Source organism: Athene noctua, chromosome 12 (genome assembly GCF_965140245.1).
Source record: "Athene noctua chromosome 12, bAthNoc1.hap1.1, whole genome shotgun sequence".
NCBI lineage: Eukaryota > Metazoa > Chordata > Aves > Strigiformes > Strigidae > Athene > Athene noctua.
The window spans coordinates 13,506,359-13,650,537 of NC_134048.1; the positions used below are offsets into that span (position 1 = coordinate 13,506,359).

Consider the following 144,179-nt stretch of genomic DNA (forward strand, 5'->3'; position numbering starts at 1 on the left):
TTTCTTTAGTAGATGTCTCCTGTACAGTTACAGACCCATCTTTTGCCAGTGTGAGAAGAACCCTAGGGGAGCTGAGAAAAAGACTTTGTCCTTATGACTGTCCTTATCTCTGGTTTAGAAAAATGTTCATATTCAGGACTGTGCTTAAGCTTTATGGACGCTGTTGAATTGTGCTGGCTTCAGTGAACTGATGACTAGAAAAGGTTGTTCATGCAGGGTTTTGTTTTCCTTCAAAAGAACTGATAATGTTACTTAGTACTGCCACTACTAAGGAAGACCTTAAACCACCACCCCCCACTCATTAACTCCATTCTGATGTAAATACCAGAATATTTAAATCCAAGTTAAGTAACAAGAAGCTAAACAGAGCAATATTCTCAGTCACTGTAAGCAGTAATTGTTCTTTTGGGACTACATGGCCAGAAAGACTGAATCAACGAACACTTACAGTTCACATTCTTATCTGGTACACTGCCACCTCAATCAAATAACGCCAGAGTTGCATTGCGGCAATTGCTGTTGAGATCAGAATCTGCATATAGATTCTGTCTCTCAAGTTCTAAAAGTACTGTTATATTTCAAGTCAAAGAGAAAAGAGAGAACAAATAACCCAATTTATTGCTGCAGATTATTTTTATGCCTATGTGCTCCATTTAAAAGAATAATCTGTAAATGACTTATTATCAAGAAAAGTTATTTGTTTGCACTAATCAAGCCTTAAACTTGGAGGCATAATATGGAACTAATTATTTTTAACTAACTAATCAACATGTTTCATTCATAAGTTGGGATTTATCAATATAGCACATGAAAGGAGAGAACATATTATTATTTCAATTTAGATAATATGCAAAAAGCACTGTGTTTGTAATGACCTGCTTTCACTGAATATAATCAAGCTCCAAAGCTCTATTACAGGCTGGAAATAGCAGCAGCTTACTTTAATGAGATTTCTGGCTCTGGGCCCCAGCTGTTCTACGCAAGGCTCTCCCTTTGCTCTATGACCTACCAATATGTGCTGTCACCAGTAATGAGACAGGACCTATTTCCTAACATGGGGAAAAATTGGAAAGCATAAGTTTGTTCTACTCTGTCAGTGGAAACACACTCTCTTTCCCCTGCAAGGCAGAAGGAGGGGAACACTGAATATGCAACATCCCCCCCCAGTTCCTTGCCAGTGGAAATATGACATGAAACCCATAAGGTAGAGAACTCAAAGGTAAGACTGACACTCTCTTCTTAGCTCGTCCCCTTAGCACATAGAAAACCAATATTCATTAGGCACATACAGAATATGTTTCTCCCCAGTGAGGTATCCCAGCAGAGGACTTTATCTGCAAGACATGGGGAAGGGGGAGCAATAGCAGTCTTAGGCTCTGAATTTTATGGATTTTGTAGAATTATGCTCATCTCAGAGCCGGCTTGGGAATGTGCCAGGAGCCAAAGAGCTGCACTTAATTTGCCTAAAATGGAGCAGATTACCACTGCTCTCCTTTTTCATAATGGAGATGCAGCCTGGAGACTACAGATTCCAGCAAGCAATGCTCCAAAACGAGCCCAGCAGCCCAGGCACTGCGCCGAGACAGAGCATTGCACTGGGACCCAGCCTTGAGGGGTCCTGCAATGCTGCAGTGAGGGGTTCGGTGACTCCTGGGTGGAAAAAAAAGACCACTCTCATTTTGGTAATTCTTAAATGGTCTCTTAATGTTGTTATCTTTGCTTTTTCATTATTATATTCCACACTTCTCAGAAATTCTGTTCTTGAAAATATTTGATTAGCTAACATTTGGGGGGGTTAATGCTATTTTTATCCTTAAGCTGTCACTTGGATCCATTAACACTTCACACATGAATCTGTTGGGGTTTTTTTTAGGACAAGAAGCCAGTGTTTTTTCCCCTGAATAGCATTGTTAAGTATTTCAGGAATCTAAAATCCACAAACTATTTCTGTGCCCTGAATACAAACCTCTTTGGAAAAAGCCAATGAACATTTTAGTCAGAAAATTGGAAGGTGTGTGCTTAATGCACTTTGAAATTAAATGATTTGCTGCTTTTCAATTTGTCTTTTTGCCCTTCCCAAATACCCAAAGGCACTAGCCCACTTTGTAAATGAATAGGCTATGAAATCTTATTTTGAGAAATGAAGGTGTCACTGAGTTGCAGTAAAAATTATACTTAGCACCCGTGCACTTTGTAAGCCTTGACTAATTGGCCCTTGCAACAGCCCTGATGCATTCCTCCTTTATTAGTAGGAATTAAATAACCAGTTATTTTATTTTAGAAGTAGAAGAAAACCACCCCAAAACCCAGGAGACTGAGAATGAAAGTCTCCATAGCATAAACAGCTTCTTTCCTATTAAATGCACTGAACGACTACTGCCTTCCAGGATGCCTCTTGGACAACTTGTGGGTGCCCGTGGGCAGGCTGTCCTGGCACGCCTGGGGCTGGCTCACCCACCGTGCTCAGGCTCAGCCCCCCAGATATTTGCAAAAGGGCACCCCGGCTGTGCCCGAGGCCATGCTGCAGGCTAACTGTGTTCCTGGCAGATGAGCTTGTCTTGAAAGGGTTCTGGGGCAGCCCTTAGCATACAGACCAGGCGCCAGAGAGGTATCTCCCTCTTGCGTCCCCCATGGATGCAATGCTGTGATGCAGTTGTGGTCAAAATTTAGGAACTTTCAGCTTTAAAAATTCCATATTAGCACAGAGATACAGGAGGCTCTCTGTGAAAGCTTGCCGTGGGCAGATAGATATCCCTCGTGTAGTTTTTTTCCTTCTACAGTTTCAGAAATGAAATTATAAAGTTAACTTTCAAATTTGCATTTTAAAGCTCCGTATCTGTGTGGAATTATTGTCCAGTTTGAGGAAGCGGTATCCTTAAATAAAAAAGGAAAAACACATTTCTAAAGGCCCCATCACCAGATTTTGAAGTACAGTGCTAAGAACACCACCGCCTTTGCAACACTACCTATTTCCTCTTCTAAATTATTTACGTATTTATTGTATTTTACATGAGCCATGGAAGCTAGAGGCATTTCTGCAGTGTCAGGTCATTCTAAAGTACATTCCATACAAAGAATAGGTCTGGAAAATACAGTTGTACGTAATATTGTTCATTAATATTACATAATTACTGCACACAAAATAGTTCTCTGGGCAGTGATAAGGATTTTTTTCATAAAGACTAAAGACTCTAAGGCAATGTATTCCATTAAGGGGTTGCTTAACGTATGAGGGTATATCAGTATATAGTACCTTCATCCAGTTGCAGAAAAATGACGAAGCCATCTTAGCCAAATGAAGCCATTAGCATGTATAATGTGTTTTACACAAGAGTTAAATGGTTTACCGGATTTATAACATCATACTTTGATATTGCAATGACCAAGCTGAGATATGATCTAGCAACAGCAGTTGCAGCTGCATCAGCACAAAAATGAACTGCTGGGTTTTCTCTGCGGCCTAGAGAACATTTTCTGCAGTCTTTGAAAATTGCTCTGAAATAAAAAAAAATGTATCTACGTGTAGGCTAATATTAGCTACTGACAGCTTGCCTAAAGTTTTTAGCTCAGCCTTCCTGGAGCAATTGTTTAGGATAAAATGTTGATGCAGCTTTTCAGGTCTGTTGGTTGCCTTAATTACCATTGAACGTGAGCAAGTCCCGAGTCTTATGTGATACATTAGACCTAAAGTAATGTGGAGGAACACCTGAGTGACTAATAATCCCATAGTTGATTTCTTTGAATTTTAGTATAGCACAGTGCACCCTTCCTAAAGTCCCTGTTCTGTAATATAGTGTTAATTTTTACTTTAAATTTGATTTGATAAATTGTGTAATACGATATAGACTGTTGGATGGACAAGATACAACAACCATTATTATACAAAACTGGAGATCCAGACATCCTGATAGGGCTTTTGACATTCAGGAAAACATCAGGCCTTGTCACAGTTTTTGATACAGAAGTTACAATTGATAATTCTGCTCCTAGAAAAGAGATTCTTATCATCTTTCTGCTCCTTTTTTTTAAAGTCAGAAGATGACTTTAACTATATGGTGGTGTGACTTGAATTCTCAGTTTCCCCACCAACAGTGGTAAATAGGTGCATTGGTCTGATGTTTCTGTAATCGGCAATGTGTGCAGTGTTAATGTTTGAAGTTTGCATGTTGAGTCACCGAGGGTTCACCTTTCTTTCCAGATGACACCATGACAGCTGCAATCAGCAGATGCATGAGAGCTGACAGTCCTTTGATTTAAAAAAGAGAGAGTTGCTGGCAAGGCATTTTCCATAAGGAGTTCCTTCTAAGCTCTGTAAGTCATTTCACTTCTTAGCTCAATAGGACCTTGATTTGATAACACTCAGGGTATATCACAAGCCACACATCTGCTCTCCTGGAGTCTCCCAGGATGAGGGGTGTGACTGAGCTGGAGAGGCTCCTTCTTGGGGATTCCATTTTTTTCAGGTTTACTTTATCTGTGAGCTAATTCTATTAAATGGTCATTAATGATTCCACATTTTATGGGTCATACGACCTTATGAAGGCTATGTGGTCCATCTGACAGAATTGTTCTGTTTTGCCCTGAAGATTTTCCCCTTTGCTTGTTTCATTGGGTGTGTAACACTGAAAGGCTGAATGAGTGCTACACCAGACCCAAGCAAATCACAAATCTCAAGACTGACTAAAAGTGAGAAGATTTTTCTTCACCAGTTCAGTCCTCAATTATTCCTGTGACCTGAGTCACAGTCAAGCACTTATTGGGTGACGTGTTATGGTGAGACTGTCAGAATAAAAGGAGGCTAAGAAATCTAATCCTCAGAGGAGAGCAATATGTTCCCACTTGTGATTTAGTCTCACAGTGAAGAGGTTGTTAAGGGGTTTGCGATCCTGGAGATTGATTCTGGGGGGAGGCTGCTTAGTGCAGAGTGCCATTGGCAGTCATCTGCTAAAGCTGCCTAATGATGTCAGCCGGAGTGGCCAGGGGAATCCTCTCCTGTAAGGTAGCCAGAAGAGTTAAATTCCTTTCAGAAATGAATCCGTTACATGCTGATAGTGATTAGTGGAAGGTACCATGATGACTAAAAGTACTTCAAGTATAATTCATTCTGAAATCCCTTTCAGATGAAGAGTGTTAGATACATCACGACTGAGCTGCAGGTACCTATTTGGTGGATGTGGAAGCAAATCTGGGCACTGAGTCTCACCACTGTGTGTGAGCGAATGCTACTGAGAAAACTCTCCCCCATCCCTCCCATTGAAAATATTATTGGCTATTTATTTTTGAGTTAAAGGGAAATTTAGGATTAAATTTCTAAATTAGTTAGATTCATAACATTTTAATGCCCAAGGGTATGGGGTTTTTAATTATTTGGACCTTATGTTTCAAGTTTAATCCAAAAGTTAGGTCTTGGCATAAGCTACAGGAAAATCTGTGTGTGACTTACTACATCATAAAGGGTTCATTTGACTGTACAAAGATCTTATGGCTTGAGTGATTTAAAAAAACTGCCTTATACCATTAGCTATCTGTTGAATTAGAACAATAAGAAGGTTTTTAGGAAGTCTGTCTGTAATGAAAAGTAACAATATCTTCATCACTCCATGGAAACTAGCTTGGTTTTGTAGTGTTAGACAGCTGGGAAAGGAAGATCCTCTCCCATAAAAGAAGGTGGCAAATGAAATTCTATTGCTATTAAAAGTAATTAATTTTAAAATGTTGGGACAAATTTAAAAACTAATCATGTAGCTGATTTGGTGATCATTTTCTGCAAAACTTATGTGGCAAATCAAAAAAATCCTGTTGATTTTCATGCATTCCAAATAAAGCTCAGCTACATTATTTGAGACTCTCTTTACGTCATCCAGCTATCAAAGTGGCAACTTCCTCACGGGTTGTTAAATGCACTTACTTACAAACGCTACTGACATTCTTCAGTGATTTATTCTTCTTTCTAACTAATACAGTGACTGCAATCTCTGCATATTGTTCAGGTATTTTTCCTCAAAGAGGTTGAATAAAATGACACAAATCCTGCTGGGCAGCTGATACCATCAAAATGTCAGCCATTAAGAAACCTCCTGTGGTTTCAGCAAACTATGTTTGTCAAGCAAAGTGATTAAAGTCAGATTTTGGAAGTTCTGCTCATATCACTCTAGTTGATCTGCATCTACCCTAATGCATTGCAAGGGTGTGCCTGAAATTAAATGAAGGCCATCTACTCAGTCTTTCCCAAACTATTCACATAATAGCAGTCTACTGCTGGAGCCAGGTTCATAGCTTCTTGACAGATGTGCTTGTTAACCTTGAATCTGATGATAATGATAATAATAACAGCACAACTAGAAAAATACAGAGAAAAATAATACTTAGTATCAGATGGGCTCACACAGGTTGCAAACAGTAAACAAAAGGGGAAATTACAACCCAGTAATTACATGTTCACAAGCAATGATGTTTTTGCCATATGTAAACAAGTCCATTTTCACACATGGAAACAAGGTATATATAATTGCAAAGAAAAAAGTATATTTAATAGAACTGTTGAGAAATACCGGGTTTGGTAAAAGTATCCGTATCATCCAAACTTACAATCAGGTGACTGACTAGGCTGGAAAGAGTCTTGAAAGAAGTAGTAGTGGACACCCCATTACTAAGTGAAAATTATTCAGGAAATGTTTCTGCCTGTTTCCTTTTCTGCTTGATTTTTCTACTGGTGTATCTACATATAGCTATTTTAATTTCACTAATTTTTGTTACTTAATTTTGAACTATATGTTTTTTCATATTTTAATTTGTAGATGCACAAAAAGGGCACACATCCCAGAAATTAACTATTTTACAAAATTAATCTGTAGTGGACAAATATTTTGATGCTTGCCCTTAAACAGTACACATTCCTGTGCAAGAATAAATTTTAAAGAGGACATCAGTTTGGACCCATGATTAAGCCCACAGACACATAACTGTATATACATAAAGCCAGTCAGATGTGCAATGTGTGGTGTTATCCATCTGGTAACTGCATTTGAAGTGAAACTGGAATTTCACTTTGTATGCCTGGTGGCTGGGGACAACCAAGCCCATTGCTTTTATACAGATTTTCTATGCATGATGAAGTAATAATCACTAAATGTTTAATAAATAACAGAGCTACATAAAATACATGCTGAAATAATATTTCATGTTGTACAACCAATATGCATTCACTTTCAATCCGGAACTTTCTAAAGTATATTAGAAACTAGGGCCTTTGTATTAGTTACTGGAACAGTTTCTTGCTCGGGCAATCCTGCCCTAAGGTACCACACACTTGCACCAGTTTTACACCAGGCTGAGGTGAAGGTATTGTGGTCCAGGAGGCACTACCTGAGCCATGAGAAAGTTCAAGATATCAGAGTAATGCAACAAAGGTCCTCTCTTCCCACCACCACTCCAGCTCTAAGAGCTGCACTTCAGCCCAATCATGTCTCTGTAATCCCCCTCCCCATAAACACCTCTATTTATAGTGCTTAAAATGTTGTAATGGCCTCATCCATCATCCCAAAAGATGAGACTTGCTGGCTGTCACAGCTCAAACCTCCTGTGCCTTCACTGACAAATACGGCCAAAAATCAGAAAAATCCCCCTTCAGCCCATGTGATAGGTAAACAATTCCCTCGTGCTGGATGGGAAGGACCCAGCCAGCACGGTGTGGGCCCAGCAGCCGAAACCATCCCTGATGAACTCCCACTTACTGTCCATTTATTTGCATCTATCCTATCTTTTGCTATTTTTTTTTCCTTTTTTAAACCAACATAACAAGTTATTTGGGAAAGCCTTTCAAATTTCTAAGTGAGTTGGAGTTTTGAAAGACTTTCAGAATTTCAGTCTCAGAGGACTCCTGAAGGTTTTCACATTATTTTTAATATAACTCTCTGCACCAATTTCCATGTTTCAAGAGCTAGAAAACAAGCAGAAGTCAGGTATTGTGGTATTTTCTCCACATAACTTGCCCTCTCAACATTCTGTTACGCTATTTTGCTGACTTTCCATTCCAGGAGATCACCTGAATGTGGTGGCCCAGGCCTGGGTGGTCTAGGGAGGGGAGGATTCGCTCGAGAGGGGCCTCAGCCCTTGGGTGCTGAAGGCGGTTACAAACTGGCAGCGTTTTGAGTCGGATTTAATTTTCAGTTATTAGCCACGGTATTACAGCAGGGAATGGCTGTCAATGGATACTGGCTTGGGGTGCTCCCAGGCAGCCCAGCCTGCCAGGGGCCGGCGCCGAGGAGGAGGTCCTGCCCTCCACAAAGATGGCCGCCCGCGGCGGGAGCCGCGCTCCGCCGTCCAAGATGGTGGCCCCGCCGGCCTCCGTCTGACGTTTTGCCCATACTTAGGGTGGCTACCAAAGCTGCGGGCGGCGTGCCCAAAACAAAAGTGGCCGCCCCAGCCAGGGTATTTCCTGCCCCTACCAAAAATGGCGGCGCGAAGCGGCAGCCGGCGGGCGGGGCGGGGCGGAGCCTCCTCCCGGGGAGCCGGGCCCGGGGGCGGGGCGGGGGCGCGCCCGCCGCCGAACCGGAAGTGCCGCGCTGCCTCCTCCAGCTGGTTGTCATTTCGTGCGGCAGCTCGGTCCTGAGGAGACGGGGCTCGGCAGCGGCCGGGTGGGGAGGAGGGAGGCACCGGCTGCGGCACCGAGGCAGGAAGCGGCGGCCGCTGGGGGGGTGGGGGGAGGGGAAAGAGACAGAAAAAAAAAAAAAAAGAAAAAGGCAAAGAGGCAAAACAAGGCGGCGGCAGCAGCAGCAGCAGCAGCAGCAGCAGCGGAGGCTCCGCGCGGAGGACCCGTCGCGGCAGGGCTCGCCGGCTACCGAAGCGCCTCCCGACTCCCCGGAGCCGGTGTCGCGGCAGCCCTCCCCCCTCTCCTGTCGCTCTCGCCCGCGGAGCCTCCCCCCTCCTTCCACCTCCCGGCAGCAGCGTCCCCCGCGGCGACCCTCCCGGTGCCCGGCCGGTTTACATGAGGGGGAAGGAAGCCCGCCTGGAGCCGAGAAGACGCGCAGCAGGGGAAGGACTGCTCCGAGGAGCCGCCGCCGCCGCCGGACCCCGCGCCCCGGTTAGTCCGCCGGGCCCCCCCTCCGCTGCGCCCAGCGGCCGAGACCCTGTCCCGTAATCTCCGGGCGATTTGGGAGAACCGGTTAAACACCTTCCATGGGGGAGAGAGGAGCCCGGCCCCCCGCCGCCTGCACCTTCCCCTCCCTGCTGGAGGCTGCTCCTCTCCTGAGGTAAAAAAAAAATCCCTCCTGCCTTCCCCGACACCAGGACTCTTGCGAGGGAGGGGGGACACCGCGGGGGGCACCCCACAGAGAGCCGGGGCCTGGCGAGCCGAGCCTGCCTGCGCCGCCCGCCCCTGCCCCGCTGGATGCCGAGTCCCTGAGGAGGAAAAACACATAAACGCATATCCACCCGGCCGTTCGGGCGGGGGCTCGCTCGTCTGCAGGGAACCCCCGTATCTCGGTGGAAGGAGGCGAGCCCCGCACCAGAAACCACCCTCCCAGCAGCAGTGAGAGCAAGAAAATCTCCTTCCCCTTCCTCCTGCACAACTCTGTCCCCTCCCTTCCCTTTTCCCGAACGCTGAATGCTGATTTCTGAGATGAAAATCTTCCTCTCCGGACAGCCGAGACTCATATGAGGGACACGCAAATACTGGATCATAAATAAGAAGCGAGTCTGGCGAGCTCAGGAACCCAGCCCAAAAGGAGCAGCATCAAGAATCCACCCTTCTCCTGCACAACTCACTCCCCACCCAACACACATAGAATACTAATTTCCTGAGATAAGATCTTACCCCTTTAAACAACCACACACACACACACACGTAGAGTGTATATTATTACTAAATATAATAGGTTAAACCCAGCAGCACGGGAAAAAGCCTCTTCTGCAACTCACTCCCCCTTTTCACCCTTCTGAATGCTGAGATCCTGAGGTAAATTTTTTTCCCTTATCCACAGCAAAGACTCTTTTTGAACAGGACACAAATATATATTAGATTATAGAGATGTATTAAATTATTCCAGATTTAAATCTATTTTTTGCTGCCAAGGGGTCGGGGGACCAGACGTCATTGTGTATTTTTTTTTTTTCCTTAACTCATTTATGGGCGAGTCAAGGCTGCTGAGGAAGAGAAAAACAGGATAGTTTGAATCTCTTTATCCTTATTCCCCATAAGCTTTTTCTCTCATTGCTGTGCATTTCCTTTAGAAAAAGGAAACCTCTTATTTTGTGAACCAAAGATTTATTTTTCCCTTCCTCCGGGCCAAAGGAAGGAAACAAACACAAATTGTCACATTTAAATAGTTGAAGAGATCTATCTTTTGCAAAAAACAAACATCTTTATCCAAATCTGAAATAAATAGAGTGGAGGGAGAAACTGGAATATTTAGCTAAAACCAGAATACTTACTAATCTCGCCTCAGAAGAGGACGAGGTAAACGCTAAATATCAACTTGTTCTTACAGGGAGGATTCAAACCCTAAATATAATAAATGGGGGATTACGGGTTTGGAGTGTTAGTGCAAAACAACACTGGAAATAAGTCAGCTTTTCCAGTCAGATTTCATCCACATCTGCAGCCTCCACACCATCATCAAAATGCAACCCCCAGCCCTGCTGCTTTTATAAATAATAACACAGCTGCCAATGGCGGTAGTGCTGGGTCAGCTTGGCTCTTTCCTGCTCCAGCTGCCCATAATATTCAGGATGAGATTCTGGGGTCAGAAAAATCTAAAACTCAGCAACAGGAAAAGCAAGAGTCCCTAGAAAAACAGCAGCTTTCGCCTGGTCAAAGTCAGGAAGCAGGCATGCTCCCTGAACCTGAGAAAGCTAAAACTGAAGATAATCAGGGCGATAATTCTTCAGAGAACGGCAATGGAAAGGAGAAAATAAGAATAGAATCGCCGGTGTTAACAGGATTTGATTATCAAGAAGCTTCGGGGCTAGGTACTTCAACGCAGCCCTTGACATCCACTGCATCTTCCCTGACTGGTTTTAGTAACTGGTCTGCAGCTATAGCTCCTTCTTCTTCTACAATAATCAATGAAGATGCAAGTTTTTTTCACCAGGGAGGGGTCCCTACTGCCTCGGCTAATAATGGTGCTCTGCTGTTTCAGAATTTTCCACATCACGTCAGCCCTGGCTTTGGTGGTAGCTTTTCCCCCCAAATTGGACCCCTCTCTCAACACCACCCTCATCACCCCCATTTTCAGCATCACCACAATCAGCATCAGCAACAGAGGAGGTCTCCTGCAAGTCCTCATCCACCTCCATTCACACATAGAAATGCTGCTTTTAATCAATTGCCTCATTTGGCTAATAATCTTAACAAGCCACCTTCTCCATGGAGCAGCTACCAAAGTCCATCGCCTACACCATCTTCATGGAGCCCTGGTGGTGGTGGATATGGTGGGTGGGGTGGGTCCCAAGGTCGAGACCACCGCAGGGGACTGAACGGAGGGATAACACCCTTGAACTCCATCTCGCCGTTAAAGAAGAATTTTGCAAGTAATCATATCCAGTTGCAGAAATATGCTCGACCCAGCTCAGCTTTTGCTCCAAAATCATGGATGGAAGACAGTTTGAATAGAGCTGACAACATTTTTCCTTTTCAGGTGAGCATAGTCTGTTAAATCCATTAAAAAAAAAAAAAAACACAAGTGCTTTAAAATGCCCTAGAAAGGGTCGGCAGTTTGAACAGTACAGCCTGATTGTATGACTTCTGTGCTAAAAAAACCATGTCTAACTCAAAATGTCATAGTGTGAATTATGCTCTGAGCTGTGAATCATGGTGTTTTTTTCTAATAGTGGTCATCATATAATTCTCTGTTGTCTATCAGACAGCTGTATTAGCCAGTTTCCTTCAGCTTAATACTTACATTCAGAAATAGCCGGTGAACAAATTTAGTTACAAGTAGTAAGTGTATCTGAAAAAAGTGCTGCCTGATGAAGTGTGAAAGATCTGAGGCCTTCGAAAGTATCTGAGAATGTACAACATCTGAGAAAAAGTATGAAGTGATTGTATTTTGTTTTATAGTATCATATGGACTTGCAGTGCAACATAATTTTTGTAGCATTCTTTGGAAACTTTGATTTATTTTTTTACATGCTGATCAACACAGTTTGTTTTCCTCAGTGATGGCAGCAAATTTTGGTTACAGGCCATTAAATCATCACCAAAACCAGATCTGGATGAGTTTCAGTTGGTGGTCTCCTCTATTTTAATATGGCCTTGACCTGGCAGGAGGAAGGTTGTCTGCCAGTTCAACCTCTCCTTCTAGGCTGACTTTTTATGAATTTGAAGAGAACTGTATAATGTTGAACCTAATTTGCAGTAAAAATTAAACCAGAAGTATTCTTCATCTGACCAGTAGTTAAATCTAGCTTTTAGGTGTGTGTGCGCCTTTTGTAAACTCCTCTAGGATGAATCCAAAAATCCAAGAGATCTTTTACATTTAGAGGGTTGTTTTTCAAGATCTTCAAATGAGGGCAGAAGTAAAAATTTCAGAATGATTGCAGTATTTCTAGCCATGCTGTAAGAACCAGGGTGACCTACTTTAAAATAATTTGACAGATCTGTAGATAAAAACTGTGCAGTATGTCTCATGTTATAAACCAACCTAAAGAAATAGAAATATATTTAATAATGACTTTATGGATTCAGACATAGGAACAGTTCAGTTCTCCTTTGCAAACTGTTCAGTTTCCGTTTGGTTTGCAGGGCCTGCCTATGCAGCCTTCTGACAACGAAGCAGCTGCTGGCAACAACTTTCCATTGGAGACCTTTTTTCTACTGCAGAGCTACTAGCTGGTTTGGTATCAGGCAGAGAACCCTTGTAAATTTAGAATGCATAGTAAGAATCGATTTTAATGTCAGGATTTGTAATTAATATAATGAACCTGTGTCCAGCATACCAAATTTGTACACTGAAACCATTAGAAAAAGGGACACAGCTGGAGTCGGTCTTTTTTTCAGCCTCACTGCAGCGAGACTTGGCTCACCGTTTAATTCATTCTGTACCCTGACACATAGCTGATGTTCAGAGTGACAGAATGAGATCAAGTGTGTCCTTGCTGCTGAGTATAAGGTCCAAATATATACACAGTGATAGAAATGTGCTTGGTTTGACATCAAGGAAATTTCAGGAAATTGGCAAAGTCAACCTTGACTTCTGGATTGTGTTCCAAACATAAAATATCAGACACACTTATTTTGATCACGGTAAAGAATAAGTTTTGTGTAGCATGTTGGTATCTGTTTACATAAACACGAAGATGAAGCTGTACATGTCAAGACCAAGTCTGACACTCCTTCATGCCAAGAAAAGGAAAGTGTTGGAGTGGAGTGCTTTCCAGTCTGTTACTATCACTTCTGTGAAGAAAAGGGCAGGGCAGCAAAACAGGACTTCAGCACTGCAGACCTAGAAAGATGCTGATTAATTTTGAAGCCATCTTGGACAACTGCTTTTTATAACTTTTCTTATGTAAAATCTTTAGCTCCTTTGGTCACTTAGTTATTTGTGTGTTGAAAGCATACTGAATTTTTGAATTGCAGAAAACAAATAATGTAAAATTTGACCTTTGTATTTTTATTTTTTCTTGATTATGCTGATTGTATGCCTGACTCCAAGCAGAAATAAGGAATTTGACTTATTTTATATTTGTGTTTATGCATATATAGATATATGAAGTATCCTTGATGATGCAATCATGTACTGGACAAGGCTATTTTGTTACTAGAATCTTCTTAGATTCCTGCTTAGGAAATAATTGAAAGCTGTTTTTGCTGCAGCAACATAATGGAGTAATTTGATACAACTATCACTTTCATTTAATATTTATGTTTTGCTGCTTAAATCATTAACAAGTGTTGCTGCAATCTAGTGAAAATTAGTTTCTTTAGAAGGCAAGATGTAAACCAGCAATTGCGAATATTTGGGGATCACTTTCTTTTTTCTCAAAGGTTGTCTCTGCTCCAAAGCTTGGTGAAACACAGAAGTCTATGTTTTGATGGAAAGCTTAGGGTAACCAAGTGCTTGTTTCCTCTTTGGAGAGGACAACATTGCATAATGTTCCTATAAGCCAGTAATGTGAACTACTGCTCACTTCAAATATTTCTGCCCATGGCCCTTACATGCTTGTGATGAAGTGGGCATTCCAAATGGTGCAGATGAAAGGAAAATACTGTGGTGATCTGTTTGATAATCTTGCAATTTGATGATTGCTTGCTTGGCATATTAAGAGCTGCATGCAAAACATTGTGCTTTTTGTTCTAAGTGTTTTTCATTTGGAATTCTGTCTCAACATTTCTGAAGTACCATGTCTGTAGGAACCTCTTGTTGCAGAGATGGAACTGGAAGCAAGGTCAGAGAAGACTGTTACCAGATCTGTTAATGAAATTAAGTTTTGATATTGTGCTTTAGCCAGTGGGCAGGCTTCTCCCTTCAAAGATCTTTTCAAAAGAGAAAAGCCATTGTTCTTTGTGTGTTCATTTGAAAAGGAAATGGTCTCCAAATGAAAAAATGGTTCCTGAATTAAAAAAAAAAAAAAATATTTTGGATATAACAGCCTTCCTTGAGAATAAACGAAAATGTTTTGACCGTGACTATTGCATCTTACAAAGTTACTGATTTAAAAATAATTCCTTCTACTTCTCTCCCAGCAGCACTGACAAACTAAGTGCTCAGTAATTACATTTTACTGCAGCATTGCCTTCAAGATTGTTTTGGCTTTCCTTTTGCTATGTACTTGCACTTCCTCATGAGAGTGGAACATCCTGCCTGTTATGCAATGCATAAATCTTGCTTTGATAGGCATTTCCAGGTTTCCAGATCTCATCTTCAAATGTGTGACGATGTTTTTTAAATTGGTCTTTGAAGGCACAAGCAAGTTAAGCAATAGTGTTCAGTTTTTGGTAAAAATGCTTAAAAATAATTTGTGCTTCTTCCTAGAATCAGACTCGAAAATAACTGCCCATTTAAAATAATTTTGTACATGAGAACAGTTCATTATATCCACTTGTTCAAAATGTTTTTTCCTTTCTTCCACAGTGGCTAGTTTCCAGGTATATAACCCCTTCCAAATCCATTGAGGGTCTGTGCCAGAGAGACTTTCTCTTCCCCCAGGCAGATATGGAATGTTTGAGAAAACACATACGTGATTACAGAATGTGTTTTAATTCTGAACTATACGTCATAATTTGTTTGCCCATAGAAATGGCTTGATTTAATAAGTGCATTAAACAAATTCACAGGGAACTGGAATTAAAAAAAACCTCTTGAATGTGTTTGCCAGTCTTCCCTCTTGAAGGAATTTTGCAAATAACTTTCTTTACCATGCCTCTTTATTTTAATACTTGTTCTTTGTTTTTGAGGAACCTTTTTATAAATCATGACGGCTGGTTGCATAAAATGAGGCTTGTTTTGCAGAAAGCTTTGCAGAATTTTATTCTAGCAACAGCAATTATTACAAGAAATTTCAAGCTGTCCTTTTAAAATAGGATAAATACTTGAAGTTGGATTTTTAAATGTCTGTTCACCCATTTTTCTATAACTACATCAGCTGTGCAGTAATTAGCATTTTGTATGCTGTTCCCCACAGCTACTACTCTGTGGAATTAGAAACACTCTAATGTGGTATGACATGCACAAGTTAAGTACTGTGGAAGTTAACACTGTTCTTGTTTTATAAACTTACTACTGATGTTAATACTTCGGCTTTGGCCCTCCTGTGTGTTTTTGACCTCAGGGTTTCTTTTTAAAGAGAGCTTTTGTTAGAAGCTATTTGAATTATGTTTGTATTTTCCTAAGATTAAAAGGAGTACTCTTATTAAGCATTTTGCTTTGAAAATTGCATACTTAGCAGCCCAGCATAAAGATTGAGAACACAAGATATCATGGAAAATAATTTCTAAAAGATACATAAAAAACTTAGTATGTGGCTAAAATAGAATCAGACATGTTACTGGAAATTTTTATAAAGGTCTCTAATTTCTAACACTTAAAAGAAAGTTCAAGTTTGACTAAACCAGAAGTTCTCCCTCCCAAAAAAACTCTTGTTATGCGTCACTTAATTTTTCCAGCTTTTTCTTATTGTTCCCTGGTGAAGCTATAAAAGATGATCAGGGCAGCATACAGCAACATCCTTTCAGGAAAAACCTGTTTATTCAAAGCCTGGATACTGGACTGGGAGCTGGAATACAGCATTTGCACAGTGGTGGGAAGGAGGAGAAGCTTACCCAGAAGCACAATCAAGTCCAAATTTGCTTTGCAATTAAAAGAAAAATATGGAACTTATATTTAGTATCTACAATATTACCTCTCCCTACACACTTTGCCTGAGACACAAGGCTTTTGAATTGGGGGAAATATGTGGAGTAGGTTTCAGAAGGTTTCGGGCTTCCCATGCTATAATGAGGGTAGCCAATGTAGTTCTGATTTTCACAAGTATTCTGGTTTGACAAAGATTTAACTATGTAAAATAAGCCTGAGTTTTACAAGTACACCTACTCCATAAATACTGCTTAATCACCTTCAATAAATGCATAATGCAGTGGCATACTTTGCATTATTATTGATGCCTTGGTCTTCAGAGAAATTATGTTTTATAAGATTAGGCACAGTCTTACCTACCACCAAGTGCTCTTACCTTGCCCATCATGGGAAGCACTGAGTAGAAACTCTCAGGTTCTGGAATCTTAATTGTTCAGGTGATGATAATGCTCTGGGTGCAGATTAAATATAACGAATCTGCACTTTAATAGTTAAGTTAGATGTACAATTTTCTGATGTATATGAGAATTTAGGTATGGGATTTTTAAGTGCAAAGTATGATCTTCCTGTGCATGAAAAATTTGTGTTTAATGTCTTTTGCATAGGAGGGTGTTCTAGTATACATTGTACATACTTAGCACCAAGTGACTTTCTTTTTGAAATGAAATGGCTTTGGACTTTGAAAAATAAAATTGCAATTGGAGTTAGAATTTAATGATTTCCTATTTAGAAATGTCTCTATTTTCTACAAAACCTCTAAACATAAAATAATCTGTCTGGGCGCTAGTGGGGAAACCACTGTAGTCACAGAGGTGAAGTGGTTTGCCCGTGCTGTATGAGTCCAATGACAAAGTTGTGACATGAAGTCCTGAGTTCTACTCTCTATGCTTTAAAAATGAGATTGCATTCTACATATGAGAAGAGCACTTTACATACTTCCAAATGATTTCTAGATAGTAGAACAATCAGAGTAATTTTACTTTTTTGTAGACAGAGCTGGCCAGTGTATAGTTCAAAACTGTTGTGTTTGTTGTAGCATATTTACAGTCTTGATAGTTCTCTTAACTAGATCTGCTAGTTGTCACCTCTTGGATATTATTGTGAAAACAATACTGCTTATTCAAAATTATGTTTAATGAATGTCTTTTGAAATGTTGGCTGACATTTTAAATACAGTCATATATTAAGACTGCAGGTCTTCTTTCTTTTTGGTTTTGGGGGGGGAGGTTGTTGCCTTGTGTTCAGCCTGATGTCTTTCTGACTCAGTTCTGTTTCCCAAGGACAAATGTGTATGCCCTTTGAGCCTTCTGATAAAGGAAAAATTTTAGATGCCCTAAACAAACTTGTGTAAAGGTTTTGTGATCAACCTGGGTAAATAATATCAGGCTGTAGTTAATTTACTGTGTTACTCTAGTGTACATACTCTGCTTTATTCCAGGGTATTCATTACCCTTATATCTTTTCTTTATAAGTAAATTAAAAAGTATACCGTAAGCAGTCCAGTTCCATGGAAAGCACTGTAACTTTGTGACCTGATCCATTAAAAACACCACCATATTTTTATTAATTCTCTCTACATGAAGTCTTTTGGAAAAAACATCACTTTTTTCCTAAGTACAGCATGGATTATGTGCTTTGTAACTCATAATTATCTGAGATCAGCTCCCATTTAGTTATCAGTTAATGATCATTCTCTTGACTGTTACAGCTTTTTTGGTGTTATGGATTTAAATGTATAGTTACACATTTCTTTAGCAATACAGCCACTATCACTAACCTGTCATCAGTCTTTATGTTAGGTATATAATACATATATATATATATCTCAGATATAATATTGTGTTTCTGATAAAACGTGCTGGCCATCTTGGAAGTTAAGAGTGGCAAAATCCGTGCTACTATTTTCAAAGCAGTCTCACTACAAATGGCCTTTAAATTGTGTAAGAATTCTAAAAAAACTACCAGTGGTGACTTTTTCTAGTAGTGGGACCTTTTCAGTATCTTATCTAGGCAAGCAGTCAACTAAATTAATGGAGTTTTTTTATAACAAGCACTGTGCAAGTGTCTGAACCAGTTGAGTATGGCTTGTCTTTATATTTAGGACATACATGACTGACATCTTTTCATTGGATAGATGTATACAGGTTTACTTATATACTTATCTACTATATATACTCTTGAATTACCCTGCATTTCCAAAGAGGTGGACTGCTGCTTTAATTTCAGGAATATATCCAAATTCAGTGTAACAGTAGTAGTGGCTCATAGTGTTGTGCTTAACATGGTTTTCTATCTTCTAACTGATAAGCAGACATATGGAGGAGCAAACTGTCTCAAACAACCCAAGCATACAACTGATCTTCCCCAGGGTGTTGAGGCTGGGGCAGTTCAGCACCATGAATTGACAGTGATGATTAGATATGCTGTAAGCACAGAGACCTTTTGGGGGAAAGATAGGCAAGGAATAGATAGTAACATATCAGCATTTTGAGGGTGCTCTAGCCTATGACAGTATTTTCCATTCCTGTGACAAGTTATTGGAACCAGGGGAGACTGTGAGTATGAATGTGGGCTGCATTTTAGTCAGTCCTCCTTTTCGTGTGATTGCTAATAGCTGCAGGTGGGAATATGACAAGTTGATCCTTAGTATCAGAGCGCAGGGTCGTGTTTTAAAATATTTGCAGTATGATTAGAAGAGTATGGACCTTATATTACAAAAGTGACAACTAGCTGGTTCACTCAGAAGGAGAAAACAATAAACTCCTCACCACAGAGAGCTTCCACTGGAGAAGATGGTGTCCATATCAGCTAACCGCTTTTTATTCTCAAATGTTTCAACTCTCTGGTCTCAATATTAAAAACTTTCCATTGCAGCAAAACCCTCTAATTGTTACTGCAGCTCAACTCAACATAACAGACATTTTAGAGACAAGAGATTGTCTTTGGGCTCACGTACTCCAGTGCATACACAGCACAATAAATTAGAAATTACGCAGCCTAGGTTTCTTGCTTCACATGTCTCAGACAACCGAAATGTTAAGTGCCACAAATTCAACACAGACTTGGAACAACTGAGGTTCTGCACTTTGTGAAATAAGACTTTTGTAGCTCTTCATGGATTGGACTTCAGGTTATTTCCACACAGAGAAACACAATACACTATGAAAGGCAGAATGGAAGGAGCAGCTACTGATGGATGGCAGGTTTTCAGAAAATGCTCCCACCTGTGTTTTAGGTTATTTTTGTCATGTTGTGAGGATGGCTGAAAATGCAGAGATTGCCTTCCAGTATCCATTCCTGAGTTATGTAGCTACTGGATCCAAATGGGTCCAGGATACAGACCCAAGGACTCAATCCTACTAGGGAATTTTAGTGTAACTGTAGTTTGAAATAGTTGTGAACTAGTAATGTATAAATCAAAACAATAAACTAAATGCTACTAGGAAAGGAAGCAATCAGTAGGAAATATGTGAAACAGAATTTAAATGCTTGTGATAGTTTCTCTAATATTTTCTTGTAATATAAATGACCAAGGAAATAACTACTGTGGAGAGACAGGGCAGCACTATGCTTTTTATAGCAAATTTGATATTGGGCTAGACTAATAAAGCAAATGGTTCCAAACTCTGGTCTTTCTAATGCTATTTGAAATGCAGCACATCCGGGTAGAAATACTTCACCCATTTTGTGTCAGTAATAAACTGTTCTGAAGAGAGGAAAAACATCAGAAAATTTCATTGGAAAATGGTATTTTTTTAATGGTCAGAATGTAACTTATGAACTTGGAAATGGATCAGGACTCTAGGAGCTAGCGGGTTCCTGCTCTTAAAATAGTATTAGGCATTTAAAGTCCAAGATGACTGATCATTGTCTGATAAAAAGAATGCCTCTTGCAACACCGCAATCAATACGGCCTTAGCACTTCATCACTGGAAGTAAAGGACTTTATAACTTGATACACAACAGCCTTTGTGTAATACCGTTTTTTACTTCACCACTGGTTTTAAAAATGATCAAAGCTGGATCTGTGTGCTTTGGAGAAATTTCAGCTTCACAGCTAGAGTTAGGGACAAAAAATATATATTCACTGCTGTAATAACAATAGTTGTAGAGAAGCAGTTTAGAGCAAATGTCTGTCTTGAATTGCTTACATTTTGCTTTCATATTTGAACAGATGCTTTCTATGCTTGATCTCAGTTCAGAGGTGAATCTCTTAGAACGTGAATGAAATAAAATCTTTAGAACCGATGTTAGAGTTCTTGGACACAGAAAAATTAAATTCAGGGTGGATTAATATATAAAAAAGTCTATCCAGGTGTTTCTACAAATGTCCAAATGTATAAATACATAGATAACATGGATAGATGAACAGTTTTGGGAATGAGAGTGATTTTTTTGCCTCCGTTAGTGACCTTTTATGATACTGTAAAGATTTCAAAGTTTATATATAGTTTCAATTATTCAGAAATTGCTAATTAAAATAATGCAGTGCCAGGATTTTTTATGCTGTTTTACGCTAATATAGCATCAGATTTGTACCATGTGGAATGTATTGTTTTAGTTGGGAAAGTCTGAACCATGCACGTGTTAAATTATGGCATTGGTTAATATGAAAGAGAAATATTTGGTAAGTATACTTCAAATGGCTTCAGATAATGAAACAGTAAGGTACATGAGACATCTTACTTCCCATTTGTTGAGTCCTCCTTCAATTCTAAGAATGCTTGGAATACCAAACTTCTGAAGTCAGGGAATTAAAAATCAGAGCGAAGTTCTCCTCTAGTAAATCAGGCTACCTGGAACTCTAATGCTTGTATGGAATACTTTATAATTATGCAGAATTTGAACTGACTGTGCAGAATTAAATTATTTAAGTTGTTGGGGCAGTAGTTTAGGTGAAGGAAATTGTATGTGTTTCTGGAATTCAGGTTGTCTTAAATGCGGGCTGAAATACCTATTTTATGATTTCTCCTTGCAATTTATTTTCCCAGGATATGATTTTACTACCTAAATGTGAAATTATTTTTAACAAAGTTTAACTGCATAGCAAGGAATACAGACTAAATATTGAATTGAGGTTCTTAAATTATTGGCTGTGCTAAATATAGATCAGATTCATATTTAAGACTATTCTGATTTTTTTTATATTCCTATATCAGACTGTGTATAGTGGTGTTTTTGCTTAATTCTGCTGTAGTAATGTAGAACAAAACTGAAGTTTTAATGTTTCAGATGGTCTTGTTTAACACTGTGTGTTGCCTAAACTGGCTTTGTTTGTATTTGCTTGCAGGATCGCACAAGGACTTTTGACATGCATTCACTGGAGAACTCGCTAATTGACATAATGAGAGCCGAAAATGATTCACTGAAAGGTAAATTTAGAAAGAGTCTATTTCCTGCAGTAAATAATTGGGAAGACATGCTTACTTAGAATAAGAAACTTCAGTTTTGGTTAGGAAAAGTCAAGTTACATTGTGCACCTAATGCATATTGGTAGCTTGGGTAGGCCTCCTTTTTTTTCAGTTGTCTCTAGATGAAGCTATTGCAACACATCAACACTTGAGTGTGTTTTGTCTTTATACAAAACAATGAGAAACACAAACATAAGCTGATCTTTTGTGTAAGTTGCCAGTGTTGTTTTTAATAGATACAATGTGTGCAGCCTGTAAAAATGATCAACTTCAGGAATCTTGTGCTGCTCAGTGAGATGTAACTTTTTGCTTAATAGTGTTTTCCTGCTGAAGTCATAGTCCTTTATGTTTTGGGGAAGAATGAGGTTTAACGATACCATTTTGAGAAGAGCGCCGAGTATTTCCTCACAAAATTTTTTAGTTCTTTACCTCTCTTTTTGTTACTGCCTGGAATTGCAGAATTCTTTGTACTATTGAGAAAGGAAAAGGGGGTTGAACTGACTTGCAGTTAGGATTTATCTTTTATTTTTTTCTTTTTGGTAAAGGTAATCTTTCTTTGAAAATATCTCAACTTACAAAATATTCAAGGCATTATCTATATTAGAAACTGCTTATGGTATAGAATTCAGAAGTCTAGTTTCTTATTCTTGTTCTGTATATGAGTAATCTATTTCATTTCAACAGTTACTTGTATAAGTAGTCAAACTCTTACTTATGTTCATTATCTAAGCATTCACTTTTATTACCAGTCATGAGACCACTAAGAAAACAAACCCACAGTTGTGGTTTCTGAAAGTAAATTTCTTTCGATATCAAGGCTTGTGGTGTTAATTAAATCTGACTTGTTTTAATAGTGATTATCTCTCAGAAGACCAACCTTTGATAACTGGCAATAACTTGCATTTTTTGCATCCACCGTGGTCTGAAATAGAGTTTGCATTTCACACCAGTACTGTGCAGCAATTCAGGGTGATAAACACTAAGAAATACACTTTCTTATTGAAATGACAAAGAGAGCTTGATGTAGATAAAAGTAATGCCAAATGAGTTAAAAAAACAAAATACATTCCCTCCTTGTATAGTGGAGGCCAGGCTTTTATTAATGATGAGTAGTAGTAGCTTTAATTTGTTTTATATGCTGCCTGGCAACATCCTATGCCCCCAGCATTGTACGCGGAACCACGAATCAGGTAGCCTTCCTTGACTGAAGCACCTGGGATTTGTCCTGAGACCTTCTACTCACTGTCAGGCAGGCCCAACCCAGGTTTTAACTGCTGAAATCTGGCAAGAGAACAACCCAAGGTGACATGGCTGTAGAACAAATAAAATTTCCCTTTAAATTTTAGTTTAAACAAAGCCAGGGTCATATGTATTTATATTCAGCAACTAAACAAGGGTAGTTCTGTACAGTGGTATGACTGTTAGTTTAAATGCTTTGAAAAGATTGTTTGCAATTGAAATATTTTTTTTTGAGTGCTTACCATGTTTTAAGAATGATGGAGTGTGTCAGCAAAGAATACATATAGTTCTGATACACGTTAATTCCTGCTTGAGTTTGATTGTTAATCCCCTCTGCAGAGTCATCTATGGTTTGTCTAAAGTTTTGTGTGCCTTGTATCATACTGATCAAAACACAGTAATATCAATCAGGTATTGTTCTGGGAATTATTTCTGAAGTTCTTTATAAGTTGTTCTGTTTCATGGTTAATAGTTAACTATGTTAGTTATAGTTAACTTTATAAAACTATAAAGAAAAAGCCTCAAAACTGAGATGAAAAATTTAAGTGATCCTGTGTGAAATACTTCGTTGCAAAGTCTCATTTTTCGAGGATTTCCTCAACAAAAACGTTAAGTTTGCTTATAGTGAAATACACAGAACACTGAATTTGACTGCTGCTTATCTGGTATAGCATACAGTACCTTAGTTGCTGTAATATACTTAGGAATGGACCTTTATTCAAACTAGCACTTACCATGTTGTGATAATGCTGCAGTGATCATCCATCAGTAGGGTGGGATTTGTAGTGAGATGAAATACCTTTAGTTAAACCAGCTGATACAGCTAGAAAAAAATTGTAACTTGCTGGTACAAAACATATTTCAATTCAAGTGTGAAGAAGGGCTCATATGATCACAACCCTTTTGGTTTTTTTCTATCTGTATCAGTTGGTGTATGGTTATGTCTTAACACAAATTCTGTCTCCTATTTTCAGCTTTCTTGGCTCATCTTTATTTAAACTGATTGAAAGGAATCTTTGAAAACCTTGGATCTAGAAATCTTTAAAAAAGACAAATTATGGTTGTCAGTTCCAATCTTCCTTGCCATTTCAAACACCTGCAGTTAAATAAGCAGATCCATAAGAAGTTTTTCGTTTTGCATTTTAAATGGGTTAATCAGTGCATACATTGCTTTTAAGCTAAAGTTGGATACTCTCAGAAAGGAAAAGCTTCTGGGTTTGAGACTTTAAAAATAGCTTGGGCAAGACACTAATAAAACATACTGTAGAGAGCAATCTCAGAATGGCATGGAAATAATTTAGATGATCTAATAGGTCTCACTGCTATCTTGTGAGTCTTTGAGAGGCTTTAATATTGACTCAACATGAGTTTCTAACAGCACCCTGTTTCATACTGTAATGGGCTTCAAGAGAAAGGTACTATGTTAAAATATACCTTCAAAACAATTTAAAGAGCACGGACATGATAATAGATACCAGTTACAGTTTGGAAACCACCATCTCTTGCAAATAATTTCTATCTTTAAATAGTTTGTTCAGAGCAGCAGGTTTTGGATCCTGTAATAAAATTATAAGTAGGAATTCTTCAAAATTGAACAAAATCTGCTCACAGTGTGTACTTCCTGACTAAGGTGATTAAGCTGTGCTAGCCTTGGATTTGTTTCAGACAGTAATAATTATGTTCTTAGGTTGTCTTGCTACATGAAATAGTGTTTCCTGCTTGAAGTTCAAAGGTGAATCTTAAGTATCATTGATCCAGTACATGCGACATTAACTTTTAGCTGTTTTGATAGCCATTTTACCTTTTTTTTTTTTCTTCCCTCTTTTTAAGGTATATTTTTATCCCTGCTCAAATCCTCTTCCTTTGCTGAGCAGCTGCCATTTCAATATGTTATTTTTATCCACACGAGTGAGTGTGCTGCATGCTGCATAGCCAATGACAGCCTGCAGAAGCCTTTCCCTGGAGACTAATTGCATCTTCTTTACAATGTATTCGGCCTTCATGAGCTGAGCCTGGGATCCAGAGACTGATTTTTGAATCTGGGTCTTCCAGATGGCAATTTGAGCATTACTGTAATAGTAGTAGACTGACTAAATATTTCCTTGTTAAGTGACACTGAAATGTCTTTAAATACTTTATAACCGCAGACTGGTTTATTACTGAAATATCCTATGGTTTGGTTCATAATATAAGGTTATTGCCTGGAAATTATGCAAGGTGAAATGGATTAAAGAAACAGGCCACTAAATCTGCTTCTAGTGCTGCAAAGCACTCCTGCAAAATCTGGGTGTGAATAGCTCAGTATCTGCATGAATGCTATGAGTGTGAAATAGTCTCTAAAGACTAAACATACTTACGCACAAAAAGGAAGGTTTTAGGAGTAAGGTGAGAGTATACATACAGACACAGGGAGAGTCCAACAGCAGCTCTAAATTTCAGAGATGGGAAGCCAGAATGATAAGAACAGGCATTATTCAGCATTTCTCTGAGCAAATGGATATACCGAACTATTTTTAAAGCAGTCATCAGCCCCTTATTACTGATCTGAAAAACTATTTCAGATGTGAAGAAAGTAGGTAAACTTTATAAAGTGTACTTTGGTGAAGGGGATCAAAATAGTTTTGATAGCATTTTCTGAGTATTGGATAAGAAACTGAACCAGTTGTTTCTTCACTAGTTGTATGGACAATGTAACATATTCATATTGAGTAGAATGGGCCATTTGGTTTCCTATATGATCGAGAAAATTAATGTGAATCTGGTAAGAATCCGTCTCAATTTTTGCCACGGGCTAAATAACAAAGGCTACGATTCTTTTTAGGGAAGTGGTCCTTTACATATGCATAGGACAAAATACAAGCTATTTTAAGATGTAAAATAATAGATTTTGAGGTTTTTCTTTAAATTTTAAAACCATCTTTCTTTTCATAGCAATGAGGAATGCTTGAGGTTGGAGGCTGAGGTCAACCTTTCTTCCCTACTCTTAGTCTGTGCAAAGAGTTGTATGATCTAGTTATTGAGTTCTGAAAGTCAAAGGCCACTGGCAAACGTGTATGTCTGTACCGATGCTGCGGCCATCTTCACACCTCTGCTGCCTCTTGTACGCCAGCCAGCTTTCACAGGGGAACCGTGGTGGTCGTACCTCAGTGGCTGATGTCATCTGTCTGCCTTGTCTCACAGTCAAGGCACACAGTCTTATCTAAGGATTACTCGTTTGCAAGTTTTTAATGTATCCAATTTAGGATAAAATGCACAAAATCTTTTGCTTCTACCGTACCAGGCTGTAGACAAGTTTTTTTAGACAATTAAGGTTTGCCATGATTGTCTTTGGAAACTGTCAATGAATTATTGTGTTGAATGTTTCCTACTCAAGATCATCTTGAATTTTGCCTCCTATGCAGTAACAAGGAAACGCTAATGGGATTTGCAGACTTGAGTGCATGTTAATTAAAAGGAAAATCAATTGTTTTACTATCTCAAAATATTGCCGAACTGGGTCCAATTGCAATAAACTACAGCCCATGCTGATGGAGCTGTGATGGAGGAAACAGTCTATGTGAATTTTATTTGAAATTGGCAGTGCCCTGTTGCAATCCACTATTTTCAGTTGGGTTAGAGTAATAGTATTATAACTGCTATTATCAGGTGAGGGCATGCTTTCTTTCCAAATGCAGCTAATAGTAAAAATTTGGGGGTAATACTGAGAATTTTAATTTTTCAGTCTTTTTGGTATGCTTTTTTCCCCAGTTCCTCTCATGGTGATTAAAGTGTTCCTTGATTTATCCTTACCTTTCCAATATATGGGGTGTACCAGAGCCTTTGTTTAGAAACAGCCAACAATATAGCAAGAAAACTAAATCACCTGGGCAACAGGAACGAACAGAAACCTTCTGTTAATACCAAGGTCAGACCATAGATTGGATTCTAACCTTACATATAAGTAATCACAACCATACGTAATGTATGATTTTACATTCATTGGCTGGTATGTAATAAACTTCCACCTTTCTCATTTAAATTGACATTTGGCTTTGTGGCTTGAACTAAAATGCTTCTTTGCACAGAGATACTTAATTTGATGCGGCTTAGAAAGGCAAAAAAATCATTTGGAAGAAAGAAGCTATGCCTCAAACTTGCAAAAAAAAAAAAAAAAAAGAGGACTTGAATACAGCTGATATGCAGCAAGAAGTCAAAATAACACCCCACCACACCAACTTTCGTTTGAGCAGACGCGTTTTACTGACGCTACCTTCCGCCGTGCCGGAGCCGCGGGCTCACCTGGCACTACCAAGTGCTCCGAAGTGGAGGTGGGCGCCTTTCTAATTTCAGACAGGGGTGAAGGGAATTTTTTTTTTTTTTTTTTGAAGTGTCAGCCCACTGAAACAGAGAGTAAAGCGCTCCTGTGACACAGGCAGTCCCCTGTGCAGGGCGGATCTCTGGTGTAGGGGAGCCCTCGGGCAGGAGGGGCTGTCGCCCCCCCCGCAGTTGTTGCCTGCGTGGACTCTCCCGGCCCCGCCGCGGTGCCCCTCCGGCGGGCGGGCTGCTGCTGCTGCTGCCGCCGGCGCCCGGAGCGGCCGGCCCGCAGGGTCTCGCACCGGCCCGCAGGGTCTCGCACCGGCCCGCAGGGTCTCGCACCGGCCCGCAGGGTCTCGCACCGCGAGGTACCTTCGCTCTCCCGGCGGGGCTGCTCGTGTTCGGGCTGTGCTCAGCGATAGGCGACCGCTTGCCTGGCTTCGTAATTGCAGCCGAACCGCTGCTGCCTTTTCAAGCTGGTGCAAGTTGACAAGACTTGTGTCGTAGTTAGGCGGGGGGAGAGGAACGTGTTAGAGTGTTGCCTTCGGTGGCCGGGTCCAGTGACTCTGTTCGGAAGGAGCGCTTCTTCGAGCGCGGATTTAAAGGCCGCCGCTGGTGCTGCGCTGCCTGGCGGCGTGCTGAAGCCTGCGCGCCGCGCTCCGTTTGTGGACTCCGGTACTACCCAGCAGCGGGGGCTCTCAATATGGCTGTGTTCTTAAAGTCGCAGGCGGGCCCTCTCTTCCCCAGCCCCTTCATTCAGGCTCCCGATTCCTCACCTACGAATCCCACGGGCCCATCATCAGTGCGAGTGCGGTGGGCTTGGATTATTTTGTGTAGCAAGAGAAAGAACATGGGTGTATACAAGATATTTTTGACAGTTAAAACCTTGAAGCTAGACTGATTGCTAAGTTATCAAATGATTGCCTGGGTTTGTGGCACTGTATGCCATAAGAAAATGGGGTCAATTTAACAAAAGGTTTTTCATTTATAGCAGTCTGGAATGGGCAGCATTTAGGCAGATGTAAATGAAACGAGAATTTGCTTGTTCTTTGGAAAACGTGGGCTGGAACAAGGTTGCCCTGAGGCAAAAGTAGAGTGTAGTTTAGTTTAACACTTTTGAGATTTTTTTCCCTATTATTCCTTGACTTTGGCACCTTAATTTTCTGTTACCAACTGCGAAAAGCTAAGACCCATTCATACTGTCTCAGAAAACACTGTGCGTTACCTAACAAATAATTTAAACCATTTGTATCCGTGTACGCTGATGCATGTGATTTAAAAAATAAAGCAGTTGTTAAATTACTTCTACTTATTTTACTATTTGCTGCAAATTCTCTTATTATGATGAAAACTGCAAAAAATCCCAGTACAGGGATGCAACATTTAAGACAGTATAATAAACATTTTTGCATTGCAAATTGGAATAATTTGGGAAATTATAGCACAATCCAAATTATGTACTGAAATGCAGCAGTTTAGTGTTTTCAGTGATGGAAAACATCAGTTGGAAGAGGTGAATTACTGTTGATGTTAAATTAATTCCTTTGGATTTATTGATATTTGTAATTTTAAGTGTGTGGGAAGTAGTTTCTAGGTTATGGTGGTGCTCAGAATTTGGGGAATTTTTCAAAATGTTGTCACTTATGTGCCTTTGGAACTGCATTCAGAACTTGAGTTTTATTTATGTTAAATATAGATAATAATAAGGATAGTACTAGAAGAAAATAAGGTAAGAATCAGATATTGTTGGTTAACTATGCTGGTACTACTTTTACACAAGAATTACCAAGTAGTTTAAACTTTCTGATAATTCCTGCATTTTTGTAGAAATACAGGTCGTATAATACTGCAGGATTTTGAGGTAGGGTATTCATTCAACTGAGGAAGAGCAACACCTTGATTTATGCTATCTGTCTAAAATGGAGCCATTGAGCAATAAACTAGAGAGTATTAATGTAACCACCCTTTGAGGCCAGGAAATTCCTTCCCCTGCCACCACGGAGCACTACAAATATCCCAGGGTTTTCTGATCCGGGTCCAGCTTTGAAATCAGTGTTAGGATTCCTGTTAACTTGATTGGTGTATAAGACCTACGGGTTTTTTGTCTGATCTTGAAACATTTCTCTTAGGCCCCTTGCCATGCTGTCCCATCTCCATAGCCTGTATGGAAAATTAAATGCCTTTCATAATCCTTAGACAAGATGTTCCCTAGGTATGTATGTGCTGCAAATTATGTGGCAGTTAGAGATTTTTAAAACACAACAAAACACTGCAATACTGCTAAAAATTTTCATACCTAAATCAGTGATTTGATCTTCAAAATTGTTACAACCAACAAAATTGTTCTGAATTCCGTGACAGCAGCCTTGCTAATCTGATTAAAACCTTTCTAAGGTTTTCTTGCTTTTTTATATTTTATCTTTTTAAAATTAATTCCATCCCTTGTTTTTAAAGTGTGTTTAATCTTCCTTGTTTACTATCACTTGTCCACCAAGTATTTTGTTTTGTTTTGTTTTGTTTTCCTTTTTTCTTTTCTGAATTCTTGCTTTGATAATCTCTGACCATTCTGGATCATCTTCAAAGCGGCCTTTAATTTGGAGCTGTATTCCATGAGTAGTGTCTGTTCCTCGTTTTAGAAGACTGAGACCTTGCCCACTTCCCGTTCCAAACTGCTAAAAGTACCTGTCTTTCTCCTTTTTGCTCACTTTGTTCACTTTTTCTCTTGATGTTGAATTGTGAGCTCTTTGAATCTTTTGTTAGCTATGTATTGCAGACTCTCTACTATCATGTTTATCAGGTTAGAAATGGTGTGAAAGGAGCAGAAAGAAAAAAGCCTGAAGTGCTTTTCTTAAACCTGGAGACAAAGAATAAATGGGAGATATAATGAGAATGGAGATGAGTTTTGAGAAAAGATAAGGAGGTGACAGATGAGTTTTAAGTGTAAAGGGAAACAAGCTCCTAGGAGAGTCATACAGAAACACTTTTTAGTAGAGGGCAGTCCTTGCAATATACCCAAGAGTGACTGTGTAGCAGCATAAAATCTGATTTTTTCATCAATTCCTTGAGATATTTTGAGAAATAATTGTGATACATATAGAATTTGTGTATTCAGTATCTACTTATTTTAATTCAGCATTAGGTAGAATGATAAGAGCTATTATTAGGCAAATTTGAAAATACATTTTAGAGTAGATTTATCCATACTTGGCTTAAAGTATTGTTTGTTGGAATGCAGATTAGTTAGCTGTGATGCTAGTTCTTTAGCTGGTGGTTTGTTGTTTTTTTTTTTTCACTATAGTATTGGTAGTTGGACTTTCAAGTGAGTGGAGCAGTCAAAGTGCTGTCTCTAGATATGCAAATGTCAGGTGTCTTTAGAGGCGCAGAGTGTGGTTTTCTTTCAGCTTTACTTAGAAATCCTATTAACAAGAATCCCACCTCAGCAGTCAGATTGCATAGATATGAGAAAAGGATAAATTTTGTGAATGGAATGTGGGGATACTTTTGATAGATAAAATCAAATATATAAACCATTAATAATATATTAATAAATTCCCAGTAATTTGTAGTAACGTTACATACAAATCTTCATATTGTCATTAGTGTTAGTGCACAAATGATGAGGAAGATGGGGATAGCTTTCTGAGGACGTTCTAAAGAATGTCTTGGTTGCTCATGTATGATTTAAAATTGTTATAATAAATAGTGTTGCCGTCTGGTCCTGTATACTATTTTGAATTTAGGCAGCAGAAATGAAGTGCTGATTCTTTTAAAATACAGTTTTCTGTTTCTCTTCTCATTTGGTTTGGGTGTGGGGAAGTGTATAGTACAGTTTTTTCAGATTTATTACTGGAAGAATTAGTGTCTTATGCTGTTTACTGTAAACATGAAATGCTGCAGACTTGAGTGTGTTGATGTTGCATTGACTTGCTTGTGTTACTGCTTCCTTATTGTTCGGGAGTGAAGTCAGAGGATGCTTAAAAAAGTAACAAAGCCCTCATGTGGCATTCCAGGCTGTCTTGTGATCGTTCCTTCCACAGACAAAAATAAGTTGCTTTGAACCTATTATTGTACTTAAGGAACTATGGTTTTAAATCTCGCAGCATTTAAATATATGCCAGTGTAAATCCAGCTCTTGCAAGTCACATACAGGAACTGCATTTCAGGTTATTTATTAAAGCGTGGGCAGAATTCATGGTATAGGTATGAGGGTATAGGCAGATAGCAGTATCTCTTGAGCCGTAATGCTATGTATAAAGAATCCAGGATATGAAGTGCATATGAACTGGGACCGCGAATGGGAGGTGTGTGAAGTTTTTGCACCTTTTCCCTATGTTTTCATAAGTTATTCAATAAAATCTATAATAGGTTCAATAAATGGTTCAGTTGTCACAATAGAAATTCTGTCTAGCAATTTTTAGCATATGACATTCTTTCCTTTCCTCCTCACATAAAGTCCATCATTAGTATGTATTTTGGAAATTACTAAAGTTACTACATTTGAAGTAATTCTGTGCCTGAGAATCTGATTTGCTCTTTGCTGGCAAAGCAGTATGATGCTTTTCCTTCTTCCAGTTCGAAACTCTGGCTTTCATTTTTTAAGTGAATCTAGTAATAGTTTAAGTGCTCGAAAGATAAATGCTGCCAATTATTCCATATCATAAACTTGAAGATGTATTGAAGGAAAAGATTGGATGTTTTTATAACTTCTTGTTTAATCTCCAGAAGTCATATGTTAATACAAAATAGAGCTCAGGCCACTGGCTGTAGGGTGCCAGCTTTTCTGAAATACACATATAATTCCAACTAAGATCCAGTCTCCAACAGAGTTGTGCTCCATGATTTGCTTTTTGCTTTTGATTTCTTCTCTCTGACCCTGTGGGGGTTTCTAGAAGAAAGAGAAGAGTTATATTCAAATATGTATGATATTTAAGGGTTCCACTTAGATTGATTTGCAGTAACCCAGTGTACTGTAATTGGAATTATGGAAAGAATATTGGTAGCTGTAGCTATGTTTAGGATTTATAGCGGGCTTGTTTAGGAGAAGATTTCTCTGTATTCTTCTGTTTGATAGCGGAGAAAACTTCAAAGTTAGCTTTGAAGCTTCTGTATTTTTGAGACAAGCGAAACTGGATTTGGTTTGTCACCTTTCATGAGTAGTTAAGTGGTTGTTGAAATGTGTGAAAAATCATCTCTTGAAGTTCAGTCCCCGTGGCACAGTGTTAGTCTGGCAGGCTACCTGAGAGCATCAGCAGTAAAAGAATAATAAAAGTGGTGGTTTTTAAAGCTTTCACACAAACCAAACTGTGGTGTTTTCATAGTTAAACCTTTTTAACCTTTTTTTTTTTTTTTTCCCCATTTCCCCTTCAGTCTTGTGCTTGAATAGCACGCTGGAAACATGTCTAGGGCTTTTTGTCTCAGTTGTCCAATCTGGGAGTTAGCTTGAGTTTCTCACAAGGGTGAGCTGGAACCAATGCTGGGCAGGACTGGCTCAGTTGGAAGCGGTGTACTGTTCTGCCCTGGGTACAGCTAGGTTTGTGTAGTGCCTGGGAATGAGGGCCATTAGTGGTTTTTTTTCCCTAAAGATTATTATTTTCTGCATATAACTGCACAATCTCTTCCGTGAGACAGTTTTGCTTTAGGCAGATTAAAGCCCTGGAAACATGGAGCTCATTGCATAAACCTTGGAAACAGTAGCTTTCACTGTTTCTCAGCTTCTCTCCCCTTCCTCCCCCCTGGTTATTTGATGTATAAAGTTGTCAACAATCAAACTATTAGAAGTTACTATGCTGATAATCTGTTTTGTGCCATACAGTCAGGTTCTACCTTTTTACCATGTCAACCCAATTAATTCAACATAATCACAGATAGAACAGTGTTACCATCAGAAGAGCCAGTGCTGAAAGGCTTTTATACGTAGAATCTCTTAAGGGTTTTAGAAGAAGAGAAACCTGTTTGCTTTTTGTGTTGGTTACATTTTGTGACAGTGACCTGAAACTTAAAATGGAAGATTCTAGTCAGACCTGTACTTGAATGCTACAGAATACCAGAGAGTTCATTTTGTTAGTGTTCTCGACAGAAGGAATGGGTAAATACTTGTCTTCAGGCATCTGGCTTTACTTGAAATAAAGCATAATACTTGCATCTACAATAGTACTCTTGTTTTTCAGCATTTGTTTGGACATTTTGGATATAAACTAGAGCTATATTTCTCATCACATGCTTTTTTTTTTTTACATCGTGTTTCTTTAAAAATAAATTAGGAGGAAGAAATGCAGTTTTTGGCATCTCTGCCACTTAATTTTGCGGAATCAGTACTTCCAAAGGTGTTAATCCTTTATTTTACTGTACAGCCAAATGTAGTCTACTCTTCTGGTTTCATGGTGACTTTGACATAGCTAAAAGTGTGACAAATATACATTCTCCAGATGTACATATAGAAGTGCTTAATTTTTGTAAGATCGTCTTAGATTAAGAAAATACTATTTGAATGTTTTTCATTCTTTGAAATTTGGTAGTGTTTGAAATCCACAAAGTAGGGAATCTTTTATATCCCTTTTTAATAGCTTATTTTTGAAAACAGTTTTTAAAACAGGGATCTCATTTGACAATATCATAAAGATGGCTGTGACCATAAGATGCAAAGTTCTGACATGGAATAAGTTCACTGAGAGTGTAGATTTGTTAAATTTTGATACATTTATTCTATACTGACAGAGTTTATCCTGGATCAGGTATTGCATGTCTGTGCTGCTCTACCATGCATTGGCTGTTGTTCCACAGTCAACATATCATGTGCTTGGGGTAATTTGACAGAAATGAGATTATATGTTTGAAGTGGGCAGAATTTTGGCATACATGCACGTCTTATGTTAACAGTGGTGGATCTGTAGCCTAATGCTTTTGTCCTTAACATTTTAGAACTAAAATCAAGGAGTACATAAAACCCAGTACTTTTTTGCCTGTCATGCAACACTTTATGACACTGTCTTCTTTCCTATTGAAAATGTAATCTAAGACTGAGATTGTGTGAAATACTTTTGTATATAATACATATAGGTAGATAAGATTTTTATGTTCTAATCAGAGAAAGTATATATACACCTCCCTGAAAGTACCTGCCATGGTCTCTGAACTGCTCCTTCATATATGGAGATAATTTAACCGAAGATAGGTTAAATATAGATGTTCTTTCTAATTTTGATTTTCTGCTTTTGGTTTGGCTAAGGATACAGTGAGATTCTTCACTAGTGAAGTAGGACTTAACAGAAATTCCTGTGAAATGTACTGTTACCTGTGGTAGAAACATGTGATCATGTGTTAAGTATGAAATGCATTCTGAAACATGAAGTGATGATAAAATCTAACTCTTGGGTTACCATCAACCCTACCTGCCCTCAGGGAGTAGTAGCGGAAAAAAAGGTAATAAGATACTATAGTTCATATTTTAATGGCCTTGTGCGCAGCATTGTTAGTCTTGCTACAATTACAAAATATAATTTAGTGTAGAATAATTTAGAAATAAGACTTTGCAGTTAGAATGGCTAAACCAGATTGTACTTCAGTTATTTTTCTATAATTTAAAAAACTCATGAAAGCATAAATATTTTCTATAATAGATTCAAGGATGTCTAGCTCACACTTAGAAGTAATCCATGAAACTTTGGTACTTCTGTTTGTCTAAAAGTTAAGTCATAAGTGAAACAGAAGACAGACCAGCATGAAATTACCTCTCTATCTACTGTTTAGGGGAAGAAAATGACTAGCAGAGTAAATGGTTTTGGTAAAACTTGAAACTCTTGTGTTTCTGTATTGGTGATACTTGCCTTCCCACATTTTAAAATAATATGGATAGGTTTCAATATAGTCTTAGAGAAAACCTCATTATCCCCCTTTTAAAAATTCCGGACTCTACACTTTTCTCCATTTATGTGATATTTAACAAATAGCTGATGATAGTACAAAGGCTTTGTTTTCCCTTCTATTCTTCACTGCTTTCATTTGCAAGAATTGTAGCCTGTTTGCCCTGTAGTGGTTCCAATCATTTGCACTGCAGGTTCTTGTTTGTCCCTAAAAATCAGCAGTTAAAATCATTACTTCATTCACGAAAGCTTATGAAATTGGGATCCCTTCAGCAAAACCTTGTTCAGCTTGAATATATTTCCTAGAGCCTGTATGATTGGTGTAGAATACGAAACAGTATATGCAAATAGGCTGTTTCCTAGCTTTCCTGCTGCTGGATGGTGGGAAGCTGTCTCAGTAGCAGAGGCTAATGCCTGGTGGAAGGGTGTGATTGGGTCTTACTTGTTCTCACAGTCATATGTAAAAAGTCAACATGAATATTTGTCCCTTTTAAATTTAACAAATACTTCTCTGGTAACTTCTGTGATTAATATGCATAGAAACCTGAAATTCTGTGGAACTCGCTAATGAAGCTAGTCTGGTTTGATCTTCGAGAGGAAATAAATGAGAGCAGATTAATGACTATGTTGGCATCTGTGCCACAGTGAAGAACAGAATCCCTGCCTTGAGGAGCTCTTGGACTAAAGATATGAAATAGGTACAGAACTGGACAGACATTACATCACTCTAGACTGTGTGTGCCTTGAAACAACTATAGCAATGTAGTGAGAACGAAGATACAACCGTAATTTGACTTTGAGCGTTCAGTTGTTCTGCCCATTCCAGGGTTTTATGGTGTTTATGTTAATATTAGCTGTGGATGCCTCTATAGTTCTTATAGTTGTAATGTGTCCTTAGAAAGTTAGGAAGATGTTCATGGGAGATACAGATCTTGCTTGCTGGTCCCTTTGCTTTAAACAGTCTACTCTTGAGCTGACCTTTTTATGTAAATCTCCCACAGTTAGCGGCACAAAATACACCTGAAATTACTACCATCCTGCAGACTGGAAGGCAGCAAGAACCATTAAAGAGTGCCAGGTGCTCAGCCTGGGCATACTTTTTGTAGGACAAGCTTGTAGTAAGTTTGGGGTTTGAGTGATTTAGGACTCAGGCATACATTTTTCATGCTTCTTCAGCAGAATATCATTGTCATTGGGGACTGTGTACTTTATACAGAATTGCACATGTGATTATACACAACATGCTGAGAGTCTTTTTGGTGCTTCCTATAGAGAAGAAAGCTCAACATGTTTAATTGGAGGTACATTAGACAGAAAAGATGTGATTTTTTTTTTTCTTAAAAAAAAAAGAGGGAGATGGCCAGGAGCCCATTAAGTGTCTCTAATGAAGAGAAGATGCAAAAATTTGAGTTGCTTATTCATTAAGTTCTTTAAAATGAACAACAGTAAAAGCAGCAGATTTTTACAAAAGATCATTTGCTTTCTGTAAGGCCTTATTTCTTACATAGAAAGGAGTGTTGCAGGGAGGGCTGAGGTGACAAAATAATTGAAGCAGCTGCTAATAGCATTTTAAATTTCAAACTTATTTTATTAGAAAAATATCTCTGCATAGGTTGTTAATAAGCAGTTGAACTGGTGGCATAAACAATGTAGTTTTTAAGTTTTGTAACATGATTCTTGCTCAGATGTCTTGTGAGATCAGTAAATCTGTCCTAGACCCTTTATGCAGTTATCTGAAATGTTGAAGAAATGGGGAAAGGAAAAATAGATTTGAGGAATACAGACCAATGTTGTAGCTGTCTCATTTCTCAGCAGGGGATAGGCAAGCATCCTGATCTTCAGAATTAAATGTTTTTCTCTGGTTGGTAACAGTTACCTTAAGGCTTCATTTATGTTGCAGTTTAGCTAGGCTACTCCTGTAGCAAAGATTTCTCTTAATATGAAATTATGAAAGCCAGAGACAGAACTGGTAAATCAGAGTTAGCTGTCTTCCTGGCCTGCCAAAAGAGCATTCTTTAGTTTCAGTGTTGTGTATTACATTGTGTGAAATTAATGGTGTGTGATGAGCCCTGAATTCAATGAGCAGGAAAAGTTTGTATCTGTGCTGTACTGGGGTGGTTTATAAACTGTAGCTCCTGAGAAATGTTTTCAAATGTCAAATGTTGGTATTTTGTGGGTTAGATAAATAAAATGAAGAAGATAAGAGGCAAAATTAGAAGAAAAGAAGTCTTACTATTTGGTTCTCAAAACCTCTTCAGTAGTATTTGGCACTGGAAATATTTCCTAGCTGGTGGCTGAGCTTTTTTTGTTGTTTTCTGTACTGGTAAAGGAGAAAAACCCTATTGCCTTGAGTGACACAGGTGGCGAAGCAGTGAGGAGTCTGCTGACCTAAATTGCGGTCACAGATCTGCAGTGGGAATCGTATCTGTGCTGCATGCTTTGTTGCCAAGAATGGGTGTACCAAGTGAAGGAGTTTGTGTGGTTTTGTTAGTAATTTAGAAACCACAGGCAAGATTTTTATGGCTTTATAGGCAGAGCTGTTTTTGAAAGTGCTTAATGTTTTCTAAAACGTGCAAAGGCTTCTGAGCTTTGTCAGAAATGCAGTAAGATTGTTGATTGCTTTCCATAAAACTTTCTACTTTGAGGACTATATGAGTATTGTGGATTTCTAAATTCAAAATTACCATGAGAAAAATTATACTCGTAAGGGCCCTCAGCCTTTAAGATTCTCCAGTAAAGCCAGTGCCTGTGTGAACACTCGAGAATATGCTTCAGTCAGAAGACTGGGGCTTCATTATTTTGTATTCTTGGTGTTAATTGTGACTATCAGCAAAAGATCAGAGAAGTAAAATGATCTTACAGATGTTAAATAATCATGAAGTATATTGGATTGATATGATTTTTATTTTGAAAGAGGAAACAACTCCTGTTTTGTTGTGGCTTACAAATATTTAAATGCTTAAACTAATTGTCAGCCTCAATTTTGAATGAGGAAGCAAACTAAAATGCATGATGTACTCAGAGTTTCTTGTAGTACTTGCCAGGAGAATCCAAGTTTTGAAAACAGTTGGCCTGCTTTCAGATACAGATTTTGATGAGATTAAAAGAGAAAGAATGTGCAAGTTTCATTAGAAAATTTGGCCATGTTCTGACAATGTGTCCTGGAAGTCAGCACAGAAGAATGTTGTATTTTTTAGTGGTAGATTTGATTTGTTTTGGAAAATGAAAAGTAGGAAGCAGTGTCAAATAGTTACAGCAAAGTGTACTAAGTCAGTATGAGAGAATCTATACTGTTGTACACAGACTGCAGGAGGTCTGAAAGGCAATTTTAGTGCCCCAGACGTTTTCTCCTTAAGTTTTTCAGCTGGTTATTTGCCAGTAATAATTTAACCACTGATTTTGTGGGGTATGCAAAGCTTTTGTAGCAACCCAGTTTCAAAACAGAAATTAACACAGTAGTCCTCCGCTTTCCTTGTGTTAGGGCTTTTCCTACAGTTCGAATGAAGATCAGTGTTAGAGTATGCTTGAACTTGGCAAGGCTGAGAGCACATTGTGTTGCAGAATGTGTCAGGAGGCCTGGTGCATGAGAGAAGATCCGTTTACTTATAGGCAGAGGATTAAGGAATAGATCTGAAAATAAATGTGCAAATTAAGAACTAAAATTGTTTTCAAACAGTCTCTTTGAGTATACATATATACTTTGTCAGCCTCGTATCAACATGTTTTATCAATAAGTACCAGAGATGGTGCAAGGAAGGCTTGGTATTGTGGGTGGTGGGGGAGGTCAGCTTGTGAACACCATTTTAAATGACCTGGAGTATGAAAAGGCTTGAGAATCACTGAGTTAGCATAAAGGCGATAAAACAAGGTCTTTTGGTCCTTATAACAATGTTTGAAAGGCTGTTTTCTTTCTCATTTAACATGCAGCAAGGACATATGGGAGAAGGCGAGGTAACAATATTCCTATTTAATTTTCTAATGTTGACAATGTCTCATGGGAGAAATAACATTAAGTTGTTACTAGAGGGCAAATTTCAAAATTTAAGATTATAAAGGATCAGTTTCACATAAGTTTACATAGTCTGCATGCCATAAATAAACATTTCAACTGAATTAGGTAGTACTCCACAGTAGTACTATTGAGGCTGAAATAAATCACAATCCTTACAGTGGACATCATCTATATGATTTGTTACATTGGAGGGCTACGTTGATGTGTTTGTGTGTATGTTATGAATGCCAATGCTGGAGAAGTTTATTTTGGTTCTTTTGGGTGCTGATGGTTTTCTTGGTGCAGCATAGACTATAGTGAAAAATGTCCTGGCCTGCTAGGTTAATGAACCAGATCCTGCAAGCATGCATGCCGAATTATCTAACAGCAGTGGTAATGCTGATGAACCTGAAAAGGTTGTTTAGGTGTGGAGTGTTGCTCCCTTCCAATAATACCTGCAGGATTGGGGTCTTAAGAGATGAAACGAATGACATGGGCATCAGTTCATTAGGGGAAAACAAAATAACATTTAAGTCTATATGACAATATTTTTATCATAGTAGTAACCAGGTTTACCTAGCTACAGAAATAGGCCTGATTATAGTTGACTTTAATTAAAGGTGTAAAAATAAAGCAAGCTGACCAAGCCTTCAATTTTGTATTTGTATAAATTCTATGGACTGTGGATTTTATAGTATTTTTTTCTTTCAACTTGCTAGCTGCTTGATTTTTTCATACTGCCATTTGGATATTAGAACTAGTCAAATTTTCTGTTTTCAAGATGTTTTCTTTTTTGGAATCAATTTATTTCAAAGGAAGGTAGCAAGAACAGGATAAATTAACCTTACCGATACATTACTCTAGTTGATTGTAATGAATTTTGCAAAAGCAGGCATAGTATATCACATCATAGGCAAAAGGAAATGTATCCTAAAACTTGTAGCACACCTCATTTATTTGCTTACTTTCTCTATACATATTTATTGCTAAAATTTTCCTTAAATGAGTAGAAGTCTATTCAGTTTGTTGTCTAGATATTGAATACCATAACTAAAGGGTGAATTCATGGAAGAGATCAGCTTGTGTGCTCTATTTATAATATTTAGAGTTGCATTTATAAATCAAAGAATCTTATTTAAAAGTAATTAATATTATTAAGGAAATCTATGATAAGGATTATCATAGAAGAATATTGGGCTTTGAGGGGAAGCACGCTTAGAACATTTTCTCCTAGAATGAGTTCATTAACGAAACTCTGTTGTAATATCTAAGTAAAGTTGCTTCTAGGAATGACACAGTATTGCTTAGTTTTTAGTCTTCATTTGCAGTAAATTACAGTGGGTCTTCCTGTTTTTGTCAGGATATTTTTGTTATTTACAAGTGGGTGGTTTATGATATGTTTTGATATCAGGTAATTTAGACTTGTAATATATTTAGCTGGTAGAATTCTTGTTTTCCCATCTGCACCGTGAAATTGTATCTAATTGTAAGAAGTTGTTCATTGGAAAATTATATATATGGCTTAGATTTTAGTGATGTCTGCTATTGGAAAAGTCTCAGGAAAAAAAATTGGCTTCTATTCTCTTTTGGTTTTACACTTTTTTAAAAGAAATCTAATTGGAAACATGAAATATTATAGAAAATGGTCAACTTGAGCATCTGTTTAGTGCAGTTATGAAGAAGGTAGTAACCTTTTCTCTGAAATAATGCATTTGAGTTACTGAATGATATTGAAAACTATAAGGGTCATGAAATTGAGAACAAAACTGCTCATTAAAAGGGAAGACTGCAAACAGCTCTACTGCTAATGCAGCAACTAGTGCTTTTAAAGAAATTATTTAAACAGTGTGTGCTTTGTTCTGTTAGTATGTTTTTTTTCCCTTTTTTTTTTTTTAACCCCCTCTTCAGGTCAGTCTTCACTGTTTCCAATGGAAGACGGGTTCTTGGATGATGGACGTGGGGATCAGACTCTTCATAGTGGTTTAGGATCACCTCACTGCTTCTCCCATCAGAATGGAGAAAGAGTGGAGCGATATTCCCGTAAAGTCTTTGTCGGCGGACTGCCACCAGATATTGATGAAGGTACACCCCAAAAATCTTATCCAGAAAAGCTCCTTCTGGCTTAAAGACAAAACTATGGTGTAAACCTTTTGTCTGTTAGCTAATGAATGATTGTTTTCCAAACTCTACAGAAAGGCTTTGATATGTGACTGGATCTTTGCATATTACCACTTTCAGTCCATGGCAAATGTGAGATAATTCAAACTAGTTCAGGCTGTAGAATTGTTCTGCCATTGAAGAAGAAAATCACGTTACCACACAGTTAACTGACTTCTACAGTATACAAATTATAAAAAAGGGATAGTGGTGCAAAAATAAACAAGTAGCTATCACCTGTTGAAACTCATAAATACATTGCAATAATTTTATAGGCACCAGGAGCCAGTAGTAGAAAGAGTATTGCTAGTAGTTTTATGAAGTTTGTATAGCATAGTAAGTCATAGCTCTTTACTTGGATGCTCAGAGGTTGTTTTGAGCAAAATATCCTGTGGTAGCTTCTAACGAGTCATGATGAGGACTCGGGAATGAGTCTGTGCAGAGGCTGTTGCATACAGTGAGGAACCAGGAATCTGTGATGGGTCCATCATACAAAGATGACAGAGTACTGCAGTTGTTAAGAAAAACAAAACAAAAATCATATGCCAATGTTGTGGAGTGTCATTTCACCAGAATTCTGTATATGTAAGCGTATGATTTACAGCAACTGTAAATGTGAAAAGTTGCTTTTTCTTAATCACAGAATCATTTTAATACCCACTTTTTGTGTCAAGAAGAGTGTCATGCACTGCAGTGTGTACTACTGTGATGTGACAACCCAAGTTTCATATCAAACATAAGAGCTACTTTATTATTAAAAGGTCAAATAGAACATGGTGTTTAAAAGAGGAAAAATTATCTTATAGTTTCCCTTTCTTTGTTGGTGTTTTGTTTGTTTGTTTACCTTTATCACCTTTGTGGTTTTAAAAGCAGATGAGCACAAGAATAGTTTGGTCTCTGTGGACCCTTGTTATTGAAGAGTAGGATCTTTTCTAAACCTGTGCTAGGAGGGTAGCTTGATTTTTTTCAGTTGCTTCTGTCAGCACTCTTCCAGTTGAGGAGTGTACAATTTAAAATCTACATCACAGCTGAGTTTTTGAGGTTTTTCTGATCCTGTTTCTAGAAAGCATTTTATGTAAGTGCTTCAGCATTAAATTTGTGTTAAGTGCTGTTCTGAACTGAGATCTGTTTTGAGAATAGGTATGTAGTAAGTATTGTTCTCCTTGGTTTATATCTTCATCAGCATGTAGATATCCTTGACACAACCATTGCTGTATATGTTCCTGATGATCTGTAGTGCACAGAGAAGCTGTCAGAACAGTGGATTGTCAGTTACTATTTTATTAATAATGTCATCAAAGACAAATTGAAAAAGACACTTTCTCAGCTTTATAACTGAATTTGAGGATGGGGAAAATCCTCTAAATTGTGTATTAGGACCCCCCCCAACAGTGTGCTAGTATAGAAAGCCCTGTAATGGCCATAAACAGAATACAGCTGAGCAGTGTGCAGATTTAGATGACAGCAGTGTGAAGTTTGTTCTTTTTGTTTCAATATTTTAATGAAAAATCTTTTTCCAGAGAACTTTAGCAATGGTTCAACTGTGTTTGTAGAGAAGGAAAAGGGAATAATCACTCAATTTCAAGAACAGAATTGCAGCTAGAAGACTTCTATGGGACTAACAAATTTATACCAGTAATTTGAGGTCAAAGGCAGAATTGAAATGGTTGCAAGAATTGCTTCTTGATATAGTAATATGTTCTTGCCATCTGTCCTATAAAATTACATAGCTATGTCCTGCAAGTTTACTCTGTTAGTTTGAGGTCAAGCTCAGATAGTGTTTGCATATGTGGCACTGGCATGTGATATGAGCAGGCATGGCTGGGTCTTGTGATAGTCCCTTCATTTTTTTCCAGTCTTTCTGCAGTTACAAGGCATATTGGCCTTACTAGCAAGTCAGGAAATTGTCTCTAAACGCTCTGTGGGAGAACAGTTGAAGCTGGGTTATGATAGCTGTATAGATGCGGTGGCTCCATTTCTGCAAATTAGTGGTTTATGAGCTTTTATTGATAATCATCAGTAGAAAGAAAAGCTTGATCTTTGAACTGTCTTGTTTTCTAATGTGTGTTCTGACTTGCCATAAAGATTCCCCATCAGCTAGCAGCATTGCTATGAGCTGCTGAGCCTTTAGGGTCGCAGAATGTATGTTTATAGGAGGAAGCTACCTGAAATCAGTGTTCTTCAAATGTCTTCCATTCAATATATTTTAACTTCAATTCATGCCTTTTCCTTTCTCTCTTTACAGATGAGATCACTGCTAGTTTTCGTCGCTTTGGACCTTTGATTGTAGACTGGCCACACAAGGCAGAGAGCAAATCTTATTTTCCTCCTAAAGGTAAATATCTGATAACCAATAACATACAAGCATTTTAGAATCATTTTTCTTGATAAGACTCCATTTTCTACAAGATTTCTGTGACAGTGACCCAATGTTTAGGGGGAAAAAAGTTGAATCCTTGGGATTGTTATAAACTGGTGGAATTTAGAATGTAGCTTTGCAATTATTCTGCACTAAAAGAATTCTTCTTAACTTCCTGTTTTTACTTTATTCCATTTTTCTTTTTCCCCCCATGTTGTTCTTTCGTTTTTTTAGTAATAGTCAAGACTAGTCCTCTTTAAAGGCACTAAATGCCCTCCACAGTAGCTGGGGAGGATTTGTACCTTACAGTAACAACTGTCCTGGCAGGTTTGCCTCTACAGCTGTGGCTTTTGTTCAGTTCATACTGCTGGCTTATCCTTTTCAGAGGAAATGGGGAGAGAGTGTGCTGATCAGCAAGCTCCCTGCTTTCCTTCACGTCTCTGCAGAGGATGTGGAGAAGGCTGGGTTGGAAGCGTGTCAGAGCCCCTTAAAATTTGTCCCTTACTGTATGGTAGCATGATGACATGGTGCCAAGCATAATTCTGGGTTAAATTATTATCCTATGGGCAAATAGACAGAAGAAGTTATGTGTTTGTTTTCCCTTCTGTAGGATATGCATTTTTGCTGTTCCAAGATGAAAGCTCTGTACAGGCCCTGATTGATGCATGTATTGAAGAAGATGGAAAGCTCTATCTTTGTGTTTCCAGTCCCACTATCAAAGACAAACCGGTAGGTAGAATTGTCAGGGCCTGCACAATTCCTGTATGAGAACCAGAAATGGTTCTCTTCAGATGCCTTTTTTTCTGTTTTCAGATTGTTAATGTTTAAATTTCTTTAAGGTATCAAGTTAAGTTCTCAAAGAGAAGTCTGACTTACTTGTTTTTAAACTACACATTATGAAGTTTTTTAGTCTAATTACAGTTCATATTTTTGTTAGAAAAAGGTTTGCTAAATTTCACCATTGCTGATGTAATAAATATATTTCCAGACAGGTATTTTATGCTTATTATTGATTAAAATGTAGAATTCATATTGTTTGAGTGCTGCATGTAACATGTACATTAAATACAAAAAAACATAACGTGGCATTGAACACTAAACGATTACTACAGATGATTTTGGGGCTGATGTGAGTCTGTTAACAGTTGGAGAGACTTTTGCTATATTCCTGTACTTCAAATTTGGCCAGCTGTAGGCAAATGTGAAGCAGCTAGTTTTGCATGGTAAATAAACACACAACTTTGTGCACTGGAGCCTGTTGCATTGAGATAACGCTAGTCTAGTGCTTACACTTGGCTAGAACAACACAAATAGCATAGATACGTATGCAACAGTGTGGTTCGTACAGCACAGTTCAGTCACGATTAAGTAAATGTTTAAGTAGAGGGTGAGGTTTTTTTCCCAGAAATTTGGGTAACAAGGAAGTGGTGAAATTTAGCATGATCAAGTGGTCTGTCTTAACAGAGCTTACTACCATTTCATTTTGTGAAATGATTGCTGAATAAGTGGAAAAAGAGTTTAGAAAGTACAGCGTTTAAGAGGTTTTCTTCTTTGTAGGATACTGTTTTAATTTATATTACTGAGATACTTTGAATTGTGAATGGTTAAAAAAAAAAGGCTTTTTGTCCATAGGTTCAGATCCGGCCTTGGAACCTTAGTGATAGTGATTTTGTTATGGATGGTTCACAGCCTCTTGACCCACGAAAAACCATTTTTGTTGGTGGTGTTCCTCGGCCTTTACGAGCAGGTACACTGCGTGTTCCGCAGCACTGGGCATGTTGAATATGCAGTCTGATTTGGGGAGCAATGGGGGAAACAAGTTATTTCAGCAAGGGAAGTATTAAGTGTTCTTGACACTTATAGCGGGGGACATGAATACAAATGGACTGTTTCATTTGATGCTTTTAGAAAAAATTACCAAGTCTACACCACTGTTTCATTTTCCTTTCTGCTTTAGTGGAACTTGCAATGATAATGGATCGGCTGTATGGAGGGGTGTGCTATGCTGGAATTGACACAGACCCTGAGCTGAAGTACCCAAAAGGAGCTGGGCGGGTTGCATTTTCTAATCAACAGAGTTACATAGCTGCTATCAGTGCTCGCTTTGTTCAGCTGCAGCATGGAGAGATAGATAAACGGGTAAGGTCTTCAAGCGTATTCTATTTTTGTTCAGTGCTTTCTCTAGAAATGCTTTTCCATGTAAATGTGTGTCATTGTGAAGACTGTAAATGTTATATCAGATTAATTGCATATTTAGGGATAGATTGTGCCACTTAGATACAACACAGAATAAAAATGAGAGAGTGGTACAGAGCTGTTGCTTCTGGAACGTGGGAGGCAACTGTGAAGCAGACTTTCTCAAATTGCTTCGCATAATGGGAAGCATGTCAGCTGCCTTGCCCTTTTATAAGAATATTGCACTCGTCATATACTCCCACTGCAAGTATTTGCACTTGTAGTGTTTGTATAATGTCAGGGAGTAAGGTATTTGCCAAGGACAGAGCAGTTCTTACTCCTGTTCTGCATCTTTTTAGAGTGGGCAGAATCTGGCCCTAGCATTACACATTGTGTGCTGAGTGTTCCTAAGGAGCATCATAGTAACGCATTGTCAACTTTTTAGTGTGTGTTACAGCCTCATAGTCATCCTCCACAGCTTATGTAAAGGCTGTGTCCAGTTATTTAATTTATTTATTATTATAAATTAAAGGAATATGCTAAATGAATCTGCAGTTTGCTTGCCACTGTCCTCTTCATCTGTATAAAACGTGACTTTGCCAATTACAGTGATCTTCAGGCCACAATTTTGAGGAACCTGGATCCTTATATCTACCATTTTAATCCCTGCTTTGTCTCTTTATTTTTCTTATGTGACTGTCATCGATTTTAATTTTATAATTACTACAGAGGAAAACCCCCAAACTTGGCTGATTAGCTGATTATCATTTCACTTCTGCTTTGGCTATAAAGCTTGGGTAGAAGAACTTTGACTGTGGGCCTGCAAATTGGAATGTCTTTGTTCTAATCTTGGCTCTGAAATAAATTCTGTACGGCTTTGAACAAATAATTTGGGCCGCCCTTGTGCAACTTCTGCTTGCATAAGCAGACACTTGGGTGAATAGGTCCATTGAAGCTGGTGGGACTACAAATTTGAGTAAGTACTTGTGAACTCTAGCAAAGATTTTGCAATCTATTTCCCCTTCTTTCTCTCCTCCCACTCCTCCTTATTTCCCCATTTTGTGTGTAGCTCAGACGAAATGTGGAGAGATAAGTGCTCAGAGGATTCATTATAGGAGAGGTTTGGTGCATGAGAGATAAAAGTACAACAGTGGCTGTAATACTTTTTGTTAACAATGCACTATGTATTAATACTTTTTAAAATAAAATTTATCCGTAAAAATAAAATTAGTAACAAGAAGGGATTTCCAGTAAAATTAGGCAGTGAGGTGCTGCTAAAGGGTGTGCCCTTCAAACAGATAATGCAAATTAATGCTCAGTGGCCTGCAGCACCCACCACTGCAGAGCTTCTGACGAGTGCTGCCACCCTAAGTGTGCCTGATGAAGTTGCTGTAGTTCAGGCTTTTTATCTGTAGCTGGGAAACTTCACTCTACCTAGCACAAGTAACAGTTGCAGGTCCTATCTGGCACGTGTACTTCAGCACACACTGAATAAATGCACTGAGAACTCTAATATCTGTGGGTTGCAGACTTGCACAAAAATGGGTGCTGCAGTAACAGGCTAAAGCAAGCAGAGGTATAATTAACCTGTGCTGTAGTTTGGCCTCTGAATATGTCTGAGTAGACATAATAGAGCAGAACTGCCACGTTGAGAAGGCCTGCATAGCATATTTGTAGGTTCTCCTCTTAGCACTTGTAGAAGACAACACTCATCAGTAAATACCCAGCCTCAACCTGCATACCAATCTAGGTGATGAAGGAATAACATAGTGTTAGGAATATTTGTCTGCTTCAGCTCTTTTACAAATTCATTCTTCTGAGTTGACATGAAGTGGTATTTGAGAAAGGCAACTCTAGCAGTGGAAGAGGAGAAAAACTGAGGTCAAAAAAAATGGCAGCTGTACTGTCTCCAAGTAGTTTATATGTGCTGTAAGCACAAATGACATCAAACTACTGGAGTGTTCTGTCTGGACTGTGATAAAATTGGGTAAGTTTGAAAACACAGGAACTTGTAAATGTAGTCCTCTGAATGAGCTGACCTAACCTCTGAGGTTGTGAGGTACAGAAAGGACCATCTCTAAGCCAGATGCAGAGATAACAGGTTAACAGTAGAGACACCAGTCACAGTGTGGGTATTGGGAAATGTTTGTGAAAACATCTGACTAATACTTCTAGAATGGGAACCGGTACCTGTACTTTTTTAACGTGAAGTTTTGTGTTGCACTTCTTGGTATGTCACATGGACCTTTCACAATTCAGTGGAGTTAAGGAATGGAGGCGATTACTGTTTTTGAGGTGAATCTGAGCCTTTAGGGGTTGGCAGTTCTGCAGTTGTGATTTGAACACGTAGGCATGTCTAAACGAGCTGTGCTGTAGCCAACTCGGATGCTGCGAGCCGCAAGCTTTGCCTTGCTGTCACAGACAAAGTGCTCTGGAGTGCTCTGAGCAAGGTTTTGGAGCCCACAGTACAGCAGGCTTGGTTCTGGTATGCAAATGCCTAGATTAAAAGCTAGTAGCCTGCAGATGTGACAGTGTAGATGTATCCTTGGAGCACCAGCTGGTAATTTCCTGTGAGTCATTATCAGTTAAGAACTTGAAGAAATTTTTCTTTTCCTTTCTTGTCTGCTGTACTGAATTACTGCTCATCATCTGGCCCTTAATGCTAACAGCGTAGGTGGGCATCAGTCCCATGTTAAGCTTCTCATTTGATCCCAAGATTAGGTAGCTTTTCTTTTGCTGAGAGGACCTGCAGAAAAAGAAAAGAGAAATGTGTTGTTTATTAAGATAATAATTTAAATTTGTTGGAAATTCAGACATTGAAATTTGCAGACCACATGAATATTTAATCTGCAGTTACATGTTGTGTGAACAATTTGCATTCCTACCTGAAAGGGTAGGAGCTTAATTGTGCATCACCATACTTAAAAATAAATCCCCAGAATTCTCCACGGTTTTGATGTGAATCTATGTATCAGTTCTGCAGCGATGGGTTGATTGGTCCTTTCTGTAAATCAATGACTGGTCCTTTCTGTAATCAATGACAGCCTGTGTGATACTGGTGGTCAGCACTGGTTTCTGAGGGGTTTTTTTAAGCATCAAGTTGGACAGTGGGAGCAGGATTGTTTCTCAAGTGGAGTGCCTGTAGTTTTGGGTGTTCAGTGGCAACAATCATGTGCAATGGGGGAGAAAATTCTTGAACGTGCTGTTCGCTACTACAGAACTGTGATTGCAATCCTGCCAGAACACAGTAAATAGTGTGGAATTGTCATTATCTACATTGTTATTAAGAATTGTAAACTTTCTTCTCATTTTCTGAATACAGGTGGAAGTTAAGCCATATGTCTTGGATGATCAGCTTTGTGATGAATGTCAGGGGGCCCGTTGCGGTGGAAAATTCGCTCCATTTTTCTGTGCTAATGTTACCTGTCTGCAGTATTACTGTGAATATTGCTGGGCTGCTATCCATTCACGCGCTGGCAGGGAATTCCACAAGCCCCTGGTGAAGGAGGGAGGAGATCGCCCAAGACATATTTCATTCCGCTGGAACTAAATGATCACTGCAGTGCTCATATGCAGGCCTCAAATTAAGTGCACTCTTCTGTTATCCTGATTTTCCCTCCCCCACCCTACCCTTTCTCTTATTCAAGATAGCATGCCCTTTTGTAGTAGTCTGTAATTTAACAATAGTATAATGAAAGAATGACCTATAATATGGGTATTTTGTAGAATCTTGTCATTGAAAACTGTATTGGGAACTCCTTTTCGTATTGGTAACATGTTGCAAGTGAGTTGCATTCTCTTGTCTTTACTACCGAGAGAACACTTAATTTCATGCAACATTTTCTTAGAGGAGAGAAAAATATTAAGAAAAAAGAATTAAAACAATAGAGTATTTTGGTTTTTTAATTAAATTATTGTTAATAAAGAACATAAGAATACTTTTATTAAAATAACCGTGTAACAATAACACTATCGGTCTGTTCTGACACTTTTCCCCAGGGAAGCCTGTTTTTGCCTCTCTTTTTGTTTCGACTTCGGATTTTTCCAGCAACAGATGAAGTTAGCATTTACCTACCAACAGGAAAGAGCATGTTTAAAGCAACAAAAATGCATGAGCAAAGTTGAAGCAGCGTTACAATAATGATCTCTTTAAAAAAATCTGTTAAGGGTTTTGAGGCTGAAATTTTAGCTCTGTATGTATCTGACTGTGCCTCTGACTACCACCCACATCCAAATTACTAATGAGATAGGCAGAGCTTACTATATTTTCATCAAAATGATTACATTTTAAGAATTCCTGAATGTAAAAGTTGAGTAAAGTTACTACTGAGGGGGGAGTGCACTTTTTTTTTTCCTTTAAGAGAACTCAATTGTCTGGTTACAGCCCTAGAAATCCTACCAAAGCTAGAGTAATGACAACTAGTTAACTGGCATTTCCTCTCCTGAAGGATAAATATATAGATTTTATTTTTGATGGCTATATATAACTCTATATCCTAATATACTAACATTCATCAGGGGCCAGCCTTTGCTCTCCATTTTGACGTGAAAAAGTAGAAAACCTAAAGATACCTCAAGGATATCACTGATTTTTACTGAAGTTTTGATATTCCATCGTGTCACACAAACTAAAATTGACTGCTTATTCGTTTCCCATCTTGGATGTAAAGTTAGTTTTAAATACACTCTAACTTAGTTGTAACAGAAGGCATGAACCTAAGTAGTTTCCAAGTCTTGATTTGCACTATTTTCTGAATTTGTGCATGAAATGGTGCAAGTGTGCATATGCCTTTCTTACTCTTCCTGTAGAAAAAATCGCAACTAAGATTCCATCCACCTCTTCAGAACTTAATATGGGGAAATAAAGAAACACAGGTATTTGAAGTGCCAACATTGCTAAGTTAATGCCTGCTTTATTATAAATGAGTTCTACCTTGAGAAGCATTAACACAGTACATGTTAATTGAATGATAAAGAGTGGGTGCAGGGGTTTAGTTTGAAATAGTTGAATGAAGGATTAGTTCTGAAAATTATTTTTATCTCTTTTGAACTAATGCCCTGGCCAACTTCTCAAATGATTATTTAGCAGTGTGCAAACAAACCGATTTAGTGGCAATCTTCTGAGCTGAGTGGCATGGTACCATCCTAGATTCTCTCAAACCAAAGACTTGCCTCAGCACTGCTTGGAAAACATCTGCTCCGTTAAAAGCCTTTGTCGGCCCCCCTCATCCCGTTCCCCTAGCCCAGATCATCTTTTTGAGAAGCAGTTTTTATTTTCAATACAGGCTTTAATGAACTATACCTTACCAAGTTCCAAAGGTCAAAATGGAGACATTTGCTGTCTACTAGTCAAGTATAGAAAGGGAGCTGCTTTTAATGAAATCCCTGAAAATATTGACAACAGTAATGCAAATGCAGAGTGCTCTTGTGTAGATTGTCAGGGACTTTTTTTTCTCTGAAGTACATAATTATAGTTGGAATGTTCCTTTAATTTTTTTAATGCTTGTAGGTGGCTTGGGGTGTGCTATTGTGCCGATCCTACCCAGTAAACAGGTGAGATGGGTTACCATTACAAGAAATAACACTGTTTGAGAACTAGCTTTGAATAATAATTTTCCCTTTGTACATGACCTGCTGAATTTCGGTACAGTGTTTTTGTAGCTAACTTATTTTGTCATGCACATAATGTATATTTGTTATGCACTACTTTTGTATATCTTGTTTTTCCAACAGTGAGCATTTTTAGGCACACTTTTCACTGACGGGATATCTCTTTATGCAATACCTCAATTTTTCATATTGCAAAGAGTAGCTTTTTGTACTTTTATTACTGAGAGATCTTCATATACTTCATTTTTTAATATAAATAATTTTAATAAATTTTATTTTCTTATATTCTGCTTTTTATACATTTCAGTGCTCTGCATACATTTTGAATTATGGATGTTGTGCACTGGCAATGCTATTTTAGAATCTGCAGAGAAAAGAAAGCATGTTGCTTAAACATCTTAGCCCAGCACCAGGTATTTGGTGTACATATAATTTAAGAAATAGTATATGTAAAGTTGAGAATTAAAGAAGAAAAGCATGAAAGTGACAAATGACACTGTCTTTAGACCCATGAAATTTAAATGCATAAATATAGTGTAGAAATTTAAAAGTAAAGAAACATCAAAATTGTCTACCGCTTCTTACTAAGTTTTTAAAAATTATACACAAATGCAGACGTTTTTGGTGAATGTTTAGCCATTTTTAATATTAATAAAAATTGATGTTAGGTGTTTGATGCAGAAATGTGTCTGCTCTTTTAAATTATATTTAAAGAATAAAAGAGAGCCTGCTAGGTGGCAGGCATGTAATGTTAGTATGCATGACTAATGTAAGAAATTGTTATTCTACTAATATTCACTTGTGATTGTGTGACAAGCGTGTTTACAGATTATTTGGTTACACTTCGATTTACAGGGCATAAACAATTATATACATTACTCTGTACTTAAATAGTGATTACATGTCCTTCTGATTACATGGGATTTGTAGTTGGGGTTACCATGTAGCTCCAAACATAATTAACATGTAATTGGGTTACCAGTCTTAGGGTATCACTTCAATTTGCAAAGGGGTTAATAAGCATGTAGTTTTCTCACACTAGCATGGCACTGGCCATGTATTTACAATGTAGTTACAGAGTAATTACATGGTTATTTTTGCAATGTAAAATAAAGTGTTTCTGATTATTTTATATGTAAAGAAACCCCACTGCCCCGTGCTTTTTGGTATAGTATATACTTCTCCATACACAGACCTCTGCAGAATGCAAATTTAAAACTTGCAGTGAATGAATTTAGCGTTTTCTAAGGATGCTGTTGGAAAGACTTGATAATTCACCCCTTTTGTTTTTGAAGAGTTAAAACCTTCTGTTAAAAGGTGATTTAAAACTTGAATGTGATGAATTGTGGCAAGTTAACTTCAAGTTATGTGCAATACCTATTTCAGACTTCTGGAAGATCTTTGCAGTGTAATTCTTTGTTTTTAATTGCAGACATTTAAAAATGTCATTTTCTACTGTTCTAGTAAATCCTCTTTCTTGCTGGTGTTTCTAAAGAAAAGAATCAGAAATCAATCTTTCTACTAATGTAAATTTGAGATTATTTTTAAAAAAAATGGAATAAAAGGTTTTGGTCATTTGCTTTATTTTATTATCTTATTTTAAAGCTACTGTGATAGCATTGTAAGAATTGGGACAATATTGTATTCAACTGTTTTATTTTTTATATTTTTAAATTTTAAAGTATAATTAGTTTTTATAATTTTCATCAGATTTTTTTGTTATATTTTTTGGAAGTGAAACTTTTAGCAAGTGGGTGTCTAGTTTTTACTAATCCCTAATATGTTTTTCCCCCAATGTATTGCTCATATTATCAGAAGGAAAAGTTATTTAAGTATGTCAGTTAATTGTACTACTTGGCTGAATTTCCATATAGTTTTTACTGTGTATGGGGAGGTTGTAGTATTTATTATAGCATTTTAAATAAGGGTAATTCATTTTTTATTAAAGTCATTTTCACGTTTAAGTTCATATTTTTGTATGTTCTACTCTAAGTTATATAACACAAGTTACTTTTTTTAAAGAGTTCATTTGTTGAAGTGCTAGTGAAAATTAATGTTATTAAATAGTTTGCAAATGACTATTTATACCAGTATGCATATAATTTTTAAATATTTGTAATGTGAGATGTTGAATGAATAAAACTTTTAACTCAATGTTTCTTCTTAACCTTATTTTAAACCTCCTGTAGAAACATGTTCCTTTGTGGCTGAAGCTCATGGGGCTTGGGGAAGTGATTCTGATGAAGTGTATAGCACACATCTGGCTGTATGTGTAAAGTGCTTTAGGCTAAATTCTGCAGTCCTGTGCTGGTCAAAACGTGGAGCGTGGTTTTGTAGGAGGTGTGTGAGGGAGGATATAACCATTTGAGGTGCTGAGTACTGTGAACACTGCATTAAATTGGTACAAAATTAATGTTCAGTGCTGCAAAAACGGGAAGGGCGATGTCTAGAGGACTGTAGCTCTGCTCTCTGTTGAATCAGGCTGTAAGAAGAACCCGTTTTTACTGCTTGTGTCCAGATGTTGTCTTTAGGGAATGTTGAATGCTAACTACTTCATTTTGTGAATTTGGTGCTTATTGAGTATTCGTTAGAAATGCGTGTAGCTTTGGAAAAGCCTTTCGACAGCTTCAGAACTGCCGTTTCTGGTTTTTGCACAGCCCTAAGCATATCAACCTAGCTAAAGAATTGTAGCAAGTTTGCTTCTACTTCGTGCTCTCTGCAGCTACTTCATAGGGGCAAAGATGAAAACCAATACACAGCTGTGAAATCAGGCTAACTGGGCAGGTGACATGTTTTCTGGGAAGAATACCGCTGAGGCACATGTAATGCATCGTGTAAGTCAGAAACCACTGTGCAGCTGGGACAAAAAGGTAACCAGACTAGGGCCAGAGTAGAGCCAAGGAAAGCGTGGGCAGACAAGGATTCTTTTTTAATTGTCTCATGGCTATGATCTGACACTAACAGAACAAAAAAGCATGGAATTTAATGAGCTTGCTACCTTGTCAGCCTTTAATTTAAAATACCTAAACTTAAGATGTCTAAAAAAGTTTATGAATGTCACAATGTCACATAGCTACCCTTCATGGACTATTCAACAGGAACCCTACATAAAGGATTCAAGAGTTTTGCATTCTAAGTAGGTAGGAATTCCCCACACTTTGTTGGTTTTCTTACTTTAATACAGAGAGCCAATCTTCAATGAAGTATAATTCTGGTTGGTCTGGAAGTACCTCTGCTAAGTGGAACCATGAGTTGCACTATGCACATGTACCTTGTGAGAAAAAACTGCTGCCCAAAGAACGGTACTGCAGTAGGAATCAGACTGCGCTCTCTGCACTGACCAGCACTTTGCTGTTGGCGTTTGAGCCGCTAATCTCTTGTGCCATCATCTCAGGAATGATGTTGTAAATGTTAAATAGATCTTGGGTATCCTTCTTTTCTGTGGGTGCTTCAGGAAATGCAGATCTTACAGAACTGAGCTCTAATGGGATTAGTTCTGCAAGATGCTAATCACTTCAGTTCCCACTGGCTTCAGATGATGCAAACTTAGAAGCTAATGCCTTCAGAAACTAGTTTTTGACAAGAATGAAAAGTTTTGCTGGTGACTCCATGCGTATATTCCCAATCCCTTAAAATGGCTATTTATACAGAAAATGCTGGTACGCTTTGGATCAAAAATACAGAGGCTAGAGATGTGTTGTCTGCCCAGTGAATAATGAATTCCGCAGTGCCGTGTTTTACGCCAGCCAAACACCACCAGACAGTATTGACCCGCTTTTAGCGTGTGACTTGGCTGGTAAGGGAAGCATTATCTCTCTGTGCTCTGCATTGGTATTGTTAGGAAATAGTCATAGTTCAGCCTCTCCCAATGTGATAACAATGTGATTGACATTGTTTTCAAGTGCAAATGGTCTTTTAGAAAGCATGTGCTTATCAGTGGTTTATCTGATTTTTTTTTTTTTACCAAGTACGGTACACATGAAATTTGCTCCTGGAATATGGGAGGTTTAAGTCTTCTAATGCCATGGTGGTAGAATTAGCAATGTCCTTCAGAAACAAGGCACTCCCTGACTGATTTCAATTCAAAATTCTATAAACTCAGAAGTGTTTATCAGGATATAGCATCTGGTTTATAGTTGGGGATGTGTATATTAATTCTAAAATTTCCTATATAAAGATTGCAAAATACTTTGTTGAATGGTTAATAACTGAAATTTATTACATAGGCAGAGGCTAAAAATTTCAACTCATTAAGGTGAAATGCCAGAAGTCTTGAGTGTTCAAAACTAAAATTAATCACTCTTGGTAGTGATGGCTTTGGCTGATTCTGAATTGCTGAGAAGTAACTTTCTAGGAAAGATGATACAACAAATCCCTTTTGGGTTTCAGTTTGTCCTGAAAATATAAATAAATGCTACAGGCAGACTCTAGAAGATGGAAGTATGCCTGCTGGGTGGAATTTCAGAATTTCCACAGTACATGAATCTCAACTATTTTCTTTCAGCACAAACTGCCACCAGCTTTCTCTTGGGTGCTACTTTCACTAAATGAACTGCTACATTCCACATGAGTGAAGAAACTCCGTTTGGGTGGAGATGGATATAACCCATCTAGTACAGATTTAAAGGCTAAGGTATATTTTAAAGAGAGTCTCTTAGCTGTCAAGTTGTTGGACAGTTTCTACTGTCTGTCCCGATTCTCCAGCTGCTGTTTATTCAGTGCTATGAAAACCCACTCAGCCACAGTCCAAAATGCACATTTCTTGCCTACAGGAAATCTAAGACAAATAATAGCTTCAGAAAGGATAGATGAGGAAAAAACATTGACATCTCTTCCTCTGTGTAAAATAAGCTGATTCAGTCTGTCAGTATGAAAAGCAGCCTCTGGGATAAGAATATACTTGCAGCTGTCTTTGCAGTCATAGACTTTGAAGGGGGCGGGGGGCTGGAGCAGTGCTCTAAATACTGAATTCCCCGTTTAAGATGGGGAGAAAGTCTTTCTGAATCTTGGTGCTCTGATTAATGCTGTCAGATATCACCTGTTTTCATGACACATGAACTATAATTTGTTGACTTTCTGTAGGGCTTGTCGGAGAGACAATTTGATACTAAATGTTTATTTATTTGTCTCTATTACTAAGGGAAGCTCCCTCAGTCACCTTGCTTATGGAACTTGAGAGACTGTTATGTGGTACTATTCCGTTAAGTTTCCTTCACAAAATTTGCTGGTGAAAAGTTCTCAGTCCTCCTTTATGTATAAAATATGGAAATATATAAGGTTTGTGTCTGAGTGGGTTTTTCTTTATGAAATTTAATTTTGGTGAGTCATGAAAGCTGAGATTAAATCCTCTGAATACAATGCAGGTAAAGGGTAACTTTGAGAACACATTTTTGGTTTTGCATTAATCTTAAAGTTTTAAATGGCATTTTGTTGCTCTCAGCTATGTGACATTTTTTTATTCCAAAACTGTGTGTCAGGGTGAGCTGCTTTTCATGTGAATGAAGAACATCAATTTTACTTAAATGGCAGACATAATGTAGATGCAGTTGACACACAGTGTGCCTTAGTAACTCTTAACACAGTTTTGTAATCTGTGGAAGGGTAGCAATTCACTCAGAGCAATTAATTTAAAAAGAAAAAAAAAAGTGTCTGCCAACCTTCTCCAACCCAATGTTGGAGAAAATGTTTGCTCAGTGTAAATCAGCATCTCACACTGCTGCTGACTCATGAACCGGGATCAGTTTGCTTAGTGACAGTTTATGCTTTGCTATGCATGTGAAAGCATTAAGTTGTCAATTTAACAAAGTGTCATTTTTCAAGACAGTGCTTGTCGCTTTAAGCACATGCCCAGTACTGGTTTGTGTATGGAGTACATTCATGTAAGCATTTCTGCATTTTCTTTCAGTGAGTTAAATGAAATTTCTCAGGTTTTTGAGGAACATTCTCATTGTAAGCAGCAGGAGTAGCCCCCAGCTTTGCTTCAGCAGGCCAGCTGTTCACAGGCAGATGTTGCTCTGTACACACTGGCAGAATCGACTCAGCTCTTCAGTCAGTGGCAAGAAAATTTGCTCAAGCATTGCTTTTAGAGGGGGATGTCTTTGGAGGAATGTGATAGCAGAACAAAGCAGTGACTACCTGAGTTTCCTCTGCAGAGTTAGCAATGCTTGGAGACAGAAGCCCTGCTCTGTCCCTTTTCTGGCAGCATCCTTATGTCTCTGGGGGTAGGGAGGGAGCGAATGTTCAGTATCTGGATCAGTTTAGCAAAGACCCTAGTACCATTACAAAGTGGACTTACTGCTGAGGAATGAGTATGTTCAGTGGTATTTATACTGTAGTTATGTAGGACTTTCTCATATATGCAGACAGATGTATTGGTGATTATGTTAGCCTGCAGGCACACTTTGGCCTGAGATCATGTTAGATTTCAGAAGAGAGGCTAAGAAAATGTGAGCTTTCTGTGCTTGGACAGATGGTCTTGGAAGACCTACATTACTGCTGAATCTGAGGATGATTTAGTGATTTTTGCTTTTTATATCCTGTACTGAACCAGTATTCTTCCAGGATGTGAGAGAACAGTATCTGGAGGTTTATCAAAGGTAGGACTGAACTTCCTCATCTGTGTGTTCATGTATGGTCTAACTGCGTATTCCCTAGCATAGCAGTAGTAACATTTAACATCATAATCCATGCAGCCCAAAATTTGGTAAAGTTCTACTATCTCTGATTTGGAAACAAAGGATGTCATCATTAAATACCAATAACTTGCACATTTGTGTGGAAAAATGACATCAGAGAAATTGAAGTCCTTGCCTTCCTTTAGCTGTATCCACTTGACTACAGGTCTTTCTCAGAAATAAGATTGTTTAATTATGGTGTTATCTTCAGTGCTCGTTTTGCCTTTTTGAGTTTCCCCATGGTTTTACTTCAGATTGACAATGTCTATTAAAATCCTGTAACACAAAGTTCTTTTAAGTTAATGGTTTCAGTCTCATTGACTTGGGTTTGATTATGAAGTCTATGGATCTTCTCAGTGATTTGAAAATCTCAAGGGAAGGCTCAGGCTTTTATGTAACAAACTTAGTTTATAGTCTGCTAAATATTTTTATGCACAGCCTGAAGAAATGGGAAAATATGCCTCTCCTTATGACTGGTGTGGATGAAGTGATTCCCACATGTATGGTTTGTAAAGCAATCTGAGATATGCAGGTTCATTAATATGAAATGCAGGTGTGTTAAAATGGCAGCTGGCCATTTTATCTCTCTGCTGCACTGTGTTATTGCTTACATAATTAACTGTGAGATCCATTGTAAATTATGAAATTTTACAAGTAAGCAAAAGCTGAAGGCATAATGCATTGCTTCGATTTACCAGAAGTGGTGAGTTTTGTTTTTATAATGATTCCTAGTTATACTAATAAATGGTCCCCAGAGTATTCTGTAAAGTAACCACATTCTAATAAAACACCTCGCTCCAGTGACTCTTATTAAATATTCTGTGAAAACGAAGGAGATACAGTAATTGTTTGTGATACTGCTGAGGGTGTAATTAACAAGGTTTGACTGTAGCTGTTACCAAAATTAGCATACTTTCCACGTAAAAATCCCTGTTAACCATGTTAAGATTCATAGTTCAGATGTATTCAGTAGATCAAGATAATGTAATACTTAATAAGCAACCTTCCTTGCCTGAATTATGTTGAATTATGTGAGTACTTTGTTTAGCTCCATTGCAAAGAATCCTCATAGAAAAAGAAGTCTCCAACAGCAGGAGTTTCTTTTTTGCCGGCTATCCCTAGGGAATCGGGGAGTCACTAAATGTGCATGCAGTGATGTCTCATCGGCTCCTTCCTTCCTTCTCCTTGGCATAAGCTATAGCCTTGCTACTACCATAACCTACCTTATTTTAAAATTATAGTCAGTGTTAATAGATGATGTGTACTTGGGCAAAGTAAAAGTGAAACAATAGAAACGATACAAGTTCTGAGCTGAAGCTGACTTTGATCAAGCACAGAACAACGGCATGAGGAGGTGCAGGCTGGAAGCTAGAATCTGGTCTATTTTTAACTAGACAGCTGAAGATGTGGTGAAGAGCTGGGATGTTTGTTCAAAGTGATAAATACAGAGGCAGTGGCTGGCTGGTAGTCAGTTCACACATCTGGAAAGGAGGATGAAGAACAGTGTGCAGTTAAAATAGCTGAATTTTCCAGTTTTGCAGACTCAGATTTTAAGGGGGCATTGATTTTTGTCAGTAGCAATAGATCCTAAAAGGGACCTGAGCTTAATTTGCATTTGAAGTCAAAGCCCTGGCAACATGCTGTTGGGAAAAGTGGACAAAATGTGCCACACAAGGCACATGTATTTATATTAGTAGGGTGGAAGCATATTCCATAAATACAGATACTGAGAAAACCACTGATTTGGCAGCCCTGGTGCCCTGACAGGGACGTAGGAAGGAAGCAGCCTGGCGGTTAGCAAAGGGAACTCCTGGTCAGGGAAGACACAGCAGCATGTGCTCATGCACAGTGCAAAGACAGCTATGGAATGAAAATGGTGCTGTTTAGGTTTACGTGCATGTGTTCAGTGTTTTTTTGTGTTGTGGACTGAGACTTTCAGCAAAAGGAGCGCTTTTTTTACCAGGGCTTTGTGATTAATGGACATGACAAAGCTAGTGCTCCAGGATCAGTTTTTAATGAAACTGTTCAGTTGCCTTTCTCTGGGCTAAATACCCCCAGATTGAACTTCTGGCTGCTACCTCACTAGGCCAATTTGTTAGCTCAGATCTTTGCAGAGGAGGAAGTCTCTGGAGTTTGGGGAGTTATTGTGAGATTACAGTTGATCTCAAGGCTACTGACTCGGTGGTTGTATTGTATCTGTGACCTCCTTTTTAGTCCGTACACTTCAGAGCCTGCAGTAGATTCCTTTTTATCATTGGGAAATAACAAATTACTCTGGCAAACTGTCAGGCTGTGCCTCTGGAAGTTGTTTTCCTTTTTTTCAACTGCATACACAAAATGCCTTTTTCTGACAGTGTGTAAAATACCTGGAAATCCTGGGATACTTCGCAGAAGAGTGCTTTGGGGTTTTGTCCTGTCCTGAGCTCCGCGTCTTCCCGTCAGGTCGCCTCAGAGGTAGGGACACGGGCTTGTTCGGTAGGTAAGGCTGCCACCTCGTGGGGTCCCTCTGCACAGCACCCTGCCCTGCGTGGGGACAAGGTGACAGCAGTCCTGGGGACCCCAAGGACTCTCAGCCTCCTCAAAGGCTGAGGAAAGACTCCGATTTGCTTCGTGGTCTTTTCGGATCCATTGTCCAGGGTGACAAATTGTCAGCGCCGTTCATTCTGCTGGTGCTGCTAAAACAATTAGAAAAAGGACTTTTCACATAATTTATTCTTTCTAATTTGTAAAGCTTTCCCTCCTCTGAGCAGCTAAGTGTGCTGAAACTCTGGGAAATAATATGGAGCAGTATTTCAGAGCCAAAGCAAAAAATCAGTGGGACTTGTGTTCTGAAGTGGTTTGAGAAATCCCACTTGTCACTGGCCATATCCCATAAACCCGCTGCTGCAGAGGCACATGTCTCTGTAGAGCACCTTCACGGGAGGGACTCCCGACTGCGCTGGGTGTCCCCTCAGCATCGCACAGCGTGCAGCTACGCCTGCTGTTGGTTGAAGGACAAAATGATAACAACTATTTAAATTACTGTTTCATAAATGTTGTTAAGCAGGTGGCTGGAGCCACCCACCCATGCCCTAGCAGGTAAGCTGTTTCAAGTACACCACTGTGAAAATTCATTGTATGAATTCTGTATTCACTATGGAAGCTCCCACACCGAAAAAATCCCACTTGTTCTGTTTCTGTAAATCACAGCAGAGACAAACAATACATCACTGCCTTCAGCCTGAAGTCCCCTATATAATTTTGTCAATATTGCATGAAATATATCAGTATATGACTTCAGGCAGCATACTTTGTGCTAAAGCCTAACTAATGCTGGCCAAAACCAACCTTGTGCAGCAGGTTCCTTCTGAGAGAGAGAGGCTGGGGTGGTACAAGGCCAGCTCCCATTCTGCACTGAGCTCACTGTTCCTGCTCACTGGTATTTCTCCCTTCTTCACCACCCAGCTGGGACACTGAAACAGGACGATGGCGAGCAGAGAGGACAGGGCAGCAGGGGTGCTCTGCAGGCCCCCCCACCCCATGCCTGCCCAGAGGAAGAGGCCGCGAGTGCTGTTCACCCCACAGCGTGGCAGCCAGGAGGCCCGCCCGCCTGGCCCTGGCCTCTCCTCAGGGACGCCTCAGCGCCATCCTGCCCCTCCACAGATGGAGCCTGGCCGCAGCCAGGGGAGGCTGTGTGTGACGCTTGTTTATGTCAACAGCTTTGGCTCCCACCGCTGTGGCTCAGTCATCCGCTATGACAGAGGCTGCCAGCAGGCCGAGGCGGGCCAGGCTGGGCCCTTGCTTCCTCAGCCAAGCCCCATGGGGGAGACTGGGAGGCAGAGGGCCGCCTCGGTGCCAGGGGATGAGGCCAGCCCTGGGCTGCCCGCTGCCGGTGGCAGGGCACAGGTGGCAGGGAGCTGTGGCGTGGTGAAGCCTGTCAGCTGCCATCACGGTACGTGTCTCTGAGCGCAGGGACCTCTGTGCCCCTGGGCACCGCCATGTTCCCCTCTTCTGGCGGGAAACCATTTCCCTGTGGTGTGTTGTTGATGCTGTGCCACTGGGGTCCTCCCTCTCAATCAGACTCTGCACACTGAGGGGTGAAGGTGGCACAATTTTTGTTTTAATGTGCCCAGTACAGTTGGACGGTGTATTTAGCAGTAGGTGGAACATGGTGTTAAACTTACATGAGTGAAAAATTTAATATTTTTGCCCCAAACTCTTACACTTTTGAGCTACAGCATCTCCAACCTGTAAGGTGAGGTGGCTGCCTGCAGTGCAGCCTTCCATGTCCTTTTCTGTGACAACAATAAGGCCAAAAATAAGCTACATCCAACAGGGCTGCTTGTTACACACCAAACTTCTGGGTCCTTCCATCCTCTCCTCAGGAGATTCCTGCCTAACCAGAGAGCCGCTGTGCTGCTGGCTCCCTTGTTGCTGTGACAGCTCAAAGATGTTTCTTAATTTTCTTTCTTTGTGGGTGGAACCAAAGACAGTTGGGATGGGCATGGGTGTGGGTGCTTTTTTTTATAAAAGAAAACAAAGAAGATTAGGGAGTTTTCCACTGGTTGTGATCTGTTATGAAACATAGCTCTGCTGCACAGGACAAAATGGAGTGAAAATGGAGAACATGACCTGGCTTCTGGAGAAGAAGCTGGCATGTGAGCTGGAAATGATGTGTGACACAGATAGGGTGGTCCTGAATTTTACTAACATGTTGCTCTTGAGATGTTTTCATTGTCTTACAGTTTTTTTCTCCTCCTAAAAGCCATTTTTCCAAAGATGTCAAAGTGAAATGTTGCATTAATCTGTAATTAGAAGCACCGGTTCTGCTGGGTTATTATCTAAGAGATGCCAATCTGTGGCTTGGAGGCAGCCTGTGACTCAAAGCCTTCCTCCTGCGATGTGGCTGCCATGGGTATCTGGTGGTGGGACTGTGGTGGCATGGGGGATGCTCGTTTGCCTGAAGCCCTGCTGCAGCAAGGGATGAGCCCGCAGCTGTGACCATGTTTAGCATCCCCACATGGGTCACCCTTTTGCTCAGCTCATGCCATGCCCTGCCTGTCCAGCACCTCCTTGGAAAGCTGCCTTCCTCACCTTGCTGAAAAGTCACCCGAGTCCTTCCTCCTTGCAGATATTTGTCTTGAATCCACAGTATCAACCTGCCCTTCTTGTTTCTGTTTTTTAGTGCTAGCAGAGATTATTTGTCTGGTTTCTTGCCTCAATCTACTTACCTTCTCTTTGATCTCTGGCAGAATTTTAGTTGCTGCTATAGCAGGGGGAAAAAAAGGGAATTAAAAGCTAGTTTGTGTTGCCCAGAAGCCTGTTGTCTTGATTTTTGGTTGCTGTACAGTTTTGAAATCTGTTTTGTGGAGTTTGAGAGACACCCACTTGGCCCATGGTTATAATGGAGAATATAAGCAAGGCGATAGCACAGTGTAAAGGCTGATATCCTGTAACCTGCTGGGACCAGAAATAAGTTTCCATCTGGAAGATCTACAGCTTTGGCAGGAATATACTGTAAACACTCAGAATATGCTTTCTAAACTCTCTTCTTAGGTGACCTTCGAGAGGCTAAGGCTGACACCTTTGACTTTCCCTTCCCTTCAAGAAATGTTGATAAAGTAATTAAACGAAAGAAGCAAAAGGTATAAAATGTGAGAGCTGAATTAGCTGCTTTTGCATTTGAGAAAATTGCTTCCTGCTTGTTCTGTGTATGTCTATGTGAGAGCATGAGGCGAGATTAAAAGACTGAATTGGTAGTCTGTTACTGAAAACCTTACTTACAGAAAAGAAAAATGGTATTATTTTCCCTCTCTGGAGGCTTTAAAATTCTGGCTTTCATTCAATAAAGCACTTAAGTGTGTGCTTACCTTGAAAAATGAGAGCATGCTGTTGACTTAAAGCCTGTACTGAAATGCTTTGCTGGATTGGGGCCAGGGTGCTGCACACCTTGCTGGGTGAAACCCAGCAGGGAAAAGCTCTGTACCTCCTCTTCATCTTATGTTTTAAGCAAAGAAATCCCATAGGTTACAAATAAGTGAAGGCAAGAATCAGAGGTATTAACACCATACTAGTAGCAATACAAAATTACTTTCTGTTTCACAGACATATTTCTGTTCCTGTTCAATAGTTCAAAAAATGCTTGAAAATTTGAAAGGCACATTTATTAAAACTGTAACTCGTTATGAGATTTTGTAATGTGTGAAGTACAAGTAATCAGCTAGACTGTAATATAGTAGTGTCACAGATACTTGATTTAAAACCAGCAAAATACTACTGACTTCAGAGGAACAGCTAATAACATACTATAATGTCGTTCTTCTAGTACATTAAATAGTCTTCAAAAAGAATGAGGAATATGTATTATGTTTTAGCCATAAACGTCCATGAGAAAGTGATTATCTTTAGATTTAAACTAGTTTCACGGATGGGGTCCAGCAAAAGTCATAACGTTAGCACATTAACAGCCTTGATATTTGTTAGTCTGCCTCTCTGCCTGAATGCCTTTGTCAACAGTTCCAATTTAATATTTTAAATGCACAAGTTTGAAATGTGCCCACTATAAATGGAGCTTTATGCCTCTAAAATAAAGGTCATCAACATCTATAAAACAGATTAATATGTATTTGATATGAAATAGGCAAGGTCGTTGCTCTTCTGGAATCTGAGTGTGGGGTCTGAATTATGCTGCTGTTGAGGAATTATATGGGAAAGTTCTTGCTCCGGGAAAAATAAGCAATCTTATTTAGTTCCCCATTTTGGATTACTTTGAGAGAGTTTAATGGCTCTACACATGATTTCATAAGATGATCTTATCTAGAAGGTCACTTCACAAGCCCTGGATAAGCGAGTTCTAGGCAAGAAAGGAGGAGGATATCGCATGTGGAAAATCATGAAGTAATGCATGATTTTTGACTTTTAAATAGAGGTCTTTCTTCCAGTATATCCCACATATATATCCCTCCTCCAGACCTCCCCTTCCTGATCCTCAACAAAAAAAAAAAATTGGTCTCCATAGTCATGCTGGAGAATTCAAAATTCTGCCCTATAGATGTTTTAATGCAAACTTTTTATATGCTTCACTGAGAAAGTTCAATTTTACCTTTCAGTCCAAAGTCTGGCTTAAGGTCTGGAAAGTAATTTCAAAAATGCTTGAAGAAAATAAAAACTTCAGAAGTCGACTCTTGACTTGCCGTCAGTTTAATGGAGAAGGTAGGCAATGAACTGATAATGTTTTATTTTACTGGAGAAAACAAATTATTAATGCAAGTGCTTTGACTTAAGATCCCTAGGTTTAAGGTCCGTTCAGCTGTTTGTTTTGTGTAGTAGTTTTTATAACTCACAAATTATGGAATTCACTGCATACTTTAGACACTTCTATCCATATCTGTAAAACTCTTGTTTTTCACTGAGGGTCTTATATGTATTCGTGTGGAGGAAAGAAGGCAGAAGTGTTTGCTGCTGTCTAACATTAAAGACATGAACATAAAATATCTGCAAGTTTTTCCAAATACATGAAATATGTAATTAAACTATTATTCACAGATTGGTCTAAGGCAGTACTTGTATGAATAATTTATTTTTTCACATAGGAAAATACTGGTTGGTTTCATACAGACAATATATAAATTAGATGCTCCTCAAAGGTAGCTGTATCACAATTTAACACAACCATTAAACATATTCTCACACTGTGGCCTGAATACAGCTATTCATTACTGGAAAATGACTCAGGAATTAAAACTAGTGCTCTGCATTGAGCCAACTTCAATTAGAGACATTGTAGTTGCTGCACAATTTAAGATAATGCAGTGTACGCTTACAAATGTAATTGGAATTTTTGGCCTCACAGCCTGATGAGTTTTTAGGAACAAGAATATACTAATCCATAAAGACTTACCAGGCAAGTTAAAAAATGGCATATTCAGCCACAGCACTTCTGCTTAGCTTACATTTGTACTGATGGAAGTTTTCATATGTAGGTGTGTTGGGGTATATACCAAAATGGATGTCCATTGTTGCCAGTATTTTATTTTTTTTAAATGTTGCATGTTGCATACTGATTAGGTTTCTGAATAACTGACAAGAAAATACTCCCTCAAAAATCTTCTTCATGAGAACAAAAAAGTGAGTTCTGGTTCAAAACAAATGAATGACCCCTATGACCTACGGTGGATGTTATTGGAATAGTAGAAGAAATTCCACAATACGCTGCAGCAGCATATTCAGCAAATATTAAGCATTATGTGGAAAAGTACTACTTCTGTTTTCTTTAAAACCAATTCCTGAATAATTCCAGTATTATGAGATGCTGGGTATTAACTGTGTGCTATTCATATTCTTTATACCAATCAAGATTCCATTGGCCTCTGTCCTACTTATATTTATATGCTGAGAAGTTCCAGTCTACAAAATCTCTCCTTATATGGAAACTCTTTTGTGGCTCTGATAATCCTTATTCTCTTATCTTTGCCATCAATTAAAATGCTATCTGCTTCTCTATATGGTGCATTGTTCATCCATATTATTGCTCATTTGTTTGCAGTAATGACAGTGAGTAATTATTTGCAGTCATAACACTGTATCTAACTCATGCCTGCAGATGTGAGTACCTGTGACATTTAAGAATTGCACAGGGTTGGGCATGGGTACCCTTCCTCCTGAACTCATCCGTTCCTGCCAGCCAGGGGAGGTTTGGCGCAGGGGAGTGGGTGTCTGTCATGTCAGTAGTGTTTTAGGATTTTTTCTGCTGTAACACTGTGCTACTCTCCCTAATTGAAAGATTTTGATCTACAGCTTGGATCATTGTAGAAATTTTTGTGTACAGTTATTAATGTATATGTTGGATGTATATATAGCACATACACATCCGTGTATATGTAGGACACTAAAGAAAAAAAAAAAACTTCCAGGTTTTTTATTTACTTGCTTTCAACAAAAAACGGGATGAGGAAAAAGGTGTAGAAATCTTTAACAGGGAATTTCCTCCAAAATTTCAGGTTTTTGTAAAAAACCCAAAAATTCTGCTGATATGCGAACTGCGAGGTGGATTTACCATCTTAATATAATGGCTGCTAATCTGCTTTTTTTTTTGTTACAGATATGCAATGTCCTGATTTGTGAAGCTTGTATTTATAGACAGGGCCCATTCCCTTTTCGGATACTAATTTCTTTTTGTCATCTGGAGGGAGAGCATTATCTTTGTATATAACTGCCAGTGACTTTAAAAAAAATCCCAAACCAACCAACCAACCCAACACTTACTCTATCTCCCAACATTTACTCTATTCTTAATTGTAATTGCACCTCATTTTTCAGAAACTTTAATTGAGAATTTACTATTAAACTCTATTTAGGTGAAAACCATCAATTCTAATACCTTCTTCCTAATTAACAGATTTTGCACAACATTAAATCAAAGGAGATAAGTCTATTATTGATCTGAATTTTTCATTAAACAAGAAGCAAATGGAATAATTCTATCAGACCTTTAGATATGGATCAACAAATCCGAATAAACTGGGTTCATTTTATCTTCTTTTTTTTAATGAGATTAATAAAGCTGGAAAACTATTGCTGCACTTTATTGCCTCTATAAATAGTTTTCTTGAGAGAACAAAAATCTACTTGAATTCTAATGCCACCTATTTACTCCATGGAATGTTGCAATTAAGATTAGATTCAGTGTGACAGAAAATGATGATGTGCCTTCACAGAATACTCGGATATGAACTGAAGCTCACAGAATGAGGCATCCTACCTGGACAAGGTATGTATGCAGTCCATTAATTGCCAAGCAAGCTTAAATGCTAAAATAAACAAAATATGAATATTTAAAAGATGCACTGATATTGTTTAATGTTATTAATAAATACCTGTCTTATACTTCAGGATTGCTGACATTGGGCTCAAGTGTTTTTTAAGATTTCAGTCACGTTTGGGAAGCAGGATAGCTCTGTCCTCAGCAGGAAGGGCTGTGTGCATTGCCAAGGCTGGGAGGTGGATTTTGCGTTTTTATTGAGCTAAATCCTTCTGTGATGGTCCAAAGTAAAATCTGAAGAATCTGAATAGAGTATTTGTCACACTTTATATCTGACTTTTTTTATATTAAAGGGAACGCACCACTTCACTTTTGTAATCTTTTTTTCTCTAGGAATCATCTATCTTTGGCTGGGTATAGCAAGAAAATAAAGGAAGATTCAATCCAAAAGGAAATATAAAAGTAGTGAAAGTTTTTATTTCAGTCTAGTTCTTACTGATGTCAGTGGCAAGAGCGCAAGTGATTTCAGTGAAAACAGGTTCTCTGTTTGCCTGGTGTATGTGCTTCTACTGTTTAAGAGGTTTGTTTTTACACTGGCTTAAACAGCTCTGTTGCGAGATATTTATTTCAAGTCATTAAGTCTAGTGTTTCACTTAGCTATTAGTTTTCAAAAGCTTTTTAATGAGCATAATATTGTGACAGTTTGCTTGCAAAAGAATAGAGATACACATTTAACACTGACTCTATTTATATCTGGGTTTTTGTAGCTTGTCAGAATCATAAACAAACACAAATTCAGTGAGGCAGAACTCCACACAAAATATAAAGAAGAAGGTTTTTTTCTTACTGATTTGAATACATTTGACTTTATTATATTAAAATACACAATTACCCTTATGTTCATTCATTCATTTATACATGAATCTCAGCAAGTATTTTGAATATGAAACCAGGTGAATGTTTTCTGTCTTACTGTTCACCATGAAGCACATAATGATATCGTCATAATCAGAAGGTATTGTTTATCTAGCTGACTTCAGTAACATGATAAAATTTTCTTTTGTTATGGAGTTTCATACTTGAAGTCTTGATTGGCTGTTAAGCCCTTTTAAAGTATCAAATTGTGTAAATGGGACATGAAGACTTCATGAAAATAGTATGTATATGGATTTCATCTCTGTAGATAAGACATGTACCTGTCACAATTAGACATCCTTGGTTTCAATAAAAGGATTGTTTTCTCATTGCATAATGTCTTAGTGTTTGCAGATACCATGACTGGAATGTCAGTGTTGAGCTTTAATAATATGCTAGTGGTTGTGTCATTAAGCAGCAAAGTATTTGGAAGGGTTTAATCTCTGTTTTCTTAATAGTAAAACTGCAAATATGTAACTGGAATGTGCCTTTTGATGACAGCTCTGGCATCAAGGTTCTCTTCTGATTTGTGGTTGAGTAATATTCTGATTTTACTTAAAATAGTTGACATTTCAGCTTGGAAAAGGAAGTGAGAAAGCAAAGTATTCAATCAAGATGTGATCATTTTTCTGGCAGACCAAAAATGTCATAGTTCTTTGGTATTTTCAAAACACATGTTTGAAGTCACACTTTTTTCTTTTTTCTTTTTTTTTTGTACTAAGGGAGATGATGTCCCCATTCCCACAATTCTATCAATGAAATGTTTGCATGGAGAGTATTTAGTTTATAATCCCAGATTGTAAATTGTAAAGTTGGTGCTCTAATGTTTCTTTTCTTGTAAACTACAGCTGCAGTTGGTACCTTTACTGGCACAGACTTAAGGGGCCCTGAAAACAAAGCTTTTTTTCCAGGTGGATAATTGCTACTTTTACAGGATAGATGAGATGCATTAACCTAAACCTCTGAATGAAATTCAGCCTACTCATTAAGATTTTTTGGATATAGACCTTTGTCTGTGGGACTATGCTACATCATTTTAAAAGGAAGACATTCTGAAAGATAAATATGGCCCTAGATCATCCCTATCCATTTACCTCTTACATTCGGAACCCCCTGGTACAGATTGGTTGTCAGCAGCTGCCAGGGCTCTCTGATGGTGTTTAACCTGCATGCTTCAGCCACTTTGTGTATGTAAGCATCCGGAAGGTGCAAGGGAAGATTAGATATAACAGATACATACAGATAAAACAGATCTATTATTGGTACACATGTGGGAATGCAGGAGTGCCAGCTTCCCCTCTGTGTGTTCAGGGACCAGTGAACTGCGGTAGTCTAGTCCCAGCATTGCCCAGCTTCAGTGGCTTTGCTAGTTTTTGTGGGGATTCAGAGTAGCCTGGACTTACGTGCTGTGCTGCTCTGTTTTTCATCCAGGTGTGATGTGAGGGGAGGGCCTATGCAGTGTCAACCATACCATATGGTTTTATACTTGTTAACGTCCTGCTAATCAAGAGGAAGAAGTAACTACTGCCTTTCTTATTAATCTCAGCAAATCTATCTTCCTGTATACTTGTCTTAGCCTTTGTCCAACATGCCTCTGTTCTACTCCTGCCTCACTTCCAGCTCACTCCAGAAAGCAGTTTGTGTCCGGAGTGAAGGCTGGTGAGCAGCAGTGCTTCCTCAGACTTCAACATGTGTGAAACCACAAGTAAGAGCCAGTAGCCCCTTCCCCAGAAACCCTGCGGTAGTGATGATATAATTAATTGGCTGGGATCTACTAATAGAAAAAAACTTTCAGTTGGCAGTACTTTGAAAGGGCTCTTATGCTTCAGATCACTTTGGGCCAGAACAGCTAATGAAGTGGGGCAAAAAGATATAGGCTGATTCAGGTTGAATTTCTAACTCTTTGGGTGATGAAGTACATCTTTCTACTGTAGTGACCAGATTTCAAAGGTACTGTTGTGAATAAGGGTAGTCAGAGCAGTTAAACTGATGAAAAAAGAGTCTGGAGAAGAACCTGGCTCAAGATATACAAACCAGAGCAGCTGACACATACACCATCACTATCCGCTCAGACCCCTGTAGTAATGTATTCTTTTTTTATAATTCATATGACCACTTAAGTGTAAACTGCAGAAGAGAAAGTAAGTGTTGTGTTGCATTAAAACATGCTTGTATGATCCAAGTAAGTAACATGTTCAACAAGAAAAAAAGGGTTGGTTTATACAGGAAAAATTTTATTTAAACCCTCTTTGTTAAAAGGAGTCAGAAATAAATAAGGGAACCTCAGGGCACTAGATCATATATTTGAGATTCAGAAAACAACTAATCCTCCTCTGAACTCCTTAATCATCACTGCAGAACCAAAAGCAAGTGTTATACTGTCCTGCTGTGGTTCCTGGGAAGCAGTGTTGTTCTTTCACATTCTTCAAAATGCGTATCAGTTACCTGAAGTTTTTAACAACAAATCTCACTTGGAGTGTGAACCAAAGCAGATGTGCAAATATAGAGGTCATGCTTTGTCTTTGCTTTGCCTTGTTCTCAGTACATAATTTACCTTTCTACACAGAACTAAAACTCTAGCTTATTCTAAAAGTTCAAAAATTTTTCATCTCAACCCTGTGAATGGTTGCCAAGAGATCTGAGGAGGTACCTTGCGGTATAGAGGTGGGAGGGGGCAGCCAGAGCACACAGAGTAGCTGAAGGCATTGCTGTTGAATTCTTGTTATCCATACATAATAGTGTCAGCCACTTGTCTTGAGATCTTAAAGCTGGTCTGAATAAGTGTTCTTTTGTACTGTGTTTCATAAATGCAGATGACTCTATATGAATGTAAGTAATGGAGAGTAAGGCCTTTGGTTTTTATATTGCTTGTTAGAGATTTATTGGTAAAAAGTTTAGGTGGAAATAGCACATCTGCTGGGCCTGAAATATTTTGATTGAAGTTATCCCCATTGGTGAGTTTTTGCCAAATTGAGCTCCTCTGGTTCCTGGAACACTTGGCAGATCAGCCCAGGCAATGCAGCCTCCTCTGTCTTGGAGTAGTCTGTCCAATGGCACCAAGGACTGTCCAGGGCTCGGGGGCCTGAAACTGCAGCTGGTGGTCTTGGGCAACCACTTCCAACCTGCTGTCAAGCTAAAGGCAAGAAAACCCTGGGAGCTTGAACTCCGCTTTGATTTCCATGTCTGGAAGCACTAAGAGGCTTGGCTGAAACGGGACTGCCAGAGCTCCTGCACTCCCCGACGTGGAGCTGTGACTTTGGGCAGGCTTCCCAGGGCAGTCCTCAGGATCAAGGCTGCACCAGAGCCAGAGGGTCTTGGGAGCTCCCACAGCTACTGTGTGGAGCTGGCATTCGCACATGCTGCTGCTGTTGCCAGAGACTGTCACTGATCAGCCGCAGGCTTGGGAACTTGGGAATTGTGTTTCGATGTTTCTGAAGTGACCTTTCTGGGAATTTCCAGTTTGTGGGCATATTCAAAAGAGTTTGTTTCCTGCTTGATTTGGACTAAAGCCATCAATTCAGATAAAACCTCATTTCCTGCAAACTGGAGGCTTGGCTTGCCAGGCAGCTCTTCTGCTTGTGCCCCATCTGCTCTGGTGGTGTGATGAATCAGATTCCTCTGCCCTAACAGCAGAGCTTCTGCAGTCCCATGACCTGTGAGGTTATCATAACTTGGCCATTACAACATAATCAATCACCAAGATTAACAATATTTCATTGGTGATTTACTCCATGAAAAGATTTCAGCTCTTAAGCAAAACTCAAGAACAGGATATGGACTTTCGGACATGGTCAGATTTCGGGAAAGTATAAGGTGACCTTTGTCTTCACTGAACATTTACATCCAGCAAATGTCTTTGTCTTTAGGGCCCTCTCTGGTAGTCAATGTTCATGTTTTAACTTCAAAGCTTCTAAGACAATTTTGCATGGACTCTGACTAAAGAATAGCCTTCAGCGGGCAGTTCAATTCTGGTTGGGTTTTTTTGGGGGACGTGACTGAAAGCAAATTTTGGGCATATATGACATTTTATGTGTGCAGTAGGTTCTTAAATATAAAACAAAACGGGATGCAACTTTGATTTTTAGCTCTTGAAAATAATTCTCAGTGACATGGTCAGGTTTGTATACTATGTATATTTTCATTGCATAAGCACTTATATAACTATGGTGATAGGAATTTGCATAAAAACCAAAGCAACTATTTGATGAGTTTAACATTATAGGCTTTCCAGCAAATTGAAGTAGCAGGAGAGCTTATTGCTTAAGTAGAAGCTTACTTTATGAGGAAGAGAGCAAGATTTATTGAAGCATATTAAGACCACAGTGAATTTTTAATAAATATTCACAGGAAGTTGCTCACTTGTTAGTGACAGCATTGTGGCCATCTGATCTGATGCAGAAAAATTAATGTTTGAAAGTTTCTGCCTGCCTCATACCTAGTGAAAATCAATGTGTGTAGCTGCAGTTTCGTTTTCTTAGAAGTAAAAGATATGTAGGCCCCTAAGGAAAAGGGGAGTATGCCTTGATCCAGAGAGAGGTTGAATACCTCTAGGAAGATGCCGAGTACTTTCACCTCCCCTTGACTGTGGCATCTCATAGAATAGGCCATATTGCATCTTCTGCACTGTTTGTATGGAGCAGATTAATGGGAGGATCTCTTCTTTAAATTGTGAACCCACATGTGCGTCTCATCTGAATGGTTCAGCTGAACTGCAGATGTTGCTGGGCTGCTTGTGAACATGTCTGATTTGTGTAGTCTTCCAGAGATCATGACAAGAATACATTCATGCTGTGAATATGTGAAATTTATCGCACACCTGGCATTCCTGCGTAGACAAGGAATGGAGGCAGATTAAAAGAGCTGTGCAGGAAGGTTTACTAAGGCGCTGACAAATGTTCCTTCTCTTCCAGAACCTTTATAATCTCTTGTATTTTGAAATGAATTATAAATTAACACGACTGGTTTTTTTTTTTTCCCCTGTTCTGCTGTCTGCTTATTTTCTTGTTCCTAATGTGTGTGTGACAGGAAGCGAGCAGCGCCGATGTAATTCTGTATAGTGGATGAGCTCCTGCACAGCAATGACTACAAGTAGTTATAAGCCCAACTTAAAATGTGATCACTTTTTACACCCCTTGGTATTTGAAATTCCTTCAACTACATAGAGAGTAATAATTGTTGATTATGGTGCTAATTTGTCTGTGGAGTGATCTCCCAAGGAAAAGAACATAAATGCCCTCCTTGCTTGACTCTTGTCCTAGACTGAGCAAAATAAGGGAGGAGCACTTTGGAGCATGGGCAGGGAACAGAAACTTGTCCTTTTAACACCTCTACAGGCCTGCAGTACCCACAGGCAAGCATTTTAGTGGCAATAGTCCCAATAGTGACAATAGTTTGGGTTTAGGTTGAGGTTGTCGAGATTCCTTCCAGTGTTGATGTGCTCTGTCTAAATGTTACTTTCCATCCACATTGGGGTGTTTTCTCCAGGAAAACACAGATCTGAATTCTGACTGTATATATTTGTTTAGTCACAGGACTCAGATCAGAGCTGAGTTTGGCTTAAACTGTCTCCTGAACTTCTGTACTGGCTTTCATTGTTGTATTAGACTAATTCTGAAATGAATTAATGTGAATGTTTGAGAAAAAAACATGATATTTTGGCAGAAGAGTCTGAGGTGAATGATGTTACTCCTAGGATTGCCTTATCTTGACTACTGTGACTGTTCTGACTTCCTGAGACTTTGTCCTCACTTTGTGCCTTCAAGTTTTGTAGTTTCTCTTTGTATTAGTTCCTACTGCCTGTTGACATGTTTTCAAATACTTTTATTGGAAGCCTGACCCAGTTTTTCAATATATGAAAACAAATAAAGATAGTGTTGCTTATAACAATGAGCAAAAACACTATAGAAAAAATGCATGGTGTGTAGGAAATGTATTTTATGAAGAGGGACAATAAGCATAAGAATTTCATAGATTGAGGAGCAAGTAAGTAAAATTATATTAATCAGTATTGAAGAGAAGTTGATTTATATGTTTATATGTATCATTTTTATATGTTAAAGTGTGTAGAGGTTGAACTACTCTTTGAGATTTTGTTTACAAGTTGCAGAATTTACAAAAATCTGTATTTACTGTATATTGTATTTGTATACAAATATTTGTATACAAATATTTGTATTTACAAAATACAGTGCAATCTTATACCCAAGCTGTATCACAAATATTATGCCTCTTAACAACAGACAATAATATTCAGTGTAAACTGATAATGAAAACAGTAGTTCTGCTCCGATTTGTTTAACTGGAAATAGAAAATAATATATCATGGGAGACATTAAAAGAATAAAAAGAGATATATATTTTTGTTGACAGAAGAAGTATATTGTTTATTCCTCTGGAGTCTCATGTTGCCCATATTGCTGCTTTGTCTTATTGCCCATCACTGTGTGTGGGTGGAAATGTCAGACTCTATATTCGCTCCATGAGAAAATCTGTGTGTTACTCTTTGATTTCTCATATTCAGTTGGGTTTGCTTTAATGTTGTCCTTGGGGATTTTCACTTTTAGGATCTTGCTGGCAACTTTAGGCATGTATTTTTGTCCATAAAGTATCCTGCTACACAAATTTACTCCTGGTAATTTTTCTGTTTGTGAAAGAGGCATTTTGAGAAGAGGTATTTTCAAACTGAAATGGGTCATAATGACCCTACGTAGTTACAGGACTAGTTCAGTTTCATGAAGGAAATGGAAGTTTTTGGATATAATGCCAAGGAGGGCTTTAAGAGATTCAGTATCTCTCTGCACATCTCCCTCCATCACACTGCCAAAATTCTCAGATGGTGCCACTGAAAGACGTTGCTTAAAATGTGCTTGTACCCTGAAAAGTCATAAGGTAAAAGCAGCACCTGCTCACTTGTCGCTGGTTCTTGCTGCTAGTACAACTAAAAGTCTTCTAGTGAAAAAGTGGCTCAGACTGCCAGTGTTTGAGTGCTGGCAATGTTGAGCTGTGTTCTCTGTGTTATACAGAAATATCTCCAGCAGAGTTCAGTTCTGTTTAGTTATCAGTAGATTTGCAGCTACCTGAAAGGTATTTAACAGTGGTAGTAATGCATAAGAAGGAATGGGATTCACCTCATTGCCCTTTATCCATGCTACTCTGAAGAGTATTCAGTATAACCAACAAAAGTTAATATATTAAACTCTGCAAGTGTATCAGTGGGTTCAAGTGATTAGACATGCTGAGCAGGCAGATAACCTTATATGCAACTTTATTTTTCATTGTGTAACCACACTGTCCATGGGTTTGCACAAGTGATTCTGGAAATTTAACATCAGTGTGTTTGTGAAGTGTTGCTTAAGACAACTCTTAAGTCAGAGGGATCTGCCTAGGTGTTGCTAAGGTAGTATTTTGGCTAGCAGGATCTTCATTACCAATGTTGATGTGCATTAAAATGATTTGGTTTTCAGATCACACAACGGATTTTCAAGCTCTGAAAGATATCACACTGCTTTTCAACAAAGCACTTTTATGCCCCTTGGTAATTACCAGGTAAAGGTGGAAACCCACACCTTTTATATGGAATTATAACGCAATGTTTCTTTTTGCATTTTTTAATAATATTTCCTAGTCCCTCAGTTGCAAATAGCCATTTTGCTGACAAAGGAGCTGGAGTAGTTCAGTGGAAGGTAACTGTAGAGCCTGTGAATCTCTTTGGATGTTCAAATCACTTCAGATGATATAATCTCATACATGGAAAGCTGGGGAAAGAGTCACTGCAGCTGTACTTTCTTGCTTGGAACTTCTTGCACATGGGGAGAGGCTGTCAGGGTTGGGACTGTTCAGCCTGGAGAAGGCTCGGGGCCTCAGAGCCAGCCTCTTCTCAGTTGTGCCCAGTGACAGGACAAGGAACAATGGGCCTGAACTGAAACACAGGAAATTTCATTTAAATATAAGAAAAACTATTTTACTCTGAGGGTGGCTGAACACTGGAACAGGTTTCCCAAAGCATTTGTGGTGTCTCCATCCTTGGAGATATTCAAAACCCAGGTGGACACGGCCCTGAGCAACCTGCTCTGGCTGTCCCTGCTTTAAGCAGGGGGTTTGCTCTGGATGGTCTCCGGAGGTTCCTGCCAGCCTCAGTGATACTGTACATGACTGATACGAAATGCTGATAGGAGACTGGTCCTGTGCCCCTCTAGGATCAGAGAGCTTTGGTACAGGATCTGGAGAGTTGGCAATGTCTGGGACGAGACTGAGCTTCTGTCATTTGCAAAGTATGTGCTTTTGGCTTTTCTTACAGCCTCCACATTTTGAAGGTTCTAATTACCATCCTGAGCCAAACCATCACAGTGACATTCACCTCTGTGCAGAGCATGAGAAAAGGACTTTGCAGGGTTTATAACTTGCTGTATACTTGCAAAGATCCTAGCCCAGACGGGCATTGGTGGTTGATTTCTGGAATTACTACAATATTCAACCATTACATTGTAGTAATTTAATCAATAATCTTTAGTGAGTGCTTTTATGTGCCGCTTCAGACCTATAGAGACTAAGTCCTACGCTTTCCCTTATCTGTGGGATGCAACCTGTCAGCTTGCTTTGTAGCTATTTATTCCTGGTCTAGTCAGAAGCAACCTGGAGTAGTAGTTACAGTGAAAATCTTGTTGAGTCTTGAGCTGAACACGCCTCTGATGGATGGGATCTGAGGGGATCTCTGCTATTGAGCTTAAGAAATCTTCCAAGAACTCCCAGAACGTTGCGACATGATCAATTTTTTGCAGATGATTCTGAGAACGCCAAAAAGCTATCTGCCAACACATTTTAACACTGAGCAAAAGTTATTCAAAGTTTTATATATGGCAGAATGTTATTCTTAAAACCAGAAAAACTCTTGGATGAAATTTACTGTAGAAGTTTGGCCTTATGCAGAAATGTGATACAGAAAATTCCAACTCAAGCATTAAAAACTGGCAAAGCTGTTGGAAACGGGCTCTTTAATGGACCATGTAAGGTGATGTTAGTAGCAGGTAGTTTTAGCTGCCCCACCTCTACTGACTGCCCCTCAGCATTGAACTGCTGTACTGTGAACAAGCTCATACCAGTGCTTTAAGTGCGTTCACTTGCTCTGCCAAAGTATGGCTTTAAATGAATTTTCACCAGTGAGTTCTAAAAGGCTTCATTATGGAAACAGTTCACGCCTTTTAGGAGTATTTTTAGATCTTGCAAAAGATGCCAAGTTGCAAGCTCTGGAGGCAAATTCTATCTTTATAAACAAATCAGGCTAAAGTCATCCCAAAGTATCCTGTGTCTCCAAGCAAAGTGCTTCAGCCTCATCCTGCCGGGGCTGGTGATCTCGGTGACGCTGGCGGGAGGGACTGTGTGTGCTGGCACGCCAGCCTGGCACTTTGTGGCAGTACGTCCTGTTGTGGGGGTGATGTGTTACCACTGAGGCTTCTGCAGATAGGAGGAAAGCTCCGTCCGAAGGCGAGCAGGGCTAGCGGCTGGTTCCCGTCCTGCTGTTCCAGCGTTTAGAGAGCAGCAACCGACCTTGTGCAACGCCCTGGGGATGGACGCAGTGGCCAGTGGCAACGTGGCCCAAAGCGCGGGCAAGGGGTGCCCGCTTGACCCGGCCGCGGCGCCGGTCCTGTCTCCCTGCAGCACCACAGCCGCCCCGGGCGCCCCTCCAGCCCCGGCCCTCCCTGTGACCGCGCTTGTGCCCGTGAAGCGTCGCCGCTTACACGTGGCCCTCTCTGCCCTCCGTGCAACCGCATTTCGGCATGCTCGACACGTCCCCGCAGCGCCGCGGCCCCCCCGCCGCCTGCGGCCGCACCCCGGCCCGCGCGGGGCTCCCGGCGCGGCCTGCAGGGGGCGCCACCGCCCGCCGGGGCGCGCGGCCGTGCGCGCCGGGGACGCCAGGGGGTGCCCGAGGCCGCGCGGCGGCGCGCGGGGGCGCGGGGCGTGCGCGCGCGCGCGGCGGGCGGGCGGGCGAGGGGGGGGGAGTGTGTGTGTGTGTGTGGGGGGGGAGCTGCCGCCCGCGCCCGCCCTCAGTCGCGCTTGCGGAGCCGCAGCCGAGCGCAGGGCGCAGCGCTGTCCCTTCAGCACCGCTCCCCGCGCCGCAAACAGAGACCGAGGGAGCCCTCCCCCCGCCTCCGCCTCCCCCCGCCCCCCCGCAGCGCCCGGGCCGAGCCGCCGCCAGTGACCGCGTGGTTTGCAGTAAGTAGGGGCTCGGGGGCGGCGGGAGGGGCGCGGGGGGGGGACCCGTAGCCCCCCCCATCCCCAGCATCCCCCCCCCCCCCCCCCCTTGCGGCGCGACCCCGCAGCCCCGCCGCCCCCGGGGGAGCTGGGAGGGGGGGACCCCCCCAAGCCCCCCAGGGTGTGGGGTTTGCCAGGGAGGGCTTCTGTACCCTCACAGGGGCTGCCAGAAAAATGGGGCGGGGGGGGCGGCAGGCAAAAGGACCCCCCGGGGCCGGTGGGAGATGCGCCCCGTCCCCGGGAGTGCTTGCGGTTGTGTCGGTGGCGGGGGTGATGCCGTTTGTGGCGTCGGTGCACCGGGAGCAGCTCTGCTTGGGCTCCCCGCGGGGGTTGTTACGGGGTGCTTGTGGGGTGTCTGTGTGCGGCACGGTGAAATGCGTGTGTGAAGCCAAGTGGTGGTGTGGTGCGTGGTGTGCCTGGAAATCCAGGCGTAAGAGCCCGGGAAACCCATACGCTCAGTCAAACCGAGCAGGGTGAGGCAGGAATCCTCCCCTTCCCGCTGCCCTTGTGACATCGATCATCTTGCTGGTTTTAGGTCTGGAAAGCAAGGTCCAAGAATGGTGAAGCTGGGGAGTAATTTGAACGACAAGAACAGCAAACAACCATCCAACGAAGATGGTTTTCAGACAGTCCCTTTGATCACGCCTTTGGAAGTAAATCACCTGCAGTTCCCGGCTCCGGAAAAGGTAAAACAAAATCGAATGGCGCTCCTGCATGATTACGCACACATACATGCCCCTTGGGTTTCAGTGCTCTGGTGACTTACTGGTCTCTGATGATACAAATTGCAGCATAGTGTTAATTCAATAAATAAAAAGGGGTTTTCATTCATAGTGTGTTCATTTCTTTTAACATGGCGAATAAGCATGCAAATGTCCTCTGACTCCTTCCCTCCTCAAAAAAGCCCCAAATATCCTTCATAAATACAACTGGAAAGGGGTTAGTGTGTTTCTCCTGCAAGTGCTGGATTAATTAAGGAGCAGTTTACGATGTGTTATTATCAGTAAGATAAATTGCCTGTATCACAAGTAATGCGATAACTCTTCCAAAATAAGCAGCTATTTTAATTATCTCAGTTAAGGTTTGTTTTCTTCTCCATGGCTTTGGAAAGCTTATTTGGACATTGAGGATGCTGATTTCTCTGAAGAGAGCGGCTGAGTTCCCCCATGCACGGGGTGGTGATGGAGCAATCCAGGGATTCATCTCCCCAGTTGGCTCCAGCCAGGGGACAGCTTTCTCCCCTGCCCATCAGTACTCTCAGAACTGAATGCAGCATTAAAACCTCCAGAAACATGCATCAGCGATTGGCTGTGGTTTGGTGGTTGGGGTTCGTTAGATGCACTATGTACTAGGAAATCTTTTGTTGCTATCGATGCAGTGATGATGTATATCAATACAGCCTGGTGAGGACACGATGAGACCATAAAAAATCTGTATGCCCCAACAGTCCTTACAAAAACGCCTGTCTGCAATGTAGTTCCCAGATACCACAGAGATGGAGCCAACTCACCCAAAAGTACAGACATAATGATTAGATCTCACAGGATAATGGAATAATAGTAAAATTAGCACTGATGATTATTGAACACATATCCTGTTTTTACTGTAGTACAAAATGAATTTGCTCTAAATACGTTTGGAGAACATGATGATGGATGTGATAAAACTGTCTAGATAGACAAACTATGTTTATTTTATGATGGAGTTGAATCAACTGCCTTGACATCTTGGGAACCAGAGCCATGCCAGACAAAGGAGCTAGTTTTTCCATGTGCCTCGTGGCAATCCAGGAGCAACTTTGCTGCATTCGGGAGAGTTACATTTCCATGAACTGTATGACTTATGTATGACTCTGATAAATATTAAGCAAAATAATTCAGGCAAAGTAGTATGATTATACTACTACTGTAAACATCTGAAAAGCTCAGAGGAAGCTATAGCTGATGTTAGTACAAATGGCTCTTTGAGATTACGCGGTGTCACACGACGTGCACTTTAAATGACTCATGTAACAGGGGAGACATGGATAACCTAACAAAAATCCTTTCAAGGTAATAAAGTGGTAATGAGTGTTCTCACGACCACCGTGTTCCAATTGCCTGTTGGTGAACAAACACTGGAGTGTATTGGTCTGGTGTGATTCCTTGCTGATTTTTCTGTTTAAACATGCCTACATCAATAATTCACATGTTGTTAGGTTACATTACCTTCATTAGCATACATTACTGTCAACGCATTTACTGACATCCGTATTTTTCTTTGCTGGAAGAGCGGGATGCATCTCCAGGAGTGCTAAGCATGATTCAGAGCTCATTAGAGTCAATGGTATTGATTTCTGCAGGCTGTGGTTCAGCTCCTGTGTGCAGCAGGCCTGGAGCTAACGGCAACTGGAGATCAGTTTGCAAGAAGGAAAGGTTACTTATGATAAAAGCAAAATAATTCACAATCTGTTTCCTTTGCTCTTTGTAGAAAAGATTCTGTTGGGGTGAGTTCACCCCAGGGTAGAGTTGAGCCTTAGGTGAAAAGCTTGGGCAAAAGTTAAGTGATGGGGGGAAATTTTGGCTTTGTACTTAGGAAGGTAGTGCTGCTACTGAATTCAGTCAGATTGTGAGCCTGAGGAAGAGAAGACATGTCTTTCAGGTCTTTCAGAGTGTATTCTTGTTTGGACTTGCCTCGTCAGGAGGCAGGGCTAAAAAAAAAACCTAAAGTTTGACTTTTTTTCCATCTATTCCTAGCGCCTTCCAGCAGTTGATTTTTAGCTTGGGAGAGCAAGAACATCATCCAAGGCACTTTCTGTGCCTGCTGCATGGGATGCTGCATAAACGACCAGAGCCAAGCCAGCTTTGGTGTTGGGGTCTGGGTGCAACAGCTCGGAAGGGCTTTGCTGGCTCGTTTGCTCCCATGCAAACCCACTGCTGCTGGCATTTAACCGCAAGGCGGCAACGCTCCCGGCTCTGCCGCCTGCCCGCCAGCGGCTGCTGTGCATCACATCCCTCTGCCCTGCAAGAAAGAGCTGGTGCACCCTGGCATTTTCCTGTAAGTGAAATCTAGGGGGGAAAAAAGGGAAAATAACCCTGCTAAATACTCCCCTTTCTGGGCTTTTCTTTACCATTAGAGGATATCTTAATTTAAGAAACTGAGCTCTCAACCTGGGTCTAACCTTGGGTTCAGGGCAATCCAGAGTACATCAAAACCAGGGCAAGTAGGTTTGGCTGTGGCTTGGAGCTATGTACTTGCTCTAGCTTCAGCCTGTCTGGAAAAGGAGGAGTAGTACCAGCTTTGGCTAGCAATTCAAGAGTACACTAGGTCTGTGCTGGGCAACCCAACTGCTGATCTACCAGTGTGCGGTAATGCCTTCACCTGGTGCGTGTATATTGCATGGCAAAGGTTTGCAAGCTCTGTTAATTTATAGGTTTTTCCAGTTGAGTCTTAGACACCTGCATGCAAATTGAAGAAAAACAAACCTGTTGTTTGTCAAGTACCTTTGCAGGTCCTTAAAAGCACCCCACAAAGTCTATGGGATCTACATGCTGCAAATTGTGTTTTAAGGGCTTTAAATACCCGATTCTTCTTCATTTTAAGGATATTTTTTTAAGTGGATCACCTGAGAGTAACTCGAAGTAACTCTCAGCATTAACCTCTGTAGGTGTCTCATCATAGCTTAATCTCTTTCAAAGTGTTTTCTGTCTGGCTCCTCTTTCAGAGAAAGGACACAAAGAAAGAGTAATGAGGCTTTTGCCTCATTTTACAGTGATGTAATCCCTGAAGCCCATCTCTTGTCAGATAGTTCATTCATTCATTATAAGAAATCATGTGGGGGTTATAGGGGGAAACACTTCCTTTAAGATAAGCTTAAACCTATGGGCTGTGGTTTTGGGGACACCTTCTTTACAGGCTTGCTTTTCAAAGCACTGTGAGCTTAGCAGCTCCCTCTGACTTCCACCTGGATGCTGCTGGAAAAATCCAGGCAGGATATCAGGAAGCTTGAATTTGGTAACCTTTTTAAAAAATTATTGGCCACTGGACTATTTCTTTTTCCACCAGACGAGGATGTCTCCTGCCAAGGCTTGTGCTATTCCTCCTGCAGCATCAGCATTCTCGTTGTTTTGTCAGCACTTGTATGGCTGCAAGGGGAGAAGTGTAGCTGGGACAGTAATTTCTCCCCTAGGGTGCTAAACCTGCTGTGTATTTATATTTACTGACTATCTTCAAGCACTTCCCTTGCCCCCCCAGTTCTCTTGCTCGGGCAGCATTTGCAGAAGGCAGAGACAGATGCTCTTAAATCATTTTTGCGTGGCCTTTTTGCTGAAAACCATCCGTGTAACAGGAATAATAGCTATCACCGGTGACAAACCCTTGACCTGGCTTTTTATGTCTCTGAATTTCATTTTTTCTTATTCAAAAAGCAAAGAAAGAAGTCTTCTTTCTTTTAGGACTAAAGGAGAAAAGACTAGCTGTTCACTTGTTTTCTAGGCGTAGACAAAGTGCTTTGGCTGTAATTGTTATGTGTCTCTGCAATGATAATGCTAAAAGATATGCAGCTTCTCAGGGACCATACTGTTTCTCTGAAATTTTAAATGAGACCAACAACTGGGGACCCCTTGGTCTCATAGGCTTGCTTCAGTATAATCCAGCAGGAAATGCCTCTGTTCTGGCAGTAAAAATCCTAATTTCACATAACACGAAAGTGCATGAAAGCTATTGTCAGGGCTGAAAAAAATATCTGGCATCTCTTTTGTGGTGAAGGCTGCAGAAGCTTATCATGTGGTCCATTGTTCTTTATTTTGAATGCATCTGGAGGCTTGAGAAATAATTTCTCTGGTGACAAATTCCTGCCATCCAACCCAAGAAAGAATAAAATAGATTGAACTGCTCTCTTCAAATGCTTTTCCCATCCCATGCTCCTGCCTCTTGCCCTCCCGGGCCGCACCCCTCTCTGAGTGGCCGAGTCCACACGTTTACACAGTGTAATCAAGATTTCCTGAAAATCAGGAGGGTCCCTTGTGTTCACAGCCTGTCCCTATTGGTTTAACAGAAAATAATGTTTTGTCCTGGCCAGCTGAGCAGGCATAATTAATTGTATGTCGGCTGAGTGCTTTTGTACCTAGGGGACTACTTGCAGCTCCGTCCTGAAATACTGATGTCAGTCTGCCCTCTGCGAAGCCTAGCAGTGCACAGCAGCTCTAGGCAGCCTGAAGGCACACGCCTTCTGCGTGGAGCTGGTTTTGGGGTGCTGCTACACGTGGTGAGGCCAGAGGCAGCTCAGCCTTCCCTGCCACTGTCTGGGGGGGCTCCTGATGCAGCTGAGGGCAGGCGCCTCTGCTCCTGTTCACGCTGCTGGTTAGTTTGGTGGGATGGAGCAAATGGCAAAAGGAGAGACGGGGCAGGGCTAGTTTTTGTGGCAGTTGAAGGAAGGAAGAGTAAAGGGGAGGAGAAGGATGCAAAGGGAACGAAAGCCTGAATAAAAGAAAGAAATAAAAAGAGAGCATTATGAAGGAATGGGCAGGCTGTCTTGCCTTTCCCCATCCTTTCCTTTCTCCACTTGGGATACTTCGCCTAATCCCCACAAATACCAAAGTTTGAGCCTTCCTCTCCTGTGCCATTTGTCCTCCTCCTGGACTGTGCAAATCCATTTGTCCTCTAAATGTGTATTTGAATGTAAACACTGCCTCTGCTCATTAAGCTGTAATAAATATTTGCAGCAACGCACACTCTGGCAGTGCAGAGTTTCTGGGGTAACCATTTTTTATTTTGTTTCCATGTTTTGGACAGCCCTACTTGAGGTTCTTGGCTATTCCTGCTCCTCTTTTTTGCATGTCTGCTGTCAGGCTACCCTTTCCCCTAGCACACTGAACACCTCTGCTTGCAGGTGATCCACTCGGTGCTTGCAGCCTTCACAGACACCTGGGGTAGCGTTCAACTGCCTCGCTTGCATACAGATAACGTGTTGCTACTGCTTCTCACGATAGAAAATCTCAGGATTTGTGTAGACTGTGCAGAAATATCTCTCCTTAACTGCACTGCTATCAGTGTCTGAATTAGGTGGTTTAGAGCTAGTTTGTGCCTGGTTTTGTGAGCTCCATTGCCTCTCTTTAAACCAAGTTATATCTGCACTGCAATTCCTAGAGCTGCATTCTGCAGAAACAGCAGAAATGGCCACAGAAGTGTGTTAGTGTATGGATGATTGGCAAAGCCTGTTGTAATCTGTTATTTTTTCTAAGACGAAAGCCCATTGCTGCAGGTGGAATTTATTTCAGCGAAACAGTGAAGTGAAACCCACATACCAGCTACTTTCTGGTCTGGAAGGTAAGACTGGGCGGGATTCTTGGCTAGTGTAAATCAGTTTAGTAGTTTAGATTAAATCAATGGAGCTCTGCTAATATACCCTGGCCAATTTACCACCACTACAGCTGAGTGATTGATTCTTTTGTCTCCCTTGCTGTACCCTCTCCTGGCTGAACCTACCGAAATAAATTTTTGTCACCCCTCCACAGCCTCCTGTGGGTTCCTGATGGTTATGCTCACCTAGGGATTTGTAGGGAGACTTAGCTGAATGATTTCCAAGTTTCCTTTGTGCTTGCGAGCTATGCATTTTCCTTCTCAGTTGCTTTCGGCTCCCAATGCAGCCTTTGCATTCTGTGCTGCCTTTCACCGGTGATGCCAGGGCTGATTACGTTTGCTGTCTTTGTCCTTTTGTGATGTTTCTTATGCCTGGAATAGCCTCCTGGCACTGATTCAGGAGACCACTTTTTTTCTGCCACCCTCTGTGAAACTCATTTCCAGCACAACACCCATTAGATGAGCTGATACAGGGTAAAAAAAGCAGAGTGTTTCTACTGACTGTGGCTTTCTCCATTGACTATGGATTTGATACCAGGGCATCCTCTTTCTTAAATTTTCCTTTTTTTTTTCCATTTTGCTTCTTGATTTCTCAGGCGTTTATGTATTCAAATAGTGACTAGGATGCCATGGGGACTACCATTACATACATTCCAAATGCCGGTTCTAATATTAATCTCTGTGAAGTCTGCCTGCTGAGACATGTTCATCCTGTAGATTTGGAATCATAGCTGCCTCTCCCATGGGATGGGACATAGTAATAATTATTTGGGAATGTTTTAGAGACCTAATTGTCTAAAAATCTGGGAATATGCAGCATGGTGATTGCCAGGTAGTCTGAGATTACTGGTCCACCCAGTCGAGTGTGTCCTGTTTCTAGCAGTAGCCAGTGTAAGAGTCAGAAGGAGGTACAGGAGATGCTGCAGTAGGCATGGAGCTGCTCAAGTCTATCAATGTTTCATCGTAAGCCTGCAAAGAAAGAGATTGCTTTAAGCTCTGAAATGTGATTTTTTCCCATCTCTTTCCCTATACTCCTTTACTGCTGAGTATTTTAACTTCAGCTACTGTTGGCAATGTGCACATCTCATTTGCTCTTTGAAGCTGGCTGTGTGTGAGGATTAGAGCTTGTAGATCACTCAGGAATTTTGTGTGTGAGCAGGTGGTGAATTTTAGCCATCCCTTGGCTTGTAGCGCATAAGCATAGAAACCCACTCAGTCACAAAATATTTAATGCCAAGACTGGGGGTCACCATTTTGCTATCAGCAGTAACCTGGACAGCATGCTACAGCTCGCTCTAAGGTCCTTCTCAGCTATTGATGCTCAGTTGGGTAATGAAGGTGAAGGGAAACCACGATGATGGTGCCAATGATAAATTTATATTTTCTGTTCTCTCTCTGCAAGGAGTGAAGAAAGGCCTGGAAAGGAATGAAGCAGAGAGTCTTATTTTCCTTTAGAAGTGAGGATGACTAATCCACATGGAAACTGATGGGGGTGTTACAACCATTTTATGGGACTACAAAGTCCAGCTTTGAACTTGGAAGAAACCTTTCTCCTTGGTAGGAGAAACATTTTGTTTATCTCTTCTGTCAATCTGAAAGCCACTCCGAGTGAGAGACTCTTCATTATTAATAATCCCAGGAAGTAGTATTTTAAATTTTTATGGTTTGCACTTTGCAGCACCTGAACCACAATATATTACATGCACTGTGGCAGTGAAGTGGGAATTACAGCAGGGCTGCATGTCCTTTTCCAGATGAATAATTTAAAGTTTTCACAATGCCAGTTATGTTAAATATTATTACTCATTTCTTCAGGGAAAACCATAGAGCTCAAACGCAAATATAAAGTGGCAATAAATGATGTTACATTTAGCCAGTCTGAGACAAGACTCAGAATTCATATCAGTTCATTTTCTGAAACACTTACTTCATTCTACTGCAGGAAAATCCTTTTTAAGGTTCCATGCTTAATGTGATATTTTTCCATTTGTCACATTTCACGTCTGCTCTGCTCCTTCCTCCTCAAAGCAAATGCTTTTAATATAGTCCAGTTGGTTAGAAGCTTGCTTTCTTTTTTTTCAGCATCCAAAATCTCTAGATTTCCCAGCACTCTCCTACTGTTTACTTTCTCAAGGTTGTCAATGATGGATTTCCTGCTGATGTACGAAGACTCTCATCTGTTTTTTTTCACCTCAGCACACCTATAATTTTCCAAAGTATCACTACAGAGAAGGTGCCTGGTCCTGCATTCATTAAAGCAGAGGAAAGGTTTCCTATTGATTCCAGTGGTGTCACTAGCATTAAGACTTGAATAATAAGTGCATTTAGGTTTAGGACTCAATAAATGTAATAGCAAACAGCATCATTAGGATGATTGAGAACACAGTTCTGCCGAGGGCTGCCATCTTCCGTAAAGCATTCCTACCCACCCCAGCCATATATTGCTAGCCCGTAATCCCAAGAATGTTGTATTTATATGGAGAATGTGCTGGAGCTACTATCATCACTCAGTTGATTAAAACCTGGGAAAACATGGTGCACTCTAAGTAGCAGCAAGCTGTGGTCTATCTTCCTGACTCAACCACCAATTGCTGGTATGACTCAGCATGTTACTAAGCTTCTTTCTTTTCTCATTTTTTCCCTACTTCTCCATCAGTAATACAGGGATGCTGGGGTCATACTGGTATGTAAAGTGTTTTGAGCGGTCTCGCCAAAGAATGCCACGGGAGCCCTAAGCATCAGTATTATGACTGGCTGTGGGAAGGTGATTGAAGGCAGCTTAAACTCTGATCTGGCCAAAGCACTTAAATGCACACTTAACTTTAAATATCTGACTAATCCTGCTCATGTTAATAGGACTACTTGCATGCTTAAGTGCTTTGTTGAATTGGAAGTTAATGAGTTCAAATGCTAGATAAACTTGGTTATGGAAGAAACTGCAAGGACTGCAGTGTGGACTCCTGTAATTAGACGTGTCTTTTTGCTGCTCTGCGGGAGCCCTTCTTTCTCTTCCTGTATTCTTACAATCATTTTTCAGACTTCATCTAGGAAGCAACTTTCAAAGAACAGTTTTTTCAGATGTAAAATGAAGAAAGTCCCAAGTAATTTGTTTGCGTCCCCTTCATTGCATCTGCCCTAAACAGCACAGGGTCCCTGCAGTTTAAAGGTGGAGGGTCTCTGGGAAATAGTGTGTAAAGTTTAAGAACAGGTCATGGCAGCAACACAATTTGCAGGGAGATCCTCTGAGCTGGTTTTCATCCACAGTACGGACTTTAAAGGTCTACAGATGGGCTGGACTAACCTGGCAGGGAGGCTGCTTGCTTTAGTGGACAATCACAACACACTAAGTGGGGCATGGGCATAATCTGGTGCTGGATCAGGGCCTAGATAATGAAACACAAAGACTGACAAGTGTCCAGAAAAGTTCAAAGGGTATTTACACAGCAATTGCAAAGGCTCAGACAATTCAAAAAGCTGATGAGACTGTTCTTGCTTTATAATATTAATTTGTAGGTCTGCAGGTTGCTTCATGTGATGAATAAAAATAACAATAATTCTGTGCCCCAGTAAAGTCACAGTAAGGGATACCAACCTAAACCAGCCAGACCCTTCTTGCAATGAGGAGTGTGAGTTACTTGACTAACAAGCCTTAGGGAGCATGCAGGAGGAGGTGAGATCTCAAGAGGCAAGTGCAGAGAATGGGCAAAATGGTGTTTCTGCAGTGGGAATGGAGAGGGGCCTAATTGTCTTTCTTGGGACTATTCAAGAGACTATTTGTCCATCTAAGCACGGGCTTGATTGTTTGCATTTATTGTAATTTATTGCTCAGGAGGCCAGAGCACAGCCAAGCATTGCTGCCAGCTCTGGAGGTTGCCCCCTTACATCAGTTCATTTCCACTAGAACAGCATTGCAGAGAAGGGAATGAGATGGGTATTTCTTTCACTTTCGTTTGCTTTGAATTGCAACCTACACAGAATCCCAATTTTATACTTCCTTTTGCTAGTTGCAATCAAGAATAACTCTACTGAAGTCAGTAAAGCTGCAAAACGGACAAGAAGAGGGAATGGGAATCATTCTGTTTGCTGTGGTTTGTAATGAACGGCAGTAGCTCTCTGAGGAAGCCTGTCATGGTGTGAGATGAATGTACCTTGTTTGCATTGAAACAGTGGGATCCTGGGCTCTGATGGAACTGCTCTGGGGCAGCTGGTGATAAATGAATGCTGATCATTACACTGACTGGGGAGTCTGTGGGGTTTTTATTACTGTACATCCAACAGCAATTTGGTTAGAATTTCTGGAAGACTTTACTGCCAGGAATTTTTTTCTCAGTGACAAAATGGAAAGAAAAGGTGAAAAAAGAGTGATGGCAGGGAATGAGAGGAAGGCAAATCTTTCCCACCCAGCCCAGATCAGAAAACTGGAAAATTAAAGCAGAATAAGCAACCAAAATAGCAAAAACCCGATAATGCTAAAAATATAGAAAAAATTATTTATGAGATTAATTATTCCTTTTCTAAATTTGCACTTAGATTAATGCTTTGTGCTTTTGAAAAGTTCTTTTGGGTTTTGACCAGCTCTCATTTAAACTTGTTTCAGAGACACAACTTACACACGCATGGGAGGCTGTCAAGGTAGCAAATGCTTCACTAAAAAGTGCGTGGGGGGGGGGGTGGGGGTGTATTTGTGTGTTGTCATCTGACCGTATTCACTCCTCTCTCTGGATACTGCTAAGGTAGCCCTGACAGGGATGGTCTCACCAGTGCAGGAGGCTCAAGTTTGGTGAACACAACTCAATTTCCCGAAGCCTTTACGTGGGCATCCTGATGGCAGCTTGTTGGATGGAGAGGGGGTGAAAAAGTGGGATCCATGCTCAGGCTTATTTATTTAGATGGTAGGGGACTGAACAAGAGGTAGCTCTTTTCTTCTAAATGTTCGCCCTGTGCCCTCAGCAAAATTGCGTTTTTATTGTTACTGCCACAGCACTGAATGCTACCCCCACACTACAGGTTTTCAGTTTTCTGTTTGTCCTTTGTCATCTTGGCATACTGCAGGAAGGGCTGGAAGGAGGATCTGGGGAACTACAGGCCTGTCAGCCTGACCTCAGTGCCAGGGAAGGTTATGGAGCAGATCATCTTGAGTGTCATCATGCAGCACACACAGGACAACCAGGTAATCAGGCCCAATCAGCATGACATTGTGAAAGACAGGTGCTTCTTGACTAATCTGATCTCCTTCTGTGACAAGGTGACCCACTTAGTGGATGAGGGAAAGGCTGTGGATGTTGTCTACCTGGACTTTAGTAAAGCCTTTGACACTGTTTCCCACAGCATTCTCCTAGAGAAAATGGCTGCTTGTGACTTGGATGGGCGTAAGAAACTGGCTGGATGGCCAGGCCCAGAGTTGTGGTGAATTGAGTTAAATCCAGTTGGCAGCTGGTCACAACTGGTGTTCCCCAGGGCACAGTACTGGAGCCAGTTCTGTTTAATATCTTTATCAATGACCTGGATGAGGGGATCGAGTGCACCCTCAGTCAGTTTGCAGATGACACCCAGTTGGGCAGGAGTGTGGATCTGCTTGGGGGTTGGAAGGCTCTATAGAGGGATCTGGACAGGCTGGACCGATGGACTGAGGTCAATTGTATGAGGTTCAACAAGGCTCAGTGCCGGGTCCTGCACTTGGGTCACAACAACCCCATGCAATGCTACAGGCTTGGGGAAGAGTGGCTGGAAATCTGCCCAGCAGAAATGGACCTGGGGTGTTCGTTGACAGCCAACGGAATGAGCCAGCAGTGTGCCCAGGTGGCCAAGAGGGCCAGTGGCATCCTGGCTTGTATCAGAAATAGTGTGGCCAACAGGACCAGGGAAGTGATTGTCCCCCTGTACTTGGCACTGGTGAGGCTGCACCTTGAATACTGTGTTCAGTTTTGGGCCCCCCATGACAAGAGAGACATTGAGGTGCTGGAGTGTGCCCAGAGAAGGGCAATGAAGCTGGTGCAGGGTCTAGAGCACAAGTCTTATGAGGAGCGGCTGAGGGAACTGGGGGTGTTTAGCCTGGAGAAAAGGAGGCTCAGGGGAGACCTTATTGCTCTCTACAACTACCTGAAAGGAGGTTGTAGCAAGGTGGATGTCGATCTCCCAAGTAACAAGCAATAGGACAAGAGGAATGGCCACAAGTTGCACCAGGGGAGGTTTAAGTTGGATATTAGAAAAATTTCTTCACTGAAAGTGTTGTCAAGCACTGGAACAGGCTGCCCAGGGAAGTGGTTGAGTCACCATCCCTGGAGGTGTTTAAGAGGGGTGTAGATGTGGCACTTAGGAACATGGTTTAGTAGTGGACTTGGCAGTGTTAGGTTAATGGTTGGACTCAGTGATCTTAAAGGTCTTTTCCAACCTGAACAATTCTACGATTTTGTTTCTGTGCTCTCCATTAAAGAGGAGACCTTACTGACTGCCCTTTCTTCTGCTGTGTAATTCTACCAGGTGTCTGACAAAGATGCTTCTGGAGAGCAGATATTTAGCTTTTGCAATGCCAAAAGGCATTTAGCAAAGGTACTTCTTACCTCCTCTACTGAAGCTTTTTGATACCTCTGCAAATTTCTCTGCAAAGCACTGACCAGCAGGATGACAATGGCTCTGTGCACACACACATTTCACTGCTGACGCAGTCAGCAAATTTGGTTTCAAGTAGCTTCTGATCTGTCTGGGGACTGAGCTTATTTATTTATTCACAGACATGATAGACGTTGCTATTAGACTTGAATCTGATGCCTTGTGAAGGGCTGTGCGGGTTTATTTTCAGTCTCCTGCTGTATCCCTGTAGACAGCATAACCCAAACTTTCCTGCTTATAGGATATCAGTTGAATGTAACAACAGTTCAAAAATACCTGTAAGAAAACTGGTGTTAATGACAAAGAGTGGAAGAAGATTAAATTATATCAAGAAAGAAGTAAGGCTTGTAATTTATTTTTTTTTTTCCTTACATGCTGGCTTCACAGTCCGTCATCAAGACCTAATGTTAGAATTTGTGGAAAAGCCCTCATATATTTAAAAAAATTTGTCTGCAACTAAGATTTATGTAAGCAGGAAGTATGCATTTGGGAGAATAGGATATCGTGACTGCTAAGTTTGAAAACAGAGTGAGTGCAGTTTCCGAACACTGTTTGGCAGGTGTTGATGGCTGACATTCTGTAATTTACTGTACTGGGTTTACAAAAGGCCAGTGAGGAGACTGGAAAGCTAGGCGTCAGCAGCATGAGTCCTGAGTGAACTTGCCTCCTTTTGAGTGAGAAAATGAGCTTATTGCTTGTTCGTAACTCAGAGGTAACCTCGGCCAGTTTGTCTGGGCTGGAGAGGGAGCTTTGCTTTTTTTGGTCCACAGTGTGCTGGACTGCATCTCACAGCATCATGGGGTTTGATTCAGTAGTGGGTTCACGGTAAGGTTAGGGTTCATTCCAAAGCCACCGAATCAAGCTTGTCCCCATGTGTCATTTCCCATCATCTGTGTTGTGTCATCAGAAACCCTGAATTCCAAAATGCTAATATAAATATATTTGCATGGCTTTGTCCCCTCTTCTTCCCAAGCCTTAATGTTGCAAATGCTACTGTAATAAATATTACTGAGAGGGATTCACTGAAGGATGTAAATATTCATCAGTCTTTAATGATTTGCATTTGAATCCAGAAAATTGGCATATGACTCCACGCTGATTTTCTCTCACTCTGATTTTCACATGGCATTAAGTGCAGGAGGATTAAATACCTGGGGTTTTCTCTGGTCCAAACCAGACTTTGCTGTCTTCATTTGGAAATAAACTCTTCATTAGCTGGTAACTCAACCTTGTGCATCACTTAATCTTTTTCAATCCTTCAAGACTTTTTGTTTCTAACAAAGAGCTTTAGGATCACTCTTGTCACTCTCGTATGAACCAGTCACCAGTCCTGGAATATTTAATTTTCACCTTGGCAAGGCTGACAGTTGCGTAGTCTTGCAGTTCAGAATGGGAGGCCAAAAAGTGGAAATGTTGGCCCTGGGATTGAGTGCTTCGATGTTCTTTCTATCCTTTTGTGTTTAACCTATGCAAACCACACCAAACCATTGTATGCTTTGTGGACCTTGTCCCTGGGTTGGGAATCCTGCGCAGAAGCATAGTGGTAGTGTGTGCTGACAACCACAGCCCCCCTCTCTATGGGATGAGCTCCAGCTCTTGGCCAGTGCTGAAGACAGGGCCATTTTGTCTTCTCTTGCATTTTCCAGTTAGAGTAAGATAGTGTGGCTATGCTGGCATGCTCTCACAATGCTATTTAGCTGCATAGGCTCGTGGATGGGTAGTCTTTTAAGATTCTTGTGTATAATGGGATGGATATGCTTACTGCTCTGAAGAGGTGTTATTTTCAGAGTACAGCCCTGATGCTCATCCCCTCTGGGAGCAGATGGCATTAGGTGTTACCTTTTCTGTGTTTGCAGTAGGTGCAAAATATTTAGGGTCATTCTAGATTACAAATAAATTCAATGTAGATTGGCAAGGCAGGTTTGGTAATTTGACTGTACCCTTTTAAAAGCCACTATGGCTTCTCCATTAGTGTGAGACACCTAATTTTTAAAAGATTAGTAGGACCTGGATTAGTCCGCAAATGACACTGAGATCTGGGGAAAACCCAAGGTGATAGTATGAGATTAATATTGATAATCTGGAACCTGAATAACAGCCAAAATTTAAATTGGCTTCAGTGGGACTTGTTAGGACAGGGTTTTAATAACTGAGGCTATTCTTTAGGATGGGCTGTTATTCTGCATGTTCTGCCTGTTGAATATAATATAAAAATTATATGCCTAGTCCTAAACAAAAGTGGGTGTCAAACATTCTGCTGTCAGCTATTTTAAGACTCAGTGTGATAAACTCACTGTCCTAGGTCTGTGTATCTGCCTGACTGTCTCTCTTAGTTCCTGAAGGTATGATGAATTTGTGTTAATTATGGTTCTAAGATACTTGGGTAGGTCCAGGGGATGATTTACATAGAAAATCTTAGATAGCAAAAATAAATGTATGTTGTGTGCAGAAACCTTAAAAGTGTTGGTATCTTCCAGGTAATTGTGAAAACAAGAACAGAATATCAACCTGACCAGAAGAACAAAGGAAAACTCAGAGTGCCCAAAATTGCTGAATTCACAGTCAGTTTCACTGATGGTGTAACAGAAAGACTAAAGGTAAGAAATGGTTATTCTGCTGCCTTCTGATGTAAATGCCATTCATTCTAAAATAACTGAATCAAAGTGACAGTAAAGACATAACAAATTTAACACTCCGCTCATCACTAGGGTCAAAGAGAGGTTTATCTGCATGAGTATAAAGCTTTTTTTTTTCTTTTAAGACAGGCATGAAAATACCTTCATAACTAGACCTAAAGTAGGAAATTTTTTCCTTTTCCCAGGAAAAGTTATGACCCAGCCCAAACTGAAAGTAAACCAAGTTTGAATCTTTTTTGTTATGAAACATTGGTGTTTAAAAAGAATTTAAAAATCACAATGAAGATTGATTGAAACAGTTTGGTTTGCCTTTTAAAAATTCTTCCATCTTGTAGTCAAAATACCTTTTTCATATTTAAGATATTTTATTATTATGTAATTGTATTGTTATAGATTAAAAGCCCTTTCAAACTGGATAAAAGAGATATTAGACAAGTATCTAAGCATATCCTGTCCTGTTAGCAGTTTTGGTTTACAGGAATTGGAATTTTCTGATGCAAAATATTTCCTTGAGAAATTTTCAACAGGCTGTACTCAAACATGGAAAGAAACTCATGAATTATTGAGTGCCCTCAGTTCCTGTTGACTGCAGCATATTAGAATGGCTCGGTTCCTCTAAAATTAGACTCCAAGTGTATAGCTGCTAGTATTTTCTCCCTTTTCATTGAGAAGATACAGTGCTTTTCCTCAACCACAGAGCACGGGAATGATAAAAATACGAGATTTGATTTCACATTTCCAAGGTCAGAGGAAGTATCAACAATTTGAGTAGAAAACAGAGAGAATAGGCAGTGCCTAGCTGTAGTCCTGCTCCTTGAAAACCTAGGATTGGTCTTATAAATTTTTGTGAAATGGTGTCACCCTTGACAATTAACAGGAATTGACTCAAGCAACTGAATAATCTTTCATTTGGTCCAGTTCTTAGTTTTGCAAGAAATAAAAGAGTTTATTGTAATTATTTTCTAGTAATTTAGAAGAAAACTATTGCTTTTAAAATTGGAATGTGATCCAGGAAAAATTGTTACCATTTATCCTTGATAAACTTCAAGATAAGGCTTGTTAAACTTCAAAGGAGAAATGTTTAGCTACTCTCTTCTGAAGCACTGCAGAATGGCACTGTTTCTGTTTTTTGCAGAAATTCACTAACATATATTTCACAAGGACAATTCTGTTGCTCTCATCCAGGCTATTTAAAGCCATAATTTATTCTCAAGATGTCTATGAATAAATGTTTATAGCTTCTTGGGTTTTTTTTAGTGGACATCACATGTTTTGATCTAAATTACTTACCAGGGGCTTACATGCTGTTGATTTTGACTGAACACTTCACTGATCTTACTGTGTGCATAGTACCTATTTACCAGCAATAGTGACTCTCTGTTGGTACCACTAGTAGAAAAGTAAACAGCAAATTAGCCACAGCTAAATCCCCGGTCTTGGAAATGGCAGCAGACGTTTTCCAGTGTGAGCAATGTACAAATCAGAACCAGACACAATGTGCCTGAGAAACAACAGTAAATGTAGAGTCTCCTGGAAATGATGTGTTGGTTTGTGACCTGCAATAAATGGCATGATTGTTGATATTGTAAGTAACGGTGCTTCACTGGGTATTTAAAACTTAATCCTGCAGCCCCGAACAGTGTTAAGATCAGTGTAAAACCAAGTTTTAATCCCATCAAAAGATCCGGCCTTGTTATTTAAAAAAGCAATCAAGAACATCTCATCCTTACACACTGTGTATGCTGGAGGCCTGTAAGTCATATCTCATATGTCATATCCATAGCTCATCCACTGCTATGGATAAATCTCATTTCATCTACGCCTATAGAGTATCTTATTTTTCCCATTCTTCAAACACCCAACTTACCGTTGCATTCAAACCTCTCCTTTTGATGTATTGTTTACTCTCCCCTTCCTATTTTCAGTGCAGTTCTCCCATTGCTCTCACCCACACGTGCACAAGGACCACACAGCCGCCGGCCGGGGGGAGCCGGAGGCTCCAGGGGTGTGCACAGCACTGGCAGAGGTTTAAACTGCCTTCCCCTTTGGACCATGGTGGGGGTGGCTGTGGGAGCTCTGTCTCTTCCTATGCAGCCTGGCAGCATGATAGTTTCATTTTTAAGCTATTTTCTTTCCCTAAAGTCCATATGATTTCCATTCTCTGCTCTTCAATGTCAACTTATTAATCACTCAGCCTCTCGTCTAATACTGGATAAAACTATAAGCCTCTCTCTCCCTGCCTGCTTTTCATAAGGCTTCCATGTATCGTATTAAGTTTGTAGTATTATTTCCTGACAAAAATGAGCTGAGATAATAGGTAATATTTCATTACCTTTTGTACTTCTTTTTTATTGCACCACATTTTTGTACCAGTGCATATTTTTAGTGAAGTTATTAAAAATACTGCCCTGTGGTTATAAGCAGGCCTATTATCTGGTACTGATTAAATCATTTTACATTTGTTTTTTGTAAGAAGAAATCATAGTAAATACTTAACTTTTATTATCTCAGTTTGGCTACACTTTTAAAAGCTTAAAAAAAGATAATATAAATGAGATCATCATATTTTCTTTTGCTGGCTGGTTGCTTTGTGTAGCCTTCCAGTACATGGTATGTTGGAAATATCCACAACTTCTTGCTAACATGCTGATCAAAATTCAAGTATTCATCTAAGCTTTAGCTGGGCTGTTGGTAGCTACACACTGGCAGAAGCAAGTAAACCATCCCACTGATTTCTGGAAAAGGAATGATGGAGGGAAAGGCCAATAGTGCGTACAAGTAGTTAGATGGTCTCTTGTTTTAGTTCACTTCAAATATGTGAGATATGTATGGGAAATGCATGTACAACTAGATTGAGTCCACGGCAATGCTTGAATTTAAGGGTTTTCATAGGGAGCCACTTTGCTACTACAGCTTTACTACTCTGTGTATGAGGAGCAATATGTCTCGGTACATAGTGCCTGTATGTTGGGGAGAGAGACAGCACACTAAGAAGATCTGAAGAAATAGCCAAGAGGTCCTCTCCCATCTGCTACTAGAGAATATAACGTGATATATATCTTGTATTTTATTTTCCACCAAAATGGAAGAATCATCATCAGTTCAAACAGAAATATGGCAAAGTGAGTATCATTAATGAGTGCATGTGGAAAATTGCTGCTGGACTCCATATTTATGACTGTGCTCCCTACCCACTAATAACCTCTCTGGAGGGGTTTTTAACATTCCTGTTTCAGTCTATGAAGTGCTTTTCTTTCCTCTGTCCTTCTGGTCAGTTTGTATGGGAATGTTCTCAGGGAAGAAGGAAACTCGTCTGAAGTTCTTGGTTTTTTTCTGAGTCATGTAGCTGCATTATACAGAAGAGCAGGACCTCTGGGGGAAATTTTGGTACCATATGAACGTGGCAGTCAAGTCCACAGATGCCCTTTATGCTGCCTTTTGGGTATCTTTTATTGAAGAGGCTAATGAATTATTAGACAACTTTCTCGCATGAGCAAGCCAAAGCCAGAATTTAAGCTTATGCATGCATATTTTTCATCCATCCAGAATAGCACAGATCTGAGCTCTTTAATTATCGTAAAGAAAAGACTGTCCCTAGGCAACGGTTCTTATTTCACACTACCTCTTCCAGGAATTTTAGATAACTTCTGCAACTTGTCATATCTCCTAATAGATGAGATTATGATTCTCTATAGCTCAGCACACAGTGTCCTGGAAGTTTGACCAATTAGGCTTACTCTTCAACTCGATGAGTCACCCCATACATACTTTATAACAAATGTTTAAGTAGTTGTGTGTAGATGGGTTACAAGAAGATGATGTTAAAATAGCATTATGGTTGAGCCATCCATACATAAAAGAAATTTCTTTTACATTTTACTCCTCCACAGAGAAGCAATCACAACATTTTTTCTAAGCTGACTGGCAGTGATTTATAGATCTTGCCTTCTCCAGTCTGTTTATGCCTTTAGAGTGTGTGTCCCTCTAGAAGGTTTTTGAACTGCAAAGATCTTTTTTGCAGTAATGATATATACCAAGGTTTCTCAGTCTGGAGGGGAATGGTGTCTGGTGTTTGTGTTCCATTTTGCATGATTTGAAGGTAGCTCATGTTACCATGTTTTGCCATGACACTGAGGCACTGAGGTAGATTAGAAAAGGTCTGAAAATGTGATGACTCTCTCTATTATGTTCCTTTTCGGGGACAACAGATCTAACCCTTTTCATTTGAGGTAGGGCTTACTGTTTCTTTTGCCAGTGATATCCTATGTACAGCTTTTAAGAACAATCTCTCATATATATCGTCATTCCTCTGAGTTTCTGTCCTCATTTCTTTCTGTCAGTACTGAAATGAGATCAAATGCTCTTTTGATTTTCAAGCAGATTATCCATTGAATGGAGTCTTGATAATTCTGGAGGACGGGGTTTCCAGTCAGTGACTCTTTTTTTCTTCCATCCAGTCCAGATAACACAGAAATCAACCAGATGCATTTTAAGGTGTAAAGTGAATTTCTACCCACTCTCTTGACTGTCATTTAGTGGAAGCTTGTGTTGAAGAAGACATCAACACCCTGATTAAGAATCAGCAAGCTGGAAAATAGTTGCTGATGGATATTGTGCTTGATCCAGTCAGACCCAGTGAGTGTAGGTAGACCTGTCCTAGCCTTGAGTTTGCCTGGATTTTTCTAGGTCCATATAGCACCAGAAAAGGTACTGGAGTGGTCTTTCAGCACAGGCTTCCAAAATGAAACGTCGGGTTGACACACATGACTGCCTGTCGGTTACTGGTTTTGCCCAAATTGCTCTCTTTATTACACAAGTAAGTTCACATGCAACCAGTTTGACCTCTGTTACCACTAAATGGCATAGAGCTGTTCATGACTGCCTTTTCAGGGAGACAGTGATTTAATGAGTATTAGCTGGGGGATAGTTACCTACCATATCTGACTTCTCAAGATCATTTTCTTAAGAAAGTTGAAATTATCGGTCGTTCAGAGTTTGAATAATTAAACTATGTACTTGTCTTTAACAGAACAAGTTGGGAGTGGGTGTATGGGGGAGAAATTGAGATATTTAAGATGTTTTCTTAGGAGCAATTTATCTACCTGGAAAAATCATCTGCAAGTACTGATCATTACTTCACTGAAGAAGACTAGGAACTTCACTCTTTTTGCTACAAACTGGCAAGATCCATTTTCAGAGCTACTGGCTGTGTAATCTGTTCCTGTTGAGTATGCAATGACAGTGTATTTATCATTAGATCAACCCTCTCCTCCTTCCACCCTGAAACTGCCCTGATACATGCAGATCCAGTAACCAGTGGATGTAATTATTCACCACACTTTTCATCAGGTTCTTAAGATATAATGGAACCCGTTCAAATGTTTCTGTTATTGAAATGCTCAAACAATTATTTTCCTCTGAGTTAATGTGAAAGACTTAGAACAAAATCTGTTTGTCTCCAGCCACACCCTACAAAACAGACATTGATGCAATTATTGTTCATTATCAAAAACAAACCAGTATCTGAAACACTTAGCTCCTAATTAAAAAGGATTTTTCTGGGCCAGGTCCAGGGCTTGATTTCCTGCTGGTAGCAGCTTTGCTGAAATGGAAGATGCTTCCCCTGCTTGCACCACTAGAATCCCCAGGTTATTCAGCTAGATCTTGTAGTGGAAGCATCCTCATGTGACAGGCATTGCAATTCAGAGGAAAGTTTCGGACTGGTATGCTTGTGGAGGAAGGTGGGGAGCAGGTCTTGATCACTTTCTGTAGGTGAGATCTGCTGAGACAAGAGCACAAGGTGTCTTATACAGTATGGTGCAGAGAATTGCTGTGTGGCCTCTTGACTGCCAAATGACTGCACTGTGAGCATAGCTTTGAGAAACGCTTCATTTCCCTGAATGCATACATTTAGCTACCTGCTCACCCTGCCCTTGTTTTTAAAGGGCATATCACCATTGCAGCTGTGTAGGTGGCAACTCTCCCTTGCTCTGCTGCACACACACCCAGCCCCAAATGTGGCATTCCTCACTTTCTGCTCCCCCCACTCCCCCTTCCCAAACTCCCCTTCCATGCCATGGCTGCAGACTTCTCCATAGGATGTTCTTCTTTCCCCTGTAGGCTGCTTTATTCTGATAATTCTTTGTCTAAGCTGCAAAGGAATGAATCCCAGAAAAATGGCGTGGGGCTTTTCATTGTGCCCATTCAATAGCTAAATAAATTTAAATATTCCTTTAATTGTTAAGTTACCACAGGGCAGGAGTAACTCATAGCGAAAGGACTCCTCTGAGTGTGAGCAGGACAATTTTCCTTACTGCTTTTTAATACTAACAATAACAACGTTACCATGGTGACTGCCACATCACATTGGTTATCTGGAAGATGCAGAGTGTCTGCTGAAAGATCCCATTACACTGACTAATGTGAGTGGTGCTCAAGGGAGGGAACATGCTCTAATACACAGAGATTTTTCTCACTTTGGTGATAATTGCTAATGTGGCTGAGAAGTTGTTTCTAGGCTGCACAACACTCAAATGGGTTGTATGATCCAGGAGAACAAGGGACAAAGTAGAGAAAAATCAGAAAGGTGGCTTGCACAGGGGAGCAGTGGCAGTAGCATTCAGGCATCTTGTTGCACTGCACCAGCATCAGGGATGGTATAATGGTTTCCTGTTGAGCCTTGCAGTCAAAGAGGGGCTTGGAGATGTGTCAGTATAAGGGGTTGATTTCAGTCTTCAGGGGCTGATTTGGAGGCTTATTCAGTCCCTTTGGGTGTTCTCAACCATTATCAGGCAATCTCCTTTCCCAGTGGGCTCAGATGCAGTGGGCATGTTCTTTTTGCAGGGGTGTTAGCCCTCACTTCACTTAAGTCTCCTCCAGACAGTGATGGAGTGACTTGTCTCTGGATCCACACTTTGTCTTGTCGCTGGAGGTTGAATATTTTCCACTGCGATGCAGAAGGTCACAGTTTCTCCTTTCTCACAGTTCCACTGCCCAGCCCTGCCTGGCCTTGTGTCTTCTTACATCTGATGCAAACTAGCACCTGCATGGATTCAGACTCTCACTTGTGTGTATGAAAGGAGGTGAGAAATGTCGCTCATCATCTTTCTGCCTGAGTTCAGAAATCATCCTTCTCTTCTTCTGGCTGTAATGGGAAAAGAAGAGGATAGGTCATATCTGTCCTAGTTGGCCTCACAGCTTGCGTGGAGGTAGATTGATGGAGCTATTTGTGACCATCAGTGACAGTTCGGAGCTGTGAGGATGAACCAAATGTGGATTTGTGTCTCAGTGTTTCTGTGTCAGACAACAGATATTTCTGATCACATCCCCAGGTATGGTACTATAAACCCTGCAAGCTTTCCACTGTCTGGGTAAAAGCCTGTGTTTTTTTTTAAGAGTTCCCAGCTAATAGCTGGCTTTCTGGTGCAGGCTAGGTCCCAAGAAGGTAAAGCCAGGAAAAGTTTCCATGTCGAAAACACACACAAGAAAAGTGTATTTTGATTTAACTAGAGTGTTCTATACAACTGGGTTAGGGACCACCTAGCAAAGCAAAGGAAAATAAAAAGACATGAAATGGATCATTTCTTAAAGTGTATTCTTGTTTCATATTCTTTTTTAGACAAACACATACATGTAGTCTTTTGCAAAGTCAGAAAAAACACCTCAGATATATTTTATTTTTGCCATCTGAAAGCACTGACAGAGTAATCAACTGAAGAGATTTGTTCAGGGTTATTTTTTTCCTTTAACTGATTTTTGGAGAGAAGAAGAAAGTTAATTGCTATGCAGAAAATGTCTAAAAATGGAAGTCACAGAGAATATTCACGTGACTAAGGGTTTGTGGGGTAGACCTGATGAATCTAAATTCTGCAGACCATGATATATTGGAGGAAGAAAGTAGTTACAGAGCAGAAACCTCAACTGACCCTTTGATTTGAAACAAAATGCATAAAAAAGATTTTCATAAGTGACTGCATGGAGGTAACCATTCTGCTAATTGCAAAATGTAATTGCAGTTTCCATTTAGTCTGAATGATTTCTTACACAGCATCTTTGTCTTCAACAACACAATGCCATGTTTTGTTCTTGTACCTCTGCCACCCCACAGTAAACCCTATTTATTGGGTAATTTTCTTGTCAGTGTTTGAGGTGGAATGAAATATGCTTAATGCTAGTTTGGCTAATGTAGCAAAAGGGACCAAATGGGATGGAGGAGGAAGGAGTTTTTAGCTGACTGAAGCCAAGGCAAAGTTTATTGACTGTCATGAAGTGCATTTGGAGCCTTGTAGCCAAACCACAGGATGCTAAAAAAAATAATAATCAGGCAAGTGAAATGCTTCACTCATACTTTTTTTTTTTCCATGTAATGTTTCATTCTCTCTATTTATAAAGCAGCACAGGCTGCTGATTGAATGTTAAACAGACCTGAGCTCCCTCTTGTTAGTACTTGCAGATGTATTAAGCCTGTTGGGTCAGATCCACAGCTAATGGAACTGGCCTCATGCCTTTGAAGGCATCATAATCAGCTAGATTGTTCATTTTTGTAGTTTGTTTTTAAAAGAGTAGCTTTTGTAAGTCATTTGCAGCAATAAAGCTTCACATTTCTAATTTAAAATGGAAAGGCTTTTAATTCTTAAGTTACCCAGGGGACATTTTACTTGCCAGGTCCTCACTTTGTCCTTGTATGAAGCACCCATATAATGTTTTTTAAGAGAAATGGGTGTACTGGACCATGAATGCTGCCATATTATTAACTTTATTTCCTGACCCATGATGGTTGACATAGATGCTGAAATGCATGTGAATATGTTGACCTTCTTGAGGGAACAAACTTCCAATTGATTTTTTTTTTTTTAACCACAAGAGTGCACTGAACAAAGGTGTTTTAATTTGTGCAAGCTTGACCTTTGATTTCATTTTATCTATGAGGTCCATGGGACTGGGGAGTGGTAAGGGAAAGAGATCTTGTGCCCTGGCATATAAAGAGCTTAAATTGTTCTGGGCATTTTTAAATCCAGTCTGCTGGTGTTAATGGCTGATGAGGAAAAGGGTAGCGTCACATGTAAAATCAGAATATAAGAAAGTGATAGGAGAGGCAAATACACAAGAAAACATGCCTGGAGGAACACATTTTGTGCCTTATCTCAGTATATCAAAGCCTCAAGCCTGAGGTTTGCTTTCAAAATTGCCCTGCCTCTGGAAGAAGGTAATTTCATAAAGCAAACAGACCTCAGCTTTTCCCTAGAACCAGCCTGATCCTTGGCTGTGGGATGGTGTTGGTGCTTGGGTGGTTTTGTACACACAGGCACAGAAAAAGCCAGTCTTTTGGGGACTTAGATGCTTGCAGCTTTGTGTGGGTCTTGGTAGAATGTCTGTGAGTACCAGTGGGGAGGAAGCTGTGGAGCTGGACCTGAGTGTGTGGCAGGTGTCAAAGAAAGCCATCAGCAGAGCAGATAACTCAACCTGCATTTCCCAAGTCTGTTGCTGTGTGCTAATCCCTGGACCCATTCTTACTCGGGGCTCCTAAGGCTTTCCTTGCACCAAATCCAATGTGAGGGAAGCAGAGAGAGGGGACAATTTTGCATGTATGAGGCTTTTCAGAGTTTGAGTCTTGACAGGCAAAGGGTAGTCAAGGAGATGTTTTATTGATGACTTGATTTATCTTGTATTCCTGTTAATGCATTTTAAAAGGACCCTTGATGAGCTGAGGCATCCATTGTCATGTCCCACATGAAGTGACTGGAGGAATTGTCACAGCCAAGACTTTGCACAATGCAGCATGTAACTGATGAAGGCTTAGCTGTGGAGATGATAACTGTCTGCTGCAATCCCACTAATTGAAAAAAATATCTCAAATTAGTGATCTGGAAGAAGGCAGCTCATGAAATAGTACCTCAGGTGTTATTAGGACCAGTGTTTGGGAAGAAAAGCACCTTTATAAGAAGTGTTCATGAGTCACCCTTCTTGTTTAATTTGGGGGTTTTGCTTCTTTACTTTTGAAGGTAGCAGAGTCACAGAAATAAGGAAGGAATACTTATGATAGTTGAAGGAAGAAAATACCCTTGTAGGAGGAGGGGAAAAAGATCTCTAAATGCCTGTATGGTCTGCCAAAATAGCCATGTATTTATTTGGTGTTCCTAGAAACAATATTATAGCATCTCAATATACCAGCCTATTCTGATGAAATTCAATGATATTCAATGGTGGAAGCTTCCTTGTTCAAAATGGCATTTTAGAATTTCCTAAGGAATGGAGGCTTGGAAACTGAGCCATGAATTTTCCATTCAAGGGGTTTGACTTGGCACAGAAAGATGTCATGCAGACTGCAGCTGGCACCAGACACAGTTAAAAAGATCTGAGGCTATTAGTGCCTAAACAGCCACTAGAAATTATATTACATGATGGAGACTGGCTAATATAATTGAGCAAGCTAGTTATTGTGTGCATAATTTAATTATTTGACAAATTGCTTAGAAACACGGTGTTCTTGTTCCACACTCATGCTGCATTCACAGTATTACAAGGTGCAGAGCAGAGGAATTGCTGGTGGGTATGTAGTCATCTTGGAAGATAGACGGTTTGAGATTTGCAAACTCGGAGAGGCTCGCTGCTGTAGTCATGGTGGGGTGGGGTGTGCAGAGAAGGGTAGAGCCAGCGGGGACATGGCTGGGATAGCAGACTGACTCAGAGACAGCTAGTGCTGCTTCAAGTAGATACCTCTGAGCCTCTAGAGTATCTGGAGAAATGACCCTCTCTTTTCCCTGTGAGTCTTTTGGATTTTGATTGCTGGGTGGTGTGGGCTGAAAGGAACCCATGAAATAGTGGAGCAGATGTGAGATGTTTTTGGACCCCAAGATTATACCATCCTCATGGATGGTGTTCAGTGTTCTTAGGAGAATTGGGAACAAATTGGTTTATCGTTATGAATTCTAAAGTAAAGAACCAAAAATACCCAACCCCTTAAGCTTCATGTGAGAAGCCTTGCAGCAATAAGGAGTATTTTCCCATAGCTCTGAAGATTTATATACATGACTAAGGACATTTCCCTCTTACAAAGCATCTCCTAAGAGATGCTACTTAAGAATCTGGACACCATCTGGAATAAAGCTGTGCTGTAATAATAAAGGACAAATCCTACATTTTCTTCAACAGTCAGTACCAAGCAAATTTGAAGACCCAATTGTGTCACTTTCTTCAGTTAGCCTTTCAAAATTTCAGAGTCTAAACTGTTGCTATAAAATCATCAAAATTAACAACTTATTACAAAAAGATTTTTCACAATTTGTAGTGAAATACCATATTTGAAAAAGTGCAGCCAGATCATTTTTACCTGCAGAACTGATCAGGCTGTATAATGGGATGCTGGGCAATGCACCACACCATTTCTTTGGCTGAGTCTAAACAGTGGGACAGCTCTTCTTGGAGTGTATTTCAGACTCCTTATCCCCTTGGTTGATCGATCTGAGTGTCCTGTCAGCCTTTGGCTCCCTCCATGCCTACATGCCAGAGTTTTCTTACAATAGCAGCCTGGATTCAAATGATCAGATGGTTCACACTTGGTTTTCATCCTGGCATACAGGTGAGAGGCAACCAGGGTAGGCAGGTGGGTCTGGGAGCTGGGAAGTGCTCCTGAGTCTTTCCATTTAGTCGTAGCTTTCGTGTTGAGATCTTATGTTGTCAATATTACATCTGATTATCAGCTGGAAGAAGTTATGGGATGACGGGGAAAAAATTACCCTCCTGAACTTTTCACTGTCAAGCAGAAATCCTTATAATGAGAACATGAATGTGTGAACATATACTGAGATGCCCTAACAGCTGAAACCTTTCTACTGAGCGACAGGATCTCTGGGACTGACCCTGTGGCAAATAGATTGATGATTCTGTGATTTATTTTTTTTATTCCCTTGAATGCAAGTTAACTAGTTGTCAATGGATTGATAGCTTTTCAGGTGTAATGGCATTGCCATAAACTATACATAGAGCTTTGTTGCCTATCCAAGCATAACTCTTATGTGCTTCTGTGAAAATAACCTTGACAGAATTTCTGCCAATTTTGTTTGTAACAAATTTTGCCTTATTCAGTCTTCCTTCTTCTACAAAGAGAAAATTAAAACCAAGAAAATTCTTCAACTGAATTGCCTCTTAAAGGTCACAAAATTTCCCACTGCCCAGAAATACTGAAGGTATCTTGCAGAACCAGACATGGCATCAGTGGTAGCATCCTTTCTGACAAACTTGATGTGAACAGGGTGAGACTGCAGTGCAGCAATGGACAGAGGCGTCTGGCTTCTGAGGTCCCTTATTCACATTACAGCTGCTAAGACTAGGAAGACTGTGCAGAATTTTGTGGGTATTTTTCCATGGTAAATGATCTTTACCTGGGAATTAAACTGATCTTCATAATAACACACAACTCTACACTCTGAGAGCATTAACTCCGCTCTGGGAATGGCTCATCAGGTGGATTTTCACATACACAGCAATGCTTTTCCTGGTTGTGGCATCTTCTTGGCTGTACTCCTGTTTTGAGCGTATATAAGTATATATTGTGCATGCTCTGAGCAGTGGGAAAGGTGTCCAGAGTCAAACATTTATTTGCCAGGTTTAGAAAAAGATCATGCTTGATATCTAAGTACCACCCACGCTGATAAAAACCCTTGCTTGCTAGCCTCTCACAAGAGTTGCATGAGCACGGAAAAGATATTCTGCGCTGTTTTCTTCAGACAGATTGATAGAGATCACATCATCTGTTTGCATCCTGAGAATTGCTCCACTTAGGTGGCAAATAGAGGGTGGTTTCAAACATCTGGGCATCTGGGGCTTATGCCCGATCCACAAACAGCAGGTGGTACTCCCTGAGTTCCTCCAAAGCTGGACTGAATGCAGCTGGTTTCCTCCCAAAGAAAGGGAAGCACAGGAATTTTCAAAATGAATTTTACACAGCAGATGATAAAGCTGCTGTCTGAGTATGAGCAGTGATGGGTTTAAGCTTTAGTAGTGGAGCACAAAGACTGCAGTGCTGTACCAGACTAGCTGACATCTCATTTGGAAATCCATTTTAGTGACCCACAGGCAGATATTTCAGAGCAATGTGTGAAAATTCAAAATGGACAGTTTCTTGCCCCTCTGAAGACACCCGAGCCTACAGAAGGTGCCTACTTACTCTAGTGTCCTGTACAAAACTGAAGGAGATTTAGGTGCCTGACTGCCTTTGTGGATCTGGGTCTAAATGACTGGTTCATGCCATCAAATACGAGAACTCGGTGGGGAAAGGGGAGGCTGTGCCTTGTGTTTTATTAAGCCCTAATTCAAGCCATGTGGAGGCTCTCCATATGAATGTCTCATCTTTTTGGAATCTTACTGAGCTCCTCCTGCTGAGCGTACAGAGTAAATTTGTTAATTGTAATTAATTTCATAGATTACTTGTGGTTTGGGTTCAAAAGAAACATCCCTTCTTCAAAAGGTGTTGCTTCACAGTTTTATAGGATGTCTTCTGTGTTTCACTGTGAGATGGCTTGCATTTGAATGCCCATATTATTTCCTCTCCCTACCCAATTTATTTTTTTACCATTTCTATACTGACTCCTTGCAGTGTGTGACACCATCAGCAGAGCCTGTGAACAAAACATAAAGGTGGAATGACAAGCCCTGATGCCAGGGCCATGATTATAAGTTATGTGCTTCCAACTGCTAATGCAAGTAATATGTGGCTTAAGTGGGAACAAAACCACACGCCCTACAACTCAATAGCACAGGTTGGATGCTGAGTACTTATAGAGAGGTGTCTGCATCCAGACCCCACTGGGGAAAAAAAATACTTGTCAACTCAGTTCAAACAGTGCATAAATTTGAGGGAACTGCCATCTGCTGACAGACCCTTCCCCCACCTACACTGCCTGAAAATCCTTCCTTATGAATATCTGCTCTGTGCAGTAGTATTCCCATCAACCTCTGTTCAGAATCCACCTTTGTCTGCTTCCTTTTTCCCCCCAAGTATTTCCAGAGAGTTCAGGTTTCTCAGAACTTTTAGGCACCAAAATACCTCACTGGTTTGTGTGACAGCCAGTACCAGCCTGGTGCTGCCAACCTGCAGGCTCTGTAGCTCAGCAGGTTATCAGTATTGCTGTCAGAGCCCCCTAAGGCTCAATTTTGGAAAGACCAGCAGCTCCCCCCTCTTCTTGACTTCCATGGGGAGTGAAGGGTGTGCACCCTTTCTGAAAACTAAGGGCACAAACCAGAAAATTTTTGCCAAGGAAAACAATAAGGAATAAAGATGTAGAAACCTTGCAGTGGAAAAGGCTATTAAAAGAATGCCCTGCTGTTTGGATGTGGCATTGTTCTCTGGTTTGCTTTTAAATAAGGCTTTTCATTGTAGCTAGAGAGGGAAAAAGGGAATTTTTGATAAAAAAACCAAAATCATGGGTAGCTGTTGAAATCAAAGAGAGTAGGAAGGATACTTCGATGGACAGCATGAAGGCCCCATTAACTGGAACACCATTGCAATTAGGTATCATCTCACTGGAGCAAAACCTAGTGGCAACTTATGTCCTCTTGCCCAATGAGGATATGTCTGGTTTTTTTAATCTGTTACGTTGTGAAAATGAAGCATCTACTTCATCTATGGGAAACGTGGGGAGGAACCAAGCCAAGTGCGCTGTTGTTGATGGGAAGTTGACATCATCTTTCATGGATGTTAAGGGCCTCTTCCCATGTTTTGTGGAGGACGGGGAGTTTTTTGGTGTGGTAACAATATTCTCTCTTCTCCGTTCCAGCAGACACTCCCCTCTTAAGGGACCCTTTGGGAATCATATAAGACTTTGGGGAAAGGGCATGCAAATCCCCCCCTACCTACTTGAGCAATCACACGTGACAGATTCATGCCTGTAGCACTTCTAGGTTTTATCTGCTCACTAAATTTTATTTCCCCTCTGTGAATGTTTATATTGCTTAGAGACTGCCAAGGTTCATGTTAATCATAAAAAAAAGTGGAGGTTTATTAGGTATTGCAGCTCTGTGATTCTTTGGTGTTTGAATGTTAATGAAGCTTTGTATGCTCTGGAATAGCTAGAGAGGTGGATCTTAGCTCTGGTGTGGCAAAATATCCAAGGGTGACTTTTTCTCCCCTTTCCTCTGGGTTTTAACATCTTCCATGACATTTCATCCCAGAGCAATTTTACACTATGTATCATCATGTGTAATATTGTGTCACGCTGTAATTTTGCAAGTGCATGAAACGACAGGAGGGAGGTGAGAATGGGCTCAATTACACCCTGGAGGGAGGGGAGAGCTCAGCGGAGGGACCTGCTCCTGGGAGGTAATGAATTGGGTGTCAGCACTTTGCCAGAGCAGAGCAACAGAGCAGAGAGGAATTTATTATTTTGAGGGGCTCAGTGCGTAGACAAAAGGAAAGGAATCAGTCAGACTGCGTTACTAATGGTCATTTCCATAGCCTGTGCATGTACGGGGGATTTAACAAAAGAAGGAACGTTCATTCTCGCTCCAGACAGCTTGGTTCTTTCTTTTTCTGAAGACTAAAGGAAAACTGGCCATTTTAACTGTCTCAGAGTGAGAAACCTTCAAAGCAACTTTGGTGGCAGCTCTTGGGGAAGGCAGACACAGAGTCATTCCGGGTGAGGGAGACATCTGACAGTTCAGGGATATTCCCCTTTCACAGCCCCTTCTCTGGTGCAGTCAGGCCTGATGGATCCCTCTGGGATGGAGGAAACAGTGATGCAGAGAGGAAAAAAGGAACCAGGTAGACATTAGGGCAGGAGGAATCATAGCACAGAGTGTATGTGTCCTGCTGGTGTGCACCTCATACTGGCCCTGATGCTGAAGCTAGAGGATGAGCAGCTTCTTATTTCTCAGGAACAAGAGGTACTTCCTCACTGAGGTGTGCTCCTTTTTTCATTGTACATTGTATTTAAGGCACAGCAACTCAACTGGAGAGCTGAACATTTCTTATTTTTTCAATTTCTAGCCAGGGTTGCCCTCTAAGCACTGGCTTTGATAGAGCAAGATGTGCATCTTGCTTTAGTGCCTTCAGACTAACCTCAGAGGGGACTTGTGTCATTGTCATCTTTGTATTACTACAATTACTATTGTTATTGGAGAAAGTACCAGGCCTAACATGCTCCCCTTTTAAATGGGGAAGAGTGATGAGCAGGTATTCTACAGGGAGTAAATGCTCTTCCACATTGGCCCACCAGGGATAGGTTGTGATGGGTCTTTTTGGAGAGGGGCCTCTCTTTCCAGGTCTCCTGTTGGAAAAAGTAGAGTGTTGGGATACTTAGTCCAGGAAGTCTCTCCTTTTGACTATACTTTTTCAAAGGGACTTTCATTTTTTTCAGGTGTAATATAACTTCTTCTGGGGACAGAAATCACGGCAAATTCTATTTCCATCTCCCTTGAATTCAACTGAGACTTCTTCCTCTTCAGCACTATGAAAAGGGATATGGCTTCCCCAGGTTGGGGACCCGTAAAGCTGGTCTGCAATAATTCTTTTCAAACTTGCAGGCAAGTGTGCTTTGATGGAGAGGACATAGAGCCCATATTTTCTTGTATGAATTAGTGCAATTCATATGCCTGTACTTCTTTTCTACCAGCTACCTTTTCAGCACACCAGGACTCTCTTATACCTGTTCTCTTATGAGATCCAGCAGTAAATGCTTCTCCCTCTGCAGCTGCCTTTTGCTTAATTGACCCATTTTGCAGCAGATTAGGCCCCAAGGAGGAGGTTAATATGAGCAGTTATTCTAAAAGGCAGGTTGGGGCTTCAGTGACCTGTTCATCATTGGAAAAGCCTGTTAGCCCCAATCTTCTTACCTTTTTACACTTTATTCTAAAATATTCTGACTTAACAATGAACTTATGAATCTCTCCTGCTAGATATAGTCTCCACACCTCTCTCTTTCCTGAGTTTTGAACTGGATGTGTTGGGTCAGATTTAACACCATGCATGCAGATTTACCTTCACTCTTTCTTTTTGTCTTAAAACAACCACCAAAATTGTGTCTCTGGATCTTCCAGAACTGCAGGTGGCATTGCCAGGGCTGCTTTAGCTTCTCTGAGTAATAGTGTGTGCAATGTAGGAAGACATCTCACCAGGCAGTGTACCTTTCTGCAGGATTGGTGAGGGTGGGAAGTCTTTTCCTGCACTGCAGGCAATTACAGTGGCCCCTTTGAGCCTGTGCAGGGATTGCTTATCATACACGTTCTCAGAATTACAGCTGCTATGATGACCAAAGAAGAGAATTAGAGAAAAATTCAGTTTGGACAATATTAAGCAATTAGTATATCTTTACTGATATATTACTAGTATTACATAATATTGTTATATTAATAATACTGTATTGATGAATTTTGAGATGTGGCCAGCCTGCTCTTTATTAGCTGCTGTTCCTTACACGCCTGTCCACTATACTGAGGAATTATCTCTGCATTTCCTTACTTTTTACCATTTCCAGTCTCTTATACATTAGTCAAGGAACAACTGCTGCCTGTACCTTTTATTCAATTTCCTTGAACACCCAAACAAGAAAATAAAGGGGATTGTGACATAACTGTAACAACAAAACAGTGGATGATCCCTGAATGACTAGATAGGGCTGAAAAATTTGTGGTTTTTCCTTGCTGGGGCAGTAAATTATAATGACTGCCTTTAGTACAGGTAGGTGCAGCCCTGATATTGGGACAGGGTCATGTTTTGGAGGATGAGAACATGCCTGGTATGGTGGCAGCATGCCTACGGAGCAGGGTCATTAGCTGGGGTGAGGCACGCAGTCCCTGCCACATCCTACCGCTGTGGTTCTCTCCGTGGATGGCTTTTGATGTGACCAGGGAAAATTTGCAGCGCTGGGCTCAGCTTCTGGTGCCACGGTGAGACAGTGGGATTGTGAAACAAATAGACTGAAGTTGTGAGTAGGAAAAAGCCTTGCTGATCACTGTCTCTCCTGTAAACCCATGCTTGACCTCAAACTTTTGCTGTAGGAACTTCCTCAGTGTGAGCTCTCACAGGCTCACTGAGCACAGGAACATTGCAGCCCCTCGCCATGCAGGCAAACATCCTGCAAAATGGGTGCTGCTGGTACTCAGTCCCGGTGAGCCAGAGTGAGCCGCGGAGCTGCTGCAGCTCCCTCCCCATGCTGCTGGCCCTGCAACAGCTTTAAACATTACCCTTACTGCTGTTCCCACCCCCATCGTCTCTGTGAGTTCATTTGATTAGGAACTTTAGTTTTCAAGGTAACACTGGAGCCCCAGGGATTATGCTGTTTTTTTGTGCCAGTCCAAATCAGCGTGAGACAGTATAGTGGACAGGATGGGTTGCTGTAAATTAGGCTGTAGAAGTCCAGAGGCATTTGTGCTGCAATTGCAGAATTACCAGCTGGGACCAAGAAAGCTTTGGGGGAGAAGCAGAGTGCATGTGGGACCCTTGCTCAGTCCATAGGGAGGACAGAGCTCAGCTGAAATCAGGGATCGGGGACTCAGTCTGAATGGGGCCAGGAAACTTGTTGAATGAACTATTTAAGAGGGACCTGGAAGAGCTGGAGAGAAGGGAGCTAGCAAAAGCAAAGAAACAGAATGGTACAGCAAGGTAACCTGCTTAGGAATGAGGAGAGGGGGAATATTTGAGCCCCAAGGAGGGTATTGTGTCTGCTACCTCCAATACCAGCATCTGCTCTTGGACATGCTGCAGGATTTACATGCTGGGCTCTGTCGGTGGCTGGGGTATTGTCCTTTTACAGCTTTGCAGGAATGTGCACTCCTAAGAATTCAGGGCTATTGGATCTAGCATTCATTCAATTACCATGCTTAGTTAAGTACTGCACAGTGAAGTGAAGACTGCAGTCTGTTAGGATGGCTGCTACTATAAGTCATTTAATTATGAGGTTGCTCATATGCCATTTTAACATATGTGGAGTAACATTATCCCTCTTTTGTAGGTCACTATTCTCATAAGTCTGGCTCTTGCATTCCTTGCCTGCATAGTGTTTCTTGTGGTATACAAAGCCTTTACTTACGACCACAGTTGCCCAGATGGATTTGTTTATAAGGTAAGAAACTTCAGACGGATGAATTGCCTGAGATAATGATAGACTCTAATTGACTACATGGTTGCAGTCTAGTCTGCTTTTTTGACCAGGCCAAACAGAACATTTGGCAAGAATGTGTTGAAATGGGAAAAGTGTTATGGGAAATATGAACTTGCATCTGCCTCCATCAGCTACTGTTACACTGTAATTGTTGGGATTAGCATTTGGTGAACACTCCAGACAGATGTTCAAGGAACAATCCCTTATATTTGTGAATGGATTTATTGCAGCTGGAATCTTGTGTTTGCTTCCCACACGTTCAAATGACTGAGGTTTACTGGCATACATTTTAATGCAAAGCAAACTCCAAGAGTGCTGGCACATGTGTCCTTTGCAAAAGAAGTCCAAATTTGTCTATGTAGTTCATTTTTAGGTGCTTTGCAGCCTCTATCAAGAAGATGTAACTTAATTGCTAAAAACTCTGCTACCCAGTGATTTTATCCTGAATATTCACAGAGAACTATTTACCTGGTCTGTAGAGATTTTTAAAAAAAAAAGTTTACAAAATAGTTCACTGACTCCTTACTGTGAATAAACTCATGGGAGTCCTGACCACACTGGGGATAGACCGTGGACTGGAAAATAGAATAAGGATGTTGGTGTATTAATCACTGTGAATTATTCTCTTAGGTTATATAAAAATGAAGTCATGGAGTCATGAATTTCAGAATCAGATCCAAACCTGAACTTCTGAAAAGATTAAAGGTTTTGGACTCAGATTTGAGTTAGTCACATTGAACTGGGAGTTGGGGTATCTGGTAATTTAGTAGTTGTGTCCTTGGTGGTACTTAAAGTCCAGTGAATACCAACCAGTCTGATATTTGTTACCATTTGATTGCTCTTTTACAGCTGTTGCAAAGCAAATTGTTTTATCTGTGCAGTTCTTAGCACACAAGTGTCCACACTAGCGCAGCAGAGATGCATGAGCAGTGTTTGCACAGACAAGAAGCTCTGACCAGGGCTGGCCAGTTGGGCTGCACTTCCTACCACCCCCAACCAAGGTGGTCATCCTACAGGTCAGAGATAACACACTGTAACAGAGCATCATGTAAGCAGCTTACTCTGCCTCTGCCTCTCCTCTACTCGTCTGAGGATTAATTCTGGACTTTGCTCTACAGAGCTTTAAGCCCAACACATGATAAGAGCTGCTCAGCCAGCTCTGCTAGGACTCCAGCAAGGGCCCTCGGTCTCTGCATGCCAGTAACATACCAAACCAGTCAGGCCTTCATTGTACAGTCCCCATTTCCCATCCACAGATTAAATCAGCCTGCAATCAGGGTTGCCAATAGCAACAGGTTTTGAAGACCGCTGCACGACTCTAAACTTTGTGCATTCCCACGGTGCTGAAGGCAGTCGGGGCTGTGCAGCAGATGCTCTCCCTGCAGCATGTCTGAGTCAAACGTCATCCGTGCAAACAGCTAACCCTAAGACCTTTAAAATGAGAGCCTGAGACTGCTGGGACCACGCTTTACTTCTCTTGCTTTCTTCCTCTTTCCAGCACAAGCGGTGCATCCCGGCCTCGCTGGATGCGTACTACTCCGCACAGGATTCCAACTCCCGGGGCAGGTTCTACACCGTCATCAGCCACTACAGCATGGCCAAGCAGACCAGCTCCCGGGCCGTATCGCCCTGGCTGTCTTCAGGATCCGTAAACCACGAAGCCAAGGCTGCCAAGACAGAAGGTCATTAAAGTTAATGAGTGGTGATGGGCAAAGTGGGAGGGTGGGGGGACCACACCATGTCTATACTGCATTGCTCTAGCTGAGGGTGCTGTGCTAACAGCATGACAGGAATAAATAAAACCCAAGTGCAGGAGTCATCTTAATGGATATTTCTTTTCGTGCATTGTTCTCGTTGATTTGTAACCAAGTTGAGCTCTTGTACAAAGGCATGTTTGATGTTGACTGTACCTTACAATGTAAAAATATTTTTAAATCATTGCTTAACTATTTGTTAGAAAAATAAATTAAAAAACAAAAAAAGCAAATTAGATAAACAGCCAGAGAGGATAAAGCAGCAAAGAGAATCCCGCAAAGTTTTATCATTGCTGGAAAGCTATGACAGATGCTTAACATGTGAAGAACAGCTGAAATCCTTTTGAGAGAGGGAGTAGAAAAAACCTGGTACAAAGACATTGTGATGTTGTTTAGCTTGCCAAAGGGGGGGATATTTTGCTGTCAAATTGAATTTAGCATCGGTGTTCATTTGCTAATAGAGAAATACAAGCACCCCCTCCTCCCTGAACATACACACGTGCAAACACACCTGCACACACACCCCTGCTCAGTGGCCGAAGTAAATCCAGAAAGAGCTACGCATTCGTAATGAGCTGACACTGTGCTGGTGATCTTGGCTGGGCTCTGAGGCTGAAATCATTGTTGCTATGTGGATATGGAACAGGGTGGATGCAGACCGAAACTGCTATAGTGAAATCATGAACATACTTCTGAGCACAGGACTAGGAGTCAGGAGATCAGGGCTTTATTTCTGCTTCTGGCACAGAATTCCTGCATGACCTTTGACAATTTACATGAGGCTTCATCCTTCAGGACCTCTCTCCTGAGGGTCACCAAGAGACAAAGAAATGCCGTTATGAATTGAGGAGCCTCTCTAGAGTGGTGGTAGTATGTAACAGTATTGAGCCTCTAACTTTTCAGCCCCTAATTTTCCCTCACCCATGAAATGGGATGTTCCTGCTTCCCTCCTTCAGCTTGAGATACTTCAGTATTTAATGTCATTTTAGGTAATTAGAGAGGGATGGCCATAGCATGCTCTCAGAGTCCAAGGGCCCCATCAAATCTCTGCTTGCAGACACAGACCAGACCCCAAGCTTAATCCAGTACTGGCCAATGTAAAACATCCTCTCCCCACAAATGGCATGTGGAATTAGTGCAGACTGGTGTGATTTAAAAGAAACCAAGGATTCTCTTTTTTCAGAACTGCAGACCATTGCTGCAAAAGCAGTAAAAGCAGTTCTGCTCCTTGGTAGCAGACACAGGGTGAGACGGAGCAGCAGGAGCAGAGTGCACAGGGAGGGCAAGATTCACATTTGACTAAGGCTGCTTTTTCAGATTTGTGGCTAGACTGGGATGGAAATTAGGAACTGGCCCCTTCTTCCCCTGCATTGGGCAGTTTTGTCCTCCATTTCGCATACATAGACACTAGAGGGTGTAAATGAGGGCAGAACTCCTCAGTCCTAACAGGCATCATGATAAATAACTGTATAGTGTAGCTAAAAATGTAGTGCCAAATGCCATTGTCCGATTTCCTATCCTTCCTTCCCCTTCCATCTGTAAATTCATTTCTCACTCAAAATGTACAAACCACCCCCTCCACCAACAATCAAAACTCCAGCAAACCACTGAACAGTTTATAATTTTGTGGTGTATTTTTTGTCAGTAGGTAGCAGAGACTGAAGTATTTTTTGGTGTAATTCTTGAACTTTTCTGACGGGATTAAAATAAAGCTAGATGTGACTGAGCGTCTCTGTGGCTCCAGCAGGTTTTTTCTGGCGACTTGTGCTGTGGGCTGGGAGGTGGTGGGTGGCAAGACGTATGTGCCTGTTGCTGCCAAGCGTGGCTGCAGCAGAGACTGCACCTTTGCACAGGACCCGAGGTGACTCTGGCTTTCAGGAGGCATTTTCAGAGCTTGCTGTTTTCTCCTTTAATCACTGAGGGGTTATTCCCTATGTTCCTGCCCATTTTTAAATTTCAAATAGAAAAACAGTAACTAAAACCAAGCTGTTCCTCTATTGGTGATTATTGACTTTACAGAGGGACCTCCCCTCCCTTCTCATTTTAAGGCCAGTGAATGATAGAAACTTTGGCTGGCAGCAACGTCTCCTTTGCCATCTACTCCCGATGCAAGTGTTCGTGTATGCTGGAGCAGGCTCCATAAGAAGGGCCGTTAGAAAAAGCTGCACTGCAGGGAAATACAGCTGACAAACCAAGAGCCACAGCTGAACTTTGAAAAAGTTTAGCTCTGTATCCAAACTCTGCAGCTTGGTTTCCAACAAAACCACAACTATATGCATCTTACATTGTCCAGAAAGCAGATTGTATTTCCTCAAATCCTTCAACTCTGAAATGGAACGATACCCTGGCATTAAATTGGCTCATTCCCAAAGGCTAAAGAACATTTTATAAAAACCTTTGGGTAGCTTTCCTTCAAAAAAAAAAGTGTATTCAGAATTGTGAAATTGAGCTACCATAGGAGAGAAACTACTCTGGTGTTAGAGGTCATCACCGAGTACTTGTGAAATGTATTAAAAAGGATTCAGCGCGCTTTGCAGAATTGAGTCACAGAATAATTTGATCATGGTGTTTCTATTGCCACATTCCCAGTAATACTCTAACCGTATGTTTACTTTAATCTAAAAGACCCAGAAATCAAATCATTTGAATTAAAAGGTTCTAGCTAATATTAAGTGAGTCACTAGGGATAACCATTCCTATTTAATAAAGAAAAGATCAAAATCTGTATGGAGCAAAATGGAAGAAAAGCGACCCAAGGAGGACTCATGGGAGAGCAAAAGAAACCAAACAACCCAACTCCAGCTGCAAGTTCCATTACTGTGAATGTTGTTATTACAAGTTTTGTACAAGCTGCAGTAGAGCTTCCAAGATCAACCATGTATTTTAACCACAGTAACAGAGAGAGAAAAAGAGTAAGTTGAAACTGTAGTATATCTTATTTTGGTCTTTAAAAGCTTCTTTCAAGGTTGATCATATGTTTTCAATGCTGATTAAAGTAGCGTATTGGTGATAGTACAGTCTCATCCTGGCTGTCACCTCTCCCCTGGCTGGCTCTAGGGGTTTTGTGAGCTAGTGTCTGGGCAAGGGCTCAGCCTCAGCTCTGAACAGTACTGATGAACAAGAGCCTTCCCTGTGCTTCTCCCAACATTTATGTGGTGGTCAAGTCAAGTCTGCTCCAACCTCTTCATCTGTGACTGACCCTGCTAAAGCATAAGTCCCCTTACACTAGACTGCTGCAGCGGGCTCTGATTTTGAATTCTCCACCAAAATATGCTTGTGGAACGCTGTTACTGCAAGAGCAGATTTCTCTTCTGAGACAGTCATGCAAGAGATGGGTGCCCGGACTGTTTGTTTGTCCCAGCTGGAGTGATAGGAAGGGATGAACAAGAATTGTGAGCACATAGATGAGCTCATCTTGCTGGGACAAGGGCATCCTGAACAGGCAGCAATCCTGTGGAATGACTGGCAGAATATGTAGGAAAAAATTAGCTTTACTAAAGGTGTGGTGATGCCATGATGGGAACTCAGCTGCCCCCAGCCAAGGCATAGGAAGGAAAGGAAGAAATAGTGGCTTTAGAGCCTTAGAAAGATTGAGAGCAAGAGAAAAAGATATTACTACCAGCCAAGGCATGGAAGCAAGCTTTGCTTTTCTGTTGTAACCCAATGACCCTAAAGTACTATATCCTGCTTGACTAGTACAGACTGTTGTTTTGGAAAAGCTGCCCATTGTTGCTACAAACATCTGCTGACTGCAGCGTGCCCTGAGGGGAATCGCTCCATCACTGATTCAAATCCTCTTGGACTGCCTGCAAAAACAGTGAGAAAAGGAGGTGCAGGCAGCAGGACCCCGCTGGCACACCGCTGGCGCAAACAGAGGTGACCTCATGCTTTGGATCCACGTTAGAGAGAGAGAGCTCAAGGTGCTGCCAGTGCCTGTTACAAGATCAGAAAAGGAACAGTCTCTGTCCTTTTGCATGTGATCTTTTTTTTTTTTTTTTCCCTTTATCCTCCTCCATGCTTGCCAGCTGTTTCTGGTTTGCAATAATACCTCAAGTGATAAGTGTAAGGGTCGTGCACTGAACTGTCTACAATCACATTTTATACGATTAGTCAGGGTTTTTTTAAAGCACCCTAATTATTACAGTCAAACCGGATTAAGCTATTCCTCTAATAGATTTTCAGTTCCTGTAAAATAGGCCAGAGAAAATGACTTACAGGAGGGGATGGGGGAAGGGAAGCTCCTTCCTTCTGCCTCCTTGGCCTTTGCTTTTTTAAAATGCCAGCAGGGGCAGGGGCCTTACAGGGATCCCACTGAAACCACTGGACGAGTGTCCCGCAAAGTCAGGGGTCTCTGGTACTCAGCTCCCCTTCTCACCTGGACTGGTGCCCTTTGAGGGGCAAAAAAGGTAAAATTCGTTTGATTGAGAATGTTCCTTTACTTGGGAGTGTGGGCGACAAGTCATTTGATGGGTTGTGGGTTGCTCCATCATGCAAAATAATCCATGGGAAATTGAAGTGCAGGAAGGTGATAAATGCAGTGGCATTATGCCTGATCCACTGGTCACTGGGAAGGGCTGGGCAGGATTAGTGCTGAAGAGGCTTTTGTCTGGCAGTAGGCAGACTGAATGGTAAAAGCAGAGCAAGAGGAGATAGAAAAGCCTCTTAACGGCAGGTTACAAAGTTCATCCTGGCATGGCCAGTGCCCTGCTCTGCTCTGGCATGACGGGATTGCCTGAGCCTGAACCCGCTGCCGTGGCAGGGCCTGTCTGCTGGGGACGTGCATCGCTTCCCTCCGCCGAGGGCTCCTGCCTGCACCGAGGGGCTCCTGCACCTGCCCCCAGTCCCCGTTAGTGCAGGGGCATGGGTTGGAAACGAGACGCTCCATGGTTTCCCTCGCTGATAATATAAAGTGTGAGCACTACTGGTGTCAGCAATAATGAAAACGCTGCAAACTGAGGCAGCCATGAATAAAATATTTACACCACTCAGGCAGCAGTGTTTTAGACGAATCGTGTGCTGAGACTTGCCTGTGGCAATCAGTGATAGATGGTGACATCATTACTTACTGCTCCCCTGCCCTCCTCCATCGGCACGGCTTCTTGAAGGCCAGAGTTCGCCCGCTCCAAACGGCCAAGGAGAGTCTAGTCCTTCACAGGCCCAGCCAAGCTCATGCTATGTGGGGCTGCGAAGTCACAGCAAGCCCAGCTCTCCTTTAGAGTCCACAGGTCCATGCCAGAAGGTGGCTTTAAGCAGCAACACGGTGCAAACCTGAGGGAGGCACTTTGCTGCAGCAAGAGGAGCGATGCCCAGCAATAATGCCAGCTTGTGCCAGCGGGTTTCCAGCCACTGCTTGAACGCTCTGGCGGCACCAGGTCTCTGCAGGGCCTGGTGCTGGGGACTCCACCAGTACCATCTCCCTGCTGGATAAGTGCACAGCTACCCATGGCCTTTGGACAACCCGAAGCTCTCAAGCCCTCGCAGTCACTAAATATCTTCTCCGCAAGCTGCTTTGCAGGCCTATGGGTGAACCTTGCTGGTCTGGACAGCAGCCAGCATGGTAATTAGCTCACCCTGTCACTCAAATGGAAACAGCACTGCTGCATTGCACAGGTTTCTGCTAAACAGTCACTTACTCTCAACCCCTCCAGTCGTGGCTACGTTTCAATGGTGGGTAAATTGATTTCTGTGTGTATTTTGTATGCCAGGTTATTACAATTACTCTTCAGGATCCTTTGGGATGAAAGGCTATTATAGAGATGAAAGCTCATTAACAATAAATATAAAGGGTCAAAACTCCCCATAAAAATGTATTAGAAACAGATTCTAGTTTAGAAATGTAAATATAGCATTTGGCAGAGGTCTGGACTGGCTAGTCTGGTGTGCAAGACAGCTTAATCCACTGGGAAGATGTGGCTATTTTTATAGCAGCCAGTAGAATTACTGTGTGAATTATGGAGTTTTGGCTCGCTGGAAAAACAACTCCCTCCCTGCATCGAGAAAAACAGGAATTGTTGGGGAGGAGTGGAAGATCATTTCTTCTGCTAAAAATAGAATTTTTGTAGTAGAGCTGAAACATCTGTGGGAAATTACAAGTATAAATGTTAAAGAAAAAAAAAAATAAAGGTGAAAGGAATTTTGAAATTATAGTGGTAGGAATGAAAGTACCTAAATAGTGAAAAAAACCCATTTTTTTTTCAGATTTGTTTTCATAAATTCATAAATGAATGGAAGCTGAACTTGTCTTTTCCCCAAAATATTTGATCCAACATTTCCAGTATTCTTCTATACAAGCACCTTAGCAAACTTCAGCTACCTCACACATGCAGGGGTGTCTGTGAGCCCACATCATGTCAGTTTATGTGTCATCGTCCCCCCAACACAGAGCTTATTGGAGGTGCCATTTTGTTTTGCAGAGTCTCATCAAGGAGGATCCAGGCAAATACACACGGCAGTAATCTGCAGATACAGACTGCTCCACGCATTTAAGCAGGACCAGCATTTCAAACGCAGCCTTGTTATAGCTGTCGGGTGATAATGCCTACGAGCAGGTTACACAAGCTCATTTGAGTAGAGCTTTGGTTTGATGCTGCAAGTAATAGGTATTTCAGAGGAACTATTTTTTTCAATCTGATCCTCAGGCTGAAGGCCTGGAAGAGAATAACAGACAGAGAGAAGTGGGTTTATGATTTTTGCTGAGGAAGAGGCAGTGTCAGCAGAAGTGGGCTCCCACGGGGCTCCGGCATTGCAGTTCATCATGAGCTGACTCAGGCTCCAGTTCACAGAGGTGTTGCAGTCACTTAACCTTTAAAGATGTAGCATTCCCTCCTTGCTTCATGTTATTCCTTGAGAAGGCATTTTTCTGATGGTTTTGATCAATTGGCATAACCATTGAGACCTTAAGATGAGTAATTAAGATGTTAAAGTTTTTGTCTCATACAAATTACATTAATCTGGACACTCCACATCCATGCTGTCACCCTTCCTTACCACGTACCCCATTTTCTGCTTACTCGTGTGCCTTGAGATTGCTTAAAAAGATGATAATGAAGCTTTTTGGAAAAAAAAAAAAAACAAACCCAAAAACCAACAAGACATATCACTTTAACCTCCTCAAACTAAATAAACAAAGAAGGGGAGAAAAATCTGTTCTGTTCCTTATTCAGCACCAGGGTTTTGTTGCTTTTCCCCACTGCATTCGATCTGTGCAGCAGTGGTAACTGCCCATAAAAAAAGGGATGCCTGGCCATCTCTTCAGCTCTTTTATTTCCAGTGTATTTTGGCAAATAAATGACAGAGAAGCTGTTGATTTTCGGACATGCACATATTAACAACCTGCCTGATGGAGGGTGCATGAGAAATAAACCTTTGGGACCCTACAACAGGTGATATTTCATAGGTATTAGTGGTTGCTTCTGTGAAAAGTTATTATGAGGCCCTATAAAAGCACAGGAGGACTGCAAGGTTCAGGTGCATTGTCAGAGTCTTGAGAGAACAGAGAAGGGCACAGCCAGGCTGTTAATTGGCACCTCTGCCGATATGCATGGCAGGCACACCTCTATCTGTCTCTGGCTAGCTGTATACACACAAGTGCTCCCCACAAAAAAACACATACAAACAAGAAGAGGCAACTCTGGTAAACTGTAAGTATGCTTTCAAGAAAATACCTCCTCCCATTACTGTTATTATTATGTTAAGGGACATAGAGCCATAATCCACCTGCTAGAACTAACTCTGATTCAGTGGGGATTTACTGCTATTAAAGAAATGGGCCTTATACTGCTTTTTGTGTGCCACATATATACTTTATTGCTTCATAGACAACAACCTGAAGGTCCTAAGTGACCTCAGGGTTTCCCTGTGCTACAGCATCTGCAGACACGCTGCAAAGAGACAGTGCCTCAGAAAATGTGATTGAAGAGAGCAGGAGCAGTACCTGCACGGAGGTGAAATAACCCAAGGGCTGAGTGATTCCTGAATGTGGTGAGGCTGGGAGAAAACAAACCCACAACCTGGACAGGTCACTGGGCAGTGAAAAGTCCAGCTGGAGCTGAACTAGTTTTAAAGTGATTAGCCCAGAGGGTTTGCAGCTGTACAAAGGACCCCCTGCTCGATGCCCCAGGGGAGGTGTACAGTGAGTGGCATTGTGTGCCCACACTTCCCAGTTCATCCAGAGAGTCTCAGCAAGGGTTTATTTATTTCAGTCCTTTTCTCCTGCAAATAGCAGTCACTGTGGTGGACAAATACTATGAGGAGAAAATAAACTCTGCAGGAACAATAAGCCCCATGTACCTGAGCTCATGTTGTGTCTCTGGGCAAGCAATGAATGGAAATGTCAGTTCAGAAAGCAAAGGGTAGCCAGGACTGTTTTCCTTGGTCATCACCCTCCCAGCACAGCTAATATTGCACCTGATTAAAATGCGCAGAATACAGTTATCTGTAACAATTTGCTCTTGTTTATTAAAATTAATAAATGAATGGCACCAGATGAGACATAGCCACCTGCTAATTGGTTTGGAGTTGCAGAATTTTTGTAGCAGGTTACAGCCTGCCAATGCATTTTAAGCATCAAGAACAGAGGTAATTCAGTCCACAGTCCATCCCCAATTTGATGATATTTTGCAATGTAAGTTAAAAAAGAACTGGGTTTTAAAAACATAAGTTGAAAAACCAAGAAATTTCTTCATCCTCCTGCCAGGTTGAACAGAGAGACAGAGATGCTAAATGGAGCAATGAAGAATTTATGCCTCGCCAGCCTTTTTTTTTTTTTTTTCTTTCAGGGAAACCGATGGGATTGTGTTTCTGAGCCAGGCGAGCAGGCTGCACACACGCCTTGCAGTCCTGGATGTGCTGGTGACAGTCCCACACCGCAGCACTGCACGCGTGAAGGAAACTGATGAACCACATTGGGCTGCAGAAGGGGGAATAGTTCATCTTAGTAAACAATATGTAGAGGGCTGAAACACTAGCAGACACTGCTGTGGGTTTTGTGTCGTGTCAGTGAATGTCTGTGTGGAGTACAGGGGATTAAGGAATCACAGGTTTGTAGGAAGCACCATGTAACTTGATAGAGAAACAACAAAGCCCTCCAAAAGCTAAAATCAAACACCTTTTTTTTTTTAAGTCTTTGCACAAACACAGGGTAGAATAACTAATATATCTCCCTAAAACTGGCTTCTTTTGAATAGTAATTGTGGTCATCATGAAGTTTTCACTTTAAAGTAGGTTCACCTACCTCCAAATTGTTTTATCCCTGCATCAGTATGGGCTCTTTTCAGCAGAGGGGGCAACAACCTTCAGGGGAGCCTGGGGCACTGGGGCGCGTTGGTGGGGATTAGATTGAGGAAGGGCAGCTTGCAGGGTGTGGGCAGGCAAACCCGCACACTGGGAGGCCACACGAGACCCCGAAGAGCAGCAGCTGGAAGGAGCCGTGCCCCATCCATCACATTCTGCCCGTGCAGAGAACAGGTCTTCAAATAATGTCAGATGCTTCTGGAGGGGAACAGCATCTTTTCATCTCCTGACTGGAAGTCAGGAGTACTCGGTGACTCCTCTGCACTTCCAGTACTTATTGCCTTCCCATTTATTCCTCAGGTTATTTCATCCTTTCTGTCCAAGACTAAGTGAAAAAGCCCGTGTGAGAGATGGGGTGTCACCAGCTACAGCACAGTGCACACAGCATTTGCAAAGCTTCATTGACAGTTTCTGCAGTACAGAGGGAATCTGGAAGTGCTGCAAGTCCCACAGGATCCCAGGACCTGCGTGGAAACGTGTCTGGAGCTGAGCACTCGCTCCTGCATCACCACCCATGGCTGAATCACAGTGCTGTATTGAACAGCTGTGCAAATAGAGTTTCCCCTCCCTCCCTTTAAAGTCTTCATGTCTATGAAAAAAGGCACTATATAATGCTCACACAGCAGAGTCCTGTATTACCTAATTCTATCTTAAATCCCACCACTGGCTCCCTGCAATCAGGCCCTCAGGGAGAGCCATGTAAACAAAACCCACAGCCCTGTGGTGGAAGAAAGGCAGTTCTGAGAATCTGAGCGACAGCTTCAACTGAGTGTATTGAAATCTGCCTCTATTCTGCCACAGATAATAAAATTGTTCCTGGGGGAACCCTTTAAAATTGACGTAAGACAGCAAAATGCAGGAGAGTGGTGGTAAGGGGGAAGTTTATGGGATAGAAAGAGAATGAGGGTGACTGAAGAACAACCAGGATGGTATTTAGGGCTTTACATTTCAGCGGTATATACGTTGGTCAATGCAGTTTTAGCAGTGATTACAGAGCTGAGCATTCACAGCTCTGCATCGGGATGAAGTCTGGAAGTGGTTGCTGTCAGCAAAACCCCCATGCCCAGAGCTGCATTGGTCTGGAAGGGGGAGGATTAGACAATCCCTAGTGAGGAAAAAAACCTAACAAGTATTAAAGTCAGACAAGAAATGGTGTCCTACACAACTGCTTGCCTTTATTTGGGTGATGTTTGGGCTCTACTTTCCATGTCCTCTAGGCTCAACTGTGAAGTTTGAGAATTTAAACTGGGAGACCCAGCCGCATGGTGGGAACCTCACATGCAATGCACGAGGCTCCCTGTAGCACCTCTGTCTTTATCCAGCAAAGAGACTCGCACAGTCCTGAGCCACTGCAGGGCCAGGAGCCTATGTGCCCAGTGGCACAGCCCATCTGGTCACCCATAGAAGACAGATCCTGAGGCTCAGGGCCCAGACAACTATTGGGATCTGTGTTTGCTTTTAATGGCAGGTCCGGACTCAGCCCTCTCTCCTGCTTGCCTAGTTCTCCTTCTGTATGAACCTGCCACAAGTTCCTAAATCCTTAGATATGTATCAGAGATGGGAACAAAAAATATCCATTTGTGCCATCTGTGAGCAAGGGAGCGGATGCCTGAGCATCATCAGGGATGTTGGTAATCCAACATCCTTTGGCTATATGACTCTTTAAATCAGATTTGCTGGCTCCCATAAGAATACAGACATTTAAATGAGAGTGGTTTGGGGGTTTTTTTCTTTTTTTTTTTTTTTTTTTTTATTACTGAATGGCACTTGTCCTCTTCTGCTTATTGAGAGTTGCCGAGGCAGAGAGCTGTTCCTGCAGTGTGGACAGTGCAATGCATTGAAGCGACATGAGCTTAAGCTTTGGTGCGTATTGAAAATCAAACAGCACAAATAAGCTCTTGAAGCGCACTAAGGCCGTAGCGAGGGTGCTTTTATCTGGGATGTATTTGCTGTAATTCTACCACTCACAGAAGCGAGAATCTCTCTGTAATCACTTGTGCAGGGACTAAACAAGACAACCTAATTACTTTCAGAGAGAGCATTTTACAACATGTAATTGGGGAGAAAGTTAGTTGGTGTGGTTAGGCTGCTGGTTTGAGATCCCTGATTACCTCTGCCTGAGATGCATTTTGTGTTAGGCAGCTGCCTGCTGTGAGAAATAAAAACCATCACAGTCATTTTAGGAAAACAGGCTGATGCCACAGTCTTTCTTGATTGATGGTGAAACAACACCTCGAGGTTAAAGGGAAAGGTAGAGGCTTGTGATGCCACGAGGGATTGTTGTTCCCTGCTCTCAGGGGCTGTAAGACCCTTTGCATGTACTGGTGGGAGCAGCATGGGTGGGAGCAGGAGCAGGAGAAGGCGGCCGGCAGAGCCTCAGGCTCAGCCCTCTCCAGCCACAGCAGTGGGCTCAGCAGGGTGCGAGCAGGGGATGTAAAATTTCCATTTGAATTCAGTTTTTCTGGACTGTTTGAAGACCACTCGATTCAGCTTCCACTGGAAAGAAAAGCACTGTAATTGCGATGAAATGCTCCTTTTGGTTTTTGCCTTCCTTCCTTCCTTCCTTCCTTCCTTCCTTCCTTCCTTCCTTCCTTCCTTCCTTCCTTCCTTCCTTCCTTCCTTCCTTCCTTCCTTCCTTCCTTCCTTTCCTTCCTTCCTTCCTTTCCTTCCTTCCTTCCTTCCTTTCCTGCCTTTCCTGCCTTTCCTGCCTTTCCTGCCTTTCCTGCCTTTCCTTTCCTTCCTTTCCTTCCTTTCTTTCCTTTCCTCCCTAGCTATAGCATGGTTTCATTTGCTTCAGTAGAAATCACTGCCGTGCTGCCTTCCCCTTGTTTCTAAAGTCTGTCCTTTATTTCCTTTCCCTGTATCAGGTCTTTGTAACAGCACAAGGAACACAAGGCAAGTAGTATCTTTCAGACTGAAACACAAGTTCTCCCAGTCACCGATTCCTTCAGACACATGGAAATGAGAAAACACAAACTCAAAATCTGTGGCTGATACAAAACCTCTTTCCTGCAGGGTTAACTGAGCTGGAGAGGGGCTGGATGCTCTGATCAGGGTTTTTCCTAAAGCCAGGCACAGGCATACCATTTCTTCCCTGGTGAAGATCAGGGGTACCCTGCTGAAGGATCTCACCTGAGGCTGGATTTTCTTAATTTTAAGGACTTAATTTTTTAATATTTGTGAGACATGGAATAAGTCTGCGAGGCTGCAGTTTGAGACTCACATAGATTGCCATTTATAGTGCTGGAGCTGCAACACTCTGTTTAGAGGAAGAAGCCAAAGGAGCAAGATCTCTCTCTTATCTTTCAGCCCATGATCCCATCCACTTGGACTGGGAATGCCAACACCAGCCACAAGAACAAAGCTTGGCTCCATAATTGAAAAATCACATTTAAAAAAACCCACCTGGGTATAATCTCACGTTGACTGTAAAGTCTGGCTGGAAGGAGAGTGAGTGAAGTTTAAGGAAGCTTTCATTGTTGCTATAAGACAATGAGTGGTGAGGTGTGTTAATGGCTCACCGCTCAGGCTGCATGTTCCTTGGAGATAAGAGCAGACATATAGGCATTATCGGATTAATTATCAATGTAATGAGTTTGTACTATAAAAAGGACCAGATACTATATAACCCAGAATGACTGCAAGCACCTGCTGACAAATGGCTCTGTGGAGAAATAAGAGGATGTTACTGTCTGATCCCCCTGAATATAGAGCGTGCCAAGGCTATCAGACATATCCCAAACTAATCCTGCCTCCAAATTGTTATGATGGCCAATGGGTGGGTGGTGACTGTCGAGGCATATAGAGAGGAGAGGAGTGTTGGTGCCCAGGGATTTTCGGTGACGGTCCTTACACACTCTATCAGCTGGCTCAGTGCTGCTTTCTAATTTGAATTCAGTCTGGCAGCTCCTGGGGAGTTTCCTTTCCTACGTTTGAAGGCAAAGCCTGCCGAGAGCAGCAGCTTGCTGCTGTGTACTTTATGGGGAAATGACAATCAGTCTCACCCCTCTGAGTTCCTGTTGCTAGCCCAGGAAGATGTGTGTGCCCACATCTGCAGATGACATCATTTGGGGTAGTTTTACTGGAATGATAACTCGGGCATGGAAGAATCAGCCCTTTACCAGGGAAATGGTGAATTTTCTCCAAGAACACCCCCTTATATTTCCAGGCAATTATCCCACAACCATCCTTGGTTCTAAAGTGGGTGTCCAGATTTTCAAAAAAACTGAATGACCACAATTAGGCCTGATGCCACAGGGTAACTGAACTCTTTGGAAAGAACATCCCTGTAGCTCCATCCCAGTGGCAAGGGGAAAGTCTCAGCTTCCCAAGGAGCTACTGTTCACCTACCCCCACACCAGGTCCCCACAGGGGAATGTTACCTTAGGGCAGATTCTTGGAGGTGTTGAGATCAGCAGCAAATCTTCTGTTGACTGAAAACCCCTAGATTTCCACTTAGGTAACTTTCAGATATAGAATGACTATTTTAAGGTAATTTCAGGTGTTTCAAATGCTTCTGTGAATCCTGTGTGATGCCAAGAAACCTTGCTTTAGGGTTTAGTAGTAAATAGCACCAAGGATGTATTTTTAGCCTTCTAAAACATTTTTCAAACTGTTTTTGGTAATACGTTTACTGCACACAATATATATGACAGAGCAGAGTGGCTTAAGGGAATTTTCAGCTTGTTCTTGTAATAGTCAGAATGATTTACTCCCAGCTTCACCACCAACAAATACTACACTCATCCCAAATTCTAAGAGACAGGTTTTTGTCTCATCCTTGTATTGTCCTTCAAAATTGTCTTGCTAAACTCACTTGTAGTTCTTGATGTATCCTACACATGCTAAGGACGAAGTCAGCTCATATTAATGGAGGATCTGGCCCTTTGTTTTTTAATAATTCACACCACCGATTTTTTTTACCTTGTCTGTATTCCTGCATTCACCTGCAGGTTTTGCAAATTACATTGTAAACCCAAACTGTTGCTTTTTGCTGGGCTGCACTAAGATCTGTTTTTCTAATACAGTCCTATAATTTCTCTCCTCGAAGGTCCCTTTATGCTAGCTATAACTCTCTTTAATAGTCTTGTCCATTTTCAGCAATTTTCCCACTCAGGAGCTAAGCAAACTGAAAGAAAATTATTTAATTTAGGGGCTGTAGAATAACGAGCAACTTTTTCTCCTGTTCATTAAAGTATTTTATTCTCTTCTCTGAACACCTACATTCTGTGAAAATATCAAACAAGGTACCAGAGTAAACACTTTTATCCCATATTAATGGCGTTAATGTTCAAGATTAAATCTCTGGCATTCCAGAGAGAAAGTGTATTTAAAGGATCACTGATGAGGCCTGAAGCATGACACATTTCCTCTGACCTTGGTCTGTTTGCCACAGCTATGGGAGTCTCAAACTGAGCTTCATCAGTTTTGTTTCCTAGAGAAGAATTCCTAGCCCACGGAGCCTTCTCTTCCCAAACACTGCTACCATGGCAAATCAGGGTGTGCAGAACCAGCCTTTGTGTGTGGTACCATGATATTGGGAGAAAAAAACCCCATTACTTCTTTTCAAAGAAGAGCTCATTTTTTAAGTCTGAAAGTTCATAAAGCTTATGCTGAAGAGTGTGTGTGCAAGGAGGAGGCAGTGGAGAGAAGTACAAAGTCGGAGGAGGAGTTGGAAATGGAGGATGTTTCTTTGACACCCTCCTTTTCATATCATCATTTCCCTTTTTCTGTGTACTGGAAAGTTTAGCACTTCCACCCACCCCTGATGGAGGGATTAGGAATAAGAGAAAGACTTTTTTGTTGCCTTTGTTCCAGTTTGCTCTGCCACGCAGAGACTATATTAGCCTTAATGTCCCCCAGCTGTTAATCAGAATGATATACAGGATATTAAAAAGCATTTGTGCTTCTCTTATCTACGGGAGGCTCCAAATACCCTCAGACTTCTCTCTCCCAATTAGACTCAGCGGCAGCTCCAGGCACGCCAGCCCCCCTGCAGCATGTCAATGGAGAGGGGTGGACAGGGCACAGCCTGGGCTCTGACCAGGGTGTGACAGAGAACTGGAGGAGGCAGTTGTATGGTATGAACCCCCTGGTCGCCTTGATGGCTTGCCAAAGACAACGAGAAGATTCCTGCCTTGCTTTGCCTATCCTTTTGAGGCTGGATGTGACCTTGTCTGTGGAGGTTGTATTGCAGCCCATTGATATATGGTGGAATCACCCCAAAAAAGTCAGTGGGGAGGTGGTTGCATATTGGGTTATGGTGTTACTGCACTGTTTCTAGGAGGAGGGAACGGGAACTGTGCCATAACTTGCCTTTAATCCTTCAGAGGGTGTGAGTCAAATGCAGAGGTTTGATGTAGGGGCCAAGTGCCTCCATCACATGTGGTTGTGGAAACACCAGGAAGGCAGAAAAAGCAAAGAATAACCATGATCAGTGTTTGCATTGCAGCTCCTGGACCTACACACAGAGTGGGTGGAAGGTGGGAGGACCGTGATGGATGCACCTGAATCCCCTTAACCAAACCCACAGTAGTTTGGTACAGGCTCCAAAGCAGGTAAAGGCCTGAGCCGTAGCTGGGTCAAGAACTCCTCTAGGAAACCCACAAAGGAGCAGAGTGACAAGCAGTCCCGTGCATACCTCTCTCATTGTATGCAGTTTGGCTACGAGCCAACCACTTTATCCCATAAATATGAGAGCCTAAGTGAGCTCTCTTTGAGCGCTCCCTGCTAGGCAGCGTGGCTGCACAGCGGTGATCTGCCCTTGAGCTAGGACACCTCTCAAGGTTGCTCCTCAAAGCAATGAGATCTTTTACCAATGACAGAGAGTTGAGTGAGCCCGATTTGAATTCTCCCTGGATGGCAACTGGCCTGAACTCCAGGCAACTCTACCTTGAGCAGGGATGCCTCAGTGCTAAGAGATATGAACCGTTTAGCTTAAATAAGTAAGTTTTAAATAGAATGAATCACTTAGAGTTATAATGTTATGTGATTTAGTATGCTGCTTGCTTAGCTGTACTTAACGTGAGTAGTTTGATTTGCTGAAGCCTTAGGCCACAAGCTGTAAACTTACACCTAGACTTACTGAATGTGTACCTGTTTAATCAAAACAGGGGCCTCCAGAGCCAGTGTAAATCACAAGATAAGGCGGCTTCAAGGCTGCAACTAGACAAGATAACAAATGGCCTGTCTGGAGACATTGAAGAACTCCACTACGGTGTCAGAAGAAGCTCAGACCAGAGTCACTACTGGACCAAAGGGCGTGTGAAGAGAGCATGAAGAGTACGCGAGGGGTGAGTGAATAGTCTGTAAGAGTATAATTGCCCAGGGAATTTCTTTGTTTGGTCTCTTATTCCCACCAACTCTCTGGAGGCATCCAGCTCAAGCTGATCCTGCTGCTGTACCACTCTATTAAATTATTTATTTTTATAAGATTTGATGCCTGAGACTCTACTTTTGGGACACCTAGGGTTCAAACTTTGGAGTGAACTAACACTGGACACCTGGATGGAAGGTAAGTGATTAATAGCATGCTGAACTTTAAAATCCTAAGTGATAAAAAGGATTGATTGTGCACATGTAATTCTTTAGCCATAAACCGTTGATCCAGTCTGGATCCAGCCACACCTAGACTCCTCTCTGAGAAGTTTAGAAAGCAAGGGGGTCCATTCTGGACTTCGTGACTCAATGGGAGGTTTCTCTTACCCTTCGTATCTCTTAGACATAAACCACTGACCAAGTCTGAGACTAAGTTTGGATCTAGCCACACGTAGGCTCCATCAGGAGTTTAGAAAACAAGAGGGTCCATTCTGAACCTCGTGATTCAATAGGAGGGTCTCTCTTACCATCTTGCATCTCTGATCTCTGTAAATCATTCTAAATTGATTCTAACTCGATTTTCCTTTTATGTTTATTCCATAAGTGAGTGAACCTTGCCATTGAACTCTACAAATCCATGTTAAAATCACTTTTGCTAATACCTTTGATTATTTAAGGATCCTAAATCACTCATTCATGGCAAGGACCCCTCCCCACCTGAGAGACAAGAGTGAAGGAGGCCTGGCAAAGCTAAATAGCCTGGACATGGCTCTGAACAGCACCAGTATACAGGAGAGGGGGAAGCAGATAAAAATCCCACCCCTGAATCACAGTCCCAGGACTGTGAACAAACACTGTGTACCCAAAGCTGAACAGAAAGGCCACGGGACAACTTCATCCCCAGGAAGAATCAAGCCCAAGCTGACGCCCACAGTCCTGGCTTTGCCTTTAGGTGACTGCAAGACATTTACCCTTTAGAGTGAGTGAGGCAGCTGTACAATATACCTATTTATTAACCCAGCTTGCAGCAAAAGCCTGTCATTTTTATACAAGCACATATAGAATTTAACAGAGTCCCTTTCAAAAAGGAGTGCACAGTTGGAAGTCTTGACACTTAAATCACTTGGCTCATATTTATAATCCAAAGGATACACAGTCACTGTGCTTTTGTTTACAAATCAGACATTTGCACACCTTGCATAGGCTATTAAATGTGACTTTGAGGATAAGGCTGTAGTAAATTGTACCAGCCAGCAAAATATGAATCACTGAGCATGGCATTTCAAGATACTGAAGCACTGAGTCTAATTGCTAGGCTAGGAGAAAAGGGAATGGCTACAAACGTGCAGTGTGGTTACAACTGCGAGTGCAAGATCCTCCAGTGATGCTTTTCCTGGCTTTCCATTTCCAGTTTGTGTCACTATCAAGACATAACCAGAAGGAGACAGTCATCACCAGTGACTGACTGTTATAAGGGCACAAGCATAGGGCAGGGCGAGCCAAGCTTTCCTCCAAGTTTCAGACATTGCCATTAATACAGCTCTCAGAAGGACTTAGTAGATCCAGTTTATCAGTTGTGTGGTGTGATACCTCTTTCATGAGATCCCAAGTGTGTGCAAATAAGTGGTACAATTTTTACACTTCTCATCTTTTTCTACAACCCTTATCAATTTACATTCATACAGCTGCAGATGTTTGGTTTTGGTTTTTTTTCTGTTCCCAACAAAACACACTAACTGAGCAGCAAAGCATACAGTTAAGCACTATCATACCTTATGTTTATGCTAACTTTGTCAGGGCCTTTAGGAAACACTTTTAAAAAAGCAATGAATAAGAAATACCATTATTCTTATCTTCTTATTTCCCCATCATTTTGTCAGGCTTATAGTGTAATACGTAGCTCATACTGGCATAGTGTCCAGTGCTCAGTCCTGCCACATTTGTCATATTGTGCTTCATACCTACCTCTGGCTAACTCTGCACATCCTCTTGTAATACAACCACTACACCCTGGAGTATGTCTGCATAGTCAGGATTATATCTTTCTACCTTTTAGCTTTTCTTTTGCATATTGGTGCTGACATGATTATGCTTGTAGCTCCTTCTTTTAATCCAGCTTTGACAAGACTCTCATTTGCCACATTATTTTTTAACATGATTTTCCTATGTATTTCAGAAGAAAATAAAAAAAAGGAAATGTCTGCAGTTTTAGCTATAAAACTCATATCATCTCTGTAATTCCAGATTCACCACTACAAGAAATGTTTTTTGTCTCTCTTTTTTAGGAATTAAATAGTCCTTCTTTGCATGTATGAGTATGGAATCCAGTATTTAACTTTGTACAAATATTGTTATTACGAATGATGCTGCTGTTGTTATTTCCCTTAAGGACAGTCAAGAAAAATCCTACCCATTTCTATTCCTGGTATAACTTAAGGCCCATTTGGCAAAAGCATATCACTATGGTAGTGGCACTAGGAGTGATGTGCTATGGCAAGGAGCCAACACAGGGAAGAAAAGGTATGGTTGTAGCACCAGTGTAATGGCTCCAACAAGGGATGAGGTGTCAGGAGGTTGGGGTCCCTGTCCCATTTCTCCTCTGGAGCTGCAGTGCAACCATTTGCCTCACCAGCGTGGTTGTTTCTGTCTGAGAAGGTATGAAAAGAGCAGCCCTGTTGGAGCAGGCTGGTTTGACCCAACCACTGACCGACAGCAGCCACCTTGGGAAGAGCAGTAAGAAGTGAAGCGGGTATCACATTTCCCCATCTGCAGCTAGTGGTGACAAATTTGCCCAGCTTTAAGAAGCTGATCTCCTTAGTTGGATGTCTCTCTGGAAACCAAGTTAGCCTAATAATTGTGACTGGTAATGACTGCTGCTCACTAGGGACAGTGTTAGCAAGTCCTTCTTATCAAGGGCACATTTAGGTACTACTGAAAGTGGTGCTCACTTAGTGGTGCAGAAAACTGTCCCTGCTCCTTCTGTGTCTTTGTAACGTCCCTATTCTGCTGCTTCCAGAATTTGTACCAGAAACCAAAGAAGAAGAAAATGTGGAAACACAGCCAAAATGAGCTGCCCAGCCCAAGCAGTTAGCCAGGGAGATATGAGGGACGGCTTTTTGAAGGAATAAGACATATGAAAAAAATGATAGCTTAGTTTGATTCCTATTTATAATCCCTTTTTTCTCTGATTTGTAGGCACTTGTTTTTTCCTGTGGCCTAAATACAGTGACTTTCTAAAAGCAGGTTTAACAAAACCCTACAGCACATTCTTACCCCTGTGCCTCAACTGAACATGTATTTAATCTGGTGCTCAATCAGATTCCCAATCCAGATGAGGAGCCAGGGAGCTGAGGACTGAGGGGGCAGCTGGCTGGGGCATGGTGGGATGGACTGCAGTAACCAAAGTTCCTCCTCACCCTCTAGAAAATCCACCCTCATGCAGTGTCCGATGGATGGGCTCCCATGTTCACCTCCCTCAGCAGGGATCATGTGGGGACTCAGTCCCTGTGGATCACAGACAGCTCTGAGATGCTCAGAGGAGAGATGTTCTAGTTGCACAAAACAGTGTTATGACTGAGAGGTGTGGGGACTCTTTCCCAGTTGCAGGAGAGTGGTGGCCAGGGGTAAGACAGGCCACCACAATAGTTACCCTGGGGAGCTCATTGTAAGGCCTTACAGAGCTTTAGACCCAGAGCAAAGCCCTGTGCCACTGCCCTGTGTGGTGCCTTGTGGAGACCCCCCGATGAACGCAGGGCACTGCTCTGCGGTCTGGGGAGCTGAGCGACACCAGCAGTGAGGCACCGCACAGCTGCCTCCGCGGCTGGAGGGGAGCTGGCTGCTGGCCTCTGCCTCTGCCAGACACACCAGAAAGAGGAGTTTTATGAATTTCCCCTGTGCAGATGAGAACAGCCAGAAAAGAAGGCTGAAACAATACTGCAGTGATGTTATTAGCGGAGACCCCGCAGTTACTGAGCTTTGTAAGGACATAAGGAGCACCCAGGAGACATTGCTAACATGGGGACTGTGAACCTGGGGATTTCTACTCACACAAATAGAAATTTGCCATTTTAGAAGGTAATGGTCAATGGTTTTTGCTGAAGAAAAGCAAACTCTACCATGGGGTTTAGGGGATGGGAAAGTGAGTGCCTCTAATCAACTGGTATTTCTGCCAGGCAGGGATGAAAGATACTGTATAAATGAGGAAAACTCAAATCTCTCTGAACTGTTTGCTGCAATGCCTTTTCACCTACCGCGTCTGAATGGGGCCATCCATTACAGAAAGACCATTCATTCAAAACCTCCCCTTGCTTACGACAATTCCTCTGGGTTAGGAAGAAACAGGATGATGCTTTCCCGCCTCAGTTCAGCTCAGCTGTTACCTGCTGTTCAGCCCTCCAGAGCCAGCACCAGAACTGTCCTTACAAAGAGAGGTGCTTGGAATACAAAATGAAAAATGCAAACCATTCTGCAACTTTCAGGATGGTTAACGACGAGAGCATGGATTTATCTAATGGGCCACTTTGATCATTTACTTCACACACTGTCTCATCCTGAAAAGGGCTGAATGCATCCTGCAATGAAGGAAGGATCTTACACTCCCCGTGCGGAGCTGAGGACACTCGGCATCACACAGAAAGAGGTCCCCAGAACTAATTTGATCCTGACAAAGAATTCTTGTAGAGAAATAGCCCTATAGAGCTTTGCATGCAATAAGGTAATTAACAGATCATAGGACCACTTGGGACATTAAAGACTCAGCATACCCAATAGACCAAAAGGGCTGTAAATTCTGCCAAGGCTAATTCAACTGTGATGCATTAAAATAAGAAGTGAGAGAACAGAAATAAATAGGTCCAGAGTTTCTCACACAGCAGCTCTGAGCTATTGCTTTTTTCTACCATCTGAAATCTTATTAACCTGCAAGTGTTTTGGGTTTTTTTTCATCCCCCTTTTTTTGATTGCTTGGTTTGTACTACATTCAAATGACTCTGGGGTGTATGACTTTCAAGAAAGCTTTTGAAGTAGTTTGTAAATGCAGTAGAAAATAGTTGTAAACAGTAATTGGAAAACGTAGGAAGAAAGCACTGTCTGCCTTTCTTAAAAGCATTGTTCACTAGGAAGAGCAGATGTATATTCAGCTCCTTTTGCATGAAGGAATTAGGAGGAGAAAAATAATCCTCTTTGTCTTCCCTGTCCAGGTCAGATGCCCTGTGATGCAGGCTCTGCTTTTTGTTATGGGTATGGAGAGGGCTGAGCAAGATGGAGCCCTCATTGGCCTTCTTGGTCTAATCAGCATAATTTCAGTTAAATAAATGGAAAAATATCTGGCCGAGATGTCAGCCTGCAGAAGAACTGCTTCAGAACAGAAAGCAGTGGTCTGCCCCAGGTGTTGGGGGGATGTTGAGGTGCCCTGAGCAGCCGGGGGGTGATGTCCTCTGCAGCACGGGCACTGGCAGCAGCACAGCAGGTGCTGCCAGGAGCAGTAGGCAGCAAGGGCACTCCTCCATCCCTGACCAAGCTTCTGATAGCAGACACGAGAGGATTGCTTGGGTCCATTTGCCACCCAGTTCTCCCGAAGTCTGGAATTCAACTCTCCCTTCTCAGAAATGGTGCTTCCTGCTCTCCATCCATCTTCTCTAGCTTGTCCCCTGCCTTCCATCCCCCACCTCCCATCCCCCGATTCGGTGCCTCCTGCTATTGCTGTTTCCCCCACACCTCTTCCCAACAGTGGGGCTGTAGGAAATGCAAAATCATGCAGAGCATTTGTTGTTTGCAGGCCACTGTTGCACAAAAGCAGCATGTAGATCACCCAGATGCCATGAACTACCAGCAGCTGTTAAGAAGATATTTTGCAGTGACGTATTACAGAAATGCCAGCTAATAGAAGCTTTAAAATGAATGTTTGAAGGGGTTAAAGGACATTTTCAAAGGAGATCTCCAGACCCAAGTCATGAAGTAGCAATCCTGCTCAAGACCCAGATTTCAATTTGCCTTAGTTCTCATTTAACCTGTTTTTTAGGGACTAATGGTTTATTTGCCAGCACGAGCCCTTGCTCAGTGCCTCCAGGAAAACCAGAGACACAGAAAGTTACAGAATGAAGGAAAAATGTGTTGTTATGTTACAGCAGCACTGAAAAGATGCAGATATTTTGTTGCTAGGTACTTCATGCATGCATAATATGATAAAACAGAGCAGGAACAAAGAAAAGGCTTTTTGGTTATTCCCCATCAATAAGGCTGGGAACTTGCATCTAGAGAGATACGACAGCTTCAAAAGTCCGGGCAGGAGCGAGAGCTGTGAAGAGGGGAAGAATCGATCTCCCAGGTCCCTGCTCAGGGATTTCAGTCTGTCACCTGGAATACACACTCGAGACGGGTGAGGAACTCACAGAGAAGTTCCTGTCTTGTGGGATCTCCCCTGTGTTTCCAAGGAAATTGAGGGGAAATGCTCTCAGACTGATAGCTCTTTGCAAGTAGAGCAAGAAGTCATTAACCGTGTCTGCCCTGCAAGCACCCATCGGACTCTGATGGCCAAATCTGGCAAAGCTTCCCTAGGCTGCTGTCATTAGTACTTCCACTTGAGTGAGGAAGAAGAGTCCTTATCTCTTATCATTCACTCAGGCTGATGTATTGCTATTTTGGTCACAAATATATTTTCCAACTCTTCCTCATATGCTTCCTCCTCACAACCCCAGAGCTGCTGCTGCTGCCTGAACGCCTGTCAGATGTTCACTCTTAAGTCTGGAGGCGTGAGGAATAGCTGCAAGGGCAAATGGATCACAGAGAAAATTGTTTTCCTTTCCTGATGTCTCTATTTTCTTGTAAGAGGCTCAGGCAACTTGGTGCATTGACTGAGGACATCTGTTCGTATGAAATACTACAGCACACACCTGTCTACTGGCATGCGTGGGCACACAGGTCTCACATGGTGTTAGATTTTCTCAGCCATCAGAGATGCAGTTTGTCATCCCCCGGGGACAAGCTATAACTTTCTTCATATTAGAACATACTGGAGACTTGGGGCTATATTTTATACATTTGTTTTTCCTGATGTTGATCAAAACCGGTTTTACTGTTGTCAGTGGAGTGGTTTTCTTTGGTAATGTCAGCATTTGATACTACATAACTTTCAAAAATGGGACATGGAAGAAGGGCCAATTAGCAGGAGAACCGTCATGTTATTTAAAAATAAAACCTGAATTAGAAATTTTGACTTTTTCCTTGTTACTGGCTTTCCAGTGATGCTCTTGTGCATTGGGCTTGCATGCTACAAGATGGAACAGGCAGTGCATTTTTAATCTGATAAATAATTTGATGTCCCAAATTCCTTCTGCAGAATGAAAATGATTAAGACTTTTAGGATCATTTCTAAATTAACATCTTCCTTTAGCTTTCCTAAACCTCCTATTACTATACTGTCTGGATGCCAACATAAATAATCCTTTCTCCAAAGCATCCTCATAAGACTTCAAACATTTATGGAAATAAAGAAAATAAACCCAGTTATTGTCTGAATAATCACTCATTTATTGATGGAGACAAGTATACTTGTTTTTCTTGCTCTCTGGTGATTAGATTATGATAAACCGTGACATTTAGTGATAAACTTGATATGGTTGGTTACATAGAGCTTAAAAAAGTGGCTATCCAATTATTCTTTCATGTGCTGGCAGAATGCATTAACCACCTGTGAAGGATATTGTGATGGTTATGAAATGAACAGTACCCTCTTCTCTAAGTGGCTGTGACAAATGCAAAGGTCACATATGTTCTCTGGCCCATGGATATAATTTTCATCATCTCCCCTTGCTTTCCAGCAAAACCTGAAGCCCAGGTCAGAATGGTAATGTGAGTGAGTAGAGGATGAATGTAGAGACAGCCAGGACAAAACTGGGAGTGCAAGAGAAGGCCAGTTTCACACAGTACACCAACTGGTACACTAGACTCCATGTAGGCTGAGAACTCAACATCAACCCAAAACATCACTTGGAAAGAGCTCACTAATGGATCCCACAGAAAATTTCTCCAAGTGGCTCCTTTCTTTAGTGAGATCTGAAGTTTCTCCTGTTTAACCCAGAAAAAAAGGCAAATTTGCAGTTATGCAGAGTTTGCGATGAGGATTGCTGGACATAAACTGCACAATGATCAAAACCAAAGCAATGCCCCTGTGAGGAATGAATGTCTCTGAGCCTCACTGGATTACCTGCATTCAAACAGCAGCAAAGCAGCTGGAACTCAACCTCCTTCCTTTGGGGATAGCCCCAGAGGCTAGACTATGAGATACCACCAAAGATCTCCCAGATCTGCTCTCGTGTCAAAGATCAACTGTGCATCTTTACCCACGTCCCCGACCTTACACACCCACCTCCTCATGCGGTGATCAGCAGATTGTCACTGCTGGCAGATGCTCACAAGGTGATATTTCCTAGCAGCTGTGGAATGGTGACTCCAAAACCCCAGGGATGAAAGGGAGATATGCCTGGACATGACTTTCTGTTTTACCTAGAGAACTTAATCTTCACAATATTCACTGAGAAAACATACATCCAGTGACAGGTGATCCTTTAGCTTTGCAAGCGTTCTGACACTTGTCTTTCCTGTTGGTAGGTTCTCCTTATTTTCCCAGTTGCTGTTGTTCATTGAGCAAAGCCATCTGTGTCATCAGGAGTCTTCTATCATGAAACATGAATTTTAGAATGAAACGGTATCTTGGCAGAAGCAATAAGGCATCTGAGCCAGTCAAGGAGTTAAACTATCCAAACAAGGTGATTGGGATTAGTTTCAATGAGGAAAGAAATCAGCAAGCCCCTGAGGGAGCAAGGTATGGGACAGACTCAAAAGATGGCATGTAATTAAATTCTTGGCCATAGGTGTGCAAGATTTAGAGAAACACTTTCCTTTGTCCTTCTCTGCTCCTTCCCCTCGGCAAAGAGCCTGTGTGGGAGGTTGCCTGCCTTGACTGGTGCTCTGAGATGGGAGAGTGGGGGCCCATCTGGGCGGATCTAGGGTTTTGGGGGACAGCTCCTTATTCTGTTTGCTGCTTTCCCAGCTGTGTTTCGGTGTTTAGACTATGCACAGCACCAGGAGGTTAAGGGTTCATGAAGAAATGAAGGTCCCTGGCTCTGCACCACACCATCCATCCCTGGACTCCTCGCTATGTCCCTGCTCCCCGTCTTCCTCCCTTCTGCAGGCAGCTCGCTGCCAGCGGCACTGCAGCCTGACGAGCTGCAGGGGTCCTTGACTAATAACTGAATATACACAGCTCCCTCACTGTTTCACCAGCTGTATTCCCCAGCTTTCAGCCTAGCAACTGGAGGATCATATATAACCCTCTGTCTACAAGAGAACTGCCTCTACTCACGCCTCTGCCTCTGCTTACTTCAGGCATACTCATTTTCTAAGCTCCCAAAACAAGCTCTGCTGTCTGCTACCTGGAGTCTGCACATCCCCTTGCCATGTTCAGCTTGTCCTCAGCAGGTCATACTTTTACCTGCAGTTTGCAGAAACTGCCTTCCCTTCTGGGGTGACAGGGAGATCTGCTAATCAGTTGGGCTGAACCCCTTGCAACTAAAGCTGCTGCCTTTTGACTTTTCATGTTGGCCCAAGCAGATGAAACCCAGTGCAAAGCCAGCCTAGGAAGCCCAAATGTACTGAGGAGAAACAACATGGCAGGGAACTGCAAAAGATTTGAAAATTTACTTTCCTCCTAACTTCAGTAACTCACTCTAGTATCACAGACTCACAGTAATAAGCATCAATAGCAGGTGCACTTGTTGTGGATGAGGATTTGAGACTAAAGCCCAGAAGTTCCCTGCAATGAAGGATTGCCAAGCAGCAAGGTATGTGAAAGAGCAGAATACATTTAAGACCATAATAAGGCACTTTGTTGTCCTAGGATAATCCTCTCTTCCCCTCCTGCCACCCACCCTTGCAATCAGCAGGGGCAAAAGCACTCATTTCTCCATATTCCCAAGTGTATCACCAGAAATACATCTTGATGAGGTAAGACACTGCTGCTAAGTGTATTTGGGGTCCCACTAAGAACAAGGAGCTGTTGTTCCTCACAGGTGATGGGTGTCTGCTTCTCTGCTCCTCCCTTGCTACAGCCCTGAGTATCCCATACTTGCAACTTCCAGTACCCCACACCCTGGAAATGTATTTGAACATAAGGCATAAGAACTCTGTTACTATATTTACTGTTCATTCACTTTGGGCTTGTACATATGACGTACGCTGCTGCTCTGCAGCATAGCATCAACTCTAGCACAGAATATAGCAGCACATTGCAGCATATTCTCCTCTCAGATGGGATTTTTAACATCCATCTTGAGTTAGCTGAGTGAGAGTGGCACAGGCAGGAGCGGCAGAGAGGCTGCTCAGCTCTTGCTGACTGCAGCATTGAAAAGGCACCGAAGCATTGGTACCTCACCTGCCACAGCTGCAAATACCTGGGGTGACTTGACATCTCACAGCCTCACGATGCTGTGGGTGTGACTGCTGGGTTGGAGCTCTGATTTTATTCACGTTCATCTTGCAGAAGCAGACCATGAAGGAGAAATGGGAAGAACGGATCTGGTTTGTTAGTACTCCCCCTGAAACCAACTACTCCTTGTAATAATAATAATAATAATAATAGTAATAATTCCAGTTGCATATCAGGAAAACATGAAGTGGGCTGGAGAGTACAAAAAATGTATACTGACTCAGTAGAATAACTCAAGTTTAAGACAGGGGTATATCGTCTTTGATTTTTATTTCCAAACAGGGGGTGTGTGTGTGCATGTTGTTTTTTTTTGCCTCTGCTGCTCTTATTTTCCTTCAGCTACGTCTGAAGTCTCCCTTTCCCCCTCCCAATTTAATACCTAACTTTTATTTCTCCTTGCAGCTGTGTTTCTTCTGTGTGTCTTACATTATATTTTGCTTTTCTTTTATTCTTTTGGACCCCCTTACACTGTTTTCTTTCTTTCCACCTTCTTTTTCCCCCTCAGTCAGAAAATCCAGCAAACCATTTAAGCTTGTTCAGAGTTAAGCTTATGATTAAGTGCTTCCCTTAAGAATAACAGATTCAAATACTCATTTCCTGAAGGAGACTCACAGTGTGAAGGAACCATGAGCTGGACCCACTTCAGCCATTTTCTTGGAAATACTACTTTTCTCTCTTGCTTTCTCAGCTGTTTTAGATTTAAGGCAACTGGGGTATAAATAATCAATACCCCCATAGATGAGACTGAGTAGTGGAGCCAGAACAACCTCCTGACAGGTCCAACAGCCTGGTGAGACACAGTGTGGGTAATTCAGAGCTTATAGCACCCCAAGAAGTAGGCAACAACTTTACAGTACAACAACAGCAACTTTCCAGGGATCTGTATTTGGCTGCCAGAGTATGGGAAATAGCTGATAAACTATTGTACTGAGTTTCCAAGCCATTGTCCCCAAAACTATACACTAAGTTGATGGAAACAATGATTTATCCCACCGGGTTTGTAAATTTTAAGATGAATGGGCAACCAGAAACATATTAGCAAGGCAAAAAGAAACCAATGTGCAGTGACCATATGTTCCTGAAATTTATTCTAAATATTCTTAAGCTATTCAGAGCATCTTTGACGTTTTGAATGTTTACAGATGTTTCTCCAGTGTAAGGCCCAGTTAAGCACATGCCTAACATCAAACTCAAGAGGAGTTTCACTGACATGATCTGGGTTTCCCAGGCATATGCACCAAAGTCTATGGTTTCATTAACCTGGCAACCGCTGTAATGCAGGCAATTCCTCGACAACTAAGCACTAGATACAACCAGATTACAGTATTATGTTCCCTGCTCTGTGGGTGTATGTGCACAACTGTGAAGTCTCCCCTCAAAGCCAGCCGGGGCTGCACAGATGTAAGACCCAGAGAATTGCAGTTCCATGAACTCCCACTGACAACCAAAGTACCTTTTTTTCCATTGAGGCTTTACATTGAAAGCATCTACTCGCAATTAATGTTTTATTTTGGTGATGGCCCACAGCACGACCTCTGGCCATACATAAAAATGGTAGTGGAAGAATAAGATCTTCCACTTGTTTGGGGATGTATTTGTGTTAGAGATTTAGGAAGGTGTTAAGATGTCAAAGAGAAATACCAATAACTACAATGGATCAGCTACTCTAAATAATGCTCTGCAGAACTACGAAC

At 41.2% G+C, this 144,179-nt stretch overlaps 2 protein-coding genes across 5 annotated transcripts; both read left to right on the forward strand.

Annotated features, from left to right (window-relative positions):
* Window positions 1-8,619: 8,619 nt before the first annotated feature.
* Window positions 8,620-53,540, forward strand: CPEB4 (cytoplasmic polyadenylation element binding protein 4). Of its 4 annotated transcripts, XM_074916200.1 has the most exons (11): window positions 8,620-11,636; window positions 21,583-21,679; window positions 33,952-33,979; window positions 35,002-35,009; window positions 39,022-39,045; window positions 40,994-41,167; window positions 43,488-43,577; window positions 44,212-44,330; window positions 45,234-45,348; window positions 45,559-45,740; window positions 49,099-53,540. In XM_074916200.1, exons 1-11 carry the CDS (start codon window positions 10,515-10,517, stop codon window positions 49,324-49,326), a joined length of 2,187 nt encoding a protein of 728 aa, XP_074772301.1. In that variant the 5' UTR covers window positions 8,620-10,514; the 3' UTR covers window positions 49,327-53,540. The 4 variants fall into 4 exon arrangements, with proteins under 4 accessions (XP_074772301.1, XP_074772304.1, XP_074772300.1 ...); XM_074916203.1 differs by lacking the exon at window positions 39,022-39,045; XM_074916199.1 differs by lacking the exons at window positions 33,952-33,979; window positions 35,002-35,009 and having other exon boundaries at window positions 8,621-11,636; window positions 21,583-21,664.
* Window positions 53,541-78,740: 25,200 nt separating this feature from the next.
* On the forward strand, window positions 78,741-117,121 carry NSG2 (neuronal vesicle trafficking associated 2). Its single transcript, XM_074915868.1, has 5 exons — window positions 78,741-78,923; window positions 79,498-79,648; window positions 94,388-94,507; window positions 113,491-113,601; window positions 115,139-117,121. The coding sequence occupies exons 2-5, from the start codon at window positions 79,520-79,522 to the stop codon at window positions 115,328-115,330; spliced, it is 552 nt and encodes a 183-aa protein (XP_074771969.1). The 5' UTR covers window positions 78,741-78,923; window positions 79,498-79,519; the 3' UTR covers window positions 115,331-117,121.
* Window positions 117,122-144,179: the final 27,058 nt, after the last annotated feature.

Excerpts from the sequence above, each read along its gene's own strand:
- CPEB4 (XM_074916200.1), top strand. The coding sequence starts at position 10,515 with ATGGGGGATTACGGGTTTGGAGTGTTAGTGCAAAACAACACTGGAAAT. Across the intron at positions 43,578-44,211 it reads ATCTTATTTTCCTCCTAAAG|GATATGCATTTTTGCTGTTC; the intron begins GTAAATATCTGA and ends TCCCTTCTGTAG. Across the intron at positions 45,349-45,558 it reads TCCTCGGCCTTTACGAGCAG|TGGAACTTGCAATGATAATG; the intron begins GTACACTGCGTG and ends TTTCTGCTTTAG.
- NSG2 (XM_074915868.1), top strand. The coding sequence starts at position 79,520 with ATGGTGAAGCTGGGGAGTAATTTGAACGACAAGAACAGCAAACAACCA. Across the intron at positions 79,649-94,387 it reads AGTTCCCGGCTCCGGAAAAG|GTAATTGTGAAAACAAGAAC; the intron begins GTAAAACAAAAT and ends GGTATCTTCCAG. Across the intron at positions 94,508-113,490 it reads GTGTAACAGAAAGACTAAAG|GTCACTATTCTCATAAGTCT; the intron begins GTAAGAAATGGT and ends CCTCTTTTGTAG.